The 143,673-nt window shown below is 40.9% G+C and overlaps 2 protein-coding genes across 17 annotated transcripts; both read left to right on the top strand.

Moving 5' to 3' along the window:
• Positions 1-30,618: 30,618 nt before the first annotated feature.
• Positions 30,619-111,965, top strand: UBR5 (ubiquitin protein ligase E3 component n-recognin 5). 15 transcript variants are annotated; one of them, XM_082279652.1, is made up of 60 exons: positions 30,619-30,950; positions 48,464-48,508; positions 48,987-49,068; positions 49,245-49,321; positions 50,104-50,223; positions 53,309-53,498; positions 55,233-55,392; positions 61,953-62,102; positions 64,075-64,268; positions 68,611-68,727; positions 68,807-68,917; positions 69,642-69,796; positions 71,754-71,871; positions 72,718-72,902; positions 73,682-73,791; positions 75,374-75,486; positions 77,958-78,101; positions 78,199-78,310; positions 78,518-78,672; positions 79,485-79,682; positions 80,817-81,027; positions 81,641-81,685; positions 84,646-84,772; positions 85,699-85,850; positions 86,247-86,342; positions 86,767-86,890; positions 87,220-87,317; positions 88,091-88,239; positions 88,674-88,765; positions 89,687-89,833; positions 89,933-90,051; positions 90,137-90,263; positions 90,363-90,492; positions 90,718-90,878; positions 91,401-91,640; positions 91,793-91,916; positions 92,234-92,345; positions 93,369-93,500; positions 94,113-94,370; positions 94,714-94,982; positions 97,040-97,251; positions 97,620-97,850; positions 99,621-99,694; positions 100,281-100,453; positions 100,553-100,666; positions 101,213-101,433; positions 102,073-102,193; positions 102,300-102,407; positions 102,671-102,914; positions 103,514-103,625; positions 104,149-104,293; positions 104,582-104,712; positions 105,605-105,665; positions 105,955-106,130; positions 106,494-106,578; positions 107,521-107,676; positions 108,056-108,169; positions 109,430-109,574; positions 110,165-110,250; positions 111,352-111,965. In XM_082279652.1, exons 1-60 carry the CDS (start codon positions 30,889-30,891, stop codon positions 111,562-111,564), a joined length of 8,433 nt encoding a protein of 2,810 aa, XP_082135778.1. In that variant the 5' UTR covers positions 30,619-30,888; the 3' UTR covers positions 111,565-111,965. The 15 variants fall into 15 exon arrangements, with proteins under 15 accessions (XP_082135778.1, XP_082135773.1, XP_082135767.1 ...); XM_082279647.1 differs by having other exon boundaries at positions 64,057-64,268; positions 84,649-84,772; XM_082279641.1 differs by having other exon boundaries at positions 64,057-64,268; positions 86,298-86,342.
• A 5,759-nt stretch (positions 111,966-117,724) lies between these two features.
• On the top strand, positions 117,725-138,598 carry RRM2B (ribonucleotide reductase regulatory TP53 inducible subunit M2B; the record flags this gene model as incomplete). 2 transcript variants are annotated; one of them, XM_082293889.1, is made up of 9 exons in its annotated part: positions 117,725-117,832; positions 122,447-122,599; positions 124,139-124,255; positions 125,172-125,305; positions 126,864-126,958; positions 128,937-129,070; positions 134,518-134,622; positions 135,705-135,818; positions 136,297-138,598. In XM_082293889.1, 9 exons carry the CDS (start codon positions 117,725-117,727, stop codon positions 136,447-136,449), a joined length of 1,113 nt encoding a protein of 370 aa, XP_082150015.1. In that variant the 3' UTR covers positions 136,450-138,598. The 2 variants fall into 2 exon arrangements, with proteins under 2 accessions (XP_082150015.1, XP_082150016.1); XM_082293890.1 differs by lacking the exon at positions 117,725-117,832 and adding an exon at positions 122,189-122,339.
• Positions 138,599-143,673: the final 5,075 nt, after the last annotated feature.

The raw sequence follows: 143,673 nt of genomic DNA, 5'->3' as shown, positions 1-143,673 counted from the left end.
TGTCCCTAATGTCCTTGGTGGGCCAATGCTGAAGGAGCTCAGCACTGAGAGTGAAAAGCTTGCACCTGCACTGTGCCTGCCCGGGAGCCAGGAGGACAAGAGCCAGTTTCCAGCAGCTCCCATGAAGATGGGGCTCAAGCTGTAGGCAGCAGGACCTCTGCCTCCAGGGACTCCAGGCAGCCGGTGCAAAGCAGTGCTGGGAGCCAGCAGGATGCCCAGCCCCCAGGGCCACAGTCTGGCCAGTGTTTACTGACCTATTTACTGCTTCTCCCTCTATGTGTGCAGCAATCCTCTGCCATGTCAGAGCTTGCTTTTCCTCTGTTGTCCAGAAGAAGCAAGCACATATAAATGGCTGAATAGTACTACAGCACAAGCATTGCTCCTGCTTCTCTAGTAGCTGCTCTGGACAGTAAACAGTGAGTGCTTCCTCCAGGTTGTTTTGGTGCTTTGATCCAATATGAAGTGTCATTCCCTGTGCACACTTTGCATACCTCTCCTAGATGAAACCTGCCATATTGTCATGGAGTCAGTTGCACCACATTTGAAATGTCATCGTGCTGACTGGGCACCTAGTCCAGACTGGATGGCTTGGAGTTTATGTAGGTCAGTCCCTTGGGCTATTTTTGAATATTGGGGCGAGGATTACATTACACTGGTGCACTACTATCCATAAGTCTCTCTGGGAGCCAGCCCTGGATTTCAAGCTAGGTGCCTGGCTTTCCAGGCACACCAAGCAGCCAAGAACGGGTAGGAACTTGGTCAGAGAAGATGGGATTTTGACACTTTCCCCAAGATGATGGAGTTTTCCTCTTAGCTCTGTGTGGTGACACTCCTGGGCATGTAAATATCTCTGTGTTTCTCCAAGGGCTGTGTAAGTGTTCACAGTAATGGTGGCGTTCTGCTGTGTGCTGTTGTTGTCCAGGGAATTTAGTGGGAATAGAGAGTGCTCAAGACATGGCATGAGTGGGCCCCAAGTGCTGGAATTTTAATTTATTCATCTCTTTTCAATGTCCTGGAGCCTTTATGAATTTGCAGTCAGTAAAACCTCAGCAAGGCTGCATGACTTTTAGCTGCTACATTCAGCTGTTACTGCCTGCTACAGTGTGCTAGTTTCAGCCCTTTTCTTCTGCTGCCTCTCTACCAAAAGATGTTCACTGATTTTAATTATTTATCTGCATGAGGTCTTTACGCCCAACTTGTTCTCAGCTTCACATCTCCAACCCCAGTCATCTCTTCTGCATCCTGCAGATTCTGCTCATATTTAAACATTTCTAGCAGGTTACCAGAAGAAAGGGAAAAGCCGAGACACAGAGCAATGGTAGCCACAGCTTAGCATTGCTGTTGCAGCTAGCCTGAGCCAGAGGCAATGGACTCTAAAGCACCTTGGAGTTGCTCTGATGGAGTGTGCTCAGGTTTGAGTGTCTTCAGTGCACCTTGCCTGGCCCCAGCCTCTCCTCTTCCCCATCCCACTTCTGTTCTGCCGGAGCACAGAGCCTTCTCTCCCTGCTGGGCTCTGGAGTAGTCTGTCCTGGTGGCTGCCTGAAGCACTGGGTCCCGCTGGGTCCAGTGCTTTGCCCGTGGCTGGTGTGAGGCTGCTTGTCCCTGGGCTGTGAGCACACTGACAAACTCTCCTGGCCCCTCTGCCTTCCCACTGACATGACTTTTGGCTCACATTTTCCTTGAAATGCTTACTGGACCATAGCCAGATGCTCTGGGTGGTGTTCCTGGTTCTGTGCTTGCAGGAGCACAACCCTACATCCCACGAACACAGGCACATGGTGGCCGGTGACCCCCCAGATGGCAGCCCCGGGGCAGGGGAGGATGTGAGAGGACAGGCTCATATGCTGTGGCTGTTGCAGGCCCTGCTTGTCTCCATTGAGACCCAGGACTCTCCAGAACTTTGGGGCCCAGATCTCAGCAGAGAGAGGATTTTGTTTTCTCTTCTGAGATGTTGTAAAGTGCCACAAGCACTTATGTGACCATGAGGCAGAGCCCTGGCAGCTCTCCCTTTTGCAGGCTTTTCTGCACACACGTGGAGATGCACAAAGCTATGGCAAAAAATCCCAAACAAACAAAAAGAGGCTGCATTTTATCTTTCTGGCAAGTTAAAATCTGTTCTAGTGAGGTGTGGCAGGTGATGATTTTTAGTTTTCAGATTTTTTAATTGTAGCATTATTATAATTTTCAGGCCTTTAAAGACTCTGTGCAATACCCCAAGATAGGGACCAGCACAAGCAACCAAAGAGCGTTGAGACCTGCTATTATTTGTAATTAATGCTTAAATCGAAAAAGACAATTGCACGGGGATGATTTCACACCACATAACAGGGCAATTGAAAAGATAACCTCCAGGACAGAAAAGTTTTTTTCACATAGAGTGGGGTTTCAAGATAAGAAGCAAACCCTCATACATCACTTGTCAAAAGAAAGGCCTGACCTACAGCAATTGGAGGGGCACAAATGGGATGGCAGAGGGAATTAGAAGACGGGCAGAGATGGAAAATTACTTTTTATCCCAGAGACCAGGGAAAGGAGCTGCAGGGCAAAAAAGGAGAAGCAAGGGCCAGCACTCCATGCTCATGGAGGTGGCAGCTTCATGACAGTCACTCTGAGTGTGCTGGAAGGATCAGCTTACTCCTAACCTAAATTCAGTGCAGGATTATTAATGAGGTGACAAGTGCAGAGTCCAGAATGACAACAAATCTATGGAGCCTTTGGTACAAAGGCAGAGTTGAAGACGTGGATCCTGCTCTCTCTTCTAAACTCTTAGGGCTTTCTCCAGGGGAGATGATGGAAAACAGGCTTGAAAAGTTTATCTAAGAGACGAAGGCGCCAAACAACTTAGCAGGGACAATGGTTAAACTTAACTTTAAGCACAGACACAATGTATGGATGAAGTTCTCACCTCATGTGGAGGTGCAGTGGAGGGCAGCTGCACCAGCCCCACATGGCTGGGGTGATGCCGAAAGCCTCGCCATGCTGCTGCTCCAAGGACGAGGATGGGAGGTGTGAAGAGTGGAGCTGGCCCCTGCGACAGGCATTAATTTAGTCCTTGGCAGGAACAGCCCTGCCAAGCAGGCACTGCCCACCGGGAGCAGCAGCCCCCTGCCTGAGCAGTGCTGTGCCCTCAGGAGCAGCAAGGAATCGTGAAAGGAAAGCAGGGATCGCTTTGTACCTTCTCATGAAGGCACTGCTCTCCCCTGGTTTTCAACAGCGGGGAGAGAAACAACAGTTCTACACAGCCTAAGCCTGTGTAGAGCACAGCAGAGCATTGCGTGGCTGTAGGAAAACCCCTAGAAATTGATGACCGAGGAGAGGTCTGGATTTAGCATCCTCAGATGACCTCTCATTACAAATTCTTTGGCTATTTATAAATGCCCCCATAAGACTACAGTTCAAGAATGCACTAACATTTAGAAGTACAGAGCCAGTGCACCCTCTCTGGTATCTTCCTCATGCAAGGGAATTCAGAAAGGGTATCTGCTACATGAGGATGGTCAAGATTGGCCCCAAAAATAATTTGTTGCCACAATATGCTGAAGAATACATGAACAACTGGAAGCTCCTGTTGGGCTGATAACTGTGGCAGAGCCAGGCTGCTGAAGCAAATGAAAGTGGCCTTATCCAGGAGCTGTACTCCATGGGGGAGAGCTGTAGGATCAAAGGTCAATATAATCCAGTGTAGCAACCTAATGTGATGTTGGTCTGTCCTGAGGGCTCTTGCACACCCAGGATCACAAAACACAGCTCTGTCTCTTGCCCATCTCTTCATTTGCTATTAGCGTAACAAAGAAAGCTCCAGCTCCGGTATGTGCCAACCTTATTGCTTTGTGACACCACCTTCAGTGTGTTTGCTCTGAATAAAAGAGTTGCACGGTGATAAACTTAAAAAAATAGTATCTGCCACCTAGTGGTAAATGAATTTGTTTTATGGGAGATGATAATGTTATGGCTTGCTGGGTTAATAGTGGTTTTCCAAAGGTATTTTCTCCTTGAAAACGCTCAGTATTTGTTTGGTACAGATTTTGGGCTAAGTCTCAAATTGTTAACAGCATGTAGGTATTAACAAAACTAAGTGACTATTTCAGTGATTTGCTTCTATTAAAGAAAAGGTCTCAAAGATGCTCTCACAGGTTATAATATGAATTCAGAATTTTCCTCAGAAAGGCGTATCTGTCAATAAGTGCTCAAGAGTGTAATTTGGTTTTAGGAGCGTAAGGAGCCTAATTTAGGAACAGAGTGTGAAGAGCATGTGTTAAAGGATGAGCAATAAGGATAAGAGCAGTCAGAGCCAGCCCTGTGATTGCTGTGGGACTCGATATATTCTGCAAGTCACGGGTAGAGGGGAGGTGTTGAAATATGTTTCCCTTCTGCATGCTTAGACAGCTTCTGTAGAAATCCTTACAAAAACTGTATCCCAGAGGGGTTTTGGTTTTATTACTTGGTGGGTTGCTTTGTAGGGAGATGGTCTTTCCCAGTCCATCCTCAGTCCCCATCCCTGCTGCCTGCTTTCACAGGAGGTTCCCTTGTAGCCTCCCAGGTGGGATGTGGCTTAGGTCTAAACATCCTTGGCAACACGAGCAGAATCAGACTACCTGTGCATGGGCACAGGTCTTCAATATATTAAGAACACCTATAAGAAAGATGGAGAGACATTTTATACCAAGGCCTGTAGTGACTGGAGAAGCAGTTTTAAACTGAAAAAGGTTAGATTTAAATGTGACATAAGGAATATTTTTTTATGATGAGGGTGGTGAGACACTGTAACAGATTGCCCAGAGGCCAGGTTGGATGGGCATTTGAGAGGCCTGATCTTGTGGAAGATGTTCCTGATCATGGTAGGGGCATTAGACAAGATGACCTTCAAAAAGTCCCTTAAAACCAAAACTATTCCATGGTTGTATGGTTCTATACTGACCCAGCTACACACTAAGCCCATAAAGTTTAACATTTATTAACAGGTGTTATTTTAAGTGGTAGCTGGATGCTGAAAATATCCCAGAAGCAGTTAATGTCTTGCACTGCAGTTAAATTACCAAGCTGGTTATAGCCAAGCTAAACTGATTGTCAAGTGATCTGCTTGTGATGTGTTTGACTGAAGGAGCTACCACCCAGAGGAGAGGAGCAGGTGGTGACAGAGCTGAGGGCCTCCCCCAGCTGTGGTGGTCCCAGCCATGGACTCACTATTCTGTAACCTGTCCCCTCTGATTCACCGCCTCTGTAAGATGAAAGTAGACTGTGAAAGTGAGGCTGTCTGTTTGCAGGCTGTACATAAAGGACTGGCTTTGTTTTCTTTAGGCGTGAGTGTTTCCAGGGTGATATTCCCTGCTGCAGCGGAGAGTGGGAGCTCTTGGCACCAGGGACCCCTTGGCTGCACTGGGGCATATTGACCCAGTGGTGCAAGGGTCCTTTAGAGGCCAGGGTCCCCATGTGTGACAGCAACCAATCGCATTTCTCAGCCAGGCTAATGGCAGGGACAACACTACACTCTGAAGGGTTTCAAGTGTGCAGCATGCCTGCACAGCACCGGCCCACAGGCTGCTCACCCTCTCCCCTGGCAGCTTAGGGAACATCAGATTCTGTGCCAGCACAACCTAAAATATTGAGTTCCCTGTTTCCCTGTTAGGAAAGTCTGCTGCAGGGGAGTGCATCACTTGAAGAGGTAGCAACCTTCTTCCCTCCAGCCCCAGAGGCTTATGAAGACTGAACCAGGTGGTGCTCTCTGGGAAGATGCTGGCCTGGGTGGCAGGTAAATGCAGGCACCAGGTATGTTGTTGTGTCACGCCTTTTTGCAGTGGGAGGTAATGCTACTTCCCATAGGAGTGCATACCCAAGTGCTGAGGCCAGGGCAGCAAAGTTAAAATTGCCTTCAAGAAATTATACTGACAATTCTCCCCCTCTCCCAACATGAAAAATGTTTTCTTATTATTTTGGGGCCATTGATTCAGCAGGAAATGCTGTGATTCCCATCTCAGCTGGCAAGTGTCCTACCCTAATCCCAAACCTTCTAAATAAAAGCTCTCTGTCCTTCATCCACAGCTTCTCCCAGCCAGGCAGTCTCTGCAAGAACCAAACCAAGGGAACAAAGAGTACAGCCTGATTTTTTTGAGAGAAGGCACCTTCTCTCAAGGTGTTTATCATCAAGATTTTCTTCCTAGAAATACCCTAGAGCTCAAATGGGAGAGGTTGGATTGAGAGAAGTGCCCTTACAGAAATGTGACTGATCATAAGTGGTGCCTCTCAGCCATTAAAATCCATGAGATTGTATGCCCTGAATCCACCACCTCTAGCCCTGCCTTCAGTACCCAGCAAGTGACCACAGCCATGTATGCCCAAAACCATCTTTGTGTTTTCCTGATGGCACATCCCTTTTTGCCCACCAAACCCCTTCAAAATGAGGCTCACACAATCTGGTCAGAGTGCTGTCTTCTTTTGTGGAAGAGGTAAGAGGCTGCTGACACACAGTTACTGGGACAGACCTAAATGTGATGGGGAGAAGGCATGAGGCAGAGGAATGACTGTGCCTGGCTTCAGCACCCTGCTGCAGCTCAGAAGTCGCAGAGATGAGGGCAGCACTTGGGTGCCGTTTCAATCTTCATGAGGCTGTTGGATTCCACAGAGTAGGTCACCTCGTCCTCGTCCACCCCGGGTGGCAGGCTGAATTCCTTCATGAATTTTCTGTAGTTACATGTCTTTCCCAGTGCGGTGTTGTGCTCCTCCTTGTGCTCCGCTGATACAGTCACCCTCCCGTCTCTCACAATCACAGAGACGTCTCTGGGGTCAAAACCCTTCACATCGACCAAAGCCAAATGGCTTTGACTACGGCATGAGTTCAACATCATGCTAATTCTTCTCAGTCTGGAATTAAAACATGAGAACAGTCTTTACCTTCTGTATCCCTTTCAATTTATTTCTCCAAAAAGGCTATTTTGCTCCCATCCTGCTTCTCTGTTTCAACCTTTGCTCCCGATAGCAATGTCAAACCTCCCTTTATCCTACCCTAAAGGTTGCTGATGTCTGTAGAAAGCAGCCAGCTCTCTCTTACCTGTCCATTCGTCGCTCCATATCCAGCCTTGCAGCGAGGGCCCTTCTCCCCAAGCAGCGGCAGTCGGGCAGGTGCAGGCAGCAGCGGTGAGGGGCCAGCCTGTGCAGGCGGCATGAACACAGCTTCTCACGGAGCAGATGCAGGCGCATGTCCAGCAGCCTCATCTGCCGCTGCATCTGCCTCAGGTTCTGCATGGTGTCTTCCTGAAAGTGACAGTGTGCTGACATTTTCACGCTGCAAGTGTGTCAGGGCAGGAGTAAACTCCAATGCCCTGAGAGTTTCATCTGGTGGTGAGTGTGGAGCAGAGCTGCAGGTGCTCCTGCAGCCTTCTAGCAGGCACCTTATGACATCACGTGTCCAGGACACCAGAGTTCTGCGGTCGCCATGGGAACCACAGCTGGGTCCATGCACAACCGCAGCCCCCGCTGCAGTTCCCAGCCATGGACCAGGGGGAGCCCATTGCAGAAGGACATGCTGGGGGCTGGACATGGCAGGGATATGTGCACAGTGGCCAGGCAGAAGAGCCATGGGCCATGGGGAGCTTGACTTGCATGCAGTTTCATACGCAATATTGCTTCAGCATATCTGCCTACAACTCCCCACAATGATACTGACCACCAGCTTCCATCCCATCACCTCTGACTAGTGCTGGAGCCCAAGACATGAAACATATTCCCTCAGACTGGCCTGTGACACAAGAGATAATCCCAGCCTCAGCAACACCAACACCCTTGTCTCTCAGGCATCTGCCCAGTGGCAAGCCAGATGATGTGTTGTTTTCCCAAGGTGAAATATGAATTTGGCCTATCAATAAATCAAAAGAGCCAGCTTATTTTGTATTGAATGGTAGTTTCATCCATTAAAAAAATAAATTGCTTTGTGCTTTATTACTCATAAAAGGCATCACTTTTTTGGTCTGAAGACCAATCTTTTATTTAAAAGCTGAATTCAAAGGCTGGCAACAAGAGAAAGGGTCCTTCCTGTACGGAGTCTGTACACCTCTCTGATGGCACTACTTTGTCTTTAAATCTCTGACACTCTCTATTCTCTTCAGCTCTACATGAAAGAGTCCTTCAGGAGGTCTCTCTTGCCTGGTGAATCTGAACCCTTTATTTCCCTGAGAGGGTTTTGTTTGCCAAGCCCAGCCTGGAGAGATGAGGTCTGGAGCAGATCACCTGAACTGAGCATTGAGCATAATCTTCCCTCTGGTACACAAGTAGGGACTGCAGGATCCACTACAAAGCAAAGATGTTGAACGTAAGGGTGCGTATCAAAACAGAATTTCTGCAGGGAAAGCAACAGCTCAAAATAATTTGACACTAAACCTTCCTGGCACACGAAACTGAGGGTTGAGGATTTTTCATGTGTCCCACAGGAGTGTGAGGAGAGTCTACAGGCAGGGGGGCCCGTAGGTTACTGCCTCCTTTGGGATGCATCTTTATAGAAAGGGATGTGAACTTTTCCCCGCAGACATGATCATCCAGGGAGATTGTCCCCAAAACAGGAGAGCATCAGCACGGTCTGTGAGCAGAATACTGAGCAGAGGGACCGGCATGCAAAATAACCTTGGAGGGCATCACCACATACCGTACGTAGGATAAATAGGTTTGCATGGACACAAATCAACCAAGCAGGTACTTGCCAAGCTCTGCACTCCTCCGCTGCCCCCTTTCCCATTCCATCATCACAGGCAGAAGCACAGTATCCAGCAGTGCTCTTGCTGTGCATTGCCATGCCTTGGGAACAGTGTGTGCTTTGCCTTGTCTTACTGTGTCCCAAAACCTCCCAGGAAATCCTGCAGTAGGATGAAACACCGTGTCAGCAAGTGCCCACTATGGAATTAATTAATCCAGTGGTGGCAACACTGGTTTACAGAGACTTCCCAAAACACCCCTGTGTGGAGCTGCTCATCCCCAGGGGCCCTCTCACACCAACCACATATCTGCACTTAGGTTTACAATCAGTGTTTAAAAAGCATAAAAGTCTATCTGCAGGCAGGATGTTTTTGTAATGCTCCGAAAAATGGGCTGTAGTTATTAAAACAATGGAAATACAGAGCTCTGAAAGTAATTTGTAGCCTTGTTTCCCATTACTACAGCAGCTAAGCAATAATTATATGCTGGTAAAGAGCTTTTTTCATGCTTCTGTTGCTGTTTTTAGTTACCCCCACACACTTTAAACTTTTGGTCTTCTGCTGCAAATTGTTCACTTTGCACTTATAAGAGGTGGATGGGTAGCCAGACTAGACAACTCAATAATTATTTTTCTTCTTATATTTTATGAAATTTCTATAAAGACCTGCATGGCGATCATCCTCAGTGTGACTTCCTAGGAGCTGAGCAGAAGTGGGCACCTGCTGTGGCTGACAAGTGACTCTCTTGATTGCATGTACTTGGAAACAGCTTTGGAAGGTGGTTGCTGCCTCTTTCTACCATTTAGCACTGTTTGCAGATTACAGCAGCTGAGTATTACAAATTTCAGCATTCTCAGCCATACATGATCATTTCCAATAGTGCCCCCCCAGTCTGTGGGTGTAATTTTTAGGAAAGGGGACCTCAAAAGCATTCAGAGAAGGACTGATCTGTCTCTCTTGGCAAATGAGGATGGGTTGCTTGGTACCCCTTTCCACGCTTTCACTCCCTTTGGGTGCTGGTACCACACAGAAACCCATGCACTTAATAGTTCTAAGGAGTCAGATCCCACCTCAGGCTGGTACATGAAAACCAACAAATGTTAACAATAAAAACCCCTTAATTACAGCGATTTCTGAAAACATGCAACTCTGTAATAAAGGGTTGGGCTCCTGACTCACGAGAAGCTATGTGATTTACAGAAACAGCTCACTCCTGAGGCAGGCCGATCTGCCGTGTGTTAAACAAGCATTTCTTGATAGGCTGCTTCCCACAGCCAGAGCCATGTCCTCCACTTCCTCCCCAACTCCCCTGCATCACCGTGCTGTCCTGGGCTGCACCAGCCCCAGATGGGAGTGGGATGGACGGCTGTGGTAGGGCATGAGAATCAGGCTGGGAAACGTCACCCACTATGAGTAATGGTGCTGGTGCCTCTGGGATGTATCAGGAAGAGTTTTGTGCTGCAGGAAGGTGAGCTGCTCCGTAATTATTTCCTGTGAGCTGCGGAAGAGCTTGCCTGCCCTTCAGGGCATGGATGGGTAATTACGGGCCCACACTGGAGGAATAACCAGCCTCGTGCATGTGACTTGGCCAATGTCACCACCGTAGAGCTGGTGATTCTGAGACACAGGGAAGTGGCACTCACATTTCTGTAGGTCTGCCTAGCTGGCCCCACTTGAAAGGGGCACCAAACACTTCTTAGAATGTAAATGGATGGATAAGAATTGTTTTGAGTACAGATTGACTCCACCTTGAAGGTGTGGTCTGTCATTTCAAGAACCAACTCAGCTCTGTTTCCCTAGGGGAAGGAGGGACTTCTGTCACACAGTGTGTTACTGTACCTGCTGATGGGGTAGTTCCAGTACTCCCTCTGGTACAGAGGATCTCTTAGTGTTTCTCCTTCACTGCAAGTCAGCTGGTGCTGTAAATGCAATGTGGAGCTGCTGGTGGCATGCTGAGACGTGGATGCTGCATGTTACTGGGACATGGAAAATCAGCAGGGTAACACCACTGTGGTATGATGAAGGCTTCAGCTTAAGCAGGTCTCTGCTCAGTGAAGCCAAGGTGAATTTTGACTTCTGCTAAGACCAGGCAATGAAACATGTTTGAAGTGAGTCCACTACTAAGCCTAACTTGCAAGTTCTGTTTTGAAATTGTCTTTACTTAGGTTAGTCATAGGTTATAGGTCATAGGTTAGTAAGCACAGGCTCAGAAGTGATGTTCTTCCTACAGCTTTTTGTATGACCTGACAGAACCTATCAGCTGGCCAGTTTGAATATGGACAATTCTTTAAGCCACTTAAAATTGTGACCGCCTCAGTGATCCACACTTAAGAATAGACAAACCCCCCACAGCTCTGTCTCATTTCCGGTGCTGGGACAGGTGGCTGCGGGCCCCGTGCCAGGCCGGGCCGGGCCACGGCCGTCCTGGAGCCGATGGACCTGTTCCACCCGTGGGACACCCCCCTCCCCACTGCCTTGCTGTGGGCAGTCGGAGTTGCTCGGCTCTCCCCCCTCTCCACTTCGATAAACCACATTGCAGCTGCAAGGCCAAGGTGAGATTAACCCTTTTAGTGTTGTGAAGAGCTGAAAACCTGAGGGGAGAGAAAGAGGAGATGCTTAAAGCTGAAATTCTGTTGTGAAGCTATGATATATCAGAGTACCCATTGTAATTTCATGAAGATATGGGGGGTGGAGTGTTCAACTCGTAAGCAAAAGCACCTGCGCTGAGATAGGCAGATGCTGAAGCAGCTGTAATTTCATAAGAAGTTTGGACAGGGAGAGATGAACCAGATGAGGACTTTTGCTCCAAATGGGAAAGGAGAAAACCTCAGTTCCTAAAAATGCTCCCAGAGATAGTCCTAAAGATGAAGATGAGGAAGACCCTTTGCTCCCAGGGAAGGAAAAGGGCCTCTGTTCTTAGAGATGAAATGCTCCCAGAGATGGGTGAAGAGAACTTTTGTTTCTGAACGGCTCAACCTTAAAATTGTACCCCAAAAACCTTCAAGAGTGGACCCTCGAAAGCAGTTGTGGGAAAAGCTGCAAGTCGGGGGAAGGGACTCACATGGCAAGCAGAGACTCCTCTTCCTAAATGGACTGAACAGAGTTATTTGGAAGTGGGCGGCTGTCTCGTTGTGATAATGATTTCATTGCATGAGCAAGAAGAGACTTCTCCTTCTAAACAGACTGAACAAGGTTATTATGGGAAGTGGTAAACAGACTGAACATCTTAAGGGCTGTCTTTTTATATTATCAGTGGGAGAAGGGAGGAAGGTGGAGGAGGAGAAGAGTTCTGAAGGTGGTATAATTTTTTTTTCCTTCTTTTAGGTCTGTTAATAAACTTCTTTATATTCTTTCAAAGTTGGTGCCTGCTTTGCGTTTCTCCTAATTCTTATCTCACAGAAGGTAAACAGTAATGAGTATTTTGGACCAAACCACTACACCATGGAATAGGAAATACTCCTGTTTCATGTCTGCTGCAGTCCTGGGGAGTCTGCACAGCCAGCTCTGACCTGGCATGAGGAGGAGGATGAAGGAGTGCATGTGCTACAGCATCCATGTCTGATCCAGCCCTTGTCAGTCTCACAGGTTGTCTTGAACCCACTCCCACAGTGACCTCAAACATCTCAACACAGACAAGTCAAACACAGTATAGTTCTTTGGCTCCTTAAGCATCCCTGGCTGTCAAGGTCTTCCTGATACCCATGAAGCTGGGAAGCTCCTAAAATGTAAAAGCACAATAGAGATGGAAACTGGAAGATGTCCTTCATTGCTTACTGTCAGGTGTGACTGTCTCCCCTTGTCCACAGTGTGGAGCCAGGGACCTCTTCGTTCAGAGTCCACTGAGTCCACAGAGTCCACTGAATTGTCAGGGGAGTCCACAAAGATGGACTTGAAGATACTACATATGATTTGAAACTCAAAAAAAAGCCCCTAAAAAAACCCCCCAAAAACACCCCCCAAAGCCCCACCAAACAAAAAACCAACCCTAAACCTCCAGAACCCCAAAATCTAACTCCCAGGGCTGGAAGCACTGCTGTCTTCTTTCCCCTTTCAAACACAATGCCTGAATTAACCATTATTTCAAGGTTTCTCATGGTCTCTTTAGAGCAAGAACAGATCAAGTTCAGCAACTACAGATCAATTTAGAGTGTGGTCAACGTATTTTCAGACCTAGCAGATTTTGACAGTGTCTGAAGCACTGATTTATAGGTATCAGCCAGAATCTCTCAACACCCCAGTCGCCTTCTTAAGTGGGGTGTGAGAATATGACTTTAAGCTGAGACTGAACTAACCCTGAGACAGAAAGACACGTGTTGTTTAACTGAGAGTGCAACTGCATACAGAGCACTGCAGCCACACACTGCACCAGGTAACCATGTGCTCAAACGGATAATAATGATCATTTTCTCCTCTTCTAATTTCCATATGGAATGGAAGTAATTAGCCATGTAACTGTGCACCTATGTGTCCAGCCAAGTATCGCTGAAAGGCTTGGAGCAGACCCAGGGTGCCAGGCTGCAGCTCAGCCTCCTGCTCCTTGGAGTGGCATTGACTTCCCATATAAACCTGTGGAATTAACTCCTGGGGATGGATTGCCAACACACTGTTTATGTAAATGAGACATCCTTTGATATTCTCTTGGTTTCACCAACATACTTAATACTCTTTAACCTTCATAGAAAAAATATTCATGTTATATCAATAACTGCTTTTTATATCTTTCTTCAAGGAATTGTTTCTCCACTTGAAATTCATAATGGAGCAATTTAATTCCTTCAATGCAAATTTAAATAATTCATCAAATATTTTGCACTGATTCCTCAAGCTGCTGCTCAGACACACTGATACTAGGTCAGCTTTAAAAGAGTTGTCTTTTCGTTGTTTTCCTAGCGCTGCTCTAACATGTCTTCCTGCCAAATAATGTTCCTTCATTATCCTGGGCTCTCTCCCACTCCTGCTCTCCCACTGGCACATAGTGGTGATGATCAGAGAGGCAGGACCATATTTTCTTACACCTAAGTGAATAAATGTCCTTCTTCCTAACAAGGTCTGGTCTAAACAGGCCAGGTGGAAGAAAAGGAATGGTACCTTTCCCTTTCACAGCAAACTAGTTAATAAATTCCTGACCTGCCCATAGTATTATTCACTCTAGTTCGGCATGTTTGAATGTAATTAAAGTAGTGACAGGTCTTTCCCCAGCATACTTCAGGGCACCATGGTACCAGCATTGTTGCTAAAGATGCTTTATCCCATGTGTACACAGGATCTTGACCAAAACATCCTGTAGCACCATGCTGTGGAGAGCAAAAGCCCGTGTTGTGCCTGTCATGGAATGTCAGTGGTGCTAATTCACGTGAGGGCCTGGCCTGGCTGAGCCACCCCTGCCATTGCTCCTGCACTGGTGAGGCAGTGCAGACTGCCTGGGCTTGCAGCAGCTGCTTGCCATCCTGCATGTTTGGAGTGGGTGATGCTATGGAAGAGCTCCTCACTCCCTCCATCAAGCCAGTCGCTCTTCCCAAAAGTAGTATCTGAAAGCTGCTGCAATGCTTAAAGAGAGTAGCCTGATGATAAATTTAAAGTTTTTTATCTCTGTCACAACCAGAGTCATTTCCAGGACTTCACATCACCTTTCTGTAGCAAAACCAGGAGGACTGCAGCAGTTTTCAGGCCCTAAAGCTGCTCTGAAAATCCCCTTGCTTCAGCTTTTGTTTTCAGCCAACATTACTGTATTCTACTGTTCCCATTTAGTACAAATAGCTCAGCTAACTGAGCACCCGGAAGAGATGTAAATTGTGGAGTAGCTGAAAATGATCATTATTTGTGCTTTCCAGTTCTCAGGTGGATGAACAAGATAGGTGGTATTAGCCAGCTGTGCACAATGCCCCAGGTACAAAACCCCATGTGAGAACAAGTGCCAAGAGCCACTGGTGCCTGTGCAGTTCAGGGTGTAAGGTACCTGCTGGGTCTTGTTCTTCCACTGTAGGTACCTTGTCCACCCAAGTGCAAACGAAATGTTATTTGCTACAAAAATGTGCATTCTATGCTGTTAGTTAATAGTCTTACATCTGCTTCTGTCCAGGAGAGTCCTCTACAGATGAAACTCAGCTTTGCTGCAGGAGTAGAAATCAATGTGCTAGTGCAGTATAAGAGAGCTCTTTTAACAAGAACTCTTTCATTTCTTCAACATCCATGTTCTCTTCAACAGGAAATAGCTTGCATGTGCCTTCTGTTTTCTCTTCTAAAGGATGAAGGTAAGGCCTACCCACTTGTCAGAGATGTGTCCAGCCTACTTGAGCAGTAAGAGAAGACCTCTACATTTCCATCAGTGCACTTCAGAAAGTACTTCCCCAAAAGATGGTATTGGCAGTTGGTGCTGCTGCCCTGGAAGGTGACCCTGAGCATCCAATGGGATGTGAATAAGAATTCCCTTTGTGGCAGGTGTGTTGGACGTTTTGTAGCATCACTGAGTGCAGGAGGAGACTTGTCCATCAGTAGAGATCACTGGACTCCTTGAGACTTTTGCAAGAATGGTTAGAACTGTGTGAGATGTCACATTTTCTTGGGAAAGTTCATTATTTCACACTTCCTTTCATTCTAAATTTGGAACATAATAGAAATATCAAAATTAAGCTTATTGAAGTCCTTTGTTTACATCCTACTGTTTGGACGTTTTATGGGATTCATATAAAATCTAAAAGGATTAAAAGTGCTTGATAATGCTGGAAAGTTTCAGTAAATCAGTGATTTTGTGAAACATTTCCACTCCTGTCTGTTCTGCTAGGAAGAAAAAAAATTGTCAGTTTTAATAAGAAATGAGTTACCAATTAAATTTATGCTGCTCATCAACACCAGCTGTACACTCCAGGCTACTAGCAGTGCCATCCTTTGGCAGTCAGGTCCCACCACCAGCCTCCCATCATTTCTGTGACAGCTTTTCTCCACACAGATGGAACAAGGCATGAGCTCCAATGATGACAAGAAAATACCAATCCTAATTTTGCCTTCCTTTTCATTCTTCCCTGTTTAAAGGAGGATGAGCAGTTCTTGTTTGCACTGTGGATCTCCCTGGAAAGGTGCAGCAACAGCAGTGGCCCAGAAGAATTAGCTGTGAGCTTACAGGTCCTAGCTCATGGCACTCAGCATGGTGAAACAGGTGTGCCAGCCTTACTTTCTTCAGTAAGTCTATCCTAGGGTCTCACAGGTTTTATCTACAGTGTCCTCGGAGCAGAGGTAAATAAGGCTGGTGGCTAAAATCGAAGGGCTTCTATTATCTTGTTCCTGCAGTGGTTTAGGGCCACTCACACGGATGTGAACATCTGCCTGGACATGCCACTCTACAAGAGATGTTTCACCACTTAAATATTATGAAATAAGATGTTCCTCAATGTACTAATTTTTCTTTTATTCTATTTTTTTCTCTTTTCAATTGCTGGTTTCCAGTTTGGGGAACACCTGGAGATTACCCAAGGTTTGTTTGAATCAATTTTAAGCCTCTGTCAGTAATTATAAAATAAAATAGTTTAAGAAGAAAAAAATGGAAAAATTATTTTTTGAGAGGAAAAATTAATTAGCCTTGGAGTTTGGTGTCCTCTCCCAAGGAACTTGTGAAGTATCTCTTACAATGTGGGAACAGCAATTTGACTGTACTATAAAACAGACTGGAAAAATGCACAAATCAGACTGACAGGTAGTTCCAGTCAGCAGTGATTACAAAAACTCCAGATCACAGCATGGGCCCTCTCTAACCACATCCAGGGGGTTCTATTTTTGAAAGGGATCAAAGACCTGACAAAAACATTCACACCATCTTCATTTTAGAAGAATTATGAATCACTCTGTATGTCACCGTGTAAAATTTCAGTTCTTTCCTTCCTCCTTTGGCAACACTGTTAGGGTGCGAGACAGGGTCAGACAGTAACTACCTGTATGACTGAGGAGTTTAAAGTTAAGCCTGTGCTTTGATGAACCGCAACAATCACACCATATTTCAGAAGCATTGATCTCTGAGATGGCCCAGACGCTTTGCAGCTCCCAGGCTCAGGTCTGTGAGGGCTGCCGCTTTGGAAGAGGCAATTGCCTGTGCACAAGGATGTTGTGGTGATGAGCAAGGCTTAGGTTTGCTCTGGAATCTTGCCTCTAACAGTCCTGCCTGTGCTGGATACTTTGGGGAAGACCCCTTCTCATTCCCTTCTGGAGATACGGTGCCATTGTATATCCTGATGTGAGGAGCCCAGTAGACACCATGGGCTGCATGGGGCTGTGCCTGCTGGCTTGGGGTTACTACGTCACCTTTTCCTTCGTGTCACACCTGCATTTGAACTTGCCTTTCCTGTTTCTCCTCACTACTCAGCTGCCCTGTATCTGCACAAGACCAGCCCAGGTCCTGTTTGCTCTGCATCAGTCTTAGGCCCATGGCTGTGGCGAGCACAGGGACGTAGTGACACATTAACTTGTGTGGCTGAGGAGATGATTCATGGGAGGAGCACATCCTTGCTTTGGGGCAACTGTGCCTACCAAAGGGGCAGGATGGACAGCTGCAAGAGGTGCCTGCTTCAGTCACCCAGCACCATGTGGAACCTGCAAGTCTCCCAGCATCCCATCTGGGGTGGCTCTGCCTTCAGAGCAGGGAAAGCAGATGGATCCCCAACTGCAGTCAGCAGGCACCTTGATGGGCTTCATTCTCTTTAAACCTCTTCAAACCTACAGCAAACCCATCCCCTCTAAATTTTCTCTGCAGTCAACAAAGGAGAGAGGTGCTGCTAGGACGTGGCTACTCCTATCAGCAACTATACAGCTGAGTTCATTGGGCCCCTGTTTCTCCTCACTTGCCATAAGGAAGGTGAAGGGAACTCGCTCAGGTGTGGACATCACCGCTGTAAGAGCATGCGATGTGGGTGCTGCTTTCTCAGTCACAAAGTGTGTAATCTGAGAGTCCTGGATGTGATCTTACTCCAGCAACACTACTGGAAGTGCTTTCTGTGCATGCACATAATCCTTTCTGAAGTGCAGAAAAAACTTCTTTGAACTGAGAAAGCTCCAGATGTTGCTATAGCTCTTGCATATTTCCTTGCTCCAGAAACTAAAGGCTTTTCTTTAAATTAACAGCCGAGTTCCTGCCTTTACAGACTGTTTTGGAGCCCTCCCTCCCACAGCAACTCACATGGACACAGCTCAGAAAGGCTGCTAGACCATTAAGTGCAGAGCTAGTCTAAACCTGTCACGAATATCCAGTGCTGATTCCATATATTAATTATGTGTTGTGTAAAAAAGGATTTCCTAAGAGGCTTGGGGTTTTTTAAGTTAAACTGAAGATCTGGATCTTTTCATGTGTCAACAGAGTAGATAAACCAGAATGGAAAATCCTGTAAGAGCCATACTTCATGTATCAGTATTGCATACCAGCATCACACCTCTGGAGTGTCTTTGTTATGGAGTGAACCATGTCTTTATAAAAGGAATCTTTCTTTAAAGGAATATCCTCAAGTTTAACATGTATTTCATATTTCTCTTAATTTATTGCTTATCTTTGAAGGACCAGGAGATCCCCTTGTCCACCTTCTGAGTGCTAATGGCTTTTAGCATGATGGGTCATTTTACCAGGTGGGGAGGGAGAGTGCAGAATGAATGATGTAACAAGGACGGGTGATGGCAAGCAGGAGTTTGCTGGTGACACACCTTCAGGGGGTTCCCACACAAAGGGAATTTCTCAGACTAGAAATTTCACAGCTCTGTTCGTTGTGCTCACAGCAGCCATTCCTCCATCACTGTACCTCACATTGCCCATTTTTGCAAAAAGTTACCAAGGAAGTGTGTAGACAAGCAATACTAGCAACCCCTGATAGACATTGCTTGTCTTAATCCCAGTCATGAGCTGCACTGATAGATGACTTCATGATGAAAGAAAAACATGGTCCCTGGTGATTCCCCAATCTTTCACCTACCAGTTTCCTCATAGAAATGGGCTTAAATGGTTAAACTATGAAGTAGCCATACAAAAGAAATCAAGTGTTAAAAGGATTAAGATATCATCATTAAGATATCATAATTACAACTACTTGGTACAGAAATTGGGGTTTTAACATATGCACGCTGACATTGTGGACCTGCAGTTGTAACATTTTTGATTGATGCACCTCAACTTTCTGAAGCATCCTCATGCAGAGAACCCACCTGAGGTGGCAGCACACCTGCAGGAAATCACTGCTGGCAAAACCACCCTGTGGCTCAGTGCAAAAGAGAAGAGACCCTGTGGCTGCGCCTGCAGAGGGCTAGTCCAGCTTACAGTTTACCTTATTGAAATCTCAGCATGAGCAAGGTTACAGCTCACAGAAGCAAAGATCTTTGCTAAGAACCTAATTAAGATGAGTGCAGTCTGGGCAGACCTTGCCTGGACACAGAAGTCAGGGCTTCAGCATTACTGTGGACAGGACCTTAGTGTTTAAGTCCTCAGGAATGGCTCTGGGAACAGCTTACAGTCCCCTGAAGCTGCACTGATTTAAAATGAGCTGTAAGGCATTTCCTGGTGTTGCATTTATAGAAATCAATGTGTACTACAATTTTACACCCCTGTTTTTAGGAAATGCCCAGGCTGGCAGGTGGTGACAACTCTCTTATAGGTGCCTGCACTTCAAAACTTTTCCAGAGCACTGCAGAGGTTTCCCAGCAACTTCCTTCCATGGCCTTTGTGCTCAATTCTGTTGTTTGCCGTCATAAAACAGTGTTTCTGCCCATTAAAACCAGTTTAGTTCTTTTAAGCTGGCCAGGCATTGGCAGTACAGCAGCAGTGTCTGATTTATATCCATTTCAGCTTTTTATCCTTATATCCTTTTCCTCCAAAACTAACAAAACCTGAACCAATATAGGTGGGTTTCATGCTTTTTTTTCACTAACCAGACCATCAGCCCATGGCTTAAATTGTTGAGCAATATGAAAACTCCAAATTTAAAATAGAAAATACAAATATAAAAACAAATATACACAGCAGCAATGTATTCTGTGATCTCCGCATCTCTTACATAGCTCTTCTGGCATATCGAAACCAACAGATGTTGATCATGTGCTTTGGACAACTCTTTCCAAATATGTGAAAGACATCAAATTTTTGAGCCAAAAATGCTCTTAAGAACAAGCAAAACCGAAGTTGCTAAACTGAGCTAACCCTTGGGTGCATACATGTGTATCCAGTTTAAAAACGGCCGTAGGTCTCAAGCCTGTAAATTTACCAATAGCATCCAGGTTTGAACATATTGAAGTGTTTATTCAGTATTGTGTACTGGCTGAGACAAGCAGCTTCTGACAGGCAGCTTGAAATGACACCTTTAACTAGAAAGAAAGTGAGGAAGCATTTTGGTGAGTGGAGAAAACTTTAAAGGGTTTGGGTGTAAGATGGTGCAAGAGAGAAACCCAGATTACCTGTGTGTCCTGGAGCAGCACTGAGACATTGTTTGTGACTGAAGTAACTCACTACAGAAATACATATTGTTGGTATTTTCCTTGGAACCTGCACTGCCCTGTGAGATCTCTCATAGAGAGCCATGAACAACTATGCATGATTCTGTGAACTGAAGTGCAGGAGGAAATGTGGATTCAAGTCCCCCCATACTGCAACCAGACTCTTTCCTGCCCTCACCATGATCCATCCCTGCCTGATGCTGAACAAATCCCACATTCACAGGGCCTGGCATCCCACACGGGCATGACTGAGGCACAAACCCAGCCCTTCCAAAACTGCCCAATGTGAACTCTCTCCCTCTTTTCCCAGGCTTGGCTGCCACTATTTTAACCCAGCATCAGGCACCTCCATTAGAGATCAGCTGCACTTACATCCTTGTGCATCTTGGGGATTTGCCTGCTCTTGCCATTTGCCAAACTTTACTGCTATGAAACACTGGATTTCTTGCTCAGCACTAGTGCTTGCACCAATATGGCTATGTCAGCTGTTGGCATCAGTTGCAGAGATCAGGGCAAATTTCCAGAGCAGATCAGACCTTGGATTTCTATCAAAACCCATCTGTTCCTGGCTGAGAGTTATTAACACCACCTTATAGCTGGGTGGGATAATGAGCTATTGAATCCACAAATTAGCACAACATGGAGTTCTTTTAATAGCTTTCCTCTACAGAAAGTCAAGGCTGCTAGTGCATCTTGTGTACACCAGCCAGCCCAGCAAGCTTGAGGACTTATAGCTGACCGTGTAATTTTTTTAAGTGTTACTGCACTGCTGACATTTGAAAAGCAATTTAATACTTCTCCCATGACAGTCACTTCAAATATTCTGGAAACAACCCTTATGAAACCACAGATGACAGTTAAAACACTTGTCTTTTCTGAGATGTCCAGGCCGGATTTGGGTACAGCTTGTGCTGGGCAGGACTGTGAAGTGAACAATGCAGCAAACACAGCTCCTCCATCCACCTAAATCCACTTGGCAATGGGGGTATGCAGGGGCTGAGCCTCACACCTCAGGCCCTGCCTCAGGAGCGTTGTAATTAAAGAGCACAAGGGCTGGAAGGAATTCACACAGAGCTGCTGCAGCAGCGCTCCCTCCACAGCAAGCTGCAGCACCAAGGGTTAACACTCTGCTGACTGCCTCACAAATCTGCATAATGCTTTGCTTTGGCAGCTCATTTGCATAATTTAAAATTACTCTTTTGTCTGGAAAATAAAATCTAAAACATAGCTTCAGACATAAGTGGTAGATACTAATGTTTCGTATCCTAAGAAGGCTTGGTTATGTCTATTTGTCTGAACTCGACAACAGAGGTTGTAAAAATAATTTTAACAGAGATGTTGTTTCTTTATTGCACAGCCTTGAGCCTTATTGACTACCTAAATAAGGTCTAATGCGCTCACCCACCCCTCACAGAGGGGATGAAGCTTGCCTACACTCGCTCCCACTCTCCAACTCTGCGGTGGGCTCTGCAGCTCCAGCGTCTGCCGGGGGTGGGGGGGGTCCAGCCCGCCCCTCTCGTTTAACTGCAGAAACAATGCAGCAATTGGAGACTGAATCCCTGTCATCAGCCCATCCTTACCGCGGATGGGCTTCCAGGCTGTAGCTGCGTACCCACAGGTGCCGACACACTGGTATGAGCTCAGTGTCCCAGTGCCAGGAGGGGTTCAGCTCAACAGAGGATGGATACCTACATTTCCTCAGATGAATCACATTCCCAGCTCCATTGACTGCCATAACTAAGTCTCCACCGCCTAGTGTGGGAGATTAGACACCTAAATTCAGGTATCTGTTTTCTGGATCTGATTCCCACTCCAAATTCATCTGACAGCCTGTGAGGTGGTCTTTGTGGGCAGAGCCCCATACCTCTCAGTCATTCTTTCCCTCACCCTGGGAGACAGATACTAAGCATAGTGTCTTCTATTCTCAGTGATGTGTTTCAGTGTAGGAGAAGGGGCTATTAGCCTGCACTGGCACTTCAGTGTGTTTTAAATCATAGCTTATCAGAACAGCAGAATAAATACTAGGAAATAAGAAGCCAAGATGATAAGTCACCTATCATTATGACTGAAGCCTATTTGAACTCCTGTCCTAGTGCCTTACATGCTATAAACTTCTACACATTCCTCAAGCAAAAACCTGTAACTCGTGCACTAAAAATGAACAGCATTTCTAAATGGGACATCCCAAAGTAAGGTATTTGTGCTCTTGCCTCTGTAGTCTCAAAAGCCGGGTGACACAAGAAGACATTTCCCAGTGGACACCAGCTCCCCCCCAGCACTGTGCTCAGCAGGCGTTCTGCCCAGGGGAGCAGCCAAGGGGCTCCCCTGCCAGCTGGAAGGCACGGTGACAAGGAACACTTCAGGCAAATTTAGCAGGGTCTAGGTAGGTTGTACAAGATGTACGAGAGGGAAAAGGCCAACTATAAGTACATAATTCTGAGTGATCAGATCTGTCAAATGCTAACAAGTTTCCACGTGGCTTGTTTAATACAGTTTTTCTTTTGCCCGGTGCTCATAACCCAAATTCAAACTTTGAAGTTCCTGCAAGTGATAATATACTGACTGCCCTCCTTCAGATTCTAGTGGCATTACAGTTTTCATGAAAATGTTTCAAAGATGACTTAGGGCCATATTTTTTCTCCTTTCCTATTTTGCAATATCTAAACCTTTTACTTGACACTTCAAAAAAAATTAGACAAAGTAAACATACAGTATTAAACATTTAAGCCTCAATTAGTCTTAATTCACAGCAAGAGGCAAGTGAAACTACCTGTATGTTTAGTAAGCAGCAAGTAATTCTGAATTTGCAAATCTGCCTGCAGTTTCATGTCAACTACCTGCCTGTCTACAGAAATACCTTCACCAACACATATGCAGGCATATACAACAGTGTTGCAATTGCTGTTATTCACAATAAAATGTTCACCCATCAGTTAACTGCGTCCCTTTCCTCTTAACTGCAACGGAAGAAAAACATTCCAGACTACTTATTCATATTTTCTTTCCTCCATTAGTTTCAGTGAAGCTAAATGTTAACTGCCAAAGCAGCTCCCAGCACAGTCTTCGCGTGCTGTATCTCCTATTGACCACTGTCTCCATTGCAATTTTTTTCTGCCTCTCAGGACTGAAGCTCCATCACCATAAAAATCCTATTTCGTGGGACTCCCAGATGTTAGAGCTGCCTCTCTTCACATGAATCTAACATCTACTTTTTTGACATTTAATCACTTCCATGGTTGGTTGCAAGACTCACTGCAACTGTGTTCTCATCTAGGGAAGACACTATAGGGACATGGAACAACAGTAAAAAACAGCCATCCTGTTCTATGTGAATGCTCCTAGTGATTGAAAGGGGGAAAACAAAGAAGAAAAAAACCTCACATGATTTTTAGCAGAAGGTGCAATCTTCCCTGGAAGCAAAACCCATCATTTAAAGGGAATGGGCTGTGTTTGACACTTTGTCTGCACCTCCTGATGGGAACCTCCGACTGCTGAAACATGGAAGAGATATTTCAGAAGGGATGGTGGATTTGTAGCCTCTATGTACACTCATTTTGCACAGGCCAAATTTCTCCTGAACAGCCACTGTTTATGAGCCACTTCTCAAATGACACAGCCTCTGGTTTGCTTAAAGTGCCAGCTGTAAATGGAAGGCTGCTTTGGAGCTATTTCACAAGCAGCTCAGTTTTCTCTCAGTGTGCCTGTGCTATTGTTCAAATCAGCAGCTTGGGCTAGAAACTCATCTTCCTCTCACCATCTTCTGTTTGATGTTGTGGAGCAGCCGGAGAGCACACAACTCCTTTGGGGTGAAACCAAATGGAAAACTCCACTCCCAAAGTGCATCATTATCTCTGGGGAAGCTACAGATGTTCAGTCCATGAGGAACAGCTAGAGCTGGCAAACAAAATCACCCTCAAAAGGGGGATGGCTGGGCACTTGGCACCCCACTGCTTTGTGCTACACTGGACTTCCCTGGAAATGTTTAAATTTTACTATTTTTTTCAAGGGGAATTAAAACCCAAGAACTATCTACTATTTCTTCCTATATTATAAATAGCCATCCACGACAAATGGCTATTTCATGACAGAGAAACAGCAGCTAAAAAGTAGGCTGAAAGTATATATGCTGAAAGGTAAATCCTGGCCCCACTGGAGTCCATGGAATAATTCACTTGCTTTTGACCTGGAAGGTCTCCACTCCTTTCCCTGCCAGAAAAAAATTTACTCTGCAATAATTTCAGAAGGCAGTACATGAATCAAGGGCACGCAGAACTGTTGCTGGGAATGCATTTCACCTGCACATTTTATAGAGGTGATTTTTTTTTCAAAACTGCCACTTTCGAAGGTAAATAAGGTTAAGACAAGAGTAGCTACCCCAATCAAATGGAACTAATAGGAAAATAAAAAAACCTTTTCTTGTCCTAGTTAATCACCTGGACTCCCTTGACCGCGTGCAGACAGGTAAGAAGAAGGCAATTCCACAGGGAATTCAGAAAACCCCCTAGGAATGTATGCCCACCTTCAAGGTTGCTAAAGTTCAAACAAATTCTGTCTTTCCTTACCAGAAACTTACAGGAAGCTGCTCTGATACAAAAGAGCACAACTCTGTTTTACAGCTGCCTGCACAGGAACACCTGCCTGGGTGACACAAAGTCTCAGAGATACACCCACCATGTACACTGTGCATGCCAGCTCTGCCCACACCACCTTACAGGGACAGTCACACAAGCAGCTGCCCACAGCTTCTGCTTCCTTGGCTCTTGCACAGCACCCAGGATGCCTGGTGAGTGCCTCTTGTCATGCTCAGCTGCATTCATCAGGGGACAGGTCTGGTCTACACATAAAAAAGTGATCATGTAAACTTTGTGGTGGTGCCTGGACAAGAAAAGGTGTCCTGGATGTGCAGTCAGAAGGAGCAGATGCTCAGAAGTGTCTCTGTGGGAGCTGGAAGAGAAAGATGCAAGTAAGAAGCAATGGTGAGAAGCAATGTCAACTGAGTGTCAAAATCTCAGTCTACCAGGTACTGGTGGATCTACAAACTACACCGAACACTTGGCAGAGACCTCACTTTGATCCCAGTCATGTTGTGCCAACATCCCTGAACAGAGAAAGCAAACTGTACTGTAAAGAAAGGAGAAACAGATCATAGATTCCTTGAATTATTTGGGTTGGAAGGTACATGAAAGATCATCTAGTTCCAACCTCCCTGCCATGGGCAGAGACACCTTCCACTAGACCAGGCTACTCAAAGCCCCATCCAGCCTGGCCTTCAACACTTCTGGGGATGGGGCATCCACACCTCTGGGCAGCCTGCTCCAGTGCATCACCACCTTCACACTGAATAATTTCTTCTTTATCGCTCATCTATATCTGCCCTCTTCTAGTGTAAAACCATTACAATGCACCTTTGTACTAAGTCCCTCTCCAGCTTTCTTATAGGCTAAATTCCTTGCAAAATCCTAATTTCTATCCCTGGAATCCCTCACTGCAGAGACGAGAGAGGAAATGCAGAGTACATCAGACAAGGGAAGAGAAGGGAGATCAGGCACCTGCAGTATTGCCTGATTTTAAACAAATGTACTTAGTCCAGTAGCAAGTGTTGTATCTGCAGGCTGTGTTAAAGGTCACCACAATCACTTCTGAGTATCTGAGTCTCAGCGAAATTTTGACACAAATTTCTGATCTCAGAGGTCTTTGTTAGCTTAACTGACCCAAGCATTGGAGAGGCAGCAGGAGAACCACCTAGTACTGCAGCTAGGGGAAAGAAAAAGATCAAAGCAGAGTTTAACTTTTTTTTTAGTTGCTGAAGAATCCACAGGGTAGAGAGAAATGTGTACACTATTAGACACTGAAGAACTCACTGTAAGAAAAGTTCCATGGAAAAAATAAGTTTTCATCAGCTCTGAACCTTACTAAGCTACCTGCTCTTTTGTGGCCTTAAGCAATACTTCATAATATAAAACAACACCAGCATCATTTTGTGCAAAGACAAATTATTTTTCTGTTACAGTGACCTCTTTACTTGATAGCCAGGTGTAAGTCAGAAAATAAGAAGACTATAAACACTCAGTATCTGACATCGAGATGAAATTTCAGCTGTCATGAAATTTCAGCAATGTCTAAAAAAAAAATCAGTCTATGACAATTTGGGCCATGAGCATGACAAAACATTGCCCAGGACAGCAGAAAGCAAATGGCTGGCAGTGCAGTCCTCAGATGGAATTGTCTGATTTCTAATGTTAACTTGCAAAATATGCAACTTGTGTTGCAAAACACAAGGATGTAGTTTAAAAGCCTGAGGTTCCCAGCCCCCAAGAAACCACTCAGACACTGTACCTAGACAGAGGGAGGGGAAGAGGCAGTGAGGGACCTGCATTGCTTCAGTTTGTGGCACAAGATGATGGAAACCTTGCCATGTACTTGCTACTCATTATAGGAACATCTTTTCAGCCTTGGGAACAATCTAGAAACTGCAGTTTTCTGCACAGCATTCTTGCCTGACATTTCCAGGAATGCTGGCCTCATTTCTTCCAGAGCAAAATACAATCTTATGGTGCCAGCCTGATGTCATCTCTGTTGACATCTGGAGTTAACAGCCTGGAAAGTGCCCTCTGGAGCTCTCATTCACTGCCTGAAGCCTTTACTTCTACTCAGGGCCTTCTCCCTGGCTTCTGCATGTCCCATCAGCTGCAAACAGTGCTGCCTGTGGTACACCTGCTGGCATCTGCTCCCACTGTTTACAGAGCAAAGTCCCTTGCAGTCCTCTTACCCCAATCCTCCCATCTTTAGCAGGGCCCCTCCCTTCAGAACTAACAGAATTCTGTGTAATCCACCAGGCTTGCAGTTGCCGAGTAGCAAGCAGTTGGGAATAAACCTCTCCCAGTGCATATTATTCAGAAGCTTTTTCTGATGTTAAAAGTTCCTGACCCACTGGAACTGAACATTTGTGGAGCAGGAAGCTGGATAAGACGACCTCCAGAGATTCTTACCAAACGATGTGCTTCTACCAGTCTGAAGACTTCAGGAAACACTGACTCTCATCAAAACTCAATTTCAGACATGACAGCAATGATCCCCCAGGAGTTATTTTCTATGGTACTCCTAAGCTGACAAAACTCTTGCATGGAAAATATACCAGCAAGAAACTTGTTCTGCTGGTTGGGTGTTGGTGTATTTATAGTTGCACCTTCATAAAGAAGCTGCTCCTTTACCTGTAGACCTGAAAAAAGCACTATCTACACATGGAGGAGCTGTGCAATGTAGACAGCCAAATTCTTAGGCCAAGACATACAATGTTGACTTAAAGATACATTTTGTAAAGAAGAAAAATCTGGTTTGGTTCTTAAGGGGTTTTTTCATGACTTGGCAAGCATGAATTTTAAAATACCACTTCAGTGTTGGATGCTGCCATCCAACAGATTGGGGCAATTGAGATGACTTTGGAAAAATCTTCTATTGTGAAGTTCTTAAAAAATACAAGTTGTAAGAATGAGCAGTCCTGCAATCAGAAAGCAATTCTAATTGAAGTCAAATTCAGATAATCAAAGGGCCATCAAGCTGTAACCCCCACAATTATCTTCTAAGAACTGCATCAGTTCTTAGAACTGGCTGGCCAGCCAAGGCAGGCATTCAATGGTAATGCAAAAGTCAAGCAGTAAGATGCAGCCTCACGTCCCTGAGCTGGAACTTCTTCCATATTCCAAACTTGTCTCAGAATAATACTGTCAGTTGAGCACTTGGCCTTGTGTCCTCTCACCTATGCTTAGTTGCCATTTTAGACAGCAGAGTAAACTCTGTGTGAACAAGAGCTGACATTTGCACTACTCAAGTTTATTCTGGCTCTGAGCACAAGTTCCAGTGGAATCCATTTAAAATTTTTTTTAATTTTTGCTCATGCTGAGTGTTTGCATTGGCAAAGCCATGACCAATGGCTAAAACTGGGGTTTAGACACAATGTAAATAAAGCTACAGCAAAGGATTGCTTGGAAATGGCCAGCAGCTGAGGCCTAACAGATGTGCCCCCCTTTAGGGCTTTCCTAGCTCCTTTCCTGTATCTAACAGGTTTCCATAACCCATTAACTTTTAAAGGCTGTGTGTTAATGGTGGAAGGAAAAGAGTAATGGAAATCTCTTCTTTATGCCCACCCCCTTAGACAATTCCAATGAACAAGTCAAAGCATTTGGAAATGTAAATGCTTTGGAGAACTACAACTTGAACAGAAAAGCAAACATAAGTATCTGAAACTTCCCAAAACCTACCAAAAATTCTTGTCAATATTCCCAAGGGCTCTGCAGGAATTCACGTGACCCATCTTCCTATTGTTCAATGGAAAAGAGGAATGAGTGACAAAGGGAAATATTCCTTTTCTTGTCTGGGAAAAAAATTAAATTGAGAAGCAAGGCTTTTCAGGTGGTTATCAAAACACAAAAGTGATTCTGATAAAATAACTGAGGTCAAGACAGCTCATAAGAGTCTCTCTTTGTGATAAACACCACAAATATTTTCAGGGAAAGCATAAAGACTGTTGGAAAAAACAAAAAGGCAAAAAACCCTAACAAACTTAGGTACAATCAAACACAGAACTAAATAATCCATAAACTCTAAGCTCTATCCTAACAGGAAAAAAAAGCAAAAAGGTAAACATGGACCTACTAGTTTTTAAAAGCACAGCTACTGCACTGTCTCACTGCCAAACAGAACGAGTCCCATTCCATGCCTTGTGTATTTCCAGAAAGCTGTTAGTATTTTCCTTCCAGGATAAGCTAAATTCCTTATTTGTATTCTTGAAGGCATTTGAGTATCACTGCTGCTTGAGAACAGAACATATGGGGAAGCTTCATCTCAGAAGAAGAAATATGGAATGCATCAATTGACTATTTCTTCTCTCTGTGACATTTCCTCACGTTAATGACAGTTGGGAAAAAACCTTCACAGACTCCCCAAATCTTTGGGCAGCAAGCAGCTGCATCAGCCGATTCTTGAATTAGCTCCTCTCAGCTGTACTGGAGAAAGAGCCTAGGAAGAAAGGGGAGTGGAAGACGGGAAGTTGCAAAGTTCCTTATGGTCTGAAGGTAGGGGAACAAACTGAGATGTTTACAGTTTATGAATATACAGACTCAGAAACTAATTCTAACTCATTGAACTAGATTCTAGATGGTTTTTGGTAGCATTATCATGTGATTACCATCATTCCTCACATGCTAAAATATTCCAGGTCAGTTTTCCAAATTTCTGATTTCCTGAAAACAAGCAAGAGCAGGCTGCCAAAGCAGCAAATTCCAGTTAAAAAAAAAATCACCAAAATCAAAGCTTGGTACAATCCCTGCTAAAGTGTTTAGTTTCTATAGAAACAAATGGCTGTTTTATTGACTTAGCTACTCAACCTTCGGTACATTGAGATGTTAATTTGTTAAAAACAGCTCCATTGGCAAGGTGTGATCTCTTGGAACAGCTCAGCTAAATCCTGTCCAGAGGGAAGGCATGCAAGGCCAGCGGCACCGAGAATTTCACAGCGTGGTAGCTTTTTATTCAATATACCACAAACCCAGTGGTTAGTCTAGGGAAGAGAAGCCTGAAAACGGACCGCATCAATAGATATAAAAATATTTTAAAGGAATGTGTCAAGAGGATGGTGTCAGACTGTTTGCTGGTACCTAGCGGTAGGACGAGGACTAAAGACCGTAAGCTGAAATCCAAGTTCCACCTCAATATAAGGAAAAACTGCTTTACGCTGAGAGTGGCAAAGCACTGAAACAGGCTGCCCAGGGAACTCGCTCCCTTTCTGGAGGCGTTCCAAACCCACCTGGACACGTTCCTGTGCCACCTCCTCCAGATGACCCTGCCTTGGCAGATGGGCTGGACTGGATGGTCTCCAGAGGTCCCTTCCAACCCTTACGATTCTGTGAGCTTCCCTGAAAAATGGTGAAAAATCCCGGCTGCTGCAGGAAGGACTGACCAAAAATGCAACTGGAAAAGACAGAGCCAGCACCGGCCGTGAAGAGCGGGTGCCGAGGGGCGCTGGGTTTGAAGCACCTGCGGGCATCGGGGGAAATCCGTGTTCGCCCCACAAGGCACCCTTGGGGACCAGCACACTGAGGCCTCACACATCCACACCCCCGCTTCCTCCCCGGAGCCGCCCCAGCCAAGGGGAAGCGGCTCCGCTCCCACCCCGCTCGCGCCCAGCGCCTCAGGGGCAGCGGCGCGCGCCGCCCGCCGGGAAGCCGCACTGGGGCGGGGGGGGGGAAGGGGAGGCGGGGGAGGAGGCACGTGGTGCTTTACGTCCCGCTGGCGCAATGACGTCATCGCGCCCCGCCGCGAGGGCGACGCACCGGGCCAATCGGCGGCGCGCTTAGTGGCAGGGGAGGGAGCCGCGCGCGCCAGTCAGCACGAGGCTTGCACGCGCGCCGCCGCGCGCGCCGGTCAAGCCCCGCCCCTTCCCTGTCGCGGCGCACGGAGGGCGGGGGAGGGGGGAGGGAGAAGGGCCCGCTGGAAGCCAAGATGGCGGCGCGTGCGTGAGCGCGGCGCGGGCCCAGCTCCGAGCGGCGCCGTTGCGGCCGTTCCGCCCCGCCCCGCGCCCGCAGCGCCGCGGCCGCCGAGAGCCCGAGACTCCGCCGGGCGGCCGCGAACCACCCGGGGGGAGGGACGGAGGCCGAGAGCCCCCTCCCCCGCCGCCCCCATTGTGTGCCCGGCCCCCGCCCGCCCGCCTCCCGCCGCCGCCGCCGCCGCCGCCGCCGCCGCCGAGGGGGCACCGGCGCGGAACATGACCTCGATCCACTTCGTGGTGCACCCGCTGCCGGGCACCGAGGACCAGCTCAACGACCGGTGAGGGGAGGGGCCCCCCGGGGGCGAGGGGAGGGGCCCCGGGGCAGCGGGGCCGGCCCGACCCCCCCGCCGGGCCGCGGTTCCGCCGGGTCCCGAGGCGTCCCGCTCCGAGAGGCCTCTCCCGGCGGCCGCCGCCGCCAGCTTCGCCCCGCGCGAGGCTGGGGAGCCCCGACCTTCGCCGCGGGCCCGGCGGGGGCTCCGGCCGGCCAGGGAAATCCCGGCGTCCGGCCGAGGAAAGGGGTTCCCGGGGATCCTTGGCCGAGGAAGTGGGTTCCCGGGGATCCCTGGCGGAGGAGCGAGAACGTGTCCATGTTAATCAGGGATGGAGCGAGGCAGACAATGCGGGTGGGGGATCGCGGTGTGTGAGAGAATGACGGGAGCGGGGATAAAGGCGGCAGCGCTGTCACACGCAGTGCCGGTGTGCGCGCTGCCTTCCCCTTCTCACGCACCGGGTGTTAGATACAAAAGGAGGCCCGATCTCCAAATCACTGATGGTGTGCAGCTTGGCTGAGATGGGGATGACAGCTGCCAGCCTGGAAACCACGCAGCTAACTTTATGTAGGATTGGGGGAGAGAAACTGCAGGATGGGGAGAAACTCGAGTGCTTGGGAGAAAATGAATCCGCGAACCAAATTTTCTTCGCTGCTTGACGTGTATTTGACAGCTCTGTGTGGCTGTCAATTATTTCTTCTGTAGCAATTGCTAATGGTACGTGTAATAGCTTGCAAATTTTACTTCTGCTCTTTTACATAGGAATTATTAAAAACCTGTAACTTCATCTTTAATTTCTCACCAATTTATGCGTGAATAAATCGTGATCTTTAATCATCACTGGATAGAAACCTAAAGTCTTTTTGCACTAAAGATAAATGTTATTTAATGATTCTAAACAATATTTAAATATTTGTAAGTCTTAAAAAGCATGAGCTCTTGGTTATAATCCCTCGTTTTGGTACTACCAGGTTTCAGAGTAGGTCAGGGTCCAACTCACTTCACTGTTGTCTGTAGTTAGGTCACTTTTCCTAGACGGGTCTTTGCTCTGGCATTTTTAAGATGCTTCTTAAAACAGGAGAGGTTTTGAGAGTGTATGATGAGGAAAATAGGTTGTTTTAAAGACAGAATTTCTGCCTAACTGCATTATCCATATCCTTACACAGGGAAAAGAAAAGATAAAACAGGTCCAAAACCTGTGTATTTTTTTCCTTTGATAATACATTTTACGGAATCCTGCTTCCTGGGAGGCCTAGCCATTACTACAGGATTGATTTGCTTTCTCCATAAGTACTACATTCAAATTTGGCATAGGCTGTCTTCCTTTAGAGTGACAAGCTGAGAGATTATGCTGTACTAGGAGTTCTTCCACTTACTGCTTGCACTTGATTTGGAGTAAGATCTAGGGCTTTGAACTTGAAAGGACCCCGGTGGGTTTTCTTTTTCATTTCTTTTTATGTTGATAGGCCCTTGGAAAACATTTAGCATGTAATTATCACACTTTGCTCCAAGTGAGAGAGCTCATCTGTTTTTTCTTTAATGGTACCTGTTCTGTTGACATATTGATATAAAATACGAGTCCCCTTCAGTCTTCATAATGCTTTCTTGTTTTCTTTTTTTTTTTAAATTTTTCCCTTCTTACCACAGCAGCATCTCTTACAACTACTATTTGATACAGAAAACTTCAAAATGTGCAGTAATTAATTTATGGAGAAAGCTGCAGTAGTGCTGTTAAGTAGGGACTATTCTGAAAAATCAAGCAACTCCTTGATCTGAGCTGCAAGTCAGAAATTTCGACTTCATAAATATAATTTTACTAAAAGTGCAGTAGCTGTGTATCAGAACTTGTAATGCAGTGAAATCAGAATGATTCATAAATAGGGTTGAGGCACACACATATATGCTGGAAATGCCAGTTCAATTTTATCAGTAGCATTGCTGCTTATTACTATTCTGTCAATGTAGATCAGGATCTAGATAGCTTAATAAATTCTCATACACGTACTCATACAAGTTAGGATCTTGGAACGTCTCTTGTATCTGTGATGTTTCTTTCCTCTCTCACTTTATAGGCGTTTTTGAGTCTGTGCTGCAGCCGGTGCTCAGTCAGGGTTTTGTTCTGTCTGCATTCTGAATGATAGTTGTTTCTCAAAATCAGATTTTGGGATCATAAATCTACATTGTATGCTTCCAGTGTTATGTGTCTAAGGAATAATCACTTACAACATGAGGCATTTATCAGTGCAATCCCTTTGTGTTCAGGATACAGGACACTTGAACTTTTGTAATCAAGTATTTGATACAATATGCTTAATAATCAGTGTAGATGTGTTAAGGAGGTGAAATGTTTTTGGAAACCATCCTTCTCCTGAAATATTGCTCTGCTCTTAAGTAGTCGACAAAATGTGAGGAAATAGTTTTTTCCAGTTTGGTTTGGTGCATTTTCTGTCATTCTGTTCTACAGTTCTTACTAGGTTTTCTGTGTAATTTGTTATCCTACTTAATCATGCAGCATCTGTAAGAATGGTAAAACATTTCAAAGAAAAGAGGAAAAAGTAACTGTAGAACCACAAATAATCAGAGGACTCCTGAGCACATCTCCTCATCATCTCAAAATACTTCTTAACTAGTGTTTTTGAGAATGTAGGTTAGTATTGTACCTTGATGGCAATTATTAGTCCTCTCTCAAATAAGCTGAAACAATGTTGCCTTCTTCACTCAGATGTCTGGGAGCTGGTGACACTGAAGAGAGTTCGCAAAGGACAAGGTTATACTTAATTTTGTAGTTGTATAAGAATTCATCTTTTGAATTGGATACTAGGCTAAGCTTTTGTTTAGGATGAACTGACGTAATTAAGGTTTTTCTGGTAAATTTATTTAGGAAGATAGGTAACTTGGAATTTTTCCCCCAAGCAATTTATTCTCTGCAAACTAAATATGAGGAGTTTATTGGGAGAAAAATTCGGTATGGCCTGCAATTTGAGAAACAACTCCATAGAGTATTTGGGATGTAAATAATTAATTGCTTTAATATTTGAAAAAGATGTGTCCAGCCTCTATTGCAGTGGGTGTTAGGTATATTTTGTCGCTTATCCACCTCTTTCAGGGTTGGAGACTTTGTGCTTTGTGGAAGAAGTTTGACACAGTTTCATAGATAGGTTAATCTTAGTAAATTCTTCTTAGTATATTTCTTAATTTTATGTTGGGTTAGGAAGTGGGTGTAACCATGACAAATAGCCTTTTCTCTGCTGTTATGAAACCTCACAGAAGCAGTTTAACTTGCAGCTCTCTGGAAGGAGAAGAGGAGTCTTTCACCTTACATAAATGGCTTTCCATACATGAACTAACCTTCAGGGACAGGATTCATCTCAAAGCCTTGACTTTGTTTTTACCTTGTACTAAGAAAATTCTTGGCAGCTAAACCATTAAAGTCCTAGCATAGAGTAAGATGTAATTTTTGAAGTGGTCATTGACACAATGTTAATGTGGTCTTTTCTCTCCTCCTGAAGATGAGATGTAATGAATTTGGTTAAATAGAGGATGTTCTGAATTTAAGATGAGTGTTCAGAAGTGTCGTGTAGTAAGTTTTCTGGCAGTAACATCTTTGAAACCAGTAGCACACCTGACAAAAGTTAATTTGAAGCTTCAGTGAGTCTGTATGTAGAGTCAGCTTTGGGGAAAGGAAGGATGATCTCGTTCTTACATGACTTTGTTTTCCCTTAATAATACATTCAGTGCCTGTCGCTGTTATTTGAATGTTTAGGCTTTGCCTGAACTGAAAATTTAAGTAGTGTACTTTGCATTGCCTGCATTGTTTATACTCTTTGATAATCAATTTATGTGGAAAAAAAATACCTAGCAAGAACATACCTTTTTAATCTGCACATCAATTTAAGGTACTGTGCAAGTGATCAGTGGATATGTGGCTGCTACTCTGGCAAACGCCTCCCTGCCTTGCATTTACCGATGAGCAAATCTGTTAAAAATCTCAAGCAGATGTTGCTGGAAGGAGCTTGCATAGGGTGTGGTATGGCTGTGCAGGGAGCCAGCAGGGATGTGGAGCTGGTGTCTTGGCCCCTGTGCTCTCTGCAGGAGCCATGCACAGAGAGGGAGAGAGCTCCTCATAATGCAAGTGTTGGTTTAGCCCTGAACCCCCTCTGCTATGTCCACAGGCGTGCTGGGAGAGTGCCTGTCCTCTTGGGTGGAGGAAGGCAGCCTGAGCACAAACTTCTCTGCTGTTACTTCAGTGTGATCTGCATTGCTGCCCCAAGTTGGGGAAAAGAAGGGATTGACTGATGCATTCTTAAACAGAGAACCTGCAAGTTGCGTCCAGATAATACAGTACTTATTTCAGCTTAAGTGGTTTATTTTGGTGTACTTTAAACTGTTCCTAATCTACTTTAGCAAAAGTGTAGGTAGCTTGCCTCAAACAGGTTTAATTACTGGAAAGCCATAACTGATGTAGTACTTGAACTCCCTGAGTTGCAGCTCCTTGATGAAACTTTAGTAACGGGTGAAGTGTTGAACTTGGTTTTAGGATTAGTTTCTTGAAAATGTAGCCAAATTTAGATTGACCTCTTTCAGAAGAGAATGAGGGAATGGTATAACTGTCATGACATTACTGTTATTATTACTACCATCATCATCATCAGACTCTTAGTTGGAAACACTTTTAAAAATGAAATGGTTTGGCTGTCTCAAAAGGTTTGCACCACCACTATGGTAATAAAGACTGTTATAGGATTCATATATGCAGCAGTGCATTAAGATTTGATTTTACTTAGTATTGTTACTTAAGAACAGTAATTTAGGAAGGTAAGCATCAGAATTTACACATAAGTGTTATTTCATGTCAGGTTGAATATGGAAAGTTACCTATACATAGGCTGGTATTCTGGGCCTTTTTGGACATTGTTCTGCCAGGATCCTCTTCTGGTTCAGTTGCTTGCTACACCCCAGATCCTGCTTTTTAGAGAGTACGTATGTAATTGTCTGTGAATGTTCTTGCTGGAACTTTCTCTTGAGATGTTGTAAGTCAAAATAATTGCTCTCTTCTGAAGGCAGAGGTTTGTTTTCCCCACCTCTTACATTGCACTAACTAAGTTTTTGATCCCATAGGAAACTGACTTAATTTGCTAAAATGATACAAAGATAGCCCTGGTAAAGTGAAGTAAATACAATTTAGTACATTATGAAGTTGAACTGGTTTATCTCCTTGTTGAGTGTGCATCAGAATATTTTGAAAAGTGCTGCAGGAGGGGAGAGTTGGTAGTGTAGAACAGGGAAGAGGAAGCAGGGTTGAGTTCCTTCCATTTTGAAAGCAGCAAGTTTATTTTGGCTACTGTAATGTGAAACTGTACTGTGAATATGATCTGGGCTGAGAGTAGTTGTGACCTGTCACAAGGAATTTAGTAAAATAGTAATTGGGGCACAAATGTTGCTTCCTTTTTCCTTCTCAAGTCATATATAAGGTTTGAGTATATTTGTTGGACCAATGATAAAGTAAGAGTAATGGACTAAGATATCAGTAGCTGTATTTCAAGGTTGGCACTGCAAGTCAGAGTTGTCAGAAAACAACTTTTTTAATTCTAAGAGCAGTAAGGTATCAGCCAATAACCTTTATATGCTAAATATTTGTAAAAGTTAAAAACTATAAAAAATAAAATACATTTGAGGTAAATTTTGGTATAGTATCTATCCATGAAATATTCTAATTGCCATGTAGGATGTTTGTACAATTTGTGATTAAATCATAAAATAGATGTAAAGGGTATGACACTTTCTTTCTTAAACTATCTAAAGCAGATAACTGTTCAATGCACAATTATATTTACATGAAAAACGACTTGGTACTTGAGGAAAAAACAACCAAGGATGTACCTAAGCTTGGCAAACTGCATTGTGTTGTAGCTGCCTTTTCACGGTTGTGACACTGTTATTCATTTGTGACTTAAATAGGCGGTATTATGTATTTGAAACTTAGGTAAAGAAGAGAAGGGGTTCAAGGTATTTTATTTTAGTGATTACACTAGTAGCAATCTAATTTGCAGTTAATTTTGCAAAATGCTTAGTGTAAAAGCTGCTGTTTCATCTTTCTCTGCATCAACAGCCATTTATGCAGGAAAAAAACATATACAAAAAAACTACTTGTGCTTTTCAGTTGTACAGACTTTTTAAAAGCTTGAATTCATTGAAGTCCACTCAGGATTTGGCTCTGAGAAACAACTCCACATAGGAGACTGCAGTAGTTGGCATCTGTATGTGCCCCAGAGAAAATGAGAAGACAAGGCCTGGTTGCAGTAGTTAGAGGATTTTAAATTGAGAGGAACAATTTGGAGGAAAAAAAAAAAAGTTGAAATAGATGCACAAATCTAATTTTCGTGGTGCACATGTGTATTTTGTCCAACACCTTAAGCCTGACAGTTTAAGTGAGGATGACACAGCATTAGTTACTGCACTACAGGAATAATTACCTGAACTTCAGATCTTATTTGCTCTTTCTGGCATAGAACTATTTTGACAATAAACTCTGTGCTCTATTTCTAAAAGTCTTTCTGTGCTTAAACAATGCAGTCAACCAGCATTGCTTCCTTTCCTCTTACCCTTCCCTTCCACGGTAATTAGTATTTTGCTTCAATTTAAATAATTTTTTTTTGTTTTATATGAGAGCACATACCCACTGATACAAAGTTATGAAGTGTGGCAATTCTGAACAGTTGAAACATACAAACACTGTAAACCTAATAAAAAGGTTTAAGGTGGGAGCACTGGTCATCTGCATTTACGTAAAACTGCCGGTTTGGTTCCGGGTGAGGAGTGATGTAACCATTAAATTTGCTGTCTTTGAAAATTTTGTCTTCATCTCACAAGTCTCACTGCTACACCCAGCACTTGTCAGGAGAATTTCTCATACTAAGTATGCTTCACCCAGTCTTTCAGCAAATCCTTGGGGCTGCGCTTTAAAGTGCAATGTGTTTTACAGTAGCAATCCATGTTGGTACAGTGAAATTTTGAATATTTAACATCCCAACTTGATTATTTTGTTGCAGTTTAAAAAATTATTTTTAGTGTAGCATCTTATGGTTTGTCTTATTGGCTAGTTTTTGTAATCCCAAACCAGCTGCTGTTGAGTTTATTTCTCAAATTGCTTACATCCACAGTGGAGATGGAATGTGTATTTTCTGTAACGTTGGTTTGGACAGCTTTTCATCATTAAACTGCTTACTACCTTTAATCAGACAAGGTGCCCGAAGATATTTTGGTCTCATCTTTCTGATTTAGTTTTTACATTATGATGTTTTATTAAAGAGTGCAGAATAAAAAACTTTGAAAACGTTTCCATGATTGGTACTATTTTGGACATTAACTGTGTTGGGATTTCTTGCTATCATTGTTGTTTTATTGCCAGCCATGAGGTCTGCCAGTTTAATTTGTGACGACAGTAGTGTAACTCAGCAGATGAAGGTACCAAGGCTGCTGGAGACTTCAGTAATCTTATGGAATTTGTCTTCAGTAAAAAAAAAAGCCCCCCATCCAAAATCCACATTCAAGAGAGTGTGTTTTTTGTTTGTCAAATGAATCAGTTAAAAATATCTTGAATAACTGAGTGTTATTATACCCATGCAGCTGTAGTTTGCCTATTCATTAGAAGACAGCCCAGAAAGAAACTGCTTTGTACCCAGGTCTTGCTGGTGTTACTTTCTGCAGCATGCTTGCCATCATCTCTAGTTAAGCTGGATGCTAATTTTGTCTTTTTCTATGCACTATAGAAGTAGTAGTTGATTAGTTTAATCCAAATCTGTGATAAAACAGCATTTAAAAAATTTGCTTACAGTCTTTCATTATGCTTCATTCTCTATTATCTATTATGTTTCCTCAGCCTCTCACCTTGTTCACCTTTGGGATGGATTATCCCTCTATATATGTAGGTAGTTCTGATACAGTGAAATGGATCTTGATTGGGATCTCTTGAATTCTACTAAAAATTTTAATTTCACTATGTAGGTGTCAGTGTGAAGTCTGACATTGACTTAATATAGACATGTTTGTGCTACAGCATTTTAACCAAAAACTTAACTAGACAATATTTGCCTATGTGAATAAAGTTGAGTGTACACCTTACTCTGTTGTTGTTTGAAGCTATCGGGGTCTATCACTTCCTTCAGTAAGGGTGGCATGATTTTAATTTCTTGTTCATTTTGCAAAATTAATTTTCTTAAATGTGTCTCTGTGTTTATTCTTTCATTTATGGTATGAAATTTTTGCTGTTCTCTATCCAGCCTGAAAATGGTCAGAGCTGCATTTTTTCTCTCGCTCCAGTAAATATCAGGAGATGTTCTTCTAAAGAGAATTTATGGCTTTTAATCCATTTCATATTTTTTTAGTATAAGTGAGTTATTGTCTGATCTTTAATGAAGATCTTTCTTAGGTTGTTGGATCTCTTTTCTTTGGCTTTGACCACAGTATATTATTAACAGAGGTTTTTATTTCTCATTTTCCTTTCTTTTTAAGCCATTCTATGCACAATTCACTGACTTTGACAAAATGTATCTATCTCTAGAGCAGTAATTTAGAGGTACTTAATTAAACCTTCAAATGATACAGATCATAGCATCTTGTCATTGTGGGGCAGATTGGGTAGGCAGAAGGTAATCTGTCCAGGTGTGCCCTGCTCCTCATGGGAAGGCTGGGGAATAACAGGCTGTTTTGCTGGAATGTACAAAGTTTGGTTTTTTTTCTCTTGTGGTGCAGAATCTGTATCTGGCAAAATTGTTACTTGGAATAATATGGCTCTAGGCACTCAGTGTGCTGCTTCATGAGCTCTTCTAGGGCAACCAAAACACTGGCTACACTGCGGGATGCATCTGGAGTTTCATGGCTGGGGTGCAGGCAGATGGAAAAAAGAATCTTTTTTCTGGCAGTGCAAAAAAGTATTGGGATGAGCTGTGCACCTCAGAAGCTCAGGTTTATTTTGAGTTATTTTGCCTGCATTGTGCATTGGACAAAGTGATTTGGCTGCTTGTTTTACTGGCTTGGTGCTTGCTCTCTACTCTTTATTCCAGGCCTCAGTCCATTCCTATCTAAATCAAAGATGTAGTGTCTGAGAGAAAGGTTTTGAAGATGTGTTTTTAGTGGGAGACAGAGCAGTGTGTGAGGAGGAGGTCTGGTATTTAAAAGGCAGTTTTTAGCAAGTTTGAAAACGTGACATGCAGATAACACTGTGATGTCAGGGTTTTTGTTGAATACTTCAAGGTTTGGAATTGGACGAATTGGCAAGTAAAGAACTGGACATGCTAAGTGATCTTTCCCTGTTGCTAAAACTAATTCAGAATGAGCATAAGGTCATTGGACTTTATAGAAAAGCAATTAGAATTCAGTTCTTGTTTGTGCTTTGTTTTTAATAAAATCACTTGTACAAAACATACAGTTGCTTTTCTCTAGTCAAGACATAAAGTATTTAATAGTGTGACAGTTCTTACTTTTAAAAATATTTTTATAGCATTTGAATGCTCCAATCAAAGGCCATTTTCCAATTTTGCACAGTGATCGCAGCTCCCAAAAGCTTAGAGGAAAGGAAAATGATGAAGAGATGATTTGGGTTCCTGCAGTAGCCTCAGCTGGGCCCAGAACCTGGCTCTCCAGGCTTTAAGCTGGTATGCTGGTAAATTCATAGCCTCCCTGGTGGCTCGTAATTAACTCCTGAAGGAGCATTAGCAATCTTACCATTATGGGACACAGAAGGGTTCTGTGATTTTCAGTGACTGGATTTTTATTTTGATAGCATTTTTTAAAGTGGAATCACTACAGCAATGTTCTGACTGTAAAAATAGGATTTTTTCCTTTCTTTGCCATAATAGGGTCTTTCAATTTTCACTCATTCTGGTTAAACAAGTGTACAGCTTCCTAGCTGTATTTTGATAGCTAGCATTTGTTTGTTCTTCAGTGTTGTAACACTGGCTCATGTTATTATTATGTGTTTATTTTTCAAGTATCCTTGAATTTAGAACCATGGGGTTCTAAATTCCCATTATTCATGTTTTATTATCACAAGAGGATATACTTCCTAAAATGATGGATAGTTAAATAGTTTACAACTGTAATTGTTTTATGATTCTGAACTCACCCAACTGAGTTGGTTGATCCAGTTGTTTAGCTGTTGTGGTGTTCTGGCTAAAGAAATAGTCTTCTGCTAAATATTAACCAAAACAGCTGCAAGGATTTTGTGCAGTTGAACAGAATGTGGGACCACAAAATGATGATTTGATGCGTTTTGCACCAGAGAACAAATTTCTGTCTTATATTGCCTGGATTTGCAAACTATACTTTTGGAAATCTACTGCCATAGAAGGGCCTCAGATTGAGGCTGACTCATTCTCCTGTAGTGTGTTTCTTTTTCCCCAGAAACAACACTAGGTGTTTAGGCAACTTGTAGCTGTAGATATACTTCCGTACGAAATCCTCTAGATAATGTGCTAAATAACATGTAGGTGTGCTGTACCTCCTCTGTGGCAGTCCTGTCAGGATCATACCATTTGTGATTTCTTCCTGTTCGTATTCAGACTGTTAACTACAACTTTTTTTCAGAAAAGGGGCCATGCTGTTTCATAGCTTATGGGTGTTTGCTTATTTATAAAGCATGATTGACTTTGTATTCCTCTTGAGCTAGGCTATGGCCATCCTTTGCACTGTTGTGTGGAGTTATGGTTCTGGGGTGTTTTTTTTTCAGAGGGGGATGTTTTCAGTGTCACTTAAATGATAAATCTGAAGAAAGGATGTAAGTAGATTCTGAGCTACAAGAACCAGTCACTCAGCTTAAAAATTCATTGCTAGTTCACAAATTCTACAGGTGTCTGCCCCAGTCTTGCTGTTCTTGCTAAAGAAACAGAGTACTTCCACCTGGATATTTAAGTACCCATGAATTTTTTTTACTGAATGTCTAAGTCTCTGACACTTTCCTGCATCATTGGTGTAACTTTTTTCCTGTGCCACTGACCTTAGAGGGATTCTGTATAGCAAAATGTGAACTCCTAGCTTTTCAGTGGCAAATCCCCTCCTTTTGCTGCTGTGCCTTCAAGTCAAATATTACATCCTAAAGCATTAAGTCCTCAATATCAATTGCAGAATGGGTGAAGTTGGAAGGGACCTGTGGATATCGTCTGGTCCCATTCCCAGGCAGGGCCATCTACAGCTGGTTGCCCAGGTCTGTGTTCAGATGGCTTTTCAATAACTCTCAAGGGTTGAGACTCTACAACCTCCCTGAGCACCCTGTGTGAGTAATTGGTCACCCTCACAGCAAAGGAAATGCTTCCTGATGTTCAGACAAAACCTCTTGTGTTTTGGTGTGTGTGTACTGCCTCTGGTCCTGTCACTGGGTGCCCCTGGAAAGAACGTGGCTCTGTCCCCTTTACTTAAACCCCTTGGTTTAAGAGCTCATATATGTTGATAAGATCCCCCCCAAGCTTTCTCTTCCCTAGGCTGAAGTCCCAACTCTCTCAGCCTTTCCTCTTTTGAGAGATGATCTAGTCTCTTAATCATTTTTATGTCGCTTTGCTAGGCTCTGTCCAGTATGTTCATGTCTCTCTTGTGGGGAGCCCAGAACTCCAGATGTGGCCTTATGAGTGCTGAATAAAGAGGATTGTCTGCCTCAGCATGCTGGTAATATTTTCTCTATTGTAGCCAGAATGCCATTTGCCTGCTTTGCTGCAAGGCATATTGGCTCATGTTCAACCTGGTGTCCACCAGAACTTCAGGTCTTTTTCTGCCACGCTGTTATCCAGCTTGGCAGTCTCTAGCATGTGCTTGTTTTTGTGCATGTGGTTGTTCCTCCTGCAGTGCAGGGATTTGTGCCTTGCCTCCCCTTAGTGGTCAGGAGGTTGCTGTGGTTTGTATGGCAGTGTGGCATCCAGCATATCCACCAGTCCTTGCAGTTTGGTGTCATCAGCAAACTTGCTGAGGGTTCCCAGTGCCCCCATCATCTGGATTATTAATGAGGATGTTGAGCAGGACTGCACCCAGTTTTGACTCGTGGGGCACATGGCTCGTCACTGGCCTCCAGCCAGACCTCATGATGCTAATCACCACCCTCTGGACCCAGATGTTCAAACAGTTTTTGGTTCACCTCACTGTCTGCTCATCCAGGCTGAACATCAACAGCTTCTATGTGAGAATGTTGTGGAAGACAGCATTAAAATCCTTGCTGGACAGCATCTACTGCTCTCTCCTTGTTCTTTTATACAGTCATATGAAATCTTCCTTTTTTTTCATAAAACTAGAACTAAAACCCATGCTTACATTCTCTGTAAGGTGAAGAAAATGGGTAAGTAATTTTACCTGCCTCTACAGTGTGTATTTAACTCTGAATATTAGCTATTGATGGGTATCTATGTTTAACCTTCTGATGTTGTTGCTACTATCCTATTTTTGCTAATTTTTCTTGTCATGCTTTAACCTTCTTGTGGGCTAGCTTATACCTAACGTAGGTAATTATCTACATCAGTGTTGTTATATCATTAAATAGTAGTGGTCTACTGTTAGAGAATTTTCATTCTGCAATCACTGTATTACCTGAAGACTTTTCAGTGATGTTGCAGAAAGCTGTTTTCAGGACATTAATTTGTTTGATGTTTGTCATATTGGCATTTTACTGCAGATAACAAATTCAGCACAGTGTGTTACTTTTGTTCCAGAGAGAACTATTAAGTGGTCAGAACTACTTTTATCAATCAAACTGAAAATCCTGCAAAATAGGAAATAAAGTTTGGGAGCTCTGTTCTGTAAACTTGTGTTGGCTGATACCATGAAATGCAAGAAGAGCTGTTCAAGTCAGACAAGAAGTCCATCTATTTTCCTCCTGTTTGTGGCAGATTGACAGGAGAACAGTGTTAGAATAGGGCAAACGTACAGTGATGCTTTTCCAGCTTCTAAGAATTTGCAGCTTGGTGATTCCTTGAGCAGTAGGTGTTGGTTTAGTATGAAATAACCAAATAGTCCTAATTTATAATTCTTGAAATGTGGATAGGACACAGTGTAAGCCATGGTACCCCTGATTAGTGACTGAGTAGAGCAATGAGTTTCTTTGTCATCTAGTTCATTTCATTCATCTGTGTATTCTAGTCTAAACACGTTATCCCACTACTCTGCTGAGTAGTACTGGTTACCTTGGAGCCTGTCATTTTGTACTTGTGCTTGAAATTTTTTTTTTTATGTGCATTACTTTATTTTCTACAGATAATCTTATTGCCTGCTTTTGTGTGGTACTTTAGCATTTGATTTTATGGATTCTTCCCCCTTCCTACCCAGACTGACTTAAAACACAGTCTAAATCTTCATTTATTCCAGCAGGAGAAAGGTGTAGCTGTGGAATGCTGTCCCTTGGAAGCTGCTCTCTAATGTTTGAGATGGCAGTCGGGGGCAGGATCCTTTTGTATGCTGTATTGTGGCATGGAAGATAGCTGGGTGTGACTTTACATCAATGACGGCATCTAGTGTCAAAGTTATCCTGGGATTAGGAAACAAAGATAATGTATTCACTTAAGCTTTTCATTGGTGTCCATTTTCTGCATTTCTGAGACTCTGTTTTTGTGACACTGATAGACAGGCACAGGAGCTCATTTCCATGTGATTCAAGACAGGCAGGTGTGACAAGTCTTTGATCTGGAGGCTGTGCAGCTCTGCTGGGCCAAAACCTGTAAACTGGCCAGATAGGTGCTTCTTTGGGTCTGACTTGCTGTGCTCAGAGCACTTCAGGGTCTCAACTGAGGACCAGGGATGTATTTACCTTTTAAGTGTTGGTAGGTATGTAATACTGTTCCCCAGTGCTTAAATTGATTGTGTCATATGGGTGTGTCTCCTTGGGTATCTGCTTGTTATTATTATTATTGTCCTTCCCGTGGAAAAGCATTGTAGCCGTACTTGCATACTTCTGTCTGCTCTGCTGTGGAAGTCTCCTAAGTTTGTTGGCTTCCAGACTTCACTGACATACTAAGTTGACTTAAAGAGGCCTGATCACTTAGAAAAATCTACCAGGCCTGAAGTAGCTTTTTTTTTATTTCCCTACTTGAAGTTGTTCTTCATACCAAGCTGGTTTTGGGGGTTTGGGATGTGGGGGTTTTTGTTTGGTTGGTTTATGTTTTGTTTATTTGGTTGTTTTTTTTAAAGAGTACCTTTTCTTCCTCTGTGCCTCTTACCTTCAGTATTTTGAAATGGAGTTTTTCTGTAACTTTTTTGCTTTTTTGAGCCTAACCCGCTTTTATAAAACAATATGTGGTGGAAGGATTGGTCCTGAGGTAAACTTGTCTGGAAATAGAAATCTTCTTTGAGAAAAATAATGTCTTGTGATGAATAAAAGTGCCATGTGGGAAATCTGAGCTGTGGTAGTCCTGACCTAGAGCCTTTTTGGTTGCTTAGTTTGAGCATAGATTCCTTCTATTCTGATTGGTTTCTAGAGGCTAGAAATTGGAGCTGCAAAACTTGAAATTAAAGAAATCCCTACTTGGCTTGTACAAACTGACTTTTTTTTTCCTCACAAATGTTTTTGGATTAATTTCAGTAATAGTATTCAAAGAGTGTCTTGATGCAGGAGCCATCATCACTAAACTTTTTGTCTAAAAGTGTTGCCAAGGCTAGTACATTTCTCCAAAAACTTTTGTGATCAAGATATGTGTTGCTTCTAACTTTGTCCTTTGAAATAGTTTAATTGCCTTTAATGAGAACTTTTTGAAGCATAGTTCGTCAAGACATTTGCATTGGAGATTTCTTTTACCACAGAAAGGTTTTAGTGAAAATATTGACCTTAATGTGAGAATTGACTAAATCATCTCTGCCTGTACCTCTTCCTCCAGAACACCATCAGTTGAAATTATTGCACTGTATTATTAAAATTAACCTGATTTTAAATAAGCTCTTCCCTTCAGAGGGTCAGTGGTACAATACCCGGCAACTGTGCAGGTAGAAAGGCTTAGATTGCTGCAGGAAATTATTTCAAGTTTTTATTTGTACAGAGGGATTCTCCATACAGAGTATACAAACACATCTTTCTGCTTTGTTCTTCTTTTCCTGCTGGTTTGGTTTTGTGACTGGTGTTCAGATGAATGCTGGTGCCAGCACAAAAAAGGGGAGGAATGAGGGTGAAACCAGCGCCACAGGAGGGAACAACTCCAGTGGTGTTCTGCATCAAATTCAAATCTTTGTGGACTTACAGGAGCTTATAGGAAGTACTTGTTAATTTTGCTATTACAGTAGTTGCATATGAGATGGTTGAGGCATGAGATAGTTTTTACTTTTTTTTTCTTTCTATTAGAAGAGTTTAGTACTTTCAGCATCATCGCTTATATCTTTCTCTGCTCCCTCCCTTTAAAGACTGACAGCAGCCTCTTCAGCAATGTTAGATCTCTTTTGGCCTGTGCTTGTTGCAGATGGACCTACTCTCTTGAGATTGATGTTACTCATGGATTCATTGAATATTCTTAGCTTTCTGAGCATATTTCTTTCCTATTACTTCATTTTTTTTAATGGGTATAAAAGACTTATGGTGATTTTTTTTCAAATTTAAATACATCTATTTCTTTGGTAGTGGTCTGATCTTGTGATCACAAGACTTAGATAAGGAAGCTTTAAATGTTGCTCATAGACTAGTCTAGTAACCATCTCCAATAAAGTACTGGGGTTTTTTTGCTGTCCATTTTTCTTAAAGGCAGTGCAATGAATTTAAAGGTAGATTTTCCTATTCTATAATTATTACTCATGCTTGCCAGGAGGGAAATGTTAATGGGAAACTGCTCAGGATTCCTGTGGGAAACTGTTAGGCGGTAAACTCAAGACATGAAACTTCAGGGATGTTTAACTTGTCAGATATTATGCAGCAATCCCTGCTTGCTGTATAAAACCGTATGATAAGCTGTGGAGTGTGCGCTGTTCGACTTGGGGTTCATTCCACAGTCTCCCACAGTAGCTCAGTCGTGTGGGGTACCTTTTGCACAGATTGCATGGGAAGTTTTTGTTTTCTCTTTTGCTTTTGTGGGTTGTCTTCACAGAAACCTTATCTGCATATGTACTCTTGGCCTATGTGAAGTAGTTGTGGCTGGAAATTGGGAGTGTGAAATTGCCTACTTGCAAACCGGCAGCTTGGCTTGGATAGCAAAAGGCAATTCTGAACATATTCAATTCCTTCCTGCTGTCTTCTTTTCACTGTTCCTTTCTTCTTGGGCTTGAAAGTTACTTCCTAGCAGTATAAAATACCTTGTTTCTCAAACAGAGATTTTTTCCGTATTTTTTCCTCAAGGCAAATACTTTAAACGCTGTTGATAATGTTAAGATTTCACTGTTTGGACCTCTAGTCTCTTTTGTTTCTCATGCTCAGGGTTTGCAAGTAGCTGAAGTCTGTTGTCCATACTCTGTGTGTAGAAACTGAAATGAGACAAGTAAAAATTAAGGATTTAAAGACATGGATTCAAACAGAGGAAAACAGTGCTAGTGTGCACATCTTTTTGTTAGGTTTAGAAAGGTGTTGTTGACTTACGCTAGGATGAACATGGTACCAAAGCTGAGATTTTTTTTCTCAATTTAGAAGACCTTGCGTAATTTTTACAGAATTAATCTTGGTTTTATATCTTGATATAATGCAAATACTCTGACTATAACTGGAAGCTCTTTAGGGCCTTTTTGCAGATTGCTTGTCTGGTTTGGGAAGAAAGGAACCCAAGCTTTAATTGACATGCCTACGTGATACCACTCCAGCATCTTTGCTTCCCATAGAGGATCTTTCCTAAGTGGATTAGAAATTACCTAGGAAATTACTCTGTTGCTTTCCACTTTTGGACACAGTATCCTGTAAGCAGGAGTTTTATATGGGTTGGCTCTTTCATGTGTTCTGAGCTTTTGAACTTTTGGAAGCATTCTTTACCTTTAGGAAAGGTGATGTTTTACATAACCCTATAAATAGTGATGTTTCTCTGGATTGTTTCTTCTGCTGGTTAGAATTTATTGTTTGTCCCTTTTGCTGTTGGCTTTTGTACATATGTTTCCTTGTGTTTTCTGTTTTGGGGAACTTAATGTCATATGTTCGGCTTTTGCGTGCCACATACTTTCATCTCCTAGAAGATTATAATTCTCCTCTGGGATGCTGTATTCAAACTTATACAAGGAAATACAAGTATATCTACAATTCATGGTCATTGCTTCATATGTTTATTTTGTGACTGGAGTTGTAAATGGTTGTAACAAGGCCTGAGTAGTGTTTTTTATAGTGACTTGCAAAACACACAGAAATGCAAGCAAATGTTGGTTCTGTGGCTAAAACTTTGGGTAAAACTCCAAAACAAAAAACCTCTGAAACAAAAGCCTGATTTGAAGCTGAATACTGTGCAGTTCTTAAAGAGACTCCCAGCACCAAGTAGTATTTATATTAAACTTCAATTAATGTGGTGGTAAGTTGTTCCCATAACATCATTAATATGCTGTACGAATGGATGTTGTGGACTGTGGAGTATGTCATCAAATAACAACTTCATTTCTTCCTGTTTCAGATTAAGGGAAGTTTCAGAGAAGCTGAACAAATATAATTTAAACAGGTAAGGCATATCACATGCTGCTGTGAATCATTTAGGAACAATTTCTCTTAACAGCAGCAAGAAACAGATGATTGTACTGTAGATGATGTAGCTGTAGAAATCATCAATGCTACTGATACTGAAGTCCAGAAATGATGCTTCAGGTAACACAGTTCAGATAACACAGGAAGAAAATGGGAAGTTTTCAGTTATGATAAATTATATTCAAATCTTCATTACAAAATGACTTCTTAATATGAGGTATAAACCCTGCTGTTTGTTGCTGATCAGATTAAATGAGAACCATCACCTTTTAAGATCTTTCTCCTGCATTTTATGTGCTATGTGCTTCAATTAATGCACACTTAGTCATTTTTGAAAGTTTTTCCTGTCGTTAACCACCACTTTACATTTTTCCATCTATGCCCAACTTGATTTTTTTTCCCCTCCAGACTTCAAAAGTTTTAAAATGCTATAAATTCTCACTTTTTCTTTTCAGCCATCCGCCTTTGAATGTATTGGAACAGGCCACTATTAAACAGTGTGTGGTGGGACCAAATCACGCTGCATTTCTTCTGGAGGTAAGTTGCTGAAATCTTCTCAGATAACAAACTTGAAACCATACAGTTAAAATTAGTTATTTTAACATTAAATCAATTAACACTCTTCAGTAACTGAAGACTTATGTTTTAATTTTTTTGGTAAACTTGACTTATGTTTCAGTTTTGAACACTTGCTTTTCTTGTTCTAAATACAGGATGGTAGAGTCTGCAGGATTGGTTTTTCAGTTCAACCAGACAGATTGGAATTGGGTAAACCTGAGAATAGTGATGGGTAAGAAATGCTTTTCTTCTAAGATTTTTTTTTAACTCAGTAAGCAGCTTGGCTGCTTTTCTGTTTTTGTTTTTATTTGTTTGTTTTCGAAGTAGATTTTGGAATGGATACTTTGAGTAGAGACACAGTGGTTATGGTGATGCAGCCAAACAGCCTAGCTTGACAAACTGGTGTAGGAAGAAATAGTATATGTGATTCTGAAAGAAGTGAGACAGGCTCTCTTTAACTTCAAGAAACAAACTCATCCAAAAATAATCCTTAAGAAATAATCTGTGTTAAATTGTTAAGCTTAATGTAGAATCCACTCTGAAAGTGGTCCCATCTGGCAAGGCTCACTTTCTAGACCTGTGGTCCTCGGTCCAGGTAAGTCCCCCTTAACAGGACTAATTAACAGTTCACATTGAATTTAAATCACTTAATATCAAAGTAGCGTGCTCAGGTTTATGGATAGAACACCTGCTGATTACAATTTGTACATATACACTAAAGGAAAACTTAGCACAGTGGCTAACTCAAATCACTAATTAGCTTAATATGTATTTGCAACTGTGCTATTATGGATTGCCGATGTACGTAAGGTCTGTTAGGCATGCTTTCCACTTTCTTTTTCCAGTGTACCTCTTAATATACAGTTAGATTAGTTTGGAATATTCCCCAAGGGTGTTGCTTAAGCTGGTATGTTACCAGACTAAGTCCCTGAGAATTTCAACCTGGGATTCCAGGTTTTGTTCTTAACCCATTTGGGATTGTTTTGTGACTGATTTACCATCTTTTACTTTCAGTTCAAAGTTGAGCAGTGGCTCAGGGGCAGGAAGGACATCCAGGCCAGGCAGGACTAGTGACTCCCCATGGTTTCTGTCTGGTTCTGAAACTCTGGGCAGACTGGCAGGCAACACCCTTGGGTAAGTTTTGATAGGATTGAGGCTGCAATCTGTTTGTTCCATATTTGAGTATATGTGTATACACATATATAAATTGTATGCAGTATGTATAAGGGAACGTATAATCACAGCAGTTGGGTAGGTAGGGTATAACAAAAAACCCACTTGATTGACTTGGTTAAAATAACAGACATTGAAGTGACCGTTCAGCACATAGGATACGGAGAGATCTTCATGTATGTGTCAAGAATAACCTGCTTTAGGCTGTGTTGTCTTCTTTTGAATGTTTTTTCAGTACCTTGATTTTTGAAAAGCTGTCTATTTCAGAGGGACACTATCAATTTAAACCATGATGGGTTACAAGCATGGAGTGAAATGAGTGCATTTATGCAGGAAGAGCCTTCATTATGTGCTCCATTGTTTTGTGCCTTCCACTCCCTTGCCCCAAGTCCTGAGTGGTGTTTTGATAGCTGGGATCCTATACATAGTAATAAGAAAGGAGCATTTGGAAAAGGTTGTTTCTCAGAACCTTTAAAATTGTACTATATGCTAAATATACTGTATAGATCCAGTTTTCTTGTCATTAGACTTAAAATTGATGGTGTCCCTTTTTATAGAAAGGTAAAGTAATCTTCATTCCATAATGACAGTGATCTCTTTGTTACATGTTTTTGTAAGACATGTCCAACTCTGCTGCTTCCTAAGGTTACTAACTGCAGTTAAGGAGAATGCAAATGATTTGTTAAGAGGAAGGAATGACATCTTTCCATTAATTTCCAGAAAATTTGTTGGTTTTTTATTACCAAATAAACTAATTTCATTTGGGCCTTAGCTGCATGAAGAATAACCATCCCTATAAGCTTCCCAATTTTTTTCTGAAATCATTACACATCTGAACCTAAAAATCCATGTGATAAATGTTAAAGACAAACTAGTGTTGTCATGTTTAAGAACTTCTTGTGGGATGTGTATCACATTTTTTCCCTCGTTATTCTTAGCTAAGCATAATGTGTTAAAATTGTTTGAGTCTTAGAGACCAACCCTGAAGTGTTCCTGATGTCTTCTCTTGAATGTCTCAGAACTAGGTAGTTGGAACTTCACTGAACTAGTAGAGTAGCAGTAGGCACTATAACTAGTCTGTTAATTGAGGGAATAATTATGTTAATAAATTGAGTCTGAAGCCATTCAAACTGTGGATAGATAGATAACTGGAGAGTAGATAACTGGATTTGGGAAATTGCTAGCATGCTGCTGCACAGTGGAGGGATGTGGTTAACTAGTAGGTGAACAGAAATGAGATGAAAGATTTCTGTACTGTGTTAGTATTTATTTTAGGTTTAGACAGCTTTAATAGCAATGGCCATGTCCTTATTCTCCTTAACAGGACCAAATTAGGACACATAGGGAATATTTGAATTATTACACAAATAGAAGTGGTTTTAACTGTTAGATATCTAAATGATGTCATTGATAGTTTATAACTTAAAGTAGAAAATGCATCTGTAGTATTAATATCTAATATGGAACCTTTTCCTTAACCTTACACCTCCCTGGAGAGGGTTGAATTGAGAGTTGCTCTGTAGGTAGAATTTGACTTCCCCATAGCCCCATTCTTTTCCTCTCAACCACCTTCCCACCTTTAGAACAGTTTAACTAGCTCTTTTTTTTAAAATGTCACATTCTTCTTTGTTGGTTTGGTTTTTTGGGGTTTTTTTGGGGTTTTTTTTTATATTTTCAATAGCATCTTTTTTTTTTTTTTTTAGAACTCTCTTTTTAACTCATGAGACAAGACTTTTCCTAAAGACATCATTGAATTGCTTTCTGTCTTGTCTTGTCATTGTCTGTGTGGTTGCTAGCTAGAATCCTGAAAATGTAGATGTGTCTGACAGGGCCTTGTCTTAAGCAGACATTTGAGTTACTCTGTGGTTGCAGGGTGTTGTTGGGAGGAAAAAGAAAACGCAAATTAAAAAAGGGTGCTAGTAATCAACTGAAGGCATAAAATGCAAGACAAGTGTTCTTACTTAATTAGCTGTTAATAGCTGCTTATAATAGACTTTCAATGTAAATTTATTAGATACTGTTTCAGAGATCATATCTTTATTTTCATGTCTAATTTTAGATTTTTTTCTCGAAAGGAGTTTGAGACTTGAAGTGGTTGATAGAGGAAGGTTCTGCTGATACAGATTATTAAGTAGCAGTAATACCATACCCAATACCCTTTAAGGTGTATTACAAGATAAAGCTTAGTTAACCTCAAAGAACTAACTAGAGTCTCTTGTCTTTCATGGCAACAGATTATCTTGTCTTAAATCCAGAGCAGATACAATTGACACAGTTCTGTGGTGATAATTGTAATGATGTGGATAGTTGTAATGATGGTGAGATGTCTATTTTTACAAATCGCTGTCTTTTTGTTGCCTTATTTTGATACTGATTCATAGAAATGAAGAAACTGTTCAGTCAGTTCAGGCATGTTTTTGCAATGTATATAGTTGATGTTAATTTCTGCAAAAGGAATAGGTAAAAAGAAGAGTATCTCTTGATAGCTATACATGAGGATCAGAGAACTATGTAGTGTAAGATTTCTTTTGCAGTAGATTACTTGATTTTTCCAGTGTAATCTTTACCAATTTCTTAATGTAAATCAAGTATCAGAATCTTTAGAAGACCCACCTAAGTGTAGTGGTCTTCTTTCAGAGCCATTGACAGTGAAGTTGCTGCATGTGTGCTTTTATAACAGGAAATTAGCAGATGAGTGTTAGATCTTACTGCTGCTGCTACTGCTTTTAGAAAATCTGGGAATTCATCCTTTTATATATTTATGTATGTATACATCCATACAGCTGTATGAGTAGGAAAGAGTGCAAGTTCCAGTTGGAGTTCTGTTCTTTTATTTCTTCTGCATATTTCAGAACTTTATCAGTTTTCCTGATGTTCTTGTTCTTTCTAGTTTTGAGAGTTACTTTTATATGTTTGTCTATGAAGTCAAGCTGCAGTATTTTTCAGAGGCTATTTATAAGTTATTAATAATAAAACTAAAGACTTACTGAAGTAGGCCCCAAAGTAGGCTGTTGTATTAAATAAATAAATATTCTAAATCTTCTAGAAGTCGCTGGAGTTCAGGGGTTGGTGGAAGTGGAGGAGGATCTTCTGGTAGATCATCTGCTGGAGCTCGAGACTCTCGAAGGCAGACCAGAGTTATACGCACAGGACGTGACAGAGGATCTGGGCTGCTGGGGAGTCAACCACAGCCAGTGATTCCAGCATCAGTCATTCCAGAGGAACTAATTTCACAGGTATGTGAACTAGAAACTGCTTGTTGCCAAAAGCTTGGAGAGCTTCTCACAGTGTGTGTACAGGAATGTGTTGTAGTAGTGCCTTTTCTCCAAGGAGTAATGGCATATAATTGAAGAAATTGACTTTCCCTAGCTGACTTGGTTTTATTCTTAAATACATAGTGGAAGTGATAGACTTTTGGATTCTAGAATTTTCATTTCCCAAACTTCCCCCAAGACACGTATATGTTTAATGTAGATAAGGAAGGCCATGTTTGGTTGCAGAGGGGAGATTTAGTGAGAAAATCAAATACTTGAGAATAGTATCAAATGTTAAGTTTCTTGAAGGAATGTAATGAAGGAGGGCAGATTGACTTTTTCTTGTTTGATAGAAGGAGTGATCCATTTTAGATGTAAATGAAAGACATTAAACATATTTAATCTCTTTAAAATACTGATAATTTTTCTTCATGTACACCTCTACTTAATTTTTTATAGATGTGACTTTTATGAATATTGGGTATAAATTGCTCTGCTTTTGCCTTTTAATGCATTAAAGCCTGAAGAAGCTGTTAAGCGTGTTAAAACATTTTCCTCCATATTTGAAGAAAAGAATACATTCAAAATATGTGATTAGTTAATTCATTTTAACTATTAGCTTAGAACTAGTTGCTGGTCTACATTCAAAATGCAGATATTATTTGCTAGGCCAAAGATAATCTGCTTTGCTTCTTCCCTTGCTGTGATATTTTGCTTTCCCTTCTTTTTTTCTTTTTTTTTCTTTTTTAAATAGTGTACTTTGTTTACCTTTAAAGCAGAAGGTGTCTAAAACATTTCTGAGGTAACTGTAAAGCAGAGCAATAGGAAAGATCTTCAGAGATGATCTGTAAATTCTAGGGTGTCTCAAAAATCTGTAAACTTCTGGCATAGAATGTTAAGACAAAAAATTTGCCTTTATGTGCTGTTAAAACATCCCAGGTTTTTTTTGCATGCCAACAGACCATTTTACTTGGTGCCTTATTTTTACTCTGTTGTGAAAATACTCAGTACTTGTTTCTTACATTCTCTTGTTTGTGATCTTTCAAAACTCTCATCATCTCTGACATTCAGTAGAGGGTAATATGGCAAACAAAGTGCTCTGAGTCCTAGGCTTAGTGGAATAAACCAGAGTTTCTCTGGTTTTTTTTAAATTCATTGCATCTAATGCTTGGAAGGTTTTATCTGCATTTGCACTTTGTTAATAAAAACTGAAATGTTGCAAAAACTGCTGAAGATAAACCTTTAGAAGCAGAATGATGAGAAAAATACGGTCAGTGAGGTGGTTTTGTTTGAAGGGCAGTGGAAAGAGAAACCAGTGTAAAAGACAGGGATTGAGGTGTAGTTTTGACACAGCAGTTGATTGCAAACTCCATTGTTTGACATACTAAGTTTTATAGAAACATACAGAACATTCTCAAAAACCAGACTTTGCTTATTATTTAAATACAGCATTAAACATTCCAAGAAGTAGATTCTAAGGTTCCATTAGAAAATTTAGCACCTAAGTTGGAATTCAGTGGCCTGACTGGAACTGAGAGAAGGCTGGGTGTCTAGTGCAGGATACTGTGAAAAACTGATAAGAGCCCCTGTGTCTGTATGTGTCCTATTATTGACTTTTGATTCTTACTAGATTTCTTTTAGAATTAAGCCTTCTCTTATGAATGGTGATTGGTGAGCTGAGAATGACCAGTGACCAATTCTACTCTGCTCTTACAGGCACAAGTTGTTTTACAAGGGAAGTCCAGAAGTATTATTATTCGAGAACTCCAACGAACAAATCTTGATGTAAACCTTGCTGTAAATAATTTGTTGAGTCGTGATGATGAAGATGGAGATGATGGGGATGACACAGCAAGTGAATCATATCTTCCTGGAGGTTTGTATCCTGCAACTTTTGATTAAAAAAATGGCATTGCATTCTTATTTTTCTGTGTTTAAGTACTGACAGCGAGTTCCGTGCTGTGCCAGGTGTGCAGCGAAGACAATTCTTGCTTATAGGAGCAAAGTCTAAAGATGTACAAAACAAAAGATGGACTGGGATGTCTTGAGGGATTAGGATAGCCACTGAAGAATAATTGTTGATACTGTTTGTGGGGGGCATGAAAGTTATATTTTCTTTTAGGATCCCAGGCTTTGTAACACTAGCATTACTTACGTCTATTTTGCTGCTCAATGAGATGCTGAGACTGCTGTGTGGCTTGCTCATAAAAGCTAAATCTAAAACTTTCTAGTGACTTGCATGTTTTTTACTACTAACAAATATTCTTAATATTTATACAAGTTTTTAGAGCAAAAATTATGTTTTTATAAAATCAGAAAGCCTTAGTAGAGGGCAAAACAGTTTACAGTTGTTATAGTTAGATTGAGAATTTATTCTTCATCTCAAATTCCCCTTATAAATGCTGTAGTGTTCTGGCTAGACTGGCAAAATCCTGTAATTGAAGTGCAGCTATTTTTGAAATATTGTCTGTCCCATACAATTGCTTTTTATAAAAGACTTTGAGTCTTCTTTTGCATTGGCTAAATAATTCAGGCAATCTTTTCTTGCTGAATAAACAGATTTGAAAACATAGCAGCCAAATCCAGTGTTGTGTTAGGTGCACTGCATGAAAAGAACACATCTAAACTCTGACTACATTATAGCTTTTTTTCTGTGTGTCAAAATGATGTTTTGATATTTTTCTAATAAATGTTTTTTTGGGTTTTTTTTCTGCTCATCTGGTTCACCAGGAAGGTTCATGGGCTTCGTCCATCTTTATCTTGTCAGTCATGTGATTAGACAAAGGTTATTTTTAATTTCTGCAACAAAAACTTTGTATTTCATTTTGCTTCTTCTAGTTTTAGTTGCATCTGTCAAGCATCTTTATTTTGCTGTAGAATCAAGAATCTTCTGGTGAAAGGGGTGAAAAATCTTCAATCTCCATCTTATTTTTTAGTGATGAGCTTAATAGCATTAGATGGATGCAATGGAGGAAGTAAATTCTCCTAAGTTTCCAAATGTTCAAAGCAGTTCTTAGTCTTAAACATACCCAAATGCATTCCTCCAGAGCTGGCTTTCAGAGGATAAATCACAGTTAGGAACTTCTACTGTAAATTACTGCTTTTAACCATACTAACCAGCGTTCTGCAGCATTAACTGTTCTCCGAATACCTCTTGCGATCCTAAGGATCAATTAACAGGGACCGTCTGACAACCTGTGACTGGTAACTTTCATTTGAAGGTGCCTCCACTACAGTCTGTGAGTCTCATCTATTTGAGATGGGTTAAAGTAGTGTGCAGTTTCACTGTCCTCACTGGACGTCCAGAAAAAAAAAATCCTCTTGGCTTAATTTTTAAATCTTCTTCTCTGTTTGGAGTAAACTTCCTGTAAGGGATTGCAATGTCCTAAAATTAGTTTTTCCCCTTTATTACCCCATAGAGAAATGGATCTGTTTTTTCCCAGTTTTCATGGGAAAAGATACGGAAGTGATGACTGAAATGACACTTGATCTGTCTTAACTCCAGTCTTCAAAGATGTAATTTCTGGTTTGTAGAATGTGCTGTGCCTTCTCTGTCTGTCCTAAGTTTCATGGGCAAAAATCAGTTTGTTGCACAGAAATGAATTAGTTTGGTATCTGAGTGACCAGAGGAAGTCTAGCTGAGCACTTGGCAGTGCTGTCATGACTCTACTATTGATACACTGAGTAGTAAAAATTACCAGCCTTGCTTATGTCACATGACCGTGCAAGCTAGGTTTCAGGAAAACCAAATGGCCAGAGAGAGTTGCCTATAGCTCTTTTTAAAAAGTATTTTGCTCTAGAAACTTCGCAGTCTTCTTGCTTTCACTTGTCATCTCATGTCTGGATGCCCCTTTGGAACTATAACATCATAAAAGAAAACCGATAAATGCTATATGCATTCAGTTATTAGGCTTTTTTAATGTTCTGAAAGATTAAGAACTTTTTTAAAATTATGTCAAATTATGCTTTAAAGTTTTTTGATTTTGTTCATTTCAAGCACAAAAAAAGCATGTGACAAGACAGATTTTGACTCTGGACTTCTGAGGCTTTTGCATTTCAATTGAAAGCACGTTAATTTTGTCTTTCTGCCTTCTGCATGTCTGATGCTTTGTGACCCTTAAATTTAGGGGTTACTTCTCTAAGCTTTCCAAGACAGACAAACTTTTTTTAAAGCACTTTGCATATGATTTAAAAAATAGTAATAAAATCATTAATAAGCTGAGATACTTTCCAAGTACTTTGAATTTAATAAATTTTTGTTTAGTGGATCATAATTTCATTAATGTATCAGTTGTGATGATTCCAGTTAGTACTGTAAAGGTTATGGATCTAACTTTTTTTGAGGTGCCAAAACACATGTTTCAGTTCTTCCTGAATTCTTCAAAATGTCTTAAGTGAAGAACAGAACTCTACTTTTCTGTACAGATTGCCATCAATGAGTCTCTGTTAAATACTTGTTTTTGGACCCCAGTGTACTTTGATTTTTGGCTTCTCTAATCTAATTCTGTTTCTTTTGTTTTATGATAGTTAGCAGAGAGGAATATGGGTTCATTTGTTTGATAACAAATACATAAGGAGAATAAGATAAAAAGATCTGTAGAACAAGATCATTTAGCATGGAAAAGACTTGACAACCTCTGTGAGGCTCATATCAAGTTGTAATAGAGGGTTCTTCTGGGCTTTATGTTCTGTTAATATTCTGAATAGAGATGCTATAGATGTTAAAATGTTTTGTTGTTTGTGTAGTTCAGATGAGTGCATATTTGCTCAGTAACTTCTGCATGGTGCAGTGCGTTCTCACTAGTGGGACTTGTGAAACGTGGGTTTGACAACATCCAGGCTGCTTTGCAGAGAGGAGAGATGGGCTGGTGTCGCAGCAGGACTTACTGTGCTGGCTTCCAGTGAGGGGAGATGGGAACTGCAGCATAGTGTAGGATCAGCTCAGTGGTTTGCCTTTGGGGAAAACAATTAGATAATGGGGTTGGGGTTTTTTTCTGGTTTTGTTGTTGTGGTTTTGTTTTCTTTGTTGTTGGGTTGTTTTTTTTCCTCTGTTTTTGTGAACTTCAAGTTGGGTAATATTTTGAATAACTATTATCTTATCAAGAATGAATTCTGGAGTTCTGTTTTAGTCTAGTTTCCTAGGAAACCAAAACAAATGTTTCTCTCCCTTCACTGTCACAGTTTTGCCAGTTTAATCCAAACTCGAAAGAGGAGGAGGTACTGAACACATTGAATCCTTGAGTATTTCATAAAAGTGTGCAGCTGAGAAGAGGGGAGAGAACTTACGATTGTCCCTTAAGGGAAAAGGTTTAAAGTGAGCTCTACTTGAGATCAGAATTGATCTAAGCAATGCCTTCAGTTAATGAATCCAGTGATGATGCTATTTGAATTGCTGCTTTTGTGCATACTGAAAACCAGGGGGGTTTATTGATGGGTTTTTTTGGTGTGGGTATTTTGTTTTGTTTTGTTTCTTTCCTCTGAACTGGATATCCTTTTCCTTCTAATTTTCTGTGGTATTTAGTAGTGAATCATGGGTATTTTCTTACGAAAATAGGTTCATCAGAAGTATCACATCTAGATGTGAAGGGAGCAGTCTGATTCTGGTCTCACACAGCACAATGAATCATATAATCCCATGGGTTTTGTCTGAAGAGCAGGAAAATAAAGTCATAGAGAATGTTTTTTGGGGGTTTTTTTTGGTTTTGGTTTTTTTTTTTTTTCTTTTTAAACTCCGAATTCTTAAACTGGATGTAGCCTTGCAGTATCTGTGTTTTCACAGCGCTAAAAAAATTCCAGTGATGTTTGAAGGGGAGTGGATTTGGCTCCTATCCCTACTGGTTTTAGCACCTTTCTTTGCTGATATAGAAAATGGAAGAAGGGGGATCTCTTTCAGAAATACTGGAAGAAAATTAAAATCTGGTTTGAAGCTGAAATAAGAGGGTAAGAAAAGGCTTAATTTCGTTACTCATCTTAATGCGTATTTAGCCCAAACCCACATAGTTTTGGTTCTTACGTCTGATAGCTTGAATTTTTACTTTCTTTTTTTTTTGGAAACACAGCTAAACTCAAGATGCCTGACATGGTGGAAGGTGTGTGTGTGTGTCACAAGTTAGTGTGTGTTTTCTGTCAAGAGGATTTCTCACTTAGCTTGCCTTAAAAAAAAGAATCCAGTATTGTCCATTTTGAATGAGGGTGGAGAGTTCTTTTCTGTACTGGGCAATTTGGTTCCTAGAAAGAGATCAAAGTTCTTTGCAGTTTTTTTCCTGGATACTGACCAAAAGATATCAGAACTAGTTGCTAGACTATGGAGGGGTTGGAGCTTACCTAGGAAAAGATGGTTGTGGTGATTGTGGGAGGAGGGAAGAGGGAGCAGTATGTCAGTATTGGGAAATACAACAGAATCTCATCTGTGTTCACAGCTCTGAAAGTCTGTTACTTACGAGTTGACACTGAAGGTGAGCTGTACTGCAGCTTTATCATTGTGAAAAGCAAGTAGCAGGCAGGGTAAGGGTACTCTGAGTGATCGGAATTGTTTTAGATAGAGCCTGTTTGCCAGGCATGGCAAATTCATGTGAATTTTTTTTCTAAGATTTCCAAGCAGTTTGCCATGGATGGCTTCCTGAAGTGTGCCGCGTGAACTATGGGGTCCCAAATGGTGTCCTTTTAGAAGCATAGTCTACACCTGAGCGGGTTACTTAATTAATGCAAAAAGTGTTCATGTAGGTCTTGCCTTGAAATCGAGTGTGCTCACAGGTTACAGTGCTGTTTTTCTGTGGACAGTCAGTGGTATGTGTTACATTTCCTTGTAGATGAGAGTTTAGAAATACAAGGATGAATATTCTGATGTTCAGGGATGTGAAAGTCTTAAGTGAATTAATACCAGCTCTAAGAGCAGATTTATGGCTCCTTTTCAGTTTTTTGATACCCTCTACTTTGTGTTCCTCCCTCCATTTCATTCCAGACGCTGAGAAAAAGACCCATAATAATCAGTTCCTGCTGTTAAGAATGCTTGTTTTCTAGTCACTATTTTGTTTTATGCTTGTGAGATAAAGGCTGAGAACTGGATTTGCAGAAATTCTGTGTGCTCCTTCCATGTTTCCTGAAGAGGGTTTGTGTATAGCCTCACATGAGCTTCCTGGGTGGTTTAAGCAGATGCGGTTGTCCTGCTGCCAGAAGGCACTATCCTGCCATTCCCTTGCATGGGGGTGAGGTTTGTGTGCCTGTATGGGCTAGTGAAACCTAATTTGGGAAGCCTAATTTCTTTTTTTTGTTTGTTTTAACTCAGATTTGCTTGAAAGTTTGGGAAGGGCAAGAACTATCTTCTTTGGCAGCAAGCAGTAGGGTCTGGTCAGGTTTGCAGAATGTGGTGAGGCTTCACCTTTGGGGCTCTGGTTACTCCATTATGTCAGTCTGAAGATCCATTCCCACATTACTTCTATACCGAATGAACTCTTTCAAGCCAGGTGAATGCACTAGTTGTAGATTTAGAAATCCCCCCTTGTCCCAAGAAGGTGCCTGCCACAGGGATGAAGGAGGGAAGTACGACTGCCCTTTTGTAGCAAGATGGTTGTCAGGTTCAGTTGTACTGCCAGTCCATATTGCTGGACTTCAGTAAGTCACATGAATTTCCAGTAGCCTCTTTTGTGTGTGGATAGAAGCTATAGTTTAGTTAATGGAAGGAGATTGTTTTGCATTTTAATGATGATCATTACTTCAGGGAAACTCAAGTTTTCTAACATAGAAGGTAGGGCAGTCACAGTGTTTAATTTAAGTTCAACTTCTTGGTTTGGTTGGGTCTTTTTTTTTCAAACTGCATTGTATTAAAACATTATGCTTTTCCCAGGTAACTGTTGTTGTTGTTCATGTAGCTACCATTTAAAGCTTTGTGCTGAGAGCTGCAAGTTACTAGCTTGTGAATTAAATGAGTACCTCATTCTCTGAAAGAAACATTCCATGGAGAAACGTACAGTCTTTGGCATCAAAGACGTGGCTGTGTGAAGGCTGCCCTTCTCCGTCAGCTCTGTCCTCCCTTCATTCTAGGTCATCTTGGGAGTTCTGCATTACGTGCATGACTGTGTGTGCACATGAGTGTATATGTCTCTTATTTTAGTGCTTTGTTCTTTCAAGTGACAGTCAAAAGTTTGAATTTCTGGGATATAGAACAATATGTTTTGGGAAAGTCTTGTTTGGGAAATGTGGTTAGATAAGTGACAGAGCAGTTCTTTCAGGGAAACTGGTTTTGTTCACTAGTTCACTAAGCTTGATTGTAAATGTAGTTGCATAGGAGGCACATGAGTTTGCACTGGTGAATCTGAAGAGCAGAAATTCAATTAATAGATAGGATTTTTTTGTTTGATATTTGTTTAGTTGATGGTCTCTCTAGCTGATGTTTTAAGTAGCTGATTATTCACTTAAGACCCTTGTCTCCTCTTATAGAGGATCTTATGTCTCTTCTGGATGCTGACATACATTCTGCTCACCCAAGTGTCATTATTGATGCTGATGCTATGTTTTCAGAAGATATTAGTTACTTTGGTTATCCATCCTTTCGGCGCTCATCACTTTCCAGGCTAGGCTCATCCAGAGGTAATTTTGCACCTTTTTTCTTTGTAATAAGTAGTTTGCTGTGGAAAAAGCTAGTGATAGTACACACTGGTGGTTTAGATGCTGATTTAATGTGAAAGTAGACTGTGATATGTTGTCAAATACAGAGTAGACAAGTAGACTGTTACTCATCAAAATTATTAATGAATTCTGACTATTAGCAGGTAAGTTCTGCAAGAACGCTGGTCATCATGTGTTTTAAATCTAATTGTTGATCATTGGTGTTGCAAGGTGTTAGAAAATTTTTGCATGTTAAGTTTATTTTAAGCTGTAGTGTATGTACCTACTAATACATAGATTGCATTCCAAATATTTAATTTGGCTCAAAAATTAGTAATAATCGATGACATGCAGCATTCTTAATACTTTTTTTTTTTTCTTCTTTCTTTCTTTTGGGTTGCTCTTTGTACACTGTTCTTCACATTTCCTTAGTTGTTCCATGACAGAAGTTAACTTTATGGAATGAGGAACTTTAGATGATAAAGAGGGAGAACAAATCTAAATTTTACTTTCTGGAAGTGTTTTTATAGTTGGATAAGGAGAACTATTGGCAGGTGATAAAAAAAGCTCCTTGAGCAGTGTTAGGGCATTTTTTCTTTTAAGCATTAGACACTTAAAAGATTTATAACAGACCATGCAGCAATTTCCTGTCTTTTTGAAGCTGTTGCCACAAATGCCTAGGGTATTTCCAAACTGTTAATCCAACCTCTGGTGTGATTGTTTATTTAGTACAGCTTTGTTGCCTTTCATGAACATGTTTTATATATTAATTGCTGAACATGTAAGTTCCTGTTACAAAATTATTAGTCAGGGGTCAGTGTGATGTTTGCTAGAAAGTAAGTACAGTACTTATGTGAAATACATCTGTAAGACAGACTGTCGTGTTTGGCTTATGTAAAAGCTCTCCCATTTGTCTAATACAGCAAAAAGCCCAAGACTTGGCATAATCCATTGACACTATGATATAATAATGTGGTCATCTCGTATATGTAATTTCAGTTGATTTTTGTGAGCATAAGTGAGGTACTTCATAGGTTAAATGCATTTATGTGCATGTGCAAATATTCAGCATCTGACATAACTCCTTCTAAATTCCTCCTTTTTTTTCCTTTTCTAAGGTTATTCTATATAAGACGTTACCACGAATTTTATAATCCTTATTTTCCATGCATAGTTGACTCGTGGAAAGTTAGTTTGATTACCTGATTTAAAAAATTTTTCTGCATGAGCGAACTGCAGAGTACTGGCTTTAGACAGTTTATAGGCCAATTGGAGGGGAAGCATTTTGGTAAGGAACATTTTCTATGAGGATCCTTTTAAAAACCTGTCTGACTCTTGAAAAGTTTTCATTTGATCTACTCAAAGCAGATACGCTTTAATTTATTAAATCCAGTCCTATTAAATCCTGGAATATTGCTTTAAACAAAAGGGGTTGGATTATCAAACATGTATGAGAGCTTTTTTTAATGCTTGCTTTCTTTAACCTTTTCAAATTACTGTTTTTCTGGGAAAGTTGTTACGAAACTCTCTAATAAAAACTCTTTTTTGGTTTGCATAAAGATATCTGACAGACTATATAGACTTAAGATTCTTTTATTATTGTAACTACATTGATAAAACCACGGAACTGTGCATATTGTACTAGAAAACTTTAAATAGCAATGTAAAATGTATTTGGCCTCTTACGATGTAAGTGAAATTGCTCTAGCATTTTTTCATAGTGCACAAAACTGTAAGCCTTTATTTCTAGCTTATTTTATGTTTAGTAATTCTAAAGTACATATTCTTGAAAGAGTTAATATATTGAATGTTGCATGTCAGGACTATATTTTTAATCTGTGTGAGTAGATTTAACTGCTGTTAGTTGCATCCTGAAGGGTCTTTACTAGAGAGTGGCTTACTTTTATCCCACTGGTGTGACCCAATTGCATACCAGTTCTCCTTCTTCCCTTAGAGAGAGACTCTGAGCTGTTGCGTGAACGTGAGTCCGTTTTACGTTTGCGTGAACGAAGGTGGCTTGATGGAGCCTCATTTGATAATGAAAGAGGCTCAACAAGTAAGGAAGGGGAACCAAACCTGGACAAGAAGAATACACCTGTTCAAAGTCCTGTTTCTTTAGGAGAAGACTTGCAGTGGTGGCCAGATAAGGTATGGAATTTTTTTAATCTATTATTTGCATGCTGTGCAACAGATCTGGGTTTTTTTCCCAAATAAATACTGTGTGTTTCCTTTTTGACTATCACATCTTAGTTTTGTGAGATAAGGTAATAAAGCATATTCCTTATTATGCACATAAGTTATACATAATTAATTACATCCTTATAGCTGCACTTCTGTTACTACTGTTTTAATTTTCTTCTCGGTGTATTTTCAAGACACTGCTATAGACCAGAAGGCTTGGGGTTTTTTTTCTTCTTTCTTTTATTTACTTGGGTGCTCAAAGCATTTAATTGGCAGTAGGAAATTCATGAAACAATCTAAGTATACTTCATCAAGGAAACATTTTTTGATAAGCATTATTATTCCTAGAGATACTTAAAGTTTGAATGGATTGGGCTTTTAAACTACAGTGGTAAAAATTGGCATTTATTTGCAGTTGTGTTTTGAGTTGATCAGTAACTTGGTTGCTCCTTCAAAATCCTTTGGCTTTGATTAGCTGGTTTTCTTTGTAACCTTAATTCCATTTTCAAGGCAAGAAGTAATTACCACAGGAGATAAAAGTAGTAGAAAAACCAGCTGTATGTTGCTAATTGAATATCTGTAGTCATTGCATTTATGGATTACCTATATGTTTGGGGAGATGACTTTTAAAAATCCTAAATAAAATAAAACCCAAACCAACCAACCAAACCAAAAAGCTTCCTAAGAATGGAAGGATCATCTATGTTTATTAGACCAAATTTTATGGACTTGATCTGGTGTTCCCATTTCTGTCTGTCTGCAGGATCTGTGAGGTTGCTTTTTTGATCTGTCACACTTCGCTTTTCTGTGTCTCTGTTCATTTCAGACTAAATCTAGATAGCTTGAGAAGGGAGGTGAATATAGAGGCTTATTTCTGCTTACAGCAGCATGACTATAGATGCTATTGCCTTCTTTTGGGCATTTAAACGGAGAAATTAAGAGACCTAAAAAGAATGTTTGTCTAATAGTTGCTCTCTACCAGATCTTTAATGTTTAAACTGTTTTTTGTTTGTTTGTTTTTGGATTTGTTGTTGGTTTGGTTTTGTTTTGTTTTTCCTCATCTAGTAGCATTGAACTTCTCTGTCAGTGAAAGTTGGCAGCTTTTGTCCCGCTAGCTTAGAATGAGAAAATCTAGCTTGGGTAGAGAGACATTTCAGGAATTTAACATCAAAGAATAAACATAGTTTAGATTTGGGATATTGACTCATCATCTGTGTTTTGGTAATGTTACTATGGCCATTATTACTGGTGTGGGTTTTTTTTTTTTTTAATTTTGCTGTGATATCTAACTGTATGCCTGTGCAGTTTATATATGCTGAACTGCTTCCCACTTACCTGTTTGCATATGCACTCTTATAAACCCTAGCTTCTGGGCTTCCAGTTAAATGAAGGTGTCTTACTGGAAAGGCCTTCCATTTTTATCCAAAAGTAATTAAAGTTTCCATCATTTCCTTCAGCTGAACATTGATAAGAAATGGTTCTGTGTCTTTCTTACTATAGCCCCAGTATGATTTTTTTAGTATTTTCCAACAGAAATTCTTCAAGGTGAAAATCCTGAGGGAGATGGTTTAGCAGAGAGGTCAGTTCAGATGTTTCTTCCATTTTGGAAAACAGGAAGGAGGTCTTGAAATGTTAAGCTGGGGGCAAGTTAAAGCACACAATAAACCACTACAAAAGAACCAGTCATGTTTGCAAATATTTGTCCTTCATTTTTCATTATTTTGACCTTTAGCATTTGAGGCAGAACTGTAGTAGGCTGTGATAAGGGTGGTTAACTTTTGTTTGTGGGAGGTGAAGTACTGACCTGAGAGGCATGTGTGAAACATTTGGAAAGCTGATAGTGTTCCCAAATGCATCAGTTTCACCCACAATCTGGGACTGATGGTGTATAGACATATTGCACAGGTACTTGGTTTTCTCCACCAAATAAATGTCATCAACTGCTCAGGAATCCAAGTCAATGAGTACATTCTTCTGCTATTTCGAATCTTGTTGCACTAGTAGTGCTATCAGTCTACAGTTGCTGTGTCAGCCTTGTGCCATGTGTATCAGAGCCACACTGTAGTAATGGCAAGTATGGCTGGTTTTTCCCTGCTTGACTGTAAATGAGGTGCAAACCAAGCCTTTAGTTTTTTCAAGCAGGTATGTTCTGCTTAGCTATTGACATACTAAGAATTTGTCAGTGGTCTGCATCATCTTCAAGTGTGTTAATTTCTCTGGTCTGAAATCAAAATTTGCAGTTGAACAGGAGTCTCAGGTTTACAGAAGCAGAGCTGTTGTGTTGTTCCTGCATCTTTGGGCAGTTGATTGAATGGCCCCGTAGAGGTGAATGTAGCATTGATCCTGGAGCACTTAGGTCACAACTGCTAATATTTTGATGGAAGGGAGAGAAAAGTTTTGATTGGCAGGTCTCTCTAATACTCAGCTTCTGGTACAAAGCTGCTTGTTTATAAAAAATATGTTGGCAAGATGAAAAGTCATAATGAGAGTGTCTTGGAGCAAAAATTAATTGCTTTCCATACTTAACTCTGAGGCATTAGGCCAGATAACTTCTGAAGATTCATCTATGCTGATGAAGTAGAGATGTATCTCATTATACTACAGTAGGTTCTGATGACAGTTCTTTCTCAAAATGTGCAGTGTTTATGCCATGGCACGTATTAATAATCATGCTGTGGATTAGTGTTTGTGTTACTTCTGTACTGTGTTGGTAGATGCCCTCCAGAGCAAAATAGTTCTCTAATGATTTAACTAATTCTAGAGCCTTTTATCAGGGTATAAAAGAGAATTGCTTGTGATTGTTTCTGTCCTTCTGCTGCTTTTCTCTTTTTCCCAAAATATTGGTGAGCATTTGAGTGTTTGGTAAGAGCTGTACTGAATTAATCCTGTGTTACTCAAGGACACACTCACGCCTTTTGGAATGCGCACTTCTGGGCATGAAAACAGTAAAAAAATAGTGTAAATCCAGACTTACAAAACTAAAAATGTTTCCACTTTTAAACTTCTGTGGCAAAAAGTCTCCTAATTTAGGGGACAGAAGATGTACAGGATGGTGGGACTTTTTTATTGGCTGACTGAATTCAGTTTCCTGTCAGATGGCTGAAGTACATAAACATGGTGTATCTGAGAGTCAGTTAAAGATACTGATCTGGGAGATAACCACTACAGAGAAGACTAGATATCATGTACCTCTTTTTCAGATCTGTAGCTGTAGAAGACAGCATTTGATTTTATACTAGTTTAAGTTGGGGGGTTTTTTTTATTTTTTGTAAAGCTGTAAGTGGAAGAAAAATTTGACTTACTACAAGTAAGGAACTTCAGAAAGAACATGTTTGTCCTACAGCTGCACTTGCTGAGGAGCAGTGAAATGTTACAAATGTTTCTCAGTAAACAGAATTTAATGCTTTGTGAAATCACTTACATTCTCTGTAGTTTGAGATCCATTTCAGTGCAAGGAGGAGCAGGAATTTGCAAAAGTGAGGTTGTGCATAGTTGCAGCAACATTGAACCCAATCTAAGAGGGAGGAAAACAGACCTGAGAGGTCCGTGTAGGTACAGGATGAAGCAAATGAACAAAGTGATGCTATGTAAGTAGTAGAAAGACACCAGATGAGTTTTGATAAAATGTTAAAAAGGAGAAAAGGGCGAGAGGAAAAACGAATAATTAGTAACTTTTCCAGCATATTGGGTTATAGTGATGCATTATTGAGACTTGTAGTATACTGTTGGTTTGGGTTTTTTTAACTTGACATTGTTTGCAGTTATTTGCTTTCAGAAGTGAAAGATAAGAATTAACCGATGAACCAGTAAATGTGATTAATTGATTTCTTGGGTGTTGGGTAGCTTGCAAGATACCTTCCTGGCTATACTTAGCAGTGGAATAATGGAATTATGTTGCTTTTTTGTTAATTTCCAACAGCCAGAATTTCAAGCAGTAGCTTATTTTTTCAGTGTTGCAAGTCAAGAGATCTTCTCATCTTTAATTTTATGAGCAGTGTTGTGTTCTTAAAACACTGTGTAAACTCTTAATATAAACTATCCAAGTTAATTGCCATGTATGTGCTATTACTGAAGTTCAGGGAAATAATATCTATTTCTTTCTTCCTTCACTTCATCAGAAACAATGATGCTTTGTGTGTGGGGACATGCTGAGTTTGAGACAATCTGGATATATCTTTATTTTCAGGATCAACGTTCATGGGTGCTCTGGAAAAAACCAATTCCAAGTTCATTTTTTTTTTCATATGTGTGTTTTTATAGATGCATTTATAATACTGTTGTCTTAGGCTTCATATTTCTGTGTTTGTAGGATGGAACAAAGTTCATTTCTATTGGAGCTCTATATTCTGAGCTCGTGGCTGTTAGCAGTAAAGGAGAACTCTATCAATGGAAGTGGAGTGAATCAGAGCCTTACAGAAATGCACAGGTACTGTATAGCTTTAAATGTTTTCCTTCAGAATTATTTATATGCTTTGAATATCTGAAATATTTTTTTGTTTCCAAAGAATCCTTCGCTACATCATCCACGAGCCATGTTCTTGGGGTTAACCAATGAAAAGATTGTGCTGCTGTCTGCAAATAGTATTAGAGCAACTGTTGCCACGGAAAATAACAAGGTATGAAATATTTGCTGGTTGCTGAGTTTGACAAAGCTGGGTTTTCTCAATTGCTTGCAGTATATTATAGAGAAGTTGTTTCTTCAGTTTTATCTGCTCTTGAAAGTACTTAAATTCATTTGCTCATTCATTTATTTTCTTCTCCATCTGGTGTTCTGTAGAAATGCAAAAAGTTTTTAAAAAAGGAACCTGTCAGACTTACAGCTGAAACAGTGAAAAGATACTTGGTTTACCTGATTATCTGAAACACTTGACTTTTTGCTGTTACAGTAGAAACTGACACTGGTTTGAGAATAGAGAAGCTTGTTAATATTCTTTATAGATTTAGTAGAAAAATTAAGGACATTGAAGCTTTCAGTGATGTAAAGCAAGTTATCTGAATATGCTTTTCAGTCCAGTTAGGGTAAACTTGAAACTGATGTGGTAAAGACACCAACACATCCGTATACTTTTTAACAGGTTTCTCTTTTTTTTTCCCCAACCTTTTCTGTTAATGTTGAGAACTGGAAATAGAGGGGAAAACAGTTCTGAAAAGCTCTCTTTTGGGGAAAGAAAAGATGCTAAGGGGTAAATTTCCAAAGGGTATAATTGTTTTTTTGTTTTATGATATGTTTTTTTCTTCCCCCCTTTCAAAACCAGTAAATATTATGTTAAAGATGCGACTGATGTGCAACTTCTTGTTTTTCCTCTACCTTCTCTGTTCCTTTCTTTCCTTCTCCGTTAGGTTGCTACATGGGTAGATGAAACTTTAAGCTCCGTAGCCTCTAAATTAGAACACACTGCACAGACATACTCGGAGCTTCAGGGAGAACGGATTGTTTCTTTACATTGTTGTGCTCTTTACACGTGTGCTCAACTAGAGAACAACTTGTATTGGTGGTAAGTAATACTGTGTTTGTGTACAACAGTGTAGATGCTCTGGATGTCTTCATGTCTCTGACTCTGAGAAGCATTGCAAAACTACTGAACCACCATTGTTCTGAGTTCCGGAAATCTGCACTTGAGCTTAGGCTCCCTTTTTAAAATACATTTATTCTCTTTTTTAATGCCTAAAGCTTTTGGATCCAATTATAACATCTTTAACAGAATAAGGTCGTTGTTTTAGGAGATGTGTTTAAATGCTTTAGCATTCAGATGTATCAGTACTACACAGGATCAGAGAATAATAATAATCTTCTCTATGCCTTTCGGGCCTTTTTCAGATTATAAATATGGAACAAACTTACCCACATATGAGGTTGATGTTCCTCTCTTTGGCTCTGTTGGAAGATTTGGTCTATTAATTTGTGGTCTATATTTTAAAGAAGAGGGAAATAACATCAATTGCTCCCTCTGGAGATGTTAAAATATAACCCTTTTAAACATAAAATGTGAAATGTTAGTTAAAATATTTTAACTGACAACTTGATGATTAAGAAGGCTATGCCAAAAAAACCCAAACAAAACCAAGCAAAAAAACAAACCCTCAAAAATAATGCTTCCAAAAGGGCTCTGAAATGAGTTTCTAATTTAAGTGAATTCATTGAGTAATACTAATGCATTGCAGCATGCATTATTTTTTGGTGTGTCAGGAGTCATTGCATTATGTACCATGCCTAAAGTTCAAGTGACTTTGAGGCATGGGTGAGTTAAATACTTAATGATGAGCTGGAAATCAGAGCATTGAAAATTAATTCTATGAAACGGCTTTCTCATTAAATTCTGTTAACTCTGGAAAATATTTAAGTAGACTCGTAGCTAGACTTGTAAACTTAAACACAGACATATTTTATTCTAATTTCTAGTCCCAGATCCCAAAATTACACCTCTCTGGTTCTTGGCCCTTTCATTGTGTCATGGTCAACATGCCACACTTTAATTACTCTTTGTATAGAAACTACTAAGCCATAGCATCCAAGATATTGGCTATTAGAACCTTCCATTTTTACTGGAATAATCGGTGCAAAATACAAAAAGACTTATTAACATTTATATGTAATCTTTGGAAGCAATTTATGAACTAATATGTCTTTTTCTGGTTAAATGTGGGCTGTGGTGATTTTATGTTACCAGACTCATGCAGACAGAAGCTTCTGTTACTATTGATACCCTTAGTTACAGTGATCTGTAGTATGAGACAGGATTTCAGTTTCCAGTATTGCACGGGACTGATGCTTTTCATGTTTTACTTAACATGAAGGAGCTTCTTTAGTCCAAGCTTTTAACTGTATAAGCCACTGACTAAAACATGAAATATCAAAATAATAAGCATGCTTGACTGTGTATGCAGGCATGATTTTCAACTAAAGTGAGTGGATCCAATTACAAAAGGAGTGTTCTTTTTTCCCCCCCTTGCAGCAGATGTCTGTCGTAAGAGTCCCAGGCTCCTTCAGCCATGTCCCCAGAGAGAAAGTGAGGCTTTTAGAATTTAGAAACAAAAAAGCTTATCTTGTTCTCCAGAGTTTGCAATCTCTGGAAGTTATCACTAGTTGTGGGAATCCTCAAGTTCAGAGATGCAGCCTGCATCTTGAAAGCTGTGACTGGGGTATACCACTTGCAACAGAGGTTTTGCAGCACTTCAGACTGGAAGGGAAGCCATTTGGCAGTGAAATAACTTGTGGGCTCTGCCTCTTCCACCTCCTCCTAGTAAATTGGGGGAGTTGAGATGAATTTGGAAAGTGGGGGTACATACAGAAAAAGATGACGTTTCTGCAGTTCTTTGAGATTTTGGAGAAGGTGGCGCACACACTTGTATGTTTGATTGTGATTACATTAAGCAGAAGGAATAAACTGTTCAAAGTTCTGAACAAAGCTTTTCTTTCACAGCCTTTTTAAAATAACATGCATTTTTCCACAGGGGTGTAGTTCCTTTCAGCCAAAGGAAGAAAATGCTAGAAAAGGCCAGAGCAAAAAATAAAAAGCCGAAGTCTAGTGCTGGTATCTCCTCTATGCCAAACATAACTGTTGGAACCCAGGCAAGTACAGCTGTCACCAGTGGCACTTTTACCATGCTATATGATGAGCTTACAACCTGCTCTTAAAAAAACCCAGCAAAATTAATTATCACAAAAAGTTATGCACAAAAGGGATATCGATAATGTGGAATTAAAATAGTATGTTTTAATTATAGGACTGTAAATGGCTGTGTCCTGTTAGTGTTGTTACTGTTTTATAAGTATGACTATTGCTGCACACAAGAACAAGCTGTACTCATGCAAAGTACTTCTGTTTAGTTTACCTACTGATTTAATTTACCTACTGATTCTGTATTTTGAGAGAAAGTAAGTATGGACATACAATTCCCCATAGAACAAATAGCTTAGTAAATGATTAAGCATTTAAGTACCTGCAGTATTAATGTCTGGATTTGATTTATTTATGCAGTGTGATAGACCTTTGGTTTGAAGCCTTTACCAAAAGGGCTAATAACTGGTACAGAGGACTTTTTTTTGTGATTAGTACTAGAACTAATATGAGACAAAACAGCTCTTTCCCAGGGAGCACATTTCTGTTGATTCCAATACCATTCTAATTGACACTGTGATGAGTCTCTGTTATTGGAGTAATTCTTCCTTTTGTGGTTGAACATCTAAATACTGTATGTTAAACTGCTATGATATGTTTCACTGCTAAAACTGTTGCTTTCAGCTGTGAATTGCACAACAGCTTCCTTTTCTGTACATACTGCTGACTTTCCTCTTCACCTGATTCCATAAGTTTTCTATTTTGACTACTACATATGTCACCAAGAAAATAATGCACATATGATTTTCCTCAGTAGAATCCATTTTTCTCAGAGAAATAAATATTTCTATCTGTAGGTGTGTTTAAGAAATAATCCCCTCTATCATGCTGGAGCAGTTGCTTTTTCAATCAGTGCTGGAATTCCTAAAGTCGGTGTGTTAATGGAATCTGTTTGGAACATGAACGATAGCTGTCGATTTCAGCTTCGGTCCCCCGAGAGCTTGAAAAACATGGAGAAAGCCAGCAAAACTACTGAGGCAAAGTAAGTGTGGAGAACACGCGTGCATGTACACACAGATCCTTTATTTGATACTCTCTTGACCTGGGGAATAATAATGGAAAAGGAAGGTCAGATTTTTACAATTTTGAAAATTTTGCCTTCTTTATAAGATACTAGGTTTCTTTTAAACTTGGCTAGATGTGCAGAAATACTCACTGCAGGAAAGGTGTCTCAGTTGTGTGAAATCACTATGGACATGTGAAATGCAGACAGAGTATTAAATGAAGGCTTGCCTACAGTGTTCCATAAAGTTTCCAAAATTTTATATTTTAATAGCTGAAAATGGAACCGGCTGTTTTCTGGCTCTTCATGAGATTAAACAGATCTGTTTCAGCCCCTCCATAGTTTGGAAAAAAAAAATTTCGGGTTGACAATTGCCATTTAAATGTTTCTTGAAACAGATTTAAACAATTTCAAGTAAAGCTTGAAAATGCTTAGCAGTTCTGGAGTTTCAGGTTACTGTATAAAGCTAATAATTCTTCCTGCCCTCAAATGAAGCTCATCATGTTTATTTTCTGTAATAGTGTACCTATGCTCAGTTAATGTTAAAAAGCTAATCCCTGATTACACGGCATTGCACTGTTCCCAACATCAAGATTTATAGCCTTGTCAGTTGGGATGGTTGTTCAGAAGTGTGGAGTTACTTCTCTTTAAGGTATTATTAAAGGAACAATGCTGGGATACACTGACACTTTGTCCATTGTCACAGAAAAGATTTCACTTTTTTCTTTCTTCACTCTAAGTACTACCTTTTATTCTAGACCTGAAAGCAAACAGGAACCAGTGAAAACTGAGATGGGTCCTCCACCATCCCCAGCTTCCACTTGTAGTGATGCATCTTCAATAGCAAGCAGTGCATCAATGCCGTATAGTAAGTAATGTGTAGCTCAGAGTAAAAAAAATATTTGTGTATATAAGAAATTTCCATAAAAGGCAGTTCTACAGTGATTCTGTCCTAATTTCACAATCCTTTGGTCTTTCAGTCTGTACTGCAATATAGGTAAAGGTTTTGTAATAGACTTTGAATAATCGGTGTCAGTGTTAAATAAATGTATAAGCAGTGACTACTCGATGTAAGGTGTTATCTGCGCAAGCGTAGCAGTTCTCAGAATCAAAAGCATCTTTCAGGAGGTGATCAAGAGGAAGTCTGAAGATAAAGTTATGTTTAGTTGCAATGTGATAATGAGCTTCTTTGCAGCTCAGAAGTTGAACTTGTTTTGGAAAACTTCTTTAAAGATTAAGCTGCTGTTGAACAGCTTGCCTTGCAGTTGAATGTCGATGCAGAAAGCAGTAGTTTGTGTCTAATACAGAAAATGTCTAAAATACGACATTCTTTACTAACATACAAAAGCAGTCAGAGAAGAAGAAGAACTTGTGCTGAAAGGCTACATCCGAATTTGTGTAACTGGACTCCTTAAGCATTTTTTCTCTCCATTTAAACACATAAATTTATAAAATGTTAATTACAATGCTTTGTAATTTGAAGAAATGCTTTGATTTGAAGAAATCTTTTCTCTGTAGCTTTTTCTTCTAATTGTTCACAAACTGCATTAACCTAATGACTCAAATGGCCTCGTGCAGTGACTGAGAATCTCATATGCTCAGATCTGCAGTAGTCACTAATTTTACTATTGATTTCTTTTGCAGTTCATTCAACTGTAATTTTTCACTGACTACAACATTTCTTGGGCTTTTGAACTAGTGTTTGAAGTTAACTCTGCAATTAGCTTAGAAGTTCTCTGCTTCTTACTTTAAATATGTTGATAGTATTAATTACACTATATACTTGACTTAGAAGATTAAAGGTTCTTGCCAGTGTTAATTTAGCCATGTTATGTATTTAGATTTGATTCTGAGTGTACTACAGTTACTGTTCAGATAAAGTCTGCAGCAAATCTAACTGCATTGCAATTGCCATTAGCCCAAATAACTATTTTCTGCCTCATTTGCTATTCTTCCAGCATTTTACCAAGTAATCCATATGTGGTAGGCAAGCAGACTTTTTGTGAAGTTGATATAAAGCACTGTAGCAGCGGTGACTGAATGGTGTCACAGTGTCACCCGTTCTACTTACAGCACGAGTATCTGAGCCCCGCCAAAACAGGGCTTGTTCCTTGTATTTTAATTTTTTGTATTCTAATTATTGTGTTAGCTAAAATTTTAAAAAATTGTATTCTAATTACTTTTCTTAAATATCTTTAAAAATTGCTTTGCGTATCATACCAGCTTTCTAAGTGCTATAAGTCCATAGAAATGCATGAAAGTGACATGATATACTTGTTAGGTAGCTCTGACTCCTAAAGTTGTATTCTTGTTAGCCTCTTGTTAATTTCTACGTTTGACTGCTGATAATCTTTTTGGGGGAAAGGTTTGGTGCTTACTGAACATTGCATTTTGATGCTTTGATTAAGTATTTCAAGTCTTTCTTTTTGGTTATAACTTTTTTGTCTCAGAGCGACGACGATCTACTCCTGCCCCAAAAGAGGAGGAGAAAGTGAATGAAGAACAGTGGTCTCTTAGGGAAGTTGTGTTTGTGGAAGATGTTAAGAATGTTCCTGTTGGCAAGGTTTGTCTAAAATATAAAATACGCTGTCCCACTGTCTTTTGGGAGGAGGAAAAAAAAGGTTTTTCTTTTAGATAAGCTAACTGTTTAAAAAAATCATAATTTTGGGGATGCTTGAGACTGTTTCTGATGAGTATGACTTGCATTTATATTTGTCCATAACACAATGATAATAATAGAGTGGATGTGTTGTGAGTAAAACGTGATGAATCTTTAAAAATTCTGGTATTTTAAATTGAACCACAATATTAAGAAAAGCAGATGTGGTTTTATCCAAAATACTATTTTGTTGTCTTGAGCAGTAACTTCCGCATGTCCAGTGAGATTGTGAAGGGTTTCACCTGTTGTGACTGACTTTTACATATGCATAGGTAGAATATTTGGGTGAATCTCGTGTTCAGGCAACCAAAGAACAAAAATATTTTGATTAGAAATTACATGCTTCATTAACATTATTATAAAGTTATTTCATTTATTACTACAGAAAATCTCTTTGTTTAATCCTTGTAATGTTTTCATTTTTTTGTCTAATAAATCTTTGCTCTGACTCAGGAGCCATATAGGGGAAAATACTCCCTTTTCTCCCTTGGCATTGTTGTATGATGTTAGGAGGGATTAGGTCCTCTAGATAGTTCTTTGGTATGCTTTTCAAAAATAAAAGTAACAAGAAAGCCAGTAAGGTTTTCCTCAAAAGGAAAAGATTTGGTTGCTTTCTACTTGATTCATAGATTTAAAAAAATGTTACCAGAAGAGGATCAATAACTGTCCAACAGAAGGCAGCTGAAGTTAGTAAGAGTTATCTTACTTGCATCCTTAATGGATTTACTTGTGTGTCAGTGTAAGATTTGCCTTGAGCAGTATTTTTGAAAGGAGGAGGTTCACAATGAATTTTCATTATCAGGTTTAGGTCATTTATGCAGAACGAATATGGAGCAACTTAGTTCATTGTAACGATTTTGAGATCTAGTTGAAGTTGCTGAAACCACTGTTTTCCTCTTGATACCAGCTTTGGGAAAGTCCCTCTTGTCCTTAACTATCCTTCCCGTTTTAGATCCTAAGATTTTCAGTACAGAGACTGTTCTACTATTTCTGTATACAGTTGCAAAGGTGTCTGTGCATTGCATCAAGAACTACTATATTAAATATAAAAGCTTGAACTTTTATATTTTCATGGAAGTGCTAATGCTTTAAGGTTTGTCAATATATCATTTTCTCTAGTGCACTTGTTGGGCTGCTCTTAGCTAGAGAAATTGGGAGAAAACATGGAAGTGCCTGGATTTTTCTTACATACAGTATCTTGAAAATTTGAGAGATGTTTTTTATTGTTGGAGACCTTTTAGATAAAGTTGGTTACATCTAGACCTTTGTTTGTTAAGCACTTTCTGCGTAGAAACCATAGAGAAATTAGGGCTTATTAAAGACTGATGGCTGCTTATATCTAGTTTTGATGAAGACTGAGAGCATACAGAGTCCTTATTTCTGCTCATAATTAAAACATTGTCTGTCCTTTCCCCCACCCCCTTCTGCCTTAGCTTTGTTTTCCTGTTGAGAAAATTATGGTCTCAACTGGAAATTCAAAGGGCCTTGCTGTTTGGTGATAGTACAAGAAGTTCCTATATCAAGGAAGCCTGTTTTGACAGTTCTGCTTAGATATGCATGGCAGCAACTCTTTAGAGAGGCTTACAGTCTCAGAAATGACTCTGTCAGTGTGGGGTTGAATAGCTTCCCTTTCCTTCGGGGCCAGAGAAGGACAGACACACACACTTGACGAACGTCTGGATAGACTTGTCTGTATCCTTCAGTCCTAAGGGACTGAGTGGAGAACTTCATCATTGAGTGTACAGAACAGGTAACAGACCCATAAACTAACAGGTCTTTTTTCCACTGTGTACAGTCCTGTTGAAGAAGGAGCATACAAAATTTTATGGTGGGCCAAAAAAAACCAAACAGTTTTTTCCTTTGTCTTGTAGTGTAAGAGCTAATGGGAACTTAAAAAAGAAGTCAGTGTAGACTTTGTTGTTGTTGAATTGTTAGCTAATGTTTGGAATTCATTGCCACAAGAGTAGTGTTTATTTCCAAAAGTGATTTCACAAATTAATAAAAGAAAAGGTCTATCCAGGCTATTAAACATGAAGTTGTCCTGCTGTTTCCAGGAGGTGGAAGTTGGAAAGAGACCAGGGGAGTACCAGTAGGAGCTTCTCTAGTCAGTTGATGTTGGCTTCTGTTTGATGTAGGATGTTGAAATGGAGGGACCTTTGATATGATTCCGGTTACTTATGAAGTCATTAGGAAATCCAAGATTTTCAAATATCAGTAATTTTATCGAAATGACAAGGCTAATGACCAAGAGCTATGTAATTTTATCACTGGTTATTGTAAATTTTTTCCTCTCCCTGATAAAGGTCTAGTTTATTTTGAAGCAAATCAGGTTTTGTTCAGCCTTTTGGTAAAACTCTTATGTGTTCTGCCTGTAGGTGCTAAAAGTGGATGGTGCATATGTTGCTGTGAAATTTCCAGGCACCTCCAATAATGCAAACTGTCAGAGCAGTTCGAATTCCGATCCTGATCCTTCTTCTCTCCTCCAAGACTGTAGGCTGCTCAGAATAGATGAACTGCAGGTATGTGTTTGTGAAACATTGAGAAAATAATCAGTATTTTGAAGTGTCAGCACTATGTGTGCTTAATTGCAGCTTAAAATTTTACGTCTGTTTTCAGGTCGTAAAAACTGGTGGAACTCCAAAAGTTCCTGACTGTTTTCAAAGAACACCCAAAAAGCTGTGTATTCCTGAAAAAACAGAGATCCTAGCAGTAAATGTAGATTCAAAAGGTAAGTAGGGCTGAGCCTGTGAGTCCATATCTGTTGGTTCCTTTATTACCTGTCTCTCATCCAGGTGGAAAACACCTACTTTCAAAAGGACATAAACAGGTGCTTCCATTGATATTAGTAATTTCTTGAAAGTGCTTTAGTTAGAAGTTCTTTTACTGGATGCCATCCATAAAACACATTTACTTTTTTCTTCCTGTGTCTTTGAAGGAGTGCATGCTGTTCTGAAAACTGGGAACTGGGTTCGATACTGCATATTTGATCTTGCCACAGGAAAGGCTGAACAGGAAAATAATTTCCCTACTAGCAGCATTGCATTCCTGGGTCAGAATGAGAGAAGTGTTGCTATTTTTACAGCTGGACAGGTTTGTGGTTTTGTGTCTCAATCATCTAACCTCACTGCACTTACTTCTGTCATCTTTGAATGAGATGGTACAGCCTTCTGTAAGGCTTTTCTGGCAAAGAAATAGTTTTTCAAACAGGTTATGAAAAACTTGCTGCTAGCTTTAATATTTTGAAGACACAAGGGGAATAACAATCAACTTATTTAAGCACATCTTAATTAAACTCTACCTTGAATGTAAAAAAAAGGCGGGGGGAAGGTGACAGAATGGTTCTTGGATTAGTGTCAGCTTGTTATCTAGCTGTGTTTTGGGACAGGGTCAGATAAAAATCCACTTTGGAGAATAAATGGAAATACTAACAAAAAAAATTAATCTGTATTTGAGTGAAAATTCAGATTCACTAAAAATGATTGAGATTTTGTGCAGCTCTTCCACAAAGATTATATACTTTGTTTAGGATAGTTGAAGGAAACAGTTTTTGCAAAATAACTGAATTTGAATGTTTCATTTCAATATATTCAACTTTATTTGGAGCATTTAAGTAAGCTAAAAGTATAGGTTCTGTTTGTTTCACTGGTAATATTAATTAATGAATGTATATCATAAGGAAGATACTTCTAGTAATATTTATGATGTTAAGCACATTTCAGGCATTTGCAGAAGGAATCTCATCTCTTATGTTGCACCACTTGTAATGATGGGAGTCAATGACATAAACGAGAATCTTCGGTAAACTGTTGTAATTGTTGGCAGTCAAAAACAACTGGATGTTTTGGGAAGGATAATATTTATAAATTGTGGAGACATAATGAAACTTTTTTTCCCAAATGTAGGAATCGCCTATTATTCTTAGAGATGGAAATGGTACAATCTATCCAATGGCAAAAGATTGTATGGGTGGGATACGAGACCCTGACTGGCTTGATCTTCCACCTATTAGTAGTCTTGGAATGGGTGTTCATTCCTTAACAAATCTTCCTGCTAACTCGACCATCAAAAAGAAAGCTGCTATTATCATTATGGCTGTTGAGGTAAAGTATTTTCTCTGCCTACTGAATTATGTGCTTTTTTTTTCCTCTTGCTTTTGTAAAGTTATGCTTAAAGCAGCTTCCTGTTTAGATACTGATTTGTATTTTCGCTATTTGAAAGAAACTAATTTCAACTGAAGACTCTCTTAGAAACATGAAAACACCAATAAATTTGCGAAGTGAAAGATCCTTTTTGGGCAGTGCATGACTTCTGTATCAGGCTTTTAATTAGTAGGGCTTTTTTAAGCATTGATTTTGAAATGGTTACCTTTTCATATCTGCTAACACTGTGCAGTTTTATTTGTCTCATGGGTGCACAGTTTTTCTCAGGGATTCAGCAACTTGTTTTGGTTAGATCCCTGAGAATGCAATACATTTTCTTTTTTTTCTTTTTTTTTTTTTTTAATCTTCTATTTGGACCATGCACTAGGAAACTAGGAGAGGAAGGTGGAGGTTTTTTCACTTGAATCACCTGTAGAGTTCTGTCTTTGTCAGTGGTGCTGTATGAGTAGTCCTGCTGTGAATTTATATGTCATACTTCTAAAATCTTGTCGGTGATTTGGGGCAGTGCAGTTAGATCTGCTGTGTGCTCTGCTGCCACCCCGAGGTATTGTGTACCTGTCAGACTGAGTTCACAGTGAAGTAGTATTCCATCATTATGGAAAAGCTGGTTGTATGTGGGGTGAACCTCCCAGACTTTCAAGAGCTTCGAATCATTCACTTCCCAGCACATAAATCACTTGTTTAGAAAGAACTGGGTTAGAACTCGTTCATGTAGATCCTTAGGCTTTTTCAGTTGTATCACTTTTCCCATGTTACATGGAGCTATGAAATGGAAGTAATCTATCTTAAAAATCCAACTGTGAAGCCAAATGAATGCTTTTGTGAGCCTGATGACTTCTGCTGCTCCGTTCCTTTTGCGTGTCTGTGCCTGAATGCATACAGCTCTGTTTTTAACAGTGCTATAATTGAGATGATGCATGTTCTGAACAGCTCCTGCACTAACTTCAAGCCAGTGTTGGAGATTAAGACCTTCCTATTAATTTCAAAATGTGAAGAAAATCAGAAGTATTTATGAAGCTTATATCTACCTTTTGTGCTTTACATTTCTAAAATATTTTATTCTTTTGAGTACAGAAACAAACATTGATGCAGCACATTCTTCGATGTGACTATGAGGCTTGCAGACAATACCTGATGAATCTTGAACAAGCAGTTGTCTTGGATCAGAATCCACAAATGCTGCAGACATTCCTTGGCCATAGATGTGATGGAAACCGTAATATTCTGCATGCTTGTGTATCTGTATGCTTTCCAACCAGCAACAAGGAAACAAAAGAGGAAGAGGGTGAGCTCAACAATATGAAAATACTTAGAAAATAATCTTTTCATGAATTTTCAAGAAAATTCATTCAAAGGGCTGCATTCTTCATATATGGGTGTATTAAAATTTACCACCTAAAATGTGTCCTGGCCTTTCAAAGGTGCCGATGCAACATTTTTATTACTCTAATAAGGTTTTATAAGAATTCAATAGTTAAGAGCACTAAGCTGTTTTTATTGATTGTAAAAGCTTCTGACATTCATACATTAATTTTAGATGAAAAAAGTATTTTTCTACCTTTGTATCGCTGCTATCCCCTTTATATAGTAAAATTTATGAGAAATGGTATTTAATATTTTTGAAGTGTTCTATGTGTTAATACCTTCAGTTAGAAATGCTGCTTGTCATTGACATGTGTTAAGAAATGTGGAAGAATGACCTATTAATGCCAGTTATTGAGACCATTTAAAAATGTCTGTTAAATACTGTTATGTAAAAAGCATGTTAACAGAACAAGGTTGCTAAGTCAAGCACTCAAAAGTTAGGGAATGGCAGAATTAAGTTTACCCATGTGCTACACATGGGTATGCATTGTGAAATGGTCTTTAATTACACCGTCATACTATTTTTTCCACAGGACTACCTCATTCAGTGCACAAGATGGACGGTGCTCACCGAATGGGTAGCTATTCAATATTTCTTTTTATCCTCATCATTCAGTGTGTGGCCCCATTCCTTACTCTTGCACACCATACAAACCCTGCACTGAATAATGAATGAACTTCCTTGTGGGATTTTTGTATGGTGCTGTCATTGAATTTTAGTCATTTATAGACCTTAATTGTTCCTTGTATCCCTGTTTATAAAATGGGGGTAATGCTGCAGCTTTCTCATCTCTTGGTTGGAATTTTATTATAGCTTGAAGTTTTTCTGTGTTCAAAGCTATTAACTAATTTTGAGCGTTCTGTTTGAGAAGCTTAGGGCCTGATTTTGAGTAGGTGTTACTTCAAAACACTGAATTCTAGAACTGGATTAATCGTAGTTTTAGTTGTGCTGGGAATGTTAATTATTTCTGTGGGTCGGGCACCTTTTAGGTGTCCATAAATGAGTAAAATGTATCACTATCGTCTGTAAAAACTTGTTTCACAAAGTTCTGTGTGCTCATAGATGTGGCAGAAATAGGTTCCAGTTTTCCAAAGCGATGTTACAGTGTTTCCCCCCTCCTTGCCAAGCTGTTGCTGCCTTACTACACTGCTCCCTAATGTTGCAGCAATCAAGGCATAAACAGCTTGCTCTCTGTACAACCCTTCATCTTCAGTGTGTCGTCCATCGTGTGCACTGATTGAGGCAGGGGTCTTGTTGCTGGGCGCAGGGCGGGTGGGGCAACAAAACAATCTGAAACAAAAAACCCAAACCAAAATTAGCAAACAAAACCCAACTGTGTAACTGAAGATTGTGTTACTCTAAGCACACAAGGAAGTTGAAATAAGGATGCATAGGCAAACTTAATCTGACTTTTCCTAATTTGAGTGCTTGTCTTTGCAACCTTGACATTTTTTTCAGTAACTTAATTTGGGTGTAATTTAACTTTTGGAAAAATGAAAAACATGAACATGATAGACTTGTAACACTCCTCTGCCTCTCTCTTTTTTCGTCATAAAACTTGTCCTTGAAGGAGATTCGTCTCTTTACATTCAGGTCACATTTAGCTTCCACTGTAACTGTTAGTGATGGATATTAGGATAAGCTTACTTTCTGTGTATCATCTGGAGGGCAGTGGTGACTTATGTTACTGTCTGTGAGTTACATGGTCGTCTCTTGAACTGTAAAAGAAGTTTGATTTAGAAGTAAAGGCTTCAATTCCAGACATACAGATGTAATATTTCTTAACAATTTCAGAACATAGTGCCACTTCCCAGCTAGTACCTGCTTGAGATTCTTCACTCTTCTTCATAGAGATTTCTTCATAAGTGCCAGAAAGGAAATACTGAGGTCAGGGATAAGCTTTTTTTTCTTTTTTCCTTCTCTCTCAGATCCTGTGCCTAGTTTTGCTATACCTCCTGCAGTGTTGGATAAATGATAAATGAATTGCAGGAAAAGTGACCCCAGACCTGCAAATCTGGGGGAAGGCTGCTCTGTTTCTGTGAATTGGTATCTTCTCAGTCTTGCCAATAGAAAGGATCTTGGGAAAAGCATGTCCAAAAGACTTGAGAACTGGGACAGATTTAATTAGACAATAGAATAGCAAATTGCCCATTAAAGCCAAAGCATTTACAACTGATGGTTCTCAAAAAGCAAATGCTAATTTTGCAAGTGGAACAGTGAAAATTCAGTTAGAGATTACTTTCTCCAGAACAGGTGAAACCTCTGTTGCAGAGAGTGATTGTATTGCTTGAGGGATCACTCTCAAGAGCTGTGAACCCCTTTGTGAGGGGTCTGGAAGTGATGGGTCGTGAGTTATGAGAACTAGTGGATCTGAGAAAGGAGTATGGCACAAGTACAGTGGCAGTTCACTTACAGCTACGAATCAACTTGTAGCTAGGGGCACAAGAATAGTATTCTCTCAATGCTAAGTGTTTAATAGTTATCTGCTTTGAGTAGTAGGTGATTTTTATCTAAGAGGCCTGCACATGCTTGTGAACAAGCAAAACCTAGGATCTCTTTTGCTTCAGGTAATGATGAGTAGAAAGATACAAACTTATGTACAGCTGACACATGCTGTCAGATTATCTTATTCTTTCATTCTTTGAATGAAAGGTACTAATAGTACTTTCCTACTCAAAAAAAAAAAGGGAATAAAAGGGAGCTATCCAGGCCTTAATACTGTCAGTGGTGAAAATAAGTGTGCAGAGTAAGGTGACTCTCAGTTTGAAAAGCCTTTGAATGGAAAGTGAGTACTAGCCCTTGCAACTTTGAGACATTTCCTGAAAGAAAGATCAGAGTCACTTTAAGGACATACTTTTCTTTATTCAGAAATACACCTTTTCCTTCTAGTTTGCACCAAAAACTGGGCTTTTAAAAAAATACTGTTCTGTATCTCACTTGACAAAATTCAGTCCTCATTATGAGTACAACCTGTAGGTGTTATGGTGCTTACAGTTGTAGACGTTGGAAGAAATGCTAGCTCTTTCTGATGTAAATGGGTTGTACTGCTTTCTTAAACTCATAGCACAGTTCTCCTAAGCATGTTCATACATAGAGTGTGTATATTACAAGCCCACAGATTTGCATTCTTCATGGATGCTCATTGTGAAGTGTGGTTTGTTTCTCCTGGTCTGGTGTTTGGGTGTGGGTATTTTTGGTGGTTTTGTTTGTTTGTTTTTGTGTGTTTTTTTCTTCATTGTTGTTTTTTGTTTGTGTTTTGTTTGTTTTGTTTTCTTTGTTTTTATCATTGTTTTTGAAGCCTTGACTCACCAAGTGTCTGGAATCAGCTACAGGATAGGTCCTTGTCTGTTGATGATACTGAAAGCTTGTACAGAAACATTGTTAAGCTCATCCAAAAGAAAAAAAAAAATATATAAACCTAGTCTGTCTCTCTAAACATTAAAAAAAAAAAGATTAGTGACTTTTCATTTTTTATACTCCTTTCTTAAAATTTTCCCAAGTAAAATTTTAGCACTGACGCTTTTTTAAATTTTTCAGAAGCAGAGCGCTCTGAGAGGAACACGTTTGCTGAAAGGCTCTCAGCTGTGGAAGCTATTGCAAATGCAATCTCTGTTGTGTCAAGTAATGGTCCAGGAAATAGGGCAGGATCATCAAGCAGCAGAAGGTAAACTGAGTAATGCTTTCTTCTTCTTTTCTGTATGCTAATTTCTGTATTAACTACCAATCTGTTATTAATTGTTTCCTTCAGTCCAGTTTAAGAATGGGCCTCTGTTGCTAGCTTAAAATCGAATTTCACTTCTTTAAGCACCAAACTAGAGTTCTAGTGGCTTTTTGAACCCTTTTTAGTGTGAGAACTAATAGTGTGATATTTCTAAACTAATTCTGTTTTCTGGGGTTGATGCTTTGTCTGTCAGTTGTGAAGTAGAAATGTTCCTCCTTGTGGGGAAAGGGAATTTGAAAATAAGCTCTAGTATTCTTTGCCAAGAAGTATTAAGTATCACAGAACTACTGTGATAGTGCCCAGGTTGTTTTAAGAGAACTTCTCAGGGAGGTAGTCACTTATGCAGATAAATAATACTGACGCCAATATAACACTGCTGGGGAAGAATTTAAGTTGATTCATTTCATTCTAAGCAATCGTTACATTCCTTAAAAAGAAATTCTGTCAAGACCCATTTTTTAATCCTATCATTAACCTCTTCTTGTAGTTAGATTTTAAAAAGGAGTAGCAACAAGAGCAAATCCTTGCAAAAGCTTAACACTCCCGGGAATGAGCTTGGGCCAAAAGTAATGTCAGGTAGCAGTAAGAATGCCCATCAGCTGCTGCCTTCAAGAGGCAGTGCTGTGGTGCCTAGGGGTGTGTTCTGGGCTCAAATCTGTCTTGAAGTGTTGCTGAATGACTCCTCTTCCAAGGCTAAAACATTCTGATGCAATGAAATGTAATGAAAAATACCTCTTGGCTCATCATTATTTATGCTGAAGTAAAATGGAGATAAGAGGAGTTTGGTTTCCTTTTTCAGTGTGAAATTCTTAAATATGTTCTAATTATAAATGAAAATGAGAGTATTTCTGCCTTGGTTTTGTATGTAGTTTGAGATTAAGAGAAATGATGAGAAGATCCTTGAGAGCTGCTGGATTGGGCAGACATGAAGCTGGTGCCTCGTCAAGTGATCACCAGGACCCAGTTTCTCCGCCAATAGCTCCTCCCAGCTGGGTTCCAGATCCTCCTGCAATGGATCCAGGTAAGTCTGCTCATATATCACATTAGACTGTATAAGGAGAGATTTGATAAAGGAACCAATGGCTTTTAAGGTGAATAACTTATTTTAGTCTCACATTGAAATCTGTCTAATGTCATTGGGTTGCAGGCGTTCATTGAGATAGCTTTAAGAGTTTATTGAAGACTTAACAGGTGTTTTTAAATCCAGTATGTGTCTTTTCAATGCTGGTCTCAAACTTCTAGGAAGTCTCCTTTGTAATGCTGAGTTACGTTACGGACCTAGGAGTGTGGCCGTTTGTGGGAAAGATTACCAGTTAAATACAGAAAACCTGCAGTGTGTTAGACATTGCAGCAAGAGCATGTTGTTAGGGATGTTTTTATGTATTGATATACATCCTGCTGTTCTGTTTACTGAAAGATGGTGACATTGATTTTATCCTGGCCCCCGCTGTGGGATCTCTTACCACAGCAGCGACTGGCACCGGCCAAGGACCCAGCACCTCCACAATAGCAGGTGAGGACATACTGCTTATTTAATTATGCTTTAGAACAAAAGTTATCTTAAAAGCTGTCTTTGCTTGTACAGACTTTCTGCATATGAAAATGCCTCTTATCAGATGAAGATTGGATTGAAGCAGAATTTCTCAAGTGTGCAGAAAGTAAACGAAGCACCATACTATGTTTTACGTAAAAACATACCTGGGGAGTGACAAATATGTAAAACTATGGTAATTAGCATGAAATTGGGATTACCCTCTGTATTTCAGTAATGTAATTTGGAGCTGAAATTTACAGTACTTCAGTGAAGTATTGCTGAAACCACTGAATAGTCAAGTTACCAATTATTCACCCCAGTGAATTACTCAATTACTTGATTTTAGCAGGTAGTAATTTTTTGAGGAAAAACTGTTTCTCTGCAATTTCTTTTCTTACTACAGGTCCTTCTACAGAACCGTCTGTAGTGGAATCAAAGGATCGGAAGGCAAATGCTCATTTCATACTGAAATTGCTGTGCGATAGTGTTGTTCTACAACCTTACCTTCGAGAATTGCTGTCAGCGAAGTAAGGATTTTCATATGAGTTCTCACTATCCTCTGTAATGTTATATTACCTGAAATCAATTACATAGAAGCCTTTTTAAAAAGGTTACATAAAGGCCTGTTAGTTAAAATTGCTAATGTTAGAATACAGCTGTATTTTGTCCTGCCATCCTTTAAAAGTATGTCTGTTTCACAGAAGTACAGTAAATAAGAGTGCTTATTCACTCAGTGGTTTTTCTGTTTGCACAAGATCAGCAGTGCTAAGTTTTCATGTATTTGCATCCTATGTCTCCTGTTATAATGAAAAAATTCAGTGTTTTAACTTGTCTGTTGGGGTTTTTTTTTGCCTAGGGATGCAAGAGGCATGACACCATTTATGTCAGCAGTTAGTGGCCGGGCATATCCTGCTGCAATTACAATTCTAGAAACTGCACAGAAAATTGCTAAAGGTACAACAGTTTTAGTAATTGTTAGTGTGTGGTTTCCTTCTAAACTTTGGCATGTGTGCAGTCATTATTAACACTGTAGATTGCTGCATGTTGTGGAAATTTTGCTATTATGGAGTATCTTCCTCTTTTGTAGTTAGTATATTGCAGTAGATTTCTACGAATATTATTGCTTTTGTGTTCTTTGTAGTCTTTTCAGCATTTCATTGCTTTATAAACCAGTGGATTAAGGTATTAATTCTTGGTAGCAGAAATGTATCACATGGAACTACTTTCTTGAAATTGAAAAAATCTGGTATGATACAGTGATATGCCAAGATAGATCCTGTTCCTGAAAAGACTTGTACACAAACAAATATTTTGTGACTCTCTTTTAGTGTTGGTATTTAATTTTTTAGGAGAAATGCATGAAACTGAATTTAGGGATAAACTTAAACACATTAGACCTTGTCACACCACAGTTCTGTAGGACTTTGTGTGGGACAAGAATATTCCTTTTAAGAACATGGTCTATAATCCTTCAAAATGGTGATTTAGTGAATTTAGAACTGGGGAAGAGATAGTGGTTGTGTTTTTCAGTTAGGAATTTGCAGTGGCTTCTTTTAGAAATAATGTGACAAGCAAAAAGTTTTCTCAAAAAGCTGTAACGGGTTTTATTCAAACTTCTAATTCTGTATGAGATTTTTGTAATGGCAGGCATCTGCCAAGAATGGATTCTTTTGGTGGGTTTTTTATTTTTTGGGGGTTGTTTTTAACACGTTATTCTATTATTTTAGCTGAAGCAACTTCCAGTGAAAAAGAAGATGATGTGTTTATGGGAATGGTTTGTCCTTCTGGGACAAATCCAGATGACTCTCCGTTGTATGTTTTGTGTTGTAATGATACATGCAGTTTTACCTGGACTGGTGCAGAACATATTAACCAAGTAAGCTTTTTTTTTTTTAAGCAAATAGGAACGTGTTTCAACCATGTATTGTGTTAGTCTGCTAATCTGATTTTTAAATTACTAATTGCATTGTTTAAATTACCGTAACACTTAAGTCTGGTGTAGTTACTGCCTCCCCAAACTGCTCTGTAGTCTCAAAGCTGACTGTGTTCCTCAGGACATGGTTGTTACTGGGTGTGGTTTTTGCCCTCTGGCTATCTTTGGCAAGAATTTTGATGGACAGAGCTCTTTAAAAACACTGAATATTCTAACTTAACAACTAAGTTTCACTTTCTAGAACTGACCTACTTATAAGTTTAGGCATCAGTTTAAACAAGTGCAGTTTTACTGTAACCTGGAATACTGTGAGATTGCAAGTTCTGTAAGGAGAAAACTATGCATCTTTTTTTTTTCCTTTTTTTTTTTTTTTTTAGGATATATTTGAATGTCGAACATGTGGCCTATTGGAATCACTTTGTTGTTGCACAGAATGTGCAAGAGTCTGTCACAAAGGACATGACTGCAAGTAAGTGTTGTGTTCAGTTTCTTATAATTGAATCAATATTTTGTGGTTTCCTCTGTTTACTGATACTTAATAAATTTTTCTGTTGCTTGAAGTGTTCCAAACTTAGAGAATAGAAGATTAATAAAATAGTTTTGCATCTACTCTATAAGATTTATTTAATAAGTCAGAATTAAAAGAGTAACCTGAAGCGGTTTCGTACTTTCCACTTTGTAGTGTTTCGAGTAAATGAGTAATTCTTAAAGTGCGTAATATGGTAAGAACATTATATCTAACTAATACTGTGTTTTCATTTTGGCTGCCCCCCTTAGTTTTATGAATCCTGATGACAGATCATTCTTGTGAGTTTTTGGAAAGAAGTGTAGCATATTCATCTTTTAAAAATCAACTGTAACAAAGGGAAAAGTGAGCGAGCAATCAAAAAATCTCAGATCAACCCAGCCCAAAGCTTTGAAGCTGCATGTGTTCTGTGCTGCTGTTACAGTGTGTAAAAATTACAGCATTTGATATCCTAGCTATAATAAGCTAACAAATACTATTATAAAGATATTCTCAGCATTGTAACAGTTACTGAGATTTTACTGCATGTCATGAGTATTTTCAGCTTAACTTTCTTGGATGGAGGCTATTTTAGGGAAGAATAAATGATCTTGAATGAGTTTTACTATGGCAGTATGAAAAGCTCTGTTGTGAAACTGCCCTCTTAAGATAAGTGTAGGAAACATGGATGACAAACGTCATGTGCTGCCACATATAAAATCTGTATTTCTCTTTTTTAAGCTAGGTTTTGGCATTTTGCTAGTATCAGAAACAAAAAACTCCAGGAGGAATCTAAGGATGTATGCTAACACCCTCAGCTTGTGTGGAAAAGATTTTGGTATGTTACTGAACAGTGTTGCAGTTCACCTTTTCTATTTCTTGTAGGCTCAAACGAACATCCCCAACAGCCTACTGCGATTGCTGGGAAAAGTGCAAGTGTAAGACACTAATTGCTGGACAAAAGTCTGCTCGCCTTGATCTCCTTTACCGTCTGCTCACCACCACAAATCTTGTTACCATGCCAAATAGCAGGCAAGTTCATATTAGCATTGACTAAGGAAGAATTTTAAAAATTATTTTTGTAAATATATATGGTATATTGTATTTCCACTAACAATTTTTTCATTACAGGGGAGAACATCTGCTATTGTTTTTAGTACAGACAGTTGCCAGGCAAACTGTAGAACACTGCCAGTACAGACCACCTAGAATTAGGGAAGATCGTAATCGTAAAACTGCAAATCCTGAAGGTAAGAGCTGTTTCAGTGAAATAAATGGCAAACTCCACATTTCAGTACCTCTTTCTTATGTTGGTGGGTTTTTTTGTCTTTTTAGATTCTGATATGCCTGATCATGATTTAGAACCTCCTCGTTTTGCCCAGCTAGCTCTGGAACGTGTTTTACAGGACTGGAATGCCCTGAAGTCCATGATCATGTTTGGCTCCCAGGAAAATAAAGACCCGTGTGTATCTACAAATAGTTGTTGACATAAAGTTTGATCTGATATTTGAGACCTGCTGACTGATATAAATTTATTTCCCTTATTTTTATTTTTTCCAAGTCTTAGTGCAAGCAGTAGGATAGGTCATCTTCTGCCTGAAGAGCAAGTTTACCTTAATCAGCAAAGTGGAACTATTCGCTTGGACTGTTTTACACACTGCCTTATTGTCAAATGTACAGCAGACATTTTGGTAAGCACTCTTAGCCATGTTTTACGTAGGTTTTCTGAGTGATACGATATTGTAAGGTATCTCGGGCCATGTGCTTGGAGACCAATTTGAAACTAACTTCAAGTTAATCTTGGGTTTGTGAATTTGTACGGTTATGACTGTGATCTCCCTTTGAGTCTTAATCTCTCTTGTTTCATGCTTCAAAATTACATACAACTAATAGGTTGTAATGACCTCTTTCTTCAGCTGTTAGATACTTTACTGGGTACTCTGGTAAAGGAATTACAAAACAAGTATACACCAGGACGCAGAGAAGAAGCTATTGCTGTTACAATGAGATTCCTGCGTTCTGTGGCAAGAGTGTTTGTCATTCTTAGTGTGGAGATGGCTTCCTCCAAAAAGAAAAAGTAAGTGGTGAAGATGTGTGTTGATTGTGGTAGCTATTTTCCTTAGTTAAATTTTTTTTTTCTTATAAAATGAGTTGATAAAAATTAACAATAGGCAGAAACATCTGAATTATTTTGTGTTCTGTAGACAGATTTGAAAAGCTGCAAATCTCAAGATTGCCCAATAGTTGCTGGTATGTCATGTAGCTTCTTAATGCAGTGCTTGTTAATTTACATGTTCATACTGAACCTTTCTGTTTACAGTGTTAGGGTTTTTGGAAATTGATTTTTTTAACATAAAAAAATTACAGTGTATGGTTATTTATCAGTAGTAGATTTAGATATCAAGCCTTAATCTTGAATTATTGAATGATAAATGTTTTTCACTGACTTGAATAGCTGCATATTATTCTAAACACACAACGCATGTATTTGTTAAAGATGATGTTTTGAGAAAAAAATTAGGACAATTAATATTGCCATGAAGTTTTTGGGGAAAAAGAAGATGTATTTGACATTTATCTTTCTGTATTTTTCCCCCAGCAATTTTATTCCACAGCCAATTGGAAAATGTAAGCGTGTATTCCAGGCGTTACTGCCCTATGCTGTTGAAGAGTTGTGCAATGTAGCAGAATCTCTAATTATTCCAGTCAGGATGGGAATTGCACGTCCTACAGCACCCTTCACCCTTGCCAGCACTAGTATAGATGCCATGCAGGGTAGTGAAGAACTGTTTTCTGTGGAGCCTCTGCCACCCAGACCATCATCTGACCAGTCTAGCAGGTAAAACTTATTAAAGCTTACTACCTGTTCTTTTCAAAGACTTCTTTAGGGTGGTTTTATTTTGGAGATTTTGTTAGCTTTCCATTAAGTGATATCCAGAGCTCCAAATCTACTTTTTTTGAGGATTTATTTTTATATATTTTTCTTTTAAGTTCTAGTCAATCTCAGTCATCCTACATAATAAGGAATCCTCAGCAAAGACGAATCAGCCAGTCACAACCAGTTCGTGGCAGGGATGAAGAACAAGATGATATTGTGTCAGCTGATGTAGAAGAGGTCAGTTTTCTTTTTTGTACTTATTTTTCTTCCTATTTAAAATATTTCTCCCTATTTAAAAAGTTTTAAAGTCTTTCAGCACACAGCTGCTATTATGTAGGGTTCTGTTAGAGAGCTGGAGAGCCTTTCAGCAGCATTTGGAAACTAATTCTAGGTTTTGTAGTCAGTTTTATCCTTTATCCTTACAGCATTAAAATCTAATGTTCAAGGCTGTTTCATTTGTGCATGTGATTTTTTTTTTTCCCACAACACTATAACATGTACAGGGACGTACAGCTACAAGAGAGTCTGGCATAATATTACAATGCTCTTTCCAGGTTGAGGTGGTTGAGGGGGTGGCTGGTGAAGAAGACCATCATGATGAACAGGAAGAACATGGTGAAGAAAATGCTGAAGCAGAAGGACAGCATGATGAGCATGATGAGGATGGTATGTATAATGTACCTCCTGCATTTACTGCTTCAATGAGAAAACTATGCACCAAAAAGAAAAGCATCTTTGGAGTCACCAGTGATAATGATTTGGGAGATTTGCACGAGTAGAGAGAATCCGAGGGTTCCAGACTGCTCATCTTACGAAAGGACGTGTAAAATTATAGATAACTTGTAGTAGACAAGTACATGAACTTTATCTGGTTGAGGAGAAAATACTAAGGTCCCAAAGGTATCAGATGTTATTATATTGTTGGTTAACAATGTATTTTACCTTTTTTATTTGCTACTGTGAAATGTTGTTGACGGTAGATGTGTTCTCAAAAGCAATTTGAATCCTTGCAGGCTAGTTCTCAAACTAATCACAAAATACTAAATTATGGTTCAATATTTTGTAGACAAAATTAATCAATTCTGTATGAAAATGTTTGAAATTAATATGACTTGTCTTATATTACTTAGTTTAGGATTAGATGGCCCAAAGCTATGATTTTAAAAAAAGTTATCTTCTCTTTCTGACTGTGCTTTGTGTTTGCAGTCAATCCATTTACAGTACAGTAAATCTGTTTACTGATTTGCTGAATATTCAAATGTTTCATTCTTAAAGCTTAAAACTGGAATAGAACATGTATATTTAATTAGATTTTTTTTTAAAGTTTTCAAGCATTCCTTAAATATTAGTTAAAACAGCATATGGTAAATTGTCCTAGTACATGTGTGTGAAGAGTTGTGGAATCTTTTGGCTTGAATGACTAATTCTGAATCCTGAAAGCCTTTATTTTCACTGTGTGTTGAATATACATGTACAGTGCAGAATGAGAGCAGGTTGCTAATTGCTGGAAAATAAGAAAACATGCTCCAGGTGTTGTTGGGTGTCTGCATTGCTTTTGTGATCCCCCCTGCATATCCATTAACTCTGCTATAGTAGGAGGGTCTGGGGTTTGTTTGTGTCTTATGAGTCACTACAGTAATTCTAATTTTGTCTTTTAAACATGAAATGTTTTATCCATTGTTTTTACAGGCAGTGATATGGAGTTGGATTTGCTAGCTGCTGCTGAAACAGAAAGTGATAGTGAGAGTAACCACAGTAACCAGGACAATGCCAGTGGGCGCAGAAGTGTTGTCACTGCAGCTACTGCTGGGTCAGAAGCAGGTACACCACATCTTTTTGGGTTTAATCTAGCTGGTTAAATTTAGATCCTGGGAGTAAGTACGCTCCTCCTCCCCAGATTTCCTGGTTTTCCTTTGCTCTAATAGTAAGGTACTAGGCAGACTTTTTGGACAAGAAAATGCATTAAGATGTGACCTATATGTTTTGCTCTTACGGAGCATCTGCAGGTGTTAAGAGATTACCTTGCACTCTTGTGTAGTGAAATGAAATGTTCTCACTTAAGCATAGACGTTTAAAACAATGGTTTATGGTTTAAATCAGTACACAAAACCTCAGCAATCATGGTACAGGTTTTTGAGAGCAACTGCTTTACTGCCCAATTTGGAAGCATAATTTTTAGAATTCTTTTCCTAGGGGTAGAATCAGTGAAGAATTTTTAAATCAGATTACTTCTTAATTTATATTTTGAAGTGTAAGTAATCATACTGCTTTTTCATTACACCTGTGGATAGTTTATTGAACATTTTCAATGGTGGTACCTGAACCTTTTTAGTACAGTGTAGTTTCTCCTGGAAGAAGTCTGCTGTGCTGACATCATACAGGTGTATGTGCAGAGGTGTGGAGCTGTCAGTTATTGCTGATTTTTCTCAACAGGAGCTAGCAGTGTGCCAGCATTTTTTTCTGAAGATGACTCTCAATCAAATGATTCCAGTGACTCTGATAGCAGCAGCAGTCAGAGTGATGACATAGAGCAGGAGACCTTCATGCTTGATGAGCCTCTGGAGCGAACCACAAATAGCTCCCATGCCAATGGTGCTGCCCAGGCTCCCCGTTCCATGCAATGGGCTGTACGGAATACCCAAAACCAGAGAACTACCAGCACAGCTCCCTCTAGTACGTCAACCCCAGCAGGCAAGTCTGAGTGAATTGCATGCACAAATGCCAGCTAGCTCTGGCTCGTTCCTTCCTCTGCTTTTGTTTATTCTCTTAAGGATGAAATCTTACGTCTTTGTCATACTGCTGACCTACCTTGACTGTTCCAGTTCTAGTTTTGAATGTAAAAAAAGGAAAAGATCCATTGCAGTTAAGATCTGAGTATGCTTGTTGTAGTTAGTAACTATTTGCTAGTTACAGTTGTGATGTCAGTAATATTTACAAGTTTATTTCTGCAAAACATCTTGGTGCCAAGCAAATCACAAACCACATAGCAAAGATTAAATGAGTTCATTAATGTCATCTCTTCTTTTATATTTAGCAAGTTCAGCAGGCTTGATTTATATTGATCCCTCAAACCTACGTCGGAGTGGCACCATCAGTACGAGTGCTGCAGCAGCAGCTGCAGCTCTTGAAGCCAGCAATGCAAGCAGCTATTTAACATCTGCAAGCAGCTTAGCAAGAGCATATAGCATTGTGATACGGCAGATATCTGATCTGATGGGTCTGATTCCCAAATACAATCACTTAGTATACTCCCAGATTCCAGCTGCAGTGAAGCTGACTTACCAAGATGCAGTTAACTTGCAGGTAAGAACATGGAAATTTTCATAGAGAAACATAATTTCAATAAAACTGTGTTTTTTAGGTAAAATTACAGAATTGTTGAAAGTGGTCTCTGCATATTGGCTAGTCTAAATTTCTTTGAGGGTCAACAGGAGAAGGCTGCTCAGGACTGTCTTAGGTTTTGAGTATCTCCAAGGATGGAGATTCCACATCTGCTCTGAACAACCTGTTAAGTGTTTGACAGCTCTCACAGTAAAAGAGGGTTTTCCGTGAGTTTAAAGGGACTTACGAAGTATTTCAATTTGTACCTATTGCCACTTGTCCATTCACTGGATATCACTTAGAAGAGTCTGGCTTTGTATATTTCGTTTCTTTTTATCAGGTATTTATACACACTGGTAAGATCCTTCTGAGTTTGTTTCTTCAGTCTAAACTGTTCCAGCGCAATCAGTCTCTTCTTACGTTAAAGAGAGAGCATGGGCTAAAGTAACTGTGGTTACTTAGTCCATTAAATTGGTAGTATTTCATATACATACATTCTTTCAAAAAAGGAACTTAAGTTGATTTTGTTTAAACAGTATCTGACTGATACGTAATTAATAGTTAAGTCAGAATTGACTTATTTCTGCTAGAGATCTATTGCCATATTCTACTTGACATGAACTATTGAGTCTGTATAAGAAGAAAGTAATGACCAAATAACTAAATGAGATAAAAGATTTGTACGGGTAAATGTACTGTTCTCTGTCCCTTCCTTCAGGGACATGGTCATCCTTTCCATGTTATGCACATATTTTTTATACAGTGCTCTTGACTGTCTTATTTTTGAAAATATATGTAAAATGCATCTGTAGAGAAAATACATGTCAGACAGCAGTCTTCCCCTTCATGTATAGACATTAGTTTCAGAGACTGTCAAGGCAGGAGGGACTCCAGAGTGTTCAGAAAGTATGTATCACCTTGCACCTGGGCATAGTTTATAGGGTAAAATCATATGTACTGAATTTAGTACAGAAGTCAGCTGTCAGAATAACACAGCTGCTTTGTGGAGGCAAGAAGTCAAGGGATGCTGTTTTCTGTTAGTAGTGCTATGTAGGGATGTGAAAACCTGATGACAATATATTTATTTCTAATTGAGCCACACAGTATTTGTATGGCTCTGTTTTCACAGTGTGATGGAAGGAAAAGACTTCTGATTTGGAAGAGGAAGGTTAGAAAGATATTCTGGGATCAAACACTGGGGTAAATACACAGGGAAAAGAAATAAGAGAGTGTAGTTTTATTATGGAGGAGGCTAAAACAATTTTCTGTTTGGGAGATTCTTAATGAGAAAAGTGAACAGGAGATCTGTCCAGCTGAGGCAGCAAGAGGTTTGTATATTAGCATGTGAAAACTGAACAGTGGAGGTTTCGTTTGGACACAGAAACAGGGTTGAGACAGCATTGTGTTAGTTTGGTGCATCAGAAGTGTGAGGGATGTTTTTGAAGACCAGAATGTAGAGGAATGAAGAAAGCAGACTGATGTTGGATAAAAAAATCCAAGAGGTCAATGGAGTTAGCAGATGGCAAGAAAATGAGGCTGCAGAGCCAGTAGTGGTAACAGGGGAAAAGCAAAGATGAGACCAGGAGGTGAGACTTGCATACAGACATAGTTCTCTGTGCAGGTCTTAACTTCGTTGTCTTCACTGAGTAATTTGCAAGGGGTGAAGAATGGTGAAAGATCTGGCAGGATGGGGGCTGTTAAGGTTTATAGAAAGTCAGGAATTAAGCTAAAATTGCCAAGCTGTGCACACTTGGGAGATGCTGAATGGTTGTAAGGGGAGGAGTAGAAGAGATGCCCAGAAGAGAGCGAGAGAGTGAGAATGCTTTACAGATAGCAAAGTGTTAAGTGATGAGAGCTGCATGCCACCGTACTAAATCAGCAGTCTCAACAGAGCTTTCAGAAACCGATCATGGGTCATTCTTGAACATGGTTTTACAGCCTTTTTGTAGGGAATCACGTGGAGGAGGCTTATGTTAAGATTTCATTCTCATAATCTAGTTCTGTTGTTTGTAAAACTAATTATATCTCATTTTCTATAGAATTACGTGGAAGAAAAGCTTATTCCTACTTGGAATTGGATGGTCAGTATCATGGACTCTACTGAAGCTCAGCTGCGTTATGGTTCAGCATTATCGTCTGCTGGTGATCCTGGGCATCCAAATCATCCTCTCCATGCTTCTCAGAACTCAGCTAGAAGGGAAAGAATGACAGCTCGTGAGGAAGCCAGCTTAAGAACTCTTGAAGGAAGAAGGTATGAAAATAGTTTGATTACTGCAGGCACTATGAATTAACGGTTTTGTAGTCAAATCTTATTTACAGACATCTTAGGAATCTGATGTTGTAGCACTGGAATGTAGTTACTGTTTTGATTTAAGTTGGCTTCCTGTGTTGTTGCTACTATTTGGTTTATTCTGACAGACTTGAGTCATCTTGAGCATTAACTGTTCACAATGTACTGCATCTGAACTGCTTGTTCTATGCTTGTAGCTTCTAATCACTATTTTTGTGTGGAGTTCATTGAGATTTTACATCCAAATTTCAAATATAAGGCTTATACATAAAGTATGTGTTGTTCTGTGATGCCTGATGTCTCTGTATTCGATCCTTTTCCTTCACTAGACGTGCTACTTTACTCAGTGCCCGTCAGGGAATGATGTCAGCACGCGGTGATTTCCTGAACTACGCACTGTCCTTGATGCGTTCTCACAACGATGAGCACTCGGATGTTCTTCCTGTTCTAGATGTCTGCTCACTAAAGCATGTAGCATATGTTTTTCAAGCCCTTATTTATTGGATTAAAGCAATGAATCAACAGACAACATTGGATACTCCTCAGCTGGAAAGGAAAAGGTATTGAGGTTGACTCCCAGAAACAGAACTTAAGCAAAAGTGGCATAAGCCCTTTTGTTTCAGTCATTGGCATTGTTCCTCAATAACTTCTAGAAATATATTAATTAATCTGTATGTCTGTGTGGGGGTGTGTAGTAACATACATATTATAAAAAGAATTTCTATAATGGTATATAATGTACCTGTGTTTGATAAGCCTGTTGCAGTACGCTGTTCACTTCTTTTTATGCTGATTGCTGTAAAATGTTTCCTCAAGTTGAAACTTGAGTTGGATTTTTATCTCCATAGCAGTGCCTCTAAAAGACATACTCAGGACAATTTCTCAGCTAATGACATGGGACATACATTTGACATGATAACAACTTACTTAGATATCTGTCAAACATGTTATAGATGACATTGGAAAAAATGTCAGTGTCTGATATAATGGGCTTTGTGGTTTTGTTTTCCATTTGGTTGTGTGCATTTGAGACTTACCTGATATTTAAAGCACAGTAGGGAAATCAATAGATGAAAATGTCCTTGAGTTGAAAAACTGCTACTTCAACTGTAGCATTTTACAAGGTACATTTATTAATTTTTAAGATGTTTTAAGATTTCTTTTTTTTTTTATTTCAAATGGCAATTAATGATCATAGAAATGTCCACATGTTGATAGTCTACACTGTTCTCATTTCTTTCTAGGTTTTTAGGGTCCTAGTCCTAGTTGATAGTTAAATGCAGATCTTTGCCCCTTTCTACTCCTAATTTTCAATACTGCAGGTCAAACTTAAAGTTTGATTTTCTCTACAAATTTAGTAACTGTAAAATATGAGATACAGATATTTTAGATATATATTGGACTGCTACTTTAGTTGCAATACTATGTTCTATTTATCTTGGTAACATAAGGTTTGTTTGGACTTCAAAAGTGTACCAGAGGGCAATGTTATCAACAGTAGTTTCCTCACAAGTAAGAATGAATATAGTACAGTAATCAAGTTTTTGTACTGTCTGACTTGAGTAGTTATAGCCACAGCTTTAACCCTTTCCAGGCAGTAACGTACTCCAGAAGCTGCTTTTCCCCTAAAAAATTCACACATTGAGATCTGTCAAATAACTATTCATCAAAGAATTGCTAAATTTGCATGAAATGCTTATAAAACTATGAAGGCCTAGACCTTTTCAATTAAAAGTGAGTGGTTCAAACACAGTTGCTTGTGTTAGATGACATATTAGTAGTCTGAGTGAAATGAACTTTTATCAGTCTTCATCTAGTTGCAGAACACATTTCACAATACATAAACTGCCAGAAATGAATACTAATCAAAGTTCTTGACCCTTTTTATAACACAGTGAAATCAAGTTTTTTAAGTGCAGCTCGCAGACTTACCTTCTGAAATGTCATCATGAGATTATTTTTAAATTTTGGAATAGCATTCGCTTGCATATTTCTTCCACTAATGCAGGGTTCCTAAAATTTTTATATTTATAGTGTTTAAAACCAAGCATACCCATCCCTGCCCAAATCTGTAACTTTTAAGATCAAAATTGGTAGGTGGCCAAATGGCTCCAAGGGTAACTGTGTGTGATGTAGTGAGTATGTAATGAGAAGTTCTCTACGGTGCTTCAGTTTTAGAGTGAGTTTGGTTTTTTTATGTATAACTCTTAAGTACACTCCGGATTATGCTACACATGTAGATGTTTTGCGTAATAATGTCTTCAAGATGATTGACTCTTTTTTCTTCTCTTTTCTTTTGTTGTTGTTGTTTTGTTTTTTCTTTTATTAAGGACTCGGGAGCTTTTGGAACTGGGTCTTGACAACGAAGATTCAGAACATGAAAATGATGATGATACCAATCAAAGTTAGTATACAAAAATTGACATAGCGTACCAAAATGCCAGACTTTGTTAGTGCTTTTTCCCTTTAGCTACCTGAGACTTTGAATAAATTTTGCTACTTGTATATGTAAAGTTGGATTTTGGTAAGATTTTCTTAGCATTATTGCTTTACCAAGTTTCTTCTGCCATTGCTTATTTCATTGCCTCTCATTTCAGGGCCATCTTTTCATCTCCTTTCTCACTAAACCACAGCATTTCTGCCCTTACCATTCTGCATTAAAATTTGAATCAGAGTTGAACTGATTTTTTTGATCTGATGAAATTGTGCTGAAAATGATAGTATGTATACTCCTACATACAGTGTAGGAGTGCCTGTTCAGTAAAGCTAGGTATAGTAAAAAGAATAAGTGATAACTAAGCAAACTAATAAAGATACAGCATTTACAGAAGCATCCTTAGATGTAGAAGGATGAACATCTGTAGAAGTTAAATTTGCAGAGATTCTCCTCTAGTCAGATAGCTAAGAGGGAAGGATATTAATTTTTGGCATTTTATGTCCTTTGCTTTTATAACTGAGAAAACTGATGTGAAATCTTCTCTCATATTTAGGTGCTACACTCAATGACAAAGATGATGACTCCCTCCCAGCAGAGACTGGCCAAAACCATCCGTTCTTCAGACGGTCAGACTCTATGACGTTCCTTGGCTGCATTCCACCCAATCCTTTTGAGGTTCCTCTGGCAGAGGCCATCCCCTTGGCAGACCAGCCACATCTGTTACAGGTGACATCAGAGATGGTGTTTTGGAAGAAAACTGCAGTTTGCTTTTTCATTCCTCACCGAAGTATATTATTGACCCAGAACGCTTTTGTTACTTTTCAGCCAAATGCTCGCAAAGAAGATCTGTTCGGCCGACCCAGTCAGGGTCTCTACTCATCTTCTGCCAACAGTGGGAAGTGCTTAATGGAAGTTACAGTGGATAGAAACTGCCTTGAGGTAAATGTAAAGCTTTTATTATTTTAAACAATATGGTAATTTAAACTAGAACCTTCACATTCCTTAAAAAGACACTTCAGTGTTTTCAGAGAGAATTTTACATAGCTTTTAGAATGATAATTTAAAAGCCCAGTGCCTGTGAAAACTCGAAATCTTTATGAAAAGTATGCTTAATGTAGAAACTTCATGATTATTGATTTATAGCACCTTTCAGGTAATTTTTTTAAATGCAGTCTTTTTTAAATGAGTTAATTTTGGAATGCTAATTATATAATTATTTTTGTTAAAAAGAATTAAATCTTCCTATAGTCCAGTAGATTTGACTTGCCTTCAGACTGAACATTAATTGGCAAGCATATGAAATGCAAACGTACAATGGGGAATTTTTTTTTTTAATTTATTGAAATGATTGAGGTTGCTGTGTTTTAACAGGTCAATAACAGTGTTCACTTTTGTGTGATTTAAAATATACATCTATGAATATATGTGCTGAAAAAGCCCTCTAGGCTGCTTTGAAAGTGCAATTAAATTTTACTTCTCCTTTAGGTTCTTCCAACTAAAATGTCTTATGCAGCCAACTTAAAAAATGTTATGAGCATGCAAAATCGGCAAAAGAAGGAAGGGGAAGAACAAAATGTGCCTACAGAAGAATCTGAGAGTTCAAAACCAGGGCCTTCAGCTCACGATCTTGCAGCACAACTGAAAAGCAGCTTGTTGGCAGAGATAGGATTAACAGAAAGTGAAGGGCCACCTCTCACATCTTTCAGGTAGCTGAGTTAAAAATGACTCTTTGAAATATTACTGATCTGATAAATGGCTGTTTGGGACTCTGGAAGGTCTTTTTTAAATTAGAATGGGTAGCTTAATTTAGCTTGCATTTGTAGTTTGTGATTAGTAGTTTCTAAAGTGAATAGTTGAACAGTCTTCAAAGAGGCCTGTGCAAACTGTAGACAAATTCCTTTACTCCATGACTTCTGCTGCAGAGCTACTGTGATGTCCTGGGTAGCCAAGTTGAGCAGTTAGAACTGATAACTTGCCATCTATGTGTGGTGGTGCTGCCCACACTTCATGCAATTTAAGGGACTAAACTGCCCTTGCTTCAAATTACACCTTTTTAAAAAGAAATTAAGGTCTTGGTTGAAGGGAGACGAGTAACAGTGAGTTCCATGTAGCAGCAAAGTTACATGCTTTTGGAGTAATTACCCTTTGGAAGCAAGACTTGTGTTTCAGCTGAAACTAAGCAGCTTCTTGTGCTTTTGTCCACAGACTTAGTGTATTGTGTCATGGTTTATCAGGAACAAAAAACTTAGTTGAAGGCAGAGAGTAAGAAAAAGCCAAAGTACACAAAATGTGTCTGAAATTTAACTTGATTTCATGTATCTGTCATTTTTTCTTCTTTCTGTCAGGCCACAGTGTAGCTTCATGGGTATGGTTATTTCTCATGACATGTTGCTGGGACGTTGGCGCCTTTCTTTGGAGTTGTTCGGTAGAGTATTCATGGAAGATGTTGGAGCAGAGCCTGGATCGGTATGTATTTCTCAGTGTAAGGACAGTTCCTCTTACAACTAAATTGTGACTCTCCCTGATGATTCTGATTTTGGGGTTTGTGTTTGGTTTTTTTTATTATTTTTAGATCTTGACTGAATTAGGTGGCTTTGAAGTAAAGGAATCAAAATTCCGCAGGGAGATGGAAAAACTTAGAAACCAGCAATCAAGGGATTTAACATTGGAGGTAAAAAATGTTAGTTTATCTTCTGAATACATTTTCATTAAAAGTTGAATTATTACTGAAGTAACTTGATAGGAGAAGTTGTATTTCAGAGTCTGCAAGTAGGTGTCTTAAATCATACTTCGTGAGTTATGTTTCAATTACTCTGTAGTTTTTCCCAGTCTAATTGATATTTTTTGAGTCTGTGCAGCAGTGTCCAGAAATTTGTTGTGAGAATGAAAGTCTCTCAGTATGATAATTGGTAAAGAAAAAACTTTTTTTGTGTTTTTTACTAGGTTGATCGAGACAGAGATCTTCTAATTCAGCAGACCATGAGGCAGCTCAACAATCATTTTGGTCGCAGGTGTGCTACCACTCCGATGGCTGTACACAGAGTGAAAGTTACTTTTAAGGATGAGCCTGGAGAAGGCAGCGGTGTAGCGCGAAGCTTTTATACTGCTATTGCACAGGCTTTTCTGTCAAATGAGAAACTGCCAAATCTAGATTGTATTCAGAATGCCAACAAGGGTACCCATACAAGTAAGTGATGCACAGCAGTTAATCTACAGAAAATATTCATAAAAACCTTGGGTGCTTTTTCTTTTTTTTTTTTTAAACAGAAATACTTGGCACTGTGCCAGAGACATCTCTTGTTAGCTCAGCCCAGTATCCATAAAAATTCTGTGTTAGCTCTCTAGAGCAAGGAAATGGCTCTTCCCTCCCCCCCACACTTTAAGAAACAGGAACCTCTTGTTTTTCTTGCAACAAGAGTCTGCTTTAGATGTGTGCAGCTTTTTTTCAGTGTCCTTCTCTCCAGTAGGTAATAATTGTCAAGATTTTAGCTGTTAAGAACTTATACATTTTAATATGGTTGCTCCATCTGACTTGCCACAAACATGTTTTAATGTTTTTGAAAGTATATGTAAACTCTTAAAGTATTTTGTCATTTTTAAGTTGGTACAAACACTTCAGGTCCTTTCTTAAGTTTGGCTGAACCCAACCACTGCTTCAAGTGAAGTGGTTCTGTCTAATTGATGTCTTTCAAGCTCTTCCAAAAGTTAGTCTTCCTTACACTGAAACATATGTAGGAGAGAGAAATATAAAGATGTTTAAGTTTATGAGGTTTTTTTGCCCTTCAGGTCTGATGCAGAGATTGCGAAATAGGGGAGAGAGAGATCGGGAAAGGGAGCGAGAGAGAGAAATGCGGAGAAGTAGTGGCTTGCGAACTGGTTCTCGGAGAGATAGGGATAGGTAAGTGATAAATCTTTAACTTGTTGAAGATATTTGTCAAATAAGAGTAATTGCCTTGGATATTGTCAGGAAAGATACTTTTACTTCCTCCAATTAAAGGAGTCTTTTTCAGGAGCAATTTGCAGGGTAATTTCTTGAAATTCAGTCTCTACTTGTAATTCTTTAAAGAATTATTATGCTTACTTTAGCATTAATAGGTTATGTCTCAACCACAGGCCATCAGTCTCTTTTGCTAGAACAATAAGAATTTGTGTACTAGAATAAAATTGTGAGGTGGTTTAGAAACAACAATGCCATTGGTGGCATAGGTCTGACTGCCGTATCCAAAACACGAGTAATAATAAAATCTCTGGTTCATTTTGATTCTCTCTTTCTGATGCATTCTCTCCAAGCAGCTATGAGCAACACTACTATTCCAGCTGTAAAGCTAATGCTAATCTGAATCTGTGTGCAAATGATATGTTCCAGAGGATTTTTGCATTTTTCCTCTGAAATGAGTACAAACTGCTCTGATTATCTTAAGGGACTTCAGAAGACAATTGTCCATTGACACAAGGCCTTTTAGACCAGCATCGGAAGGAAATCCTAGCGATGACCCTGACCCTCTCCCAGCACACAGACAAGCCCTTGGAGAACGGCTCTACCCTCGAGTGCAAGCAATGCAACCAGTAAGACTTCTCTCATACACTTAGGGATTGTTCTTGTCACCTTGTAATGTAAACATTTATTTCCTTATCCATGATTGAAATAATTGAAACCTAATTGAAAATATTTGAACATGTAAGACTCATTTTCTTTCTAATTCTGTTAAGATTTTGTTTCTATAATTTGTTGTTTAGCTTAGGAGGTATCTTGTAATGCATTCTCTATTTAAAATACCAAAACTTTCATAAGACCTATTTGAAAATGAGAGAACTGGAGGAGAATAGTAAGACCTATCACTCCTTTATCCCCAGGCATTTGCAAGTAAAATCACAGGAATGTTGTTGGAGTTGTCTCCTGCTCAGCTGCTTCTGTTACTAGCTAGTGAAGATTCCCTTAGAGCAAGAGTTGATGAAGCAATGGAACTCATTATTGCACATGGCAGGTAAAGTATCAGGAAGTGAGAACTGATTTTGTGGCCAAAGCATTTGTACTGTTCTACATCTAACTCCAATACATGCAGCTTATTCCTTGATAGTCTAGATATTTTTTTTTATGGACAAATGACTTTTTGGCTTTGGTTTAATCTGTCTGAACTGGTTTCAGAATATGACAGTTCCTTATTGAGAGCAGCCCTGCTGAGAAGGACTTGATGGGTGCTGCTGGATGAGAAACTGGACATGAGCTGGCAATGTGCCAGATGTGTTCTGGGCTGCATGAAAAACAGTGTGGCCAGCAGGTTGAGGGAGAGGATTCTTCCCCTCTGGTGAGACCCCACCTGCAGTGCTGCATCCAGCTCTGGGGTCCCCAGCACAGGAAGGACATCGACCTGCTGGAGTAAGTCCAGAGGAGGCCACCAAGATGATCAGAGGAATGGAGTACCTGTCTTATGAGGAAAGGCTGAGAGAATTGGGGTTGTTCAGCATGGAAAAGAGAAAGCTTATGGGTGACCTAATTGTGACCTTAAAGTCCCTGAAAGGAACCTACGAAAAGATGGAGAGGGACTTACTACAAGAGCACGTAGTGACAGTTCAGCGGGGAATGGCTTCAAACCGAAAGAGAGTAGGTTTAGATTAGATAACAAGAAGAATCTCTTTACTGTGAGGATAGTGAAGCACTGGAACAGATTATCCAGAGAAGTTGTAGATACCTTGGAGGTGTTCAAGGCCAGGTTGGATGGGGCTCTGAGCAACTTGATCTAGAGGAAAGTGTCCCGGCCCACAGCAAGCGGGTTGGAACTATATGTTCTTCAAGGTCCCTTTCTAACCCAAACCATTCTATCATTCTGTGAGTCCATGATTGTGAAATTAAATTTGCCTTTTTATTCCCTTCTCAAGGGAGAATGGTGCTGACAGTATATTGGATCTTGGATTGCTAGACTCTTCAGATAAAGTGCAGGTACCTGTTGCACAAAATTTATGTAAGATTCAGTTGTATCAGTTAATTTTAAAACCAGAAGCAATTGGAAGCTTTCTTTATCGTGCAAGACAAAGTTCTGTTTAATCCTTTATTTTCTTTCAAAAGGGTTAACAGTAATTAGTCAAAAGTATAAAATGTTATTGGGAAATGTCACAGGAATTCTTAACCAATGGAACCTGAATCTTTGGGTCTAGTAGCAAGTAGCTTGTTGATGTGTGTCAGTAACTAGAATTAAGTGTGTTAATTGCTATTTTGACTTTCAAAACAGGAAAATAGAAAGCGACATGGATCCAGCCGCAGTGTAGTAGATATGGAATTAGATGATACGGATGATGGGGATGATAATGCACCACTTTTCTACCAACCTGGAAAACGAGGTTTTTATACACCAAGACCTGGTAAAAACACAGAAGCAAGGCTGAATTGTTTCCGAAACATTGGCAGGTATGCTACCATTAACTTTATAGTCTGAAAAAATGTAGAAGACAATCATATGTAACACCAGAGGGAGTACTGATGATCCAAGCTGGAAAAGCCTTCTTTTTTATGGTCTCCGTTTCTCACCCTGAGCATAAATAGTGGGAATTTGCATATGTCAACTTGAGGTTTCTTTGCCTGTCAAATTTTAATTTTTTATCCTGTTTTTTAAAATTATGTATGTCCTTGATTTTCATTTGTGACCGATAAAGTTGGAAAGCTAGATCCAGCTTAATTATTAGAATATTGGAACTCTTAATGTGAGTTTGCTAAAAGATCTCTGATGTGATTTCTGCTGTACCAAAACAAACTCCAAACATATATTTTCAGAATCCTAGGATTGTGCTTGTTGCAGAATGAACTATGTCCCATCACTTTAAATAGACACGTAATCAAAGTTCTACTTGGCAGAAAGGTAAGTTGAACATAAACATTTTAATTTCCAGTAATTACTTAAAATCTCATCTATAAAACTGGGGGTTTTGTCCCTAACCACATATGTATTAACTAGCCAAGTTGACACTGGAACTGTATGGATGTCTTTAAGTTGAGGACTATTAATTTTTTAGTTTCCTAGATTTTGAACAGAGTAGATGTACTAGAAGTCAGGTATTTTACTAAGATGTAATGATTTGTAATAGGTTAGCCTTCAACTCCCTTCAGAAACTACATACTGTCTCTGCTTTTTCTCTTCCTGAGACTCAGAAAAGATCATTAGACAATGCTAGGCAATAGTATCTTAGCTTACAGAAAAGCTTTTTTGTGGATATTTGAGAGAGCTCATAGAATTAATTTGTAATTAAAATTAATTACATTAATTAATTAGGTATAGGTGTAGGTATAATTTAATTCAGAGCAATAATTACCTAAACTTTAGACCAAAAATGCTACCCTGACTCAGTAAAAATGAATAATGTATTGCACTTCTGATGCATTAGTCACTGGCATTTTAAGTTCTGTCTGATGCAGCAAACTTAAACTAAGGTTTGTTACTGTTGGTCTTTCCTTAAATTCAATTTTGATCACATAATCAGTTATCCAGCACAGTATCATCTTTAATGAAAAAGTGTTCATGGCAGAAATGACCTTTATCTATCCCCTGGTGTCTTCCAAGAGTGATTGCCTTCTAATTCTTCTCTTCAGGTTTTTCTTGTTGAATATGTATTCCTTCCAATATTCTATGTTTATATACAATAGAATGTACCTTCTAAAGCAGACTGAAAGTAGGAGTTTAACTGCATTTATTTCCATGTGTTTGTATGCTTTGTTGCTAGTGCATAGACTTGGCACGGATCACATAATTTTGAATGTGTTCTTAAACTTCTGTTACGTTTCAAAATTCTGTCCTTTTTTACAGGTGAACTGGCACGACTTCGCTTTTTTCGATCCGGTTATGTATGAAAGCCTTCGGCAACTTATCCTCGCTTCCCAGAGTACAGATGCTGATGCAGTGTTTGCAGCAATGGATTTAGCCTTTGCAATAGACCTGTGCAAGGAGGAGGGTGGAGGGCAGGTAAGCACAGCTAAATCTGTGGCTCTGTAGTTTCAGAGTTTGGCAGCTGATGCAGGTTGTAGTGTGCACATAATCCGTGCTCTTCTCAGATGGCAGATAAAACATTTTACTCTCCGTGGATTCAATGCAGTGTTCTTAGGCATTGAAACCTGCATTTTTTTTCCTTGAAAGTGATCTAGAGCCTACCATAGAGCCTGGCTACCATAGTCAATCCTAGGGAATTCTAAAAACTCACCCGTAGTGGTAAATTTTGCTTGGTTTTGGAGGTATATTAAGCAATAAATCTCTGCAGCATACTGTGGTGGTTATAACAATGTCATTTCCTTTTTATCCCTTTTCTTCTTCCCCTTTTTAAATGTTCCTTATTTCTTTGCCATAGGTTGAACTTATTTCCAACGGTGTAAATATACCAGTCACTCCTCAGAATGTATATGAGTACGTCCGGAAATATGCAGAACACCGAATGTTGGTAGTAGCAGAACAGCCTCTACATGTAAGTCTTTAGTGGAGTGTTTTTAAAAAGAAGAAAAAAAAAAATTCCAGTCAGTTAATTAATTTCCTCATTTTGGTATTGCTAATCAGGTTTCTTTTGAAGTCTTGACAATTTCATTTAAAGTATTTAATTTTCTATTTTTTTCGTAATTGTATAGCTGTTTATGCAGTACTTTGAAGACCAAGTACTTTGAGCAATTTATTTTATAGAATGAAAGATAATTTCTTTTATAGTGGGTCTCATTGGTTAAATATAACCATATAAATGGTTCATTTCTTGAGCTCAAATAGCACAAATCCTCTTGGAACTTTGACTTTGTATTTGGCAGTACTTCGTTCTAATAATTTATTACCTTTGATTTGTTTGCATCCTTGTTCTAAGGAAAAATCAGTTATAAAACAGCTTCTACCAGCCTGGCAAGAAATGTAAAAATTGACTAGAAAATCATATTTAAAATTATTTTCTTTTTGAAGCCCTTGTAAAATAAAACTTACGGAATAATATATTTTTGTAGACAGTTACTGAAGGTCCAGTCTGTCATATGATGCTACATCTAAACTTTGTTGCTTGTGCTCATTGTGGTTTCCTGCTGCACATGTGAGATTACCAGATTACCTCTGTGCAGCTGAGGTCCAAATTCTCACAGAAAGAACATGTTCCTGGAATTAACCTACTTATCTCCATGTCTGCATATATTAATAGTTTGACTCTTTTTTATTTTAAGAGTTGAAACCCCTTACACTTGTATTCATTTTGGAATTTTCTAAAGCAAATTGATTCACAGTATTCCATTCTGAATATGGAATTTCCAATCTTTTCAGGATATTACTTACTTATGTAGAATGTGTGTGCCTGTGTGTATAATTGAAGCAGAGTTGACATGTGTCTGAGGAAGCAAAGTAAAAGTAATGTGCAAGATGCCTTTTTTTAAAATTCTCATCAGATTCAGCACAGCTTCGCAAAATACCTGAACATTTTAGCATGAGAGACTGACTGCATGTGCTTCTGGTCCCGGTGAAATACTATCTCAAACCATTACTGCTTTCTTTTGCTGTAGTAGGTAGGGTTTAACAATTGGTGCAGTTCTTTGTTTCAGAAGATTTGCATCTCAGATGATAAAGCTTTGAAAGAAAAGAACAGCTCAGAGAATAATGAATCTTGAGTTGAAGGGGATTTCACATGAAACTTTTCAGTAGTGTGTTTAAAATAATTCTTAAAAGTTACAGGGTTACAATGTGCATTTTGTGGTTTTCACTTAAGGCAATGAGGAAGGGGCTCCTGGATGTACTTCCAAAGAATTCATTAGAAGATTTGACAGCAGAAGATTTCAGACTTTTGGTAAATGGCTGTGGTGAAGTAAATGTGCAAATGCTAATCAGCTTTACCTCTTTCAATGACGAATCAGGTACGAAATAACTTACTCATAAACAGAGTTGCAGGGATAACTTAACACTGTTCTGTGTGGAGTAGTTACCAGCATTAAACTCAAACTATCTCTTCAAATCTGGCATTAGTTAATAAGCCAGTGAAAGCTGTAATAAAGTTACTACTTGGCTTCTTTTTTTTACATTGCTTTGAAAATATTTACCTTCAGTTAAGGGAGGGTGGAGAAAGCATGTTTTCCAACTTTGCTGTCACTAGATGTTAAATACAAGGATTGTATTATTGTTAGTATATCTTTCTTGTGAAAATTGTGACCTAACTTTAGAACTATAAATGTGATGGATGCAAATTTAATACTTCTTGCATAATGTTTAAACTGCATTTAGCTGCAGTTAGGATTTTTGGTAAGGAGGGAGGAGTGGGAGTGGTACTGAATTACGTCAGTGTTAGCCTTGCATTCAAAACTATTAGTTTTGAAATTATTAGTCTCCAATATCAGGACTTTATGAATGCAATTGTAGCTGAGATCCAACTTGCAGCACACGTAAAACAGATCTCTTAATGTTATTGTCCAGTGTAGCAGCTGAATTGTATACCTTTTATTTCACACAGGAGAAAATGCTGAGAAGCTTTTGCAATTCAAGCGTTGGTTTTGGTCCATAGTTGAGAAGATGAGTATGACAGAAAGACAAGACCTAGTAAGTTGTCTATTCCCATTGGAACCGTGCAGAAGAATTGGAATAACTGATGTCATTACTGTTCTTAACTGTATCTACCTGCAGAGACTATGTGAAGAGTTAAGGTAGCAGAGCAGTGTAGTAGGGTTGGGTAGGACTATCGGTTCTGGAAACATCAGGTGTGAATCTTAGACCTTCTTGTAACTGAAAGTAAGCATGGTGTGTCCTTCTCCATGTTCATAAGTCTCTTAGAGAAGCACAGTTTTACTCTGCACAGTTGCTCTTAAGATGAGTAACTGTGGTTACTCAACTGTGCTGTGGGCTGGTAGGGTTTTGAGGTGGAATTCTCTTCATGGATCATCTACTCACCTGACTTCTGTGTGTCCTGAGGGTAATATGTGTGTCCTTTCTTAAAGATGTCAGTGATCATACCATGTCCTTTTCAAAGCCCTTCAGGAATAACAGATGAGAAGCATGCAAAAACAAGATACTGTTCAGGGGTTTTAATCTTTAAAAACTTACCTGTAAACTGTATTTGTTGTACACTTCTTCAAACTGTTTAAGTTCCTACTCTGTAAGGTACTCTCTCTCCCTTACAGTCTACTAAGAGGAAACAAAGAGTACTCTGAAAAGTGGAAACCCTAGAGCACATTTTTCAAGGAGTATCTATGGTTACACTTTGGTGGTGACTCAGTATTTCACACTTGAGACAATAAACGAAATACTCTCTGTTGCTGCCTTTTGTCTGTACCAGTACTACATTCTGTAGTCTCTAACTGGTTTGTGAGAGATTCCTGATTCAAGTTGTATTGATGGCAGTCACCACCTTCCCAGATGGACTTGGGGACATTTCATTTACTGAGGATTTGTTGATACAGGATAATTTTGAGTGCTGCTTTTATCAGTTTTATGAATGAGCAGCTGAGGAAGGGAAGCGAAGGAAGATACTACAGAAGCAAGTAGCATGACTGTGGAGTTTAGCTGGCATATTGAAGAGAACATAGTGTGATCAAACTTGTGTGACTGTGCAGTTCTTATTTAACCTATCCCTACATTTTGTAGGCAGTAGGAATCTCTACAGCCTTGTAAATCATAATTTTATATGCTGCCTTATTTTTTCAGGTTTACTTTTGGACCTCCAGTCCATCATTGCCCGCCAGTGAGGAGGGATTCCAGCCTATGCCATCCATCACAATAAGGCCACCAGATGACCAACATCTTCCTACAGCAAACACTTGCATTTCTCGCCTTTATGTCCCACTCTATTCCTCTAAGCAGATTTTGAAACAAAAATTGTTACTCGCCATTAAGACCAAGAATTTTGGTTTTGTGTAGAGTATAAAAAGTGTGTATTGCTGTGTAATATTACTAGCTAAGTTTTGTAGATTTTTCCATTTGTCTATAAAAGTTTATGAAAGTTAATGCTGTCATACCCCTGGTGGTACTTCAAAGATTTAAATGCAAACATTCCTGTACTAAATCTGTAATGTAAAGGCCTAAGGAGCACTAGCAATATGTGATTGCAACAGTTTGCTAGTCAATAACTCCTTTGCCTAACCCCAGCCAAAGATGACAGCAGAACAATATAATTTACACTGTGATTTATCTTTTTGCTGAGGGAAAATATGTAAAATGTTCTGAAAATTCACTGCTGCCTTTGTGGAAAGTGTTTCAGCAAAGGTTCTTGTATAGAGGGAGTAGGGAATTTCGAAATAAAAAATTAAGTATGTTCTGTGTTTTTAACTTTTTTTTTAATGGTGTTTAATTTGTGGTTGGCTGCAGTTGTGTATCATGTATATTGAACTTGTAAAAAGTTCCTGACAGCTCAGATCCCGGAGTTGGGATCGTTCACTTATGAAACCACTTTCATTGCAATTTTTGTTCTATTGCATTGAACTCTGGCACATCAGATACCATCACTAATATTTTGCATGTAATCTGTACCTTTAGTGCTTTTTTTTTCCCTGTACATATTTGATGAGGCCAATGCACAGTATTTCATAGTTCACAATCAACATTTTTGTATCCTTGTTACAGTGAACAGACAGTCAGGAGATTGTTCCACTACCAGTTCTAACCCAACACTTGTACTACATTATCTAACTATGTAAACTCAGCCTGGGCACTTTCTGGTAACTGTAAAATGTTTATAAGATCATGATTATTGAAGATACATTTTTTGGAAAACTTTAATGTTCGTGAGCTGCTTAACTTCTTTTGTATCTAGCCTTTTTTTAAGTATCTTGTTACAGTTTTTTAATAAAGAAATTACAGACAAAATACCAAGTCATACTGAAGAAACAATAGTTTTTATTTATTTAGCCATTTATACTTTAGCTAACAGCATACACTAAACATAGTTGTTCATTAAAAATCTGAATTTTGTAGCTGAAAAATTGACATGCAGAAGATATTTAGCCCACATTTTACAGTTAGCAGAGAATCCTGAAAGAAATGGGCCAGGCAACCCCTCCTTTTTATAGAATTGGTTTGAAGGAAAAGTGGCTTGTTCTGAAAAATCTCAAGGCAATTAGGTTAGAATAAAATTCTCAAACTTCATTGTAGTCAGTTCTATTCTATGTTCACTTTTGAAGTGGTTGGTTGCTTTTGGGGAGGGCAGTCTTTGACCATAATCCAGGACTTCTTTTCCCTAAGGCTTGAGAGATTTTTGTGAGTTAGAAATTGATTAATAAAGAAAGGAGATACTGTTTCTGTGTCAAAATAAATTCCTGAAAGCTTAGCAGATGGCAGTATTGAGGGATAAGAGTTTTTGTGGTGGTGATGTTCTCCTTCTTTCTTGCTTCCCCAACCCTATTAGTCCATGTTAGTTATTTTTTTTTCTCCCTTTCATTGTTGAATGATGGATGAGCTGAAGTAATGTTCCATCAAAATCCCAGTGGAACTCTCCTTTGCCAGAGTTCCATTGGGTTTTCCTTTCTGTCAGCTAGTTTGAGGATGAACAGAAGTTACCTACATCTGATTTTCAAAAAAGCCTGTTTTCATAATTTATTTAGTTGCTAGAGGTATGGAGTACAGTTGATACCACAAATTCTGATAACCAGTTGCCAAATGGATGCAGAAAATCCTGTTTTCTAAATAAGGCAGACTGTTCCAGGCTTGTGTAGTTAAACTGCAGATAAATAAATAGATGTAGAATTATTTCTGCATGTGCTAATACTTCCTCTAAATCTGTCATCCTAGAAAAGGATAGTTTCAGTGTACGAGGATTGGAGTCTGTTCTAGATTTCCTGTTGTGTCCTCCAGTGTATCTTAAGTTCAAAACTGTATTAGATTTTACTATGCTAAACAATAAAAAGCAGTACAGCCTCACAAATCTAGGTAAAGGCATATTAGTGTAGAGAAAATTCATGCTGGTATGGCTGTTCTCTTATACTAAGGAGGGTAAGTTACAAAGGTACAAAGCAACATCTGCCTTATGCCTGGATATCAAACTGCTGTGATCATTCCCACTACCAAAACTGCCTCTAACTGAAATATGTAAAGTTAGTAGAAAGCAACAAAAGAAACTGTTTAGAATAGGCATCAAATCTCCAGTCTGTAAAATAAAGGTCCCTCCCTCACAAAGCTTTGTGAGGCTTGATGTACTAAGAAGTATCCAAGGCCCTTGGATGAAAGGCCATATATACATGTAAAGTACTGTGTATATATATGTATTGTGTGTATATGTATATAAGTGTATGTGTATGTATAACATATAAATATATGTTATATGTATATATATTTCTGTATATAGCTTAAACATTTTTTAAGTCCTGTAATGTATAGCTAGACAAAAGTTATGCAGATAGCACAGTAGCTCACCATATATACACACACAAGGCATTCTGATAAGCAGAGAGGGAATTTAGAATGGTATATGCTGTCGTCATTGACTTGAAATATGTATGTAGCTTTATAAATAGCTTTTTTTCCTCTGTATGGTATATTTAAACTATATCAAGATTTTAATAAGAAAAATGTTTATTAAAATCATACACCTCCTCTCCCTTTGACTTAAGCCCTTCTGTTAGTTCACTTAAAATGTGGTAGAAAAACTAGTTAAAGGAAAATTCTGCAATGTTTACACTTTTAAAATAGTCTAAATCCTTAGCTGTTCACCATTGCTGAAAGAGGAGATAAACGTAGCTACTAATAAAACGTTATCACCAACTTCTAGAGTAGGTCCTAATCTGAATCCAGGGAAAACTGATACTTTAGTGCTAATTTCCATGACTAATTCTTGGCTTTGGTTTCTGTTACTTAGCTAACTGTATCCAACACAAGGAAAATCACTTGCTCTGGCTTTGATAATTTTCCAGGAGTGAATAATTCTATGGACTTGTCATCAAGTGATCTTTCCCACCTGTGTGGTTTGGAAGTGACTTTTCTTTCCTGCAAGTTAGTGATTTGGTCACTAGATAACAAGCAGTGGTAAAGCTGTAAACTGGCAAACTTGTGAATCCAAACCAAAACCCTTGCCCAGCAGCATTCAGGGAGGCAGAGGAAAGGAAATTTTCCTCAACTTTTTACATTTTGCTTTGTATGCAATTGTGCAAATCATACAGACCTGCTGTTTTTCAAAAGTGTACTTCCATGCATCGGAAGAGAGGTGTGTCGGGAGCAGGGCTGCACCTCTCCATGGTAGTTGGAGTGCAGGTGGGAGAAGTTCCCCAGTCACCACCAACCATCTCCTGTGTGGTTGCTTCTCAGGGAGAGCCAGAATTCAGCACAGCTCCTGGTCACCCTTAACACCACATGAAAGATTGTTCACTAGGTCTGTATTTACCTCCTCCTTCCTGTGCTAACTACCCTAACTCCCTTTTTATGGTGTCCCATAGCCTGTGGATCCTGTCTCTCTCTGTGCATCTGTAAATGCCTTTTCTAAGCTGCTTCTGTGTCCATGCTCTTTGCTTCACTGACACTTGGATTTCTCTGGCTTCTCTGTAAGGCAAGATACCTTGCTCAGTAGCTCTGATTCCCTTCCTCTTTTCACGCTGTGTAGGATTTGACCTTTGTTTGAACTCCTCAGTTTGCGTATTTAGTAACAGCTCTGCTAAAATCAAATAGAAAATTCTGCAAATCCAGATTAACTGGATTTCAGTACGTGTGGTGTTAGCTTATTCTCAGGTAGATTGAATGTCCACACATTGAAATGTGTAGGTGAATGGGTCATGTGAAAGCTTCAGTGACTACCTTGAACTCACAGTGCTGGAAGTTTCCACGTGATCTCTGTTAGGAGGACATGAACAGGCTTCACAACTGGAAGCTGGCCTCCATCACAGTGCAGTTGTTGCCCATCAGGACTTCTGGCATTATCAGGAGCTCCAATGGGTCCTTTGCTAGTTGGAAATTGCTTTTATGGCTTTCATTTGCAGCTCTTTCAGATTTGCTGATGAATTGAGAAGCATGGAGGGCTTTTAATTTTTTTAATATTTTTAAATGATTTTTTGTGGAGTTGTCTAAGAGGGTAACTTCATGTCTTGCTTGAAACACAGTCCTGTGAGAGACTATTTTCCCCCTTTTGTCAATGGCTTAATATAAAGGTATTTTTTGTCTATTACCACCACAAACTACTATTATAGTAATAGACTGTTTAGTGTAACAAGAGGCACTTGGTTGCTCCCAGGTGTTTCAGAACTTTTCCATAATGGTAAAACTCTTCAGTGTCCCTTTGTCCAGTGGCAATGGCAGCTTACACAAATGCGTATGCTTGAATACTGAAGTCACGTAAACCTACTGGAAAATAGATTCTTGCCACAACGTATGATGAGGTTTCTCAGCAAGGAGACTGCAAGGAGACTTAAGGAAATTTTAGGCTTTAGACATACTGAAATGATTCACTAATTGATTTTCCGACAGAGAACAGTGCGAAGCTGAAAAGCAGATTTCACTTTAATTTATAAATGAAAATCCTTCAATTTACTTGAAATGGCACTTTCATATACAAAATTAGACTTAGCTGCCTTTTTAAATGGCTCATGAGTATTCTCCAAAAAAGTAACACCTTTTGGGGGAGGGAGAAAAGAGGTATTACAGTTAAAGCAGTGATGACTGTATTTGCCAGAGCAGGACAGCTGCCATGGCAGTGAGGAACTAAGGGAGGAATACAGCTTCCACCACCTGTTAGGGAGCTTGTTTTAAATACAACATTGTAGGTACACCTGAGTAATCTGAAATCTTGCAAAATTGTGCATAATGCTCTATTTAATTTGTATGTGCTTGTCTGTATTTCAGTGTTGTGTACATGATTTAATTTTTATAAAACAAAGCTAACAGAAGTTGGCAGATTTTTGTGGAGGTGCAAGAACAGCCACCTGATGTTTGGTTAATCCTTGAGGTACATTTCCTTTCCAATATTTTTCTTTTTTATGTGCATCTTTAAGGCACCATGTAAGTAGTCGTTTGCTGTGCATTGGTAAAAGGACAGGTGTTTAAGAAGTTATCTCCAAATACTTGAACGATTTCTATTGCTAAGTATATTAATTTATGATAGGTCTTAATCCCTGCCAGGACAGGGTTTTTCCTTATTTTAGGGAACTCTGAAACAGCAGCCACGACAATCAGAATTGGGGGCTAAGACAACTAATAGGCAAGTGGATGTCATTTAATACAAATAGTCTGCTGCTTGTTGGTTTTGGCCCAGAAACTCGTGCATCTCCCCCTTAAGCCACCAGCACACTCTGTATTACACACACCAATAGAATTTGTCTGTAAATGGGCCAGTTGGGTTTGTTCTACATCAATCCGTGTTCCTTTCAATTGCTCTGGACAAAAACCTGGAATCTGTGGTAGTCCGTACACACCATACAAGTGGAGCTGTTGTTGGACGTGAAGAATAAGCAGTTTGTATAGGTATCTCTGGGAAATAAAACTTCAAGGATGTCTCGGAAAGAAGAGTATTCCAGTAACAGCAGATGTTAGTGTGAAACCACCTTTTCTCATTTACTGTTTGTGTGTTCCTGCTGTGCTTTTCAGTAACTTGCTGCCCAGGCACCTGTTTCTGCTCCTCAGAAAACTCGGTGTAACAAAACCAAAGCTGTTCTTGTGCTTAGTCAGCCGTGCTGCACAGATCTCACCGCTGAACTTGTCTTACCCCCTGCCCTGGTGAGGCTTGAGCGTCTCTCACAAGGCATAAAAAAGCCGCCGGAAACAGATGCAGCCCCGAGGAGCCCAGCTGGCCTGACTCCCCTTCCCATGATGGGGAGTGGAGAGAGGGGAGGTCTCAGCCACTGTGGCAGACGGGTGCCCTTTAAAAAAAAACAAACCCAAAATTCTTAAGGGCATACGAATTCTTAAAGCAACACCGAAAGTTACCCTTTTGGAAAGGCGACACCCGAATCTTTTGAAGCTCTCTCTGCTTGCAAGCAGGGAGCGAAACACGCACCAGTCGTGCATTCACCGACAAGCCCTTGGCGAGCGCCTCCAAGCGCTGCGACCAACTCTGTGTTTGTTATGCAATTATTGAGTCCTCCCCGGGGGAGGAGTGGCCTTGGCCATGGCCGTTCCCCCTTCCTCCGCCGCCCCCCCTCGCGGTGCAGTCCCGCCGGCCATGGGCGAGCGCCGGGGGCCGGCGGCGCTGCAGGAGGCGGCGGGCCCGGAGCGGGTAAGGCCGGCCGGGCCGGGGAGCGGGGCCGGGGCGGGCGGGGGCTCCGGGAGCGGCGCGGCGGTGGCGCAGCCCTGCCCGGCCGGGCTCCGCGGCCTCCCGCACTGCCGGGCGCTGCGCTGCCGCCCCGCCGGCCCGGGCCGCCGTGGGGGGACCGCGGGCACCGGGGATCTGCTGCTTCGGACAGCCCTGGAAAGGGCATGGGCCCATCCCCCCCGCGCCCTTGTCCCGCTCGGGCACCGCGGGCCCGGGGAGCGCTGGCAGCACCTGCGGGGGATGCGGACCGCTGGCCCGGATCGGGAGCGCTGTGGCAGCACCTGCGGGGGACGCGGGCCTCCGACCGGAGGCCGTGGGCTGCTTGGCACGGGGTCTGGGCATCGCCGGCCCTGCTGCCCCAGGGCTTCTGGGCTTGCAGAGCTGCGCCTGCGGGGGCCGGGAAGGTAGAGCTCCTCCGCCCCGAGCTGCCATGGAGGCAGGTGTCGGTGTTGGTAATGTTCCTGGCTTCCCAGGCCCTGTGGACCAGGAAAGTCTGCCCCTGCGAGGTGTCTGAGCTGCTTTCTGGTGTCCCCCTAGTATAACCATGCTAAGCCAGGCTGAGGTGCGTGAGGAGAAAGGGTCTTCATGGCAGGGAGATGCATGTGGTCTTCCGGAACCCTTGTGTCTCATCACTACTCAAGTATCCAAAACCAGGTGTGCCATGTTAAATACAAGTGTAAGAAGCCCCTTACTGTTTTCCCCTGAACAGTGACACGTACCCATTGTGAAGAGGTGCATGGTGTAGTCAGTCCTGTGCATCCCCTCAAGAATGTGGAACCAGCAGGTGGCTCCTCAGACGCTGTGCAGTGCAAGCCATCTCTCCTGGGAATGGTGATGATCTTCCCAGTCTCACTGCTGGCATGGCCTGTGCTGCCCGAGGCTGGCCTGAGTGCTTTGGGAGCTTGTGGGGTGCACATGCAGCCTCTTACTAGGGTGCGTGAGGGTTCATGGTCACATACCATTGAGTGGATGTGCCACATCACAGTGCTGGCTCTACCAGCACCTCTAGCTTTTTCCCTGGCTACAGCTGATGTAGGGCATGCAACTGTGATACCTGTACATGTAGCCCAGCAGCTGTTGCTGTGGGATGATGGTTGTATGTGTGCATATATGTTAATTATTTCCTAGTTTGCTGAATTTGAAATTAATGGAAGGAGTTTCAGTACCCCCTAAGCAGTCTTTGTTGTCCATTTGGTTTATTGTCATCACCAGAAGAGCTTGTCTCTTGCAGTTGCGGAGTAACTGGGATATGATGTACTGGAGTGTGTCCAGCAAAGGGCTGATGATTAAGAGACTGCAGCATCTGTCATACGAAGAGAGGCGTGAGTGCTGGGACTGTTTAGCCTGGAGAAGACTCCAGGGGATTCCGTGAGTGTGTGTAGATACCCAGTGGAGGGAGTAAAGGAGACAGAAAACCAGGCTCTCCTCAGTGGTGCCCCATGGTGAGACTAGGGGCATTGGTCACTCACTGAAGCACAAAAGCTTGCATTTACATGTAAGAAAACACTTGTTTTTCCTGAAGGTGGTCAGATGCTGGTACAGGTTGCTCACAGAGGTTGTGTAGTCTCCATCCTTGGAGATACTGAAGCCTCACCTGGATGCAGCCGTGGGCAGTCTGCTCTAGTTGACCCTGCTGAAGCAAGGGTTGTTCTGTGCCCACCAGCTTCAGCTCTTTTATGCATTTAGATCATGTTGTCTGAACAGAATGAAGCACGTACACGTTATAAACTGGGTGCCCTTTGTTGTTATGGTGAGTGTTGACTGTTTTGTACACCATCATAGCAGTAAGAAAAAGATCTGGGGTGCAGATTGAAGGCAGTGTTGACCTAGTGACTGTTACCTTCTCCTGCCCCCCATACTCCTGCCAGTGCCCCCTGGATGCAGGAAGGCAAAGCAGGGAATGCATTATGCTCCTTAATCACAAGGTGGTGATTGCTCAGAAGCCTCAGCAGTGATCATAATGTGCCATGCACTTGAAATTGAGTTAGAGAGGATGGGATTGTTTTGTAGCCACTAGCTGCCTGCCTGCCAATTTAGAGCCTGCCTGTGAAACTCCTCTCAGCCCCTGAAGGTGATCAGGGAGGTGGGTATAGGTTGAGCAGGAGGTTCCAGTATGGTGTCGTCTCTGTGACTGACCTTTCCTTTTTTAAAATTATAAAAAAACCCCAATCCAACAACCAAAACCATCTATTTTAAAAAGTATTTGTACAGTTTTTAAAACCACAGGCCAGTCAGCCTCACCTGAATCCCTGGAAAGATGATGGAATGGCTCATCCTGCAGTCTGTCTCTAAGCACATGGAAGAACAAGACAGTCATGAGGAGTAGTCACCATGGATTCTCCTAAGGGAACTTGTGCTTAACCAATCTGATTAACTTCTGTGGTGGGACAATTGGCTGAATAGACAAGGGCTTTTGTCTACATGGGCTTTAGCCAGGCTTTTGCCAGTGTCTCCCATGATACCCTCATAGGCAAGCTCAGAAAGTGTGGGCTGGGTGAGTGGATGGCGAGGGGGATTGAGCACTGGCTGAATGGCAGAGCTTGAAGGGTTGTGGTCAGCATCACAGGGTCAAGTTGCAGGCCTGGTTGTGTCCTCCAGGGTTCAATGTGGGGGCCAGTATTGTTTAACTTATCCATCAGTGACTTGGATGAAGGGGCAGATGCCTCCTCAGCAAGTTCACTGATGGCACAAAGCCGGGAGGAGCAGCCAGAGACCTGTGCAGCCCTTCAGAAGGGCCTAGACCGGTTGGAGAGATGGGCAAAGAAGAACCATCTGAAACTCAACAAAAGCAAATGCAGATCCTGCACCTGGGGAGGAATAACCCCAGGCACCAGTACAGGATGGGGGCCAACCTGCTGGGAAGCAGCTCTGCAGAGAAGGCCCTGAGAGTCCTGGAGGACAACAAACTGTCCATGAGCCAGCAGTGGCTGGGCTAACAGGGAAGATTTTTGCAGTGTTTCCATTTTCGATGACAGCTGGTGCAGAAGCAGATGGAGCTGTTGGCTGCATGTCAGGCCCTGAGAAGGTGTGTGCTAAGACAAGGTGCCAAACGTGCCAACCCCAAATTCCCCCAATTCCAGTGAGTTATTGTAACCATCTCTATGTCCTGGGAAGTAAAAAAAGGTCTTGCACTCTCACGGCCTTCAGCAGACTCTGCAAGATGATGCTGGGAAATCTGTTCATGTAATTGGGTAATATTTAAAAATATAATAAAGTGGTAGAATTGTAACCCAGAATGTGCTTCCCTGATGTATTCATTGGGCATCTGTGGTATGTATGCCAGCTATGCAATGTGCATGTGTGTTTGGGTTTTATTTGTTTTTCAAAATGTGAGTGCATTATTTGTTTGAGGATATTTTCCAAACTGAAGTAGAGGAATGCTTTTTATTATGTGCATAGTTACAAGCAGACTGGGTAGGGAAGGGACTTTGGCACCTTCAGGAGGGTAGAAATAATGGTGTTCAAACCATCAGCTCCCCTTCTCTGCTGTATTATACCTCGTATACTGCCTGTGGTTAGTTATCCTCTACAGCAGTGTCAGTGGCATCTCAGAACCAACCAATCCTGCTGGCTGCACTTCTGATCAGTGTGAGTCACCAGCCCTTCTGTAGAGGTTGCAATGTGCTGTCCTGACAGCTCTTCACAGCAGTTGTTTCTAGTAGGTGCTTGGTGACATGTCTGCAGGGATGCAGGGATTGATCCTGGGAGCACATGTCCCCAGCCAGAGGGGAGGTGAAGGCCCTGCTCAGAGTGCCCCCCCTGCTACTTTTCACTGGCCTGTTTCCTAAATGTTGGCTGTCCCCACTTCGGCTGGGCTGGGACCTCGCTGAGGAAGAGATGTGCACAGATGTCCTCTGGGAGCCCACACAGAAGGGTCAGTGTGGAGATGGGTGACTCCAGGCAGAGGTTTTCCTGTTGCCAGCTGCTGGGAAGAGGCACGTTGGCTTCGTATTGGCACTTGAGGGAGAGGCTCCAGAGCAGCCTCCAGATCCGCGCTGGTGTGTGGGCTGCCCTCATAGATTGCGTACACAGACCTCCATGCTGAGACTCGCTGTGGCACAGGGCTGTCCTCCATCAGCTGGCATTAGTAGCTGTGATCTCATGGCTTTCTTAAAAAGGTCCGTCCAGGTCGTAATGGCTGAATGTAAAGCAGAAGGCTGGGAAGTACCTGGGCAGTGAGCCTGGTGGGGCTGTGCTGGTTGCAGGCTGCAGCACCATGCCGTGACCTCACACATGTCTCTCCATGTGTGGTACCACGGTGGCTGATGTCTCCCAGGGCAGATTTCCTCTGCTTTGTCTTTGGCACACAGGTGTGGGGCGCTTCCTGGCGCCGGCACAGCTGGGAGGGGCCGGTTGGTGTGAGCTGTGCTGGGTAGGGCCGGGAGGACAGGCAGTGCTGCCGGGAGCACGGATGGAGGGTGAGGAGACACATACCCCCGGGACAGGCAGCATGTCCACCCCAGAGGGGCAGGTGAGTGTCTGTGTGACATGGGTGAACTTTAAACCACGCCTTTTGGATACTGCGAGAAGGAGGAATCAATAATGGTAACTTTAACCAGAGCTGTGCTTTATTTTCAGAGCTCATCGAGTGCTGCTGAAAATGGCTCAGGCCTTGATGAAGAGCCTCTACTCAGAAAAAATCACCGCCGGTTCGTCATCTTCCCCATCCAGTACCCAGACATATGGAAGATGTATAAGCAGGCTCAGGCCTCCTTTTGGACAGCAGAAGAGGTGAGCCCTGGGCCAGTGGGTTGGCAAAAGGCAATCGACCACTGGGGTCCTGGTGCATCTTTCCTCTGCTGCTGGCTTCTGTGTTGCAAAGGTTGGAGTTAATTGCATCGAACATGAGGTGCCAGGACCAAAGCAGAACTCCCTCCATTGACAGTGGCAAGCAAGCTGCTTCCACAGGGTGATTCAGCAGAGCTGTTTTAGATGCTTAGTTCAGGATGAGGTGGAATTGTGTCCTGGGGTACTTCTCTGGTTATAAAGAAATCCTAAGTCAGATGGCTCTGATTTGTGATCAGATAGCTCCTACCCTGCTGTGATCTCTGAACCTGCAACTAACTCCTTGCCCGTGTAAGATGCTCTGGGAAATTCCATGCTGTTCCTTAATATTAGGTACCTAAATTTCCAGAGAGATGGTGTTAATCAGGGACACTTGATAAAAATGCATTTAGCTGACTCCTGATTGCCCTGGTGAGGTGCTTGCCCCATGTTACAGTGCAAGCTCTAAGCTCTTCCCCAAGGTTGCTGGTTAGCTAGACCTGAGCAGTGCTTGCTATGCTTTCAGCAGTGCAGGCCTCTGAACACTGCACTGCTTTGGAGAGATCACCTGCCAGGGGAGCTGGTTGTTCCAACTCAAAGCTTATGCACTCTTTGCTTGTTTGTGAGCAGTGGTCTGCAGCTGCAGAGGAGTGAGATGAAAGCATTGGAAGGCTCTATATAGACCAGAAAGCATCATGGGATGATGAGCAGCTGTTTGTGGAGGTGATATTTCATTGCCTGCTGGGTGTCTTGCTGCCCTGTTGCAGCAGAGCTTCATTTAAACCATTAAAGAAAAAGCACTTGAATTCCTGCCTTATCAGCATTTCCCTTTTACTCTGTTACTGGTTCCTTCTTACACTGTCCCACCATCTGTGGGTCCTCTGCATTTTTCACATCTGACTCTACTGAAGTGCTGCTTTGGTTCAGAAATCCTACAAACCAGCAAACAAAACAGGTCTATGTGAAGGAAGCTGTGGTTTTCTCTCGTGGCTGGGGTCTGGTGTGATAGACAAGAGCAGTTGCACAGCATTTGCTCTGTACCGTTCTTCGACAAGATGGAGGCTGAACACCTGCCAAAGGCAAAGGTACCCTCAGTCCATCTTTTGGCACACTTAGGTATAGCTTTCTTGGAGTATCAGTTTTTATTTCAAGTACAGTTTAAGTGTCTCAGAGTGAGGTCTGCTTACTGGTGCATGTTCATACTTGTGACAAAAAGATACTAATGCTTTTCAAAATCTCATTTATTTATTCAATAGACACTGATTTTTATTCCAAATTACAAAGTGTAAACTGTGAAACAAGTACATGATGTTACTGTTGCAGAGAGAGACAACAGAAGTGCAGTGTATCTGTTGTCTTTTACAGTCACAAATATTTGAATTCTCTATGTGTAAAGATTTGAAAGCGAATGCCAAAACTCTGCCTCAGTCACTTGACTGGGCTGCTTCTGTTTTTACAGAATGACAAATGCTGAAGGACAATAATGTTCTTTTTTCTTTTCATTAGGTTGATTTGTCAAAGGACCTTCCTCACTGGAATAAGCTGAAAGCAGATGAAAAATACTTTATCTCTCATGTTCTGGCATTCTTTGCAGCCAGTGATGGAATTGTAAATGAAAACCTGGTGAGAAAGACTTACAGAGGGCTTGAATACTTAGTCATGTTGTTGTCTCATTAACTTTCCATTTTGGCTTTTTCACATTAATGCATAGGTTTATTAAACGTGTACTTTTTTTTTTCTTTCCATCTCACCTTTGTCAAGTGGAACAAGCAGCCTGTTCTTCTGGGAGCAGTGTTTGAGTTAAATTGGGTCAGCTGTGGTCATCAGAACTCCAAATCACATCACTCTGGGACACCATTTTTAAGTGCAGCCCCTGCTTGGTTGTGGGATGTGCATTTCTGAATGAATTAATAGAACCACATATTTTTCCTGTACTCATGTTAATTGAAAAGTACGGAATACAGGCCATGGCTGTGATAATGTATTCCTCATTTTGGTAAAATCTGTTTTGTTCTCACTGAATGGCATCCTAGAATCTCTTGGGGCTGCAGGTGGGTGCTGCTAAAAAGGTAGGGAATTCTTCCTGTTGAGATCTGTTCTGGGCTGGAGAATATCTCGTCACGGATTAGCAGTGGTATCTATCTGCAAATGCCCAGTTTAATCTCAAGTGTTCGAATGTTTATAACATGTAGAAAATGTGTGCATGTATTGCATGAACATGCCTTATGTCATGCTGTTTATATTTCTAATGATGAACAAAAAGTCTGAGGCTTTGTTCAGTGCGAAGTGTTTAGTATTGCATTACTTTTCTGTTCTCCTGTGTACGTGTGCCCTCATGCTTCAGCTCTTAGATGTATTTACTGCTTTATTTTCCTCTGCACCACAGCCGTCCCATTGACATGTCTGTGAACAAAGTAGGACCAAACTGCTCCCATGCTGTCTCTGTAGCAGAAATCTATTGTCTCTCCTGTTAAGCTCAGAATAGTGTTGTGCAGGGCTGTTTTACTGTACTCATTGCCATGCTTTCTGGTTTTGGTAGGTGGCACGTTTTAGTCAGGAGGTGCAGATCCCAGAAGCTCGTTGTTTCTATGGCTTTCAGATTCTCATTGAGAATGTTCACTCAGAGATGTACAGCTTGCTCATAGACACCTACATCAAAGATCCCAAGAAAAGGTAAACCTCTGGACGTGTTACACACGTGTCACTGAAGCCAGTGGTGCTGCTGTTGGGCAGCTTGTCTCCTGTTTCATGCTGACTTTCTGGAGGAGTTGGGGAAGGTTCCTTAAAGCTTTCAAGGCTTGCATGCCTCACCCCCAAAATGGAGAGGAGTATTAGTGACCAAGGCTTGTTGTGGGAGTATCAGAAGGTTAGTGAATATTTGTATAAATCTTTTACTTCTGCAGGCATGGACTATGTGAAATGTTAAAGGTTAGATGAGCTCCTTGAGGTTATCGCGCTCCTGTGGTGCTTGCTCTTACATCAGCAAAGGATTAGCCCAAGGAAATCGAGTGCTCATGATCAAAATGGTGTTTCTAATGTACAGCAGTCAATGTATTGCATCCTTTCAGCCTTTTTGTTGTCAGTGCTTTTTAATACAACTCAAACTGCTTATTTTTGAATGATTGAGTTCTTTGGAGAGCTCCATCACCTTTGTTGTCTGAAGAAGTTCCTAGTCCAAACAGTAATATGTTTGAAAAGCAGCATTTTCCCTCAGAGACTCCCACCATGGTGATGGTCAGGCAGCACTTTCTTTCCCACAGTGGCATCCTGTGTTGGTGATGGTGGCAGAGCTGCAGGGTTTCCTTTCAGGTGTTCAGCATGGGAACAGAGTCTGTGCACATGGGAGTTGTCCAGTTCCTTTTGTGGAGTTGGGCAAGATGAGGTTTTGTTTCGTGGATAAACTGACGTGGCTGGCTTCAAGTCTGAGAGGCACTGTGGTGTGGTGGGTGAGCACTCCTGGGATGGGATGTTTGAGTTCGCAGCTTGCCTCTCCTGAGCCCTTCTGCACATTTGCCTCCCTCTGCCCTTGTTATCAGAGATCAAGTAGTGGTTTAACCTGGCAGGCAGCTAAACACCATACAGCAGCTCACTTACTGCCTGCCCCCACCCAGTAGGGTGGGAGAGAATTGGGGAAAAAAGTAAAACTGGTGGTTTGAGGTAAGGCAGTTGGATAGCACAGAAAAGGCAAGTAATAATAATAATGATATACAAAAGAAGTGATGCACAATGCAGTTTCTCACTGCCTGCTGACTGATACCCCCCAGTTCCCAAGAAGCAGCCCCTGGCCAGTTTTCCCCTTAGTTTCTATTCTGAGCATGACATCGTGTGGAGTATCCCTTTGGCCACTGGGGGTCTGCTGTCCTGGCTGTGTCTCCTCCCGGCTTCCTGTGCCCCCCAGCCTGCTCACTGGTGGGGTGGGGTTAGAAGCTGAAGAGTCCTTGACTTCATGTAAACCCTGCTTAGCAGCAACTGAAACATCAGTGTGTTATCAACAGAATTCTCATTCTAAATATAAAACACAACACTGTACAACAATTAGGAAGAAAATTAACTCTATCCCAGACAAAACCAGGACAGATCATCACCCCTTTGGGGTGGGAATGGTCTCTTACTTGGGTTAGTTCAGAGCCTTGCATAATGGGATCCTCTCTCTGGTGGAGCTGGAAGGGACAACCAGGGCAGATTTACATAAATCACTATTTTGATGTTTTGTCTCTGTTTTCTTCTATAGGGATTTCTTATTTAATGCCATTGAAACAATGCCTTGTGTTAAGAAGAAAGCAGACTGGGCTCTGAAGTGGATCGAAGACCGAGAATCCACTTTTGGTGTGTAGCTTTTTAAAAACTTGTTTCTGTTGCATATATTCTGTTGTTGGTGCTCTGTGAGTAAGCTGCACCCCTGGAACATGAAATGAAATTCTCCAGATGTAGTGGCTTCTGGGTCTCTAGTTTAACTAAAGAACTAGAAGTAACTTCTGGTGAGCATGTATGTTTTTATCTTCAGTTAGAGAAATACAGTAATGACAGTGCCCCCTGAAGTCATGTTATGAAAAATGCTTGTAGATCTCTGTCCTTTTTGTCTTTATACTGAACAACCCTGGTTTCCTCAGTTTTTGCTTGTAGACCTTCTTTTCTAGTTTTGATTATTTCTTCTAGTTGGTTCTTATTTTGTACTTGGTGTTCAGAACTGGGCAGCTGAAGTCTTGCAAGTCCAGGCATTCTCTGTGTTCATGTTCATATAGACAAATCAGTTTTTTGTAACTGAGGCATGACTGAGCCTGGACCAAAAAGATTCAAGAACCGTCTATTTCTGGTGTTCCTGGTTTGCTGTTGGGACCAGGTTTCTAGTTTCTGTATCTCATTTCAGAGCTGGGGCACTGGCTCAGCTTCCATCAGCATGCTGCAGGGCATCCTTTCCAGTGTTCTGCATTCTTACAGTGTTGACTCTGAAGGGTGTGCTGTAGCTGGAATGCATAATGGGTGCACTTTGGTGAAGTTTTTTAAGCAAACATCCTCTATATTTCAAGAAAGTGTAGGAGATGGAGAGATTCAGCTTGGTGAACAAAATAAATCTGAACATCATTCTTTTGTGGTATCTGTTCACAGCTCTTTTTTGAGAGGGGTTATTTTTTGTAGCTGTACATTATTCTGTCCTGGTGCTCCCACTGCCTCCCCAGTCTGACTTTGCTTGCTGTGTGTGGAGCCCCTTCATCATCCTTTTGTTTGTCTCCCAGCAGTGTGGGGTGTGCCAGGAATCAGAAGGTTCCCTAACTTAAAAAACAGTGTAGCCCCTGCTCCCTGCCCCCAAACTTCATGCATTTTATCCAAATAAGTAATCAGGCTTGTGCTTCATTAAACCTGTATTTTATGAGCAGCCTTTCTCCATTCCTCTCTAGAAATAACCAATGAGATTTTTAGTGTTGCCAGAAAAATTCTCTCCTTAATAACTTCTGTGATACTTGTAAGTTGGTATTGCTCTCTGTGCTTTTTTCCTAACTCGAATTTCTTCAGATGAGCCAGCAGTTGATATTTGTATCTCATAGAAGAAGTGGGACATCTGGCTATTTTGGGTTATCTTTTAACAAAATTCTATGCAGTTCTTATTGGGAAAAGGCACCAGAACTTAGTGCAAAAGCTCTTAATGTTAGAACATACACAATGAGCCTGTGAAGTTGTTTGAAGTAGTGTACATGGAATGATGTGGCTTCACTAAACAGTCAGATGGTCTTGTAGTCGGAAGAAATACATTCCTGTAGAGAGCAGGGAGAACTGGGACCAATAATGCCTTGCTTTCCTTGGATTAAAGGTGGGATAGCACAAATAGTTATTTGTGTCTTGGCTTACATTCTGTAGTCTTTCACTCTTGTAAGAATATGGTTTTATGTAGATTCCCAACAAGAACAAATTGTGGGGTAGGGGTTTTTGTTTCATTTTAAGAGATTGACTATTTTCTTTGTTCTGTCAGTTAACACAGCTGCTTTCTGGCCTTTCAGGAGAAAGAGATAATGGAGTACTAATGTCTTGGCCACTCTGGACAATTACATTCTTTTGCTTCCGATCTGTGTCAGTTTCAGTGGGTGCCATGGTTCTTCAGTTCTGCTGGGGTTGCCTCTGGCTGAGTGCTGTGGGGTGTGTAGACCCTCTGTGGCTCGGGATCTGCTGCTGGATGTGGTCAAAGACAGCATCTGGTGCTGCACAGGGGATTGCTCCTCTCCAGCATCATTCTGTCTGATGCAAATGGTGCATCTTGCTGATGAGCAATACAGCAATTTGTGTCTAATGAAAAATGTGTTATGTTAAACAGGTGAGAGAGTGGTTGCCTTTGCTGCAGTGGAAGGCATCTTCTTTTCGGGTTCCTTTGCTGCTATATTTTGGCTGAAGAAGAGGGGCCTGATGCCTGGACTGACTTTCTCCAATGAACTTATTAGCAGAGATGAGGTAATGTGGCATGTCTTACACACTGTTTGGGAAGAAAAGGGAGTTCCCAGGGGAAGAGCAGAATTATATTCATGAAGAACCCATAGTCTTGACAGAGAAAGGGGAAAGAAGCAGACCTTTACCAATAATTACAGAATCATAGAATAATTTAGATTGGAAAAGACCTTTAAGATCACTGAATCAAACTGTTAACCTGCCACTGCCAAGTCCACCACTAAACCATGTCCTTAAGTGCCACATCCACATGTCTTTAAAATACCTTCAGGGATGGTGACTCAACCACTTCCCTGGACAGCCTATTCTAATAATTGCTTGACAGCAATTTCCATGAAGAAGTTTTTTGTAATATCCAGTCTAATCCCCTGCTTGATGCAACTTGAGGCCATTTCCTCTTGTCCTGTTGCTTGTTGTTTGGGAGAAGAGACTGACCCCACCTCACTACAACCTTCTCTTATGTAGTTGTAGAGTGACAGGGTCTCCCCTGAGCTTCCTTTTCTCCAGCCTAAACACCCCCAGCTCCCTCAGCCAATCCTCATAAGACTGGTACTCCAGACGCTTCACCAGCTCTCTTGCCCTGCCCTGGACACGCTGCAGCACCTCAATGTCCTTACTGTAGTGAGAGGCCCAAAACTGAACACAGGTTTCAAGATACAACCTTGCCAGTGCCGAGTACAGAGGGACAATCACTGCCCTGGTCCTTCGGCCTTGCTATTGCTGACACAGGCCAGGATGCCATTGCCTTCTTGGCCACCTGGGCCCACACTGGCTCATGTTCAGCCACTCTCAACCAGTACCCCCAGGTCATTTTCTGCTGGGCTGCTTTCCAGCCACTCTGCCCCAAGTCTGTAGCACTGCATGGGGTTGTTGTGGCACAAATGCAGGACCTGGTATTTGGCCTTGTTGAACCTCATACCATTGTCTTCAGCCCACTGATCCAGCCTGTCTAGATCCCTCTGCCTTCCTACCCTCTGGCAGCTCAACGTTCCTACCAAACTTGGTGACTTCTGCAAACTCACTGAGGGTGCACTCAATCCACTTTACCAGGTCATTGATAAAGATATTAAACAGGACAGGCCACTGGGGCCAGTAATGTATGTATATATCTGTATGTGTGTGTGTATATATATATATATGTAGCATATATAACATAACATAACTGAGCCCTGGGGAATGCCACTTGTGGCCAGCCACCAACTGGATTTAATTCTCACCACATTTTTTGGCCTGGCCATCCAGCCAGTTTTCTACCCAGCAAACAGCATTAATGAACGTAAAGCCTGGGTGCTGCTGAGTCCCTCAACAGAAATACCTGTTTTTAAAGGGAGTAAACATAAATACTGGTGTCCCAGTTGTGGTTTAATCCCAGCCAGCAATCAAGCCCCATGTTATCACTCTCACTCCCCCACCAGTAGGACTAGGGAGAGAATTGGAAGGGTAAAAGCTACAAAGCTCATGGGTTGAGATGAAGACAGTTTAATAGGGAAAGCAAAAATCACACACACAAGCAAATCAAAACAAAGAATTTTCAATTTAGTTCACTGCTTCCCAGGGACAGGCAGGTGTTCAGCCATCTCCAGGAGAGCAAGGCCCCATGAGGTGCAACGATGATTTGGGAAGGCAAATGGCATCACTCCAAATGCCCCCCCACCCCCCTCCTTCTTCCCTCCACTTTATATATTGAATATTATGTTACATGGTCTGGAATATCCCTTTGGTCGGTTTGGGTCACCTGTCCCAGCTCAGGACAGGTGTTGTATCTCCTCCCAACCTCCCATGCACCCCCAGCTTCCTCACCAGTGTGGCAGTACGAGAAGCAGAAAAGGCCTTGCCTCTGTGTAAGCCCTGCTCAGCAATAGCACAAACATCTCTATATTATCAACCCTGTGTTCAGCCCAAATCCAAACCATACGTGAAGAAGGCCAACTCTACCCAAAACCAGCACACCAATGCATATAGTATTATGAAAAAGGTGGATTTTTTAAATTGAAGGGAATGTTTGTTTTCCTGTGCTGTGAAGGAGGGCAAAGGCCCAGCTGCTCAAGGAGTGGGGTAGAATTGCATGGGGCCCCGCTGCAGGGTGGGCTGGCTGGAGCAAGGACCTGGATAGTGTGTGACTCTGAGACTTGCTGTGCCTCAGCTGCTTCAGGCAGGTTCAAGTGGGCTCCAAGTACCACTCTCGACCTGCTCCTGGTTGTGGGTCCCAGAGCTTGCAGACAGCTGCCTGCATCCATCACCGAGCCAGCTGTGGCAGTTTGCTGCAGAAGCAGCAGATACCACCCCTCTCCATGGTCTTGTGTTGCTACACAGCAACAGAATCTCCTGGGAGGGGGCAACTACAGATCTGCCTTTGAGGAGAGCGCTTCTTAAGATATGAAGTATCTGAGGGGCTGCATGTCAGCACACCAAATGTGACAGGCTATGTGCTTACAAGTGCCCCTTCTTTTCACTGGTTCCTTCCTTTCTTTTTCCTTGCTCCCTGCAAGTTGGTAGCTGTTGTTTATGGCTGGGGACTGTGCACTGCACTACGTACAGCACTGTCAGCACTGAAAAAGTAGAAAGACCAGTTTTGTATGCAGTATAAACATGCTAGTGGTTGTAACTTAGCAGAGTTGCTCTTAAAGTGTAAAGAGCTTTTTCATAATGGAAGTAATTTTCATGGGTTAGATAAACTGCTTTGAAATGAGATATCTTACGATATGTCTTTAAAAGACACTTTTGAAGAAAGTGATATGATGAGTAAGAAAAAATAAGTAGTTCTTCTGCCTTCACCTTCCTTGTGTCTTCTGTCAGTCATTATGAGCTGATACATTTGAGTGAGGCAGGATTTGTTACAAGGATCACTTGCAGGTGAATGAGTGTAACTGTACTTCTTTGCAGAGTCGAGCACCAAAAGACTAAAATTTTCTTGAGCTCTGCTGGCATAATTCCAACTGCAGTGCTGTTACAAAGGTTAAAGCTTGGTGCACAGAGCACCTGCATTGAAACCCAGTGTCAGTAAAAAGAATCCACAATGGAAAACTACAAACTGTTTTTTGATGCACCTGAACAGATAAATGATTAACGCTCAGTGTGTATTTTGAGCTGCAGACTCTGTTCCCAAACTGTTCTTGAGCTGGTGGATCTCTGATACTTAAAGGTGCAAAGCTGGTAGGAGCACGAGTGAGCAGAGCACACTGGTTCATGGGAGAAGCCAGGCATGTCCTGCATCCTGATGGTGATGTTGCCCTGGATTAGACCATGGGAAGCCCTGCAGCAAGCAGCTAATGCTGTTGTTAGAGGGGGGGGGATACTTCCCAAATTACGTTATTTCAGGGCTGTTTTGTGACCTGAATCACAAGGATTTTACAGCCTTTCTAAAAAGGTTTTCACAGAATCACAGAATTGTTAGGGTTGGAAGGGTCCTCTGGAGATCATCCTGTCCAACCCTCCTGCCAAGTAGGGTCACCTGGAGCAGGTGACACAGGAACGTGTCCAGGTGGGTTTGGAATGTCTCCAGAGAGGGAGACCCCGCAATCTCCCTGGGCAGCCTGTGCCAGTGCTCTGTCATGCTTGACATAAAGAAGTTCTTCCTCATGTTGAGGTGAAATTTTTTGTGTTTTAGTTCATAGCCATTGCTCCTCGTCCTGTCTCCAGGCGCTACTGAAAAGAGCCTGGCACCATCCTCTTGGCACCTGCCTGTCCTGGCTTCAGCCAAAGACAGAGTTAATTTTTTGCAGTAGCTGTGAGGCAGTAGAGCCTGGAGCTGTGTGGGCATGGCTAAGACCCTAATGTTACTGGGTACCATCTCAGCTCATTGACGGGGGTGGGGAAAAGGGACTCCCTCTCCTGCTTTTGAGAAGAAGGGCATTCCTTCCAGTGGGAAAAAACCTAATTGGGGAGAGCAGGTAGGTATTTGTCACTGGTTTTCCATGTAAATAGTTTCTTTGTCTTATATATTTTGTTATTGATATTGCTGTTACTGTTCCTTTTGTTACCATTGTTATTTCCAGTAAATTGTTCTTACCCTTCCCATGATTTTCACCTTTTGTGCCTCCATCCCCAGAGCAGGAAAGGGCAAGGGGAAGCTGGTGTAGCGAGCAAGTGGCATCTGGTTTGGAAGAGTCTTGGTGGGGGTACTGAACTAGGGAGTACCATTCCTAAACCTCACCACCACCTTTGAGATAATCATATGCATTAATGAGATCCCCTTTCAGTGTCCTCTTCTCCAGACTAAACAGACCCAGGTCTTGCAGTCTCTCCTCATAAAAAAGATGCTCCAGACCCCTCATTATTTTTGTGACCTCTGCTGGACCCTCTCCAGTAACTTCTTGTCTCTTTCCTACGGAGGAGCCCAGAACTGGACAGCAGTCCAGATGTGACCTCACCAGGGCCGGGCAGAAGGAGAGGATCACCTCCCTTGACCTGCTGGCCACACTCTTCCTGATGCACCCTGAGATACCCTTGCCCCTCTGGTCACAAGGGCACTGCTGGCTCAGTCTACTTGTCACCCACGAAGACTCCCAGGTCTTTCGCAGCAGAACAGTTCTCTATTCAGTCAGTCCCCAGGTTTTGTTTTGACCCTTGTTAATGATAGTATTGGATTGTCTTGAGCCCTTAGTCTGCCAGATCCTTCTGATTGTTTTCACTCTGGATGTGCCCTCTTGGTGCTTATTGGCTGTAATCACCACCTTGCTGTTGAGAGGAGAGATGGTAGTGCAGTCCTCCTTTAGTCTGGCAGTGGTGGGTATGGCTGAAGCCAGAGCATCAAGCTGTACCCAGGCAAGTCAAAGAGAACCTGAGGCACCTCTTGGAGCATCTGGCTGGTACCCCCTGCAGACTGTGAGGGGTTGCTTGTCTCCTGAGGTTTTCTTACCTTGGCAGGAGACTTTTCTGGAAACCCTGGAAAGGAGCACAGTTCATTAGGCTCTGTGTAGGATAGCTGGGTAAAATGAGAAGGGGAGTTTAGCTGGGGCAGAGATGATTTGTTAATCTTGGGTTTGGTGACTCTAATCTGAATCTGCCTTGTTGAAAATGCTGTTGGGAGAAGCAAGGGAAGAAATACTACTGGAAGAATTTAAATCAAGCTTTATCTCGAAGCAAAGAGGACGTAAACAGCCTATTTTAACTCACAAGTAGTTTTGCCAGTCTTGATGTAGAGGTCTTTCTGCAAAATCATCCCTGACAAGAAGCAGGGCTCTGTGTGGGATCCCTCGCAGTAGAGCAGCCCTCAGAAAAATTTTACCGGAGAAACATGTATGCTGAGCATTATTTTGGCGTAGGTGGCATGTGTTGGATTTGAGATGTTACTGCCTTGTAAACTACAAGTCCACACTACATGTGATAACACTAAGACTCAAAAAAGCAGGAGGCTGGGAAACTTCAACTCAGATGAGGCTGCCTGAAAATAAGAGCGAACTATGTGGAGGAGGGGAAAACTGACTGTTTTTTCCATTGTTCTCTTATTTCAGGGTCTACACTGTGATTTTGCTTGTCTAATGTTCCATTATTTAGTGAACAGACCGTCAGAAGAGCGAGTCCGTGAGATCATCGTTAATGCTGTAGAAATTGAGCAGGTAATCCTGGCTGTGACAGCATCATGGGCAGCACAGGTCCAGTCTGATGCGTGAAATAAATTAACTTCTAACTTTTGGGATTTCGTGTTTGATACTTGGCTCAGGCTTGGATCCCTGATGCAATTCTTTCCCTCTTCCTTGATGGTGGCAAGAAGTCAGAGACTTTCTGATTCAGTTGTCAAACAACTGGGGGAAGCTGAAGCTGGCAACTGGTTTTCTCCTTAATGACAGAAAGGAAGGAAAGCTCTCTTATTTGATACTGAATAGAATAGTTCCAGTTGGAAGGGACCTACAATAATCATCTAGTCCAGCTGCAACTGTCTCCTAGAGAGGAGTTTGTTTACATCTGTCCTTTCAGGATCTTTGTCTCTCCTTATTGTATTCACATCTCTGCTTGTCCTCAGGAGGAGGCAGGGTCTGTTCTGACCACATGTATCATGCTGGGTTCTGACTTTTTCTGAGGTTGATGTCAGGTTCTTTCATGTGAAATGCTGCCCTTCTGCAGGCACAAGTTTCTGCATGGCTGAGTATTTGGCAGGATTTTAGTTTAGTTTTCTTTGCTGTTGTCATCTAACTCCTGTGATGATGACAAATGCTCCTGCTTGGTCTCACAACACTGACAGGTATTGCATCAGTTCCTAAACACGCATATGACTGGGTTCAGCACTCATATATATCACTGCTGTCTCTGATCTGTCATTCTATAATGGCTGGAAGCCAGGAAAACTGGTGATTTCTGGATTTATCCCTGTTCCCACTAGTATGGTCTGTAGGTTTATTGAAGTTAGAGCTTAAGCTTACAGTGAAGCTTATGCTGGAGGAGTGGGGAAAGGCAGATTAGAGGGGCAATGATAAAAAGCTTGTGCCTTTTCCAGAGTAATAGGCTAAAAATAAAGGAAGATAGAAACAATTACTGAAAACAGAAGATACTTGTTGAATTTAGTGATGCAAGTTATTTATTCAGACAACTTCCTGGGGAGCCTGAACATCACAAATTATATTAGTGTGAAACACAGGTGTCTTCTCTCCTTTTTCTTCTTAAATTTAATTTCTCTAAATGTCATCTGTATTTTAACTTCTAGGAGTTTCTAACAGAGGCATTACCTGTGGGTCTGATTGGAATGAATTGCACCTTGATGAAACAATACATTGAATTTGTTGCAGACCGGTTACTAATGGAGCTTGGGTTTTCAAAGGTAAGAGATGCAATTGCCCCAAATGCTGGCCTGCCAGTGCAGCCAAGGAAAGCTGTCAGCACAAAGCACTCCCTTGTCATGCTGGGGAGCAGGCCATATTTAGCACAGGGACTTCTGTGAGTGACAGCTGAAACCACAGCATTAATACCTATGCTTCACTGTAAAAGAACAAGAACAATTTAGGCCATTGTTTCCCTTCAGCTGCTCAGCAGGTTTGGGATGGGAAACATAAGCTGTGCTCAGATGCTGCAGTGCTTGAAGAATAACAAACCCCTTGCACAAGTGAACTTCACCACAGACCAAACTCCTGGGAGTGGCAGTACTGAATTTGCTTAGATTGGTGTCCATAGAGCCTACAGGATATTGCAGCTGGAGGCGGTCTAGTTTGAAAGAGTTTGACAGTTTTGTTTGTTGTGGGGTTTTTAAAGTATTATTTTCCGGTCAGAATCACCGGTGTAATAGTGTTTTTCTTCCCCAGGTCTTTCATGCAGAAAATCCTTTTGATTTCATGGAGAATATTTCTCTGGAAGGAAAAACAAATTTCTTTGAGAAGAGGGTTTCGGAATATCAGCGTTTTGCTGTTATGACAGAAACAATGGACAATGTCTTCACTCTGGATGCAGATTTTTGACAAATTGGCAAATGAATGGTGACTGTTTCCCTCTCCTCATCTCCCTTTTTGCTGTGAAGTTAACTTAATTTCCTCTTATGGAATCAGAGTCTGCTGGGATTTTTTCTTGGGTTTTCATGTTGTTTGTCAGAGGAGTAAATATATTTCTCTCTGTGTCATTTGAATAAAAAAGGGGGATCATTTATAAAATTTATATGGCTTTGTAAAAGGATGGCCTTTTTAAGATTCCCTTGACTCATCTGCTGTCAATGCTGTCTTTAAAAATGACATGGATACTACTACTTTTTTAACACTTCATGTTTTAAGAAGCAAACTGCATATTTACCTCATGTTATGGTATTTTAGTCTGAAAACTAGATGAGGTGTCACTCCATGTAAAAATGTTGCTATAAACTATTTTCCTGTTTTCTATTTCCATGTTTAGAGATTTTGTCTAGAGTAAAAGCTCTTCTGTTTCAGCCTGCTGCAGATACAGTAATAATTGAATGTGGGAAGACATTAAGGAGGTCTGAACTGTAGAATATTATTAAACCCAGGAATTAAGTTTGATCTCCCCATTAACCTTGGCTCTGTATGAAAAAAATTTTTACTCTGTTTGGAAAACTGATGGGTCTTGGTAGGCATTTAATTCAAATACATGTGATTCTTGTCTTACAGCTGTAACTGAACAGGTCAGTGGACTTTGAATGGTTCTTGAAAAGGCAAACCTGTTAACAGTGGAGAAAAACCACATGCTGTAGTTCTTTGGCTTGGGCTGCCTGTTTTTCCTTGCTTCACTGATCAAGTGCCTTATTAAGCAGTCTGTAGTTGTGTTGTGTTTGTAATCATCTGACACTGGAACAGCCAGCTGTGGGTGTTGTCAATCTTCCCACTGTCATGCTAGGTGATTTGCTGTTCCCCTTCTTGGTTGCACTTGTGCATTGAAGGGGTGAGAAGACATATCATTCCAAGGGACTATCCCTTGAAGTGCTACGAATGTACTACTCTGGCTGTAAGGAAGCACCCAGTAACATATGAAGGGATGTCAAGTTGTGTGTTTAGTGTCAACCATTGGAACCATTGTCACAGAAGAGCTTCTGAAAGAAGGTATTAAACCTTTCAAAAACAAGCCCAGAAGTAGTATGGAGTAGCAGCATCTTACAAAGGACTGTTGTTTGGTTTTTGATTGTGTGCCTGAAAACTGTTTGTCATTTCTTGCCATCACACGCAGAGAATGGAGCAATTGAAGAATGGCTAATGTGCTGCAGTGGTACTTGGGGGGGTAAGGGATGCTATTCAGCTGTACCTTGTTTATCTGCAAATAGATAGGCTCTTTTTTATTCAAAGATGGAGTGAGTGTACAAGAGCTAGACAAAGGGTTCTGCTTCATTAAACCTAAGCATTTTTCATAACATTCAGCATTTTGTGAAAGGGCTTTTGTAAGTCTTACTGTTGCAAACATCTTGTGCTGCTTTTGATACACCTGGCATGAGCTGAGCTGACAGCACAGGGTTATCAGTGATGGGGTGGTGTAAGTGTTATTTCCCTGCCAGCCCAGATCAGCCATAGTCCTGGGTACCTGAGTTTCATGAAACAGGTCCACTGCCTTAGCATAGTTCCTAGTGAACAACTGTCCCTGCTATAAAAATAAGCAGCAAAATTGACTCTGTTTTTTTAGTCTCTGTAAAAGATCAGGAGTATGTATGGAACATGGAAATGGAACAGCTTTTTTTTCCTAGAGCAGAGCCTGTGTCATTTGACTTAAGGTACTTGGAAGAGGGCAGAGGGGAACCTGGAGAATACAGAGAAAAGCTGGAACTGGTGGCTCTCACTAACATCCTGCAACTGCAAGAGGACTGTGGACTCAGAGGGAAAATCCAGCACCTTTTGGAAATACTGAGTTGATAGGGAAGAAAGAGGAAATATTGTAAATGGGTGCTGTTAGAGTAATGGAACCTATCATGTCACTGAAAATACTGAAAAGCATTGATTTTGAGTCTTGTGAATTATGATGAGTATAGAGAGTATTCTAATATGAAACTGCAACGTGCTCAGGTTCTGTAAATGTATATGAGATACCAAAGTCTGGTACAACAGCTCCCATTCAATTTGTGTGTAAAATATGTGTGTAGTTTCAATAAAATTTGAGTGTGGGTAAGCCCATGCCTTCATTTACAAGTTCCATGCTTCCTTGTGCAATCCAAAGTGATAAAGTTGGGATGTGACAAAGTAAGTCAGTATTCACAGCTTTTGGGTTGTGGGAGAAAGTTATAAGAGCTCCACATATTGTCTTGCTCTTTTTGGAGCTCTTGACTTGCTCTTTCTTGTTCCTGGGAATAGGTTTTGCAGTCTAGTGAGCAAACAAGTGAGTTTGGGTTTTGTTTGTTTGTTTTGTTTTTAATTGGGATTTTCTGGCTCAAGGAGAAATGTTTTGGGAGTCTGTAAGATACAATGAAGAAACACTCCAAAAATGGGTTTTCAGTGGGTGGTACCTGATCTATCAAGGTCATCATGCCCTTGGGGCAGGCACCCTGACTGCCTGGGCACAGCATCATGTGGTTCAGCCCCTCAGCTGGGGCTGGCCAGGCACCTGCCTGAAGCCAAGCACTGGTCACCTGGGTCTGAGCTGGCATAGCTTCATACCTGCTTGTGTCAGCACTCTCAGGGCTCTAATTTTAAAAGTCTTGTTTGTCCCTGCAGCCCCTTTGTGCCTCCTTGAGACAGGCATGAAGGGCACAACATCTGTTCTCCCACCAGTGCTGGGTACTGGGCAGAAACCCAGTGTGCCTCTTAGGGCTCTGTGTGTCTCATGCTGTGGCCATCAAGCTTAAAAAAGCCTGATGGGTGTGTGTGTGGGAGAGAAAGTGCAAAGCATCCCTTCAGTGTATATGGTCTGTGTGCTCTGTGCTGGAATAAGGCTGGTGTGTGACTTCCACTATAGTTCCAGTGGGACAGAGAAGATGCTTCCTGGAGGTGTTTGTCTCATAGCAAAGAACATGTCTGCAATGGTCAGATGAGCAGAAACCTGCAATAGGAGCTGAGGCTCATGGGAAGAATCCCCCTCTGAAATTCCGAAGTGGCCTCTGTAGCTCCCATTGTTCCCATTCAAGCAGACATGTGCCTCCCAGCAAATCCCATGAATTGATTGTCAGTAGCCACAAGCAAAAGGCTGTGAAACCACTGTAGCTCAGTGAGTATTCCCAGCCCTTGCTGGGAAATAAAAGAAAGTGGGTGAAGGCAGGGCAATTAGCAACCTCCTTCTTAGTGTTTTTGGACTGGTAAGATTTTTGCAGCAGATGAGGATGTGTGGCAGCACCCTCGGAACTGTGGCCAGCCCCTGGCTGGCTGACACTGTGCTGATCCACTTCCACCACATTTCTTGTCCTTGTCTTTGAATGATGAAGGTTTTGACAGAGCAAGCATGGCCCCCTGCCCGTCACCCAGCCTGCCAGAGGAGCATCTTCCTTCTAGCCTTCCTAAGGGGATGATCTGGGCTGGTTTTTCCTCCTGGTGGAGCCCTTGAGTCAGCAAATATTAATGTTTCTGTCACTATTATCTAGAGCTCCTTCTGGGAGTCAGTCACTGGCGATGCTGATGCGTTAATATTACGTGTAGCCAAGTTTGTGTTTGCCAGGAGGATGCCCATGTGCCCGGGCCCCGCTGTCCACACTGCACCCCACAGGAATGCTCACGTGCGCGTACAGACTCTGCGTTTGTGCGTATGGGTGTGCATGTCTGGCACACAGGGATGTGCACGCTCACCACACGCCAGCAGAGTTGAGGGGAGAAGCTGTGGAGTGCCAGGCTTTAGCAAACCCTCTCCCTGGAGCAGAAGGGCAAGGTGGGCACTGTAATACTGCTGTTAAGAGATGCTATTCCTGGTTTGTGGGCAGCTGCTGCCTTGCCTTGCTTCCCGCAGCCTGGGCACAGATGGGCAGTGGTCCCATCCCATCATACATAATCTGGCTCTAGAAACCAGGGCTGCCCTGAGGATAGAACTGTGCTCCGATAACTTTAGCTAAAGTTTTTTCAGCTTGAAATGCCGGTAAATCTCAAGAATGGCTTATTTTGGCCAGTGTGGAGCACACATTTCTGCTTTGAACAGTAACTTTGGCATTTGGCTGTTTGAGTGTACTCATGTGGGCAAGCTTGGGAATTCCCTGTTGAATTTTGACCCTTCTAATGAAATTAGAGGATTTGTGAGTGACAGACATGAGATCTCCATGACAGGCAGCAGTGCTGCCAATATCGCAGCTTCTTGTGGAGTGCTGCTGATCAGGGGCTCCTGCCCTGGAGATCTTTTTTTACAAATCTGCTTGAAGGGCTTACCTGGGAAATGTCCTCCTCCCAGGACTTCTATTGCTTTGCCAGCACCATTCATCACTGCACTGGCTCTCATGTGGCTGATGGGTTCACAGGGACAAATCAGTATCATCAATCCCTTTCCGTGCTGTAGTCCACTGTTTGGTTAATATTACTCTGGGAATGGCCTCACATAACTGCTACAGCATCTCTAGGGAGCTTGTAGAAGTAGGAGAGCTGCCACAGAGAACTGGACCAGCCTGGCATCAAGGGTGAGGTGTTGACTCGTGCCATGGGGACAGGCCATCCAAGGCCTTGCCTGTTCCTTTAGGAAATGCCTTTTGCTGCAGAAGCAGGGGGAGGTCCTCACCAGCAGATAATGAGAAAACATCAACAGATTGATGGAAAGTTATTTTGGAAGCTTCTGTGACTTCACCAGCAGGAACCAACTTTGGATTCTGTCCCTCTGGTGCCCAGTGAACGTCAGAAAAAAATCTGTGCTGGCACAATGACAGCTGGATGGTTTGTGATGTGATCTGCTCAAAGGCTATCCTTGAAAGTCTCTCCTTTTCTTTTGTCGTATCCTACTCCTACGCCTAAAGAAACTAGGCTGCTGGATGCCGTAAGCGGCTCTGCTGGTCACTGCTCTGCCCACTCTGTGTGATGGCTGGCAGGGTGCTGCTGTGCCCTTTCAGCTGTGGCTCAGGCTGAAGTCCTGCCTGGCTTGGGCTTGGCTCTTGCTGATCCTGGTGTGCAGCGCCAGTGCCAGAGGAAAGGCCTGCAGTGAAGCACTGACCTGTCAGACTGGGGGCAGATGCTGGCCATGTTTGCTTGCCCCAGCCTGGGCTCAGAGGGGGCTGCCTGCTCATGAGGCTGGTGTGGTTTTTATAAGCCACTCAAACCAGGTCCTCTTTTAGGTCATCCATACATTTCTTCTTTTAGTGATGAGGATCGCAAAATCACAGTGGAGGCTCTGGGTGGACAGCAGAGGAGTTGGTGGGATTTTTTTTCTTATCGATTGGCAGATCCAAGAGAAGTGTTAAGAACAAGTCTCAACATCCAAATACATTTTACTGATCTGACGAAAGCCTCTGGTAGTGCAGCCTAAGCTGAACATGAGAGCTTTAGGGAAAGTCTGCCTCCTCATCACTATTCCTTAGCACACAGACGTGGATCTGAAGAGATTATACTTGGGTGGTTTAATGAGGAAATGCAAGAATCCTTTCCACAGCTAGTGGCCTTACTATGCAGGAGGCTGTCCAGGCTCTCCACCTGTGCTGTGTCTGCAGGTCAGTTACCAAGCAGCCTGTCCAGGGCCCATTGTGTGCTGATGATGGTCACCACTGCTGGCCTCTGCCACAGGGAGTCTCCAGAATGGGATAGGCTGTTTGCTGCTTCACAGGCAGTTTTGCAAGATTAATTGCAGGCAGACTGAGATGGCACATCAGCCACCTCCTGAGAGATTGAGGCCACTCAGGGAAGGGCTGAGGAATCCTGAAGGCAGTGACATGCCTTGGGTAGGAAAAGTATGACAAGCAAAAAATGTGCTGGTGGCAGTGGGAGTGGCAGCCCATTCACTCCTCAGTGCTTGGGTGCCAGCAGTTGTGCCACAAAAGTGATCCTCATACACAGACTCGCGTGATCACTCATGTCCTGCAAAAGCTTTCCTGAGGGCTTCATCACCCCAGCTCTGGGGAGCTGAACCCAATGGTGAGCAGCACAAATACTGACTAATAAATATCTAAAGATAGTACTGAATAATAACACCAGTGCTACCATCTGCTCACTTGGAAGTCATGGCAGAAGTAGCTTTGGGGGCCTGGAAATTCAGAAGTATTGGGAAGATTTGCTGTCAGTGTTAAACATGAGGAGCCCAGAGCAGACCTGGGGAGGCCTGAGCCCTGAAAGTTTCAGCCCCACCATGGCTGTTGCCATTCTGACCTTGGCAGCAGCAATGCTCAGGACTGAGATCCCTCTGCTCTGAGCCACAGCCCCTCAGTGGAAAGGTTCTCATTCCCCAAAGCAGGGCCTGTGCATGTGGGCAAGCCTTGGCCCACGCAGGACACAGAAGGCTTTAGATCTCTTCAATGAGATCATCTATAGCTTTGGAACAAGTATGATTCTCTACTAAACTGAATGTTTCATTACTAGGTCTCTAGCATTTGAAAACATTTCTATGGGCCTTTACTGGCTTATTCGCTACAGGGGTAACTTTTTCTGAGCTCAGTCTTGCTTTGCTTCTCATAGTATGGAGCAGGACTTGGGGTGTCCTTTGGGACAGTTGCAGCTGTGGGGCAGCTCCTCCAGACCAGACCTGAAGCCAGGGACATCTAAACCACCTTTTGGTGCACAGAAACTCCCCCAAAACCTGCTTCTCTCTCAGACATCTCAGCTCTGCAGGTGTGAGGAAATCTGGGTTGCTGGGACTATAAGGAGGAATGGGCTCCAGGAAAGCAGGGAAGTTTCTTTAAAATTTACCTCAGATGTTGAGTTCCTCTTGGCTAGCTAACTGTGCAGAAGAGTTTCCATTAATGAATTTAAGCCAGGTTAGTGAGTAGAGGCTGTTCCAATCTTGGTTGCAAGATCCCAGAACAGTGATAAAACCCACGGTGCAGAGGAGTACCAGCTTAGAGTTGTTACAGCAAGCATTTCTGCCCCATGAGAAGAGGCTTGCCTATCAATTACTGATTTCTTTTTTTTTTCATTCTGAAAGGAAATAGTTAGATTACAGCTTATTAGACTGACTGGAGAACTGAATGTTTCTATTAAATTACTTAATTCACAGTGTGTGAAATTGCTGGCTTCAGAGACAGTTGTTACAACAAGCCCTGACAGAACTGCCTTGCTCAGTCATCCCTCTGTCTCCTGCTTAGTCATCCCTCCGTGGGCTAATGGGATGGTGTCTGGAGGGGTCCTACAACCACTACCATATGTGCCTCATTT

Source organism: Coloeus monedula (genome assembly GCF_965178545.1).
Source record: "Coloeus monedula genome assembly, chromosome: 1".
NCBI lineage: Eukaryota > Metazoa > Chordata > Aves > Passeriformes > Corvidae > Coloeus > Coloeus monedula.
Note: the sequence above shows the minus strand (reverse complement) of the source record. Positions and strands in the feature narration are given on the sequence as shown.

What these genes read in the sequence shown, in the direction of transcription:
- UBR5 (XM_082279639.1), top strand. Translation starts at nt 30,889, where the DNA reads ATGACCTCGATCCACTTCGTGGTGCACCCGCTGCCGGGCACCGAGGAC. An exon ending in AAACCTGAGAATAGTGATGG is followed by an intron (nt 49,322 to 50,103) that starts GTAAGAAATGCT and finishes TTTTACTTTCAG; the next exon opens with TTCAAAGTTGAGCAGTGGCT. An exon ending in TCCTCCTGCAATGGATCCAG is followed by an intron (nt 85,851 to 86,246) that starts GTAAGTCTGCTC and finishes GTTTACTGAAAG; the next exon opens with ATGGTGACATTGATTTTATC.